The sequence below is a fragment of the Ascaphus truei genome, chromosome 8 (genome assembly GCF_040206685.1).
Source record: "Ascaphus truei isolate aAscTru1 chromosome 8, aAscTru1.hap1, whole genome shotgun sequence".
Classification (NCBI taxonomy): domain Eukaryota; kingdom Metazoa; phylum Chordata; class Amphibia; order Anura; family Ascaphidae; genus Ascaphus; species Ascaphus truei.
The window spans coordinates 64765259-64894568 of NC_134490.1; the positions used below are offsets into that span (position 1 = coordinate 64765259).

The 129310-nt window shown below is 45.0% G+C and overlaps 3 protein-coding genes across 5 annotated transcripts; 1 reads left to right on the forward strand and 2 right to left on the reverse strand.

Moving 5' to 3' along the window:
* Positions 1-4273: 4273 nt before the first annotated feature.
* Positions 4274-46020, reverse strand: UBTD1 (ubiquitin domain containing 1). Its single transcript, XM_075612379.1, has 3 exons — positions 45341-46020; positions 8257-8484; positions 4274-5502 (listed from the first exon to the last, which is right to left on the reverse strand). The coding sequence occupies exons 1-3, from the start codon at positions 45420-45422 to the stop codon at positions 5117-5119; spliced, it is 696 nt and encodes a 231-aa protein (XP_075468494.1). The 5' UTR covers positions 45423-46020; the 3' UTR covers positions 4274-5116.
* Positions 46021-55115: 9095 nt separating this feature from the next.
* Positions 55116-104793, forward strand: MMS19 (MMS19 cytosolic iron-sulfur assembly component). The gene is made up of 31 exons (XM_075612380.1): positions 55116-55270; positions 62099-62147; positions 64454-64554; positions 66304-66389; positions 66622-66696; positions 68125-68194; positions 70763-70891; positions 71488-71549; positions 71676-71762; positions 72545-72619; positions 74079-74156; positions 74254-74392; positions 75906-76060; positions 76873-76948; positions 77232-77357; positions 78276-78357; positions 79290-79387; positions 81556-81723; positions 82004-82159; positions 83688-83787; positions 84298-84400; positions 90444-90518; positions 90947-91073; positions 92226-92326; positions 94139-94195; positions 94875-95061; positions 95839-95921; positions 96709-96873; positions 99057-99116; positions 100675-100775; positions 101617-104793. Exons 1-31 carry the CDS (start codon positions 55180-55182, stop codon positions 101642-101644), a joined length of 3090 nt encoding a protein of 1029 aa, XP_075468495.1. The 5' UTR covers positions 55116-55179; the 3' UTR covers positions 101645-104793.
* On the reverse strand, positions 101634-119447 carry ZDHHC16 (zDHHC palmitoyltransferase 16). Of its 3 annotated transcripts, none has more exons than XM_075612381.1 (11): positions 119287-119447; positions 117312-117561; positions 116497-116691; positions 116070-116158; positions 115058-115086; positions 113766-113899; positions 112202-112249; positions 110889-110974; positions 109726-109849; positions 108994-109064; positions 101634-105088 (listed from the first exon to the last, which is right to left on the reverse strand). In XM_075612381.1, exons 2-11 carry the CDS (start codon positions 117552-117554, stop codon positions 104974-104976), a joined length of 1134 nt encoding a protein of 377 aa, XP_075468496.1. In that variant the 5' UTR covers positions 117555-117561; positions 119287-119447; the 3' UTR covers positions 101634-104973. The 3 variants fall into 3 exon arrangements, with proteins under 3 accessions (XP_075468496.1, XP_075468497.1, XP_075468498.1); XM_075612382.1 differs by having other exon boundaries at positions 119227-119447; XM_075612383.1 differs by lacking the exon at positions 112202-112249.
* Positions 119448-129310: the final 9863 nt, after the last annotated feature.

Genomic DNA, 129310 nt, shown 5'->3' on the forward strand with positions numbered 1-129310 from the left:
GACACAGACACAATAGGGTTATGGTGACTAAATAATTGACAAAACCCTTAAAAATAAATAAATATATCTTACAAAGATGGAGAACTCATCAGGAGTACAACTGAATATTTTTCATATCATACCGCGGTACAGCTGCAGTAAAGGCTTGTGGGAAGTGACATGCCAATGTGCACCCAGCAGGGTTTAGCTTCCTATTCGTTTTGTAAATGGGACTACCTCGGCAAGCTTTTACACGCTTTTACCACATGTGTGTGTCCGTTATTACCTCTCTGGACAGTGACCTCTTCAATCAAGTCAAAAGAAATGTTGTATTTTATCATCATTAGAGTGGTGAGTGAATTGGCTCCTGCGAAAAGGCGAGGGACATGATTTCGGCGATAGTCGTGCTCCAGCGGTCCTGGACTTCCCATCCTGTGCCGACCCGAACGCAAGCCCTACACCGCTGATATGTGATTCCCAAGTGCTAGTTAGGGCACTGACCCTTATACAAATTGATACACGGACATTGCCAGCACTTTATGGAAGAATGTATTAAGATGATGAACTTTCAAATACAGTATTTTATTTCATTACCTTTCTCATGTGGGATTCCAGTGCTATAGATTATGTGGCACCGATTTTGGACTTGTTCCACTCTACTGCATTGTTGCCTAAACTTACCTGAAATGTTTAACCGTCTCGGTTTCTCAAAAATGTGCTAGACTGGATAATTGTGGCAGTTATCTCTTCTTTCAGTTTCTGTACAAAAAACACTTGTAGAGGATGTTACGGATGTTCATTATGAATGGCTCTCACCCTCCAAGGAACTGCAACCACACCACATTCGAAGAAAAACTGATTCATTATCACACACAGAAATACACTTCTTGTGACATATGTTGTCAGGCCAGCCAACAGTGGGGGGACAAAAGGTACTGGTGTCCCAGGTCCCGTGAGTTAGGGGGGCCCGGCCGCCTGGGCCCCTGTGCAGCCGAGCCATTTAATAAAAAAAAAAAACGCTGTGCCGGGTCTCCCTGTTGGCAGTGCCGGAAGTCAGCTGGGCAAAGCTTCCGGTGCGCCGGTGTGAGGGAGACGCGGGAACAGCATCGTGGGACAGGTGCCTGCAGCGGGGCCGGCGGCAACTGCTGTGACCAGCCGCCGCCCCCCCTCCAGCATCGCCCCCCCCCACTGAAACACCAAAGCCAGCCATTGCCCCCTCCCCCCTCGCAGCACCGCCGCCCCCCACAGTCAGACCCCCCCGCAGCACCACCGCCAGCCACGGCCCCCCCATGCCACCACAACCCCCGCCGTCACTGCCCCCCGCAGCACCACTGCCATCCCCCGCAGTCAATGACCCCTGCAGCATCACTGCCAGCCACCGGGCCCCCACCCGCAGTCACTGCCCCCCGTGCCACCGCCAGCCATCAGGACCCCCCGCAGCACCACCGGGAGTCCCGCGCCACCACCAGTCACTGCTCCCCCCCCCCCCCCCAGCACCACCGCCAGCCACCGGGACCCCCCCCCCCCCCATTCGCAGCCACCCACTGGCCTGACCTGAGACCATCCCCAAGGTAAGTCTGATTTTTATATGTATTGGGCATATATTTGTATATGTATTTGGGGGGGGGGGGCTGGGGTATTTTTTATATGTATTGGGGGGACTGGGTTATATTTGTATATGTTTTGGGGGGGCTGGGGTATATTTGTATATGTATTGGGTGGTGGTGGTATATTTTTTATATGTATTTGGTGGCGTTTGGGGTATATTTTTATATGTATTGTGGTTGGGGTATATATTTTTTATATGTATTGGGGGGGTCAGGTACTTTTTATATGTATTGGGGGGGTATTTTTATATGTTTTCGGAGGACGTGTGGGTATTTTTTATATGTAGTGGGGAGGGGCTATATTTTTATATGTATTGAGAGGGTCTCGCATATTTTAGCATTTTGTCCAGTATTTTTGGACACGCCACCTGGCAACCCTGGTCGCCGCCCCCCCCCAGCCATCCTGCAGCCACCAGCCTAACGTCCCCCCTCCCCATAGCAACGGCACACCCTTCGCAGCCACTGGCTCGCTTGCAACTGTCCCCCCCCCCCACCCCCTGTAGCATCCACCGCCACTGGCCCCCCCAGTAGCAGCCACCGGTCTACCGGCCCTCCCTAAGTCACTGCCCATCCTGCAGCAACTGCCCCCCCCCCCCCCTTTGCAGCCACCGGCCCTCCCCCCACCCCCACGGCACACCCCCCACCCTGCAGCCAACGGGCCTGACCTGAGACCATCCACAAGGCAAGTCTGATTTTTATTTATATTTGGGGGGGGGTATTTTTATATATATATTGGGGGGGTTAAGTAAAAGTTGCACTCTAAAAAATTTTTTCCCGTGATAGATGCGCTATGGGTTGGGGAGGGGGGGGGCTGCTCCTTTCATTTGTCCTTGATGCCCATGATTTCCGTTGGCGGCCCTGTATGTTGTACATTTGGTTGGTTACCCTGACCGCAAAGTGTCACTGGGTAGGGCTGACAATCACTCTTTGAACAAACAAATATCAACTTAAGGGCGCTCTTGCTCCACCTGCTGGCCAATAAGCCGAAATTCTAATGTGGAACCAATGAGAAATTGTTTATATATATATAAAAAAAACACAGATAAGCAGAATAGGCCGCTTTAAATCTAGGATAAATATTAAGTGGGTTTTAACTCTTTTAGTGCCAGATCCACATTATAGCCAAAATTATTTTGCTGTATTGGAGCATAATTATATTTTCTTAAAATAAAAATATTTTAGGGTAAGCGTGGTTTATAACATTACAACATAACATTCTTAAATGAAAAAAATGTAAGTGGGTTTTGTATTATTATTATTATTATTATTATTAGGTCTTGTCAAAGAAAATATGTACTATTAATAATTAATCTTTTTGAACTCCAGCTAATTTTCCATGAAACCCCAGGATTTCACAGAACGAGTTGAAAAACACGATTCTAAGCAATCCAATGGGTTATAAGTGAATAGCAGAAATGACAACATTTCCCCCAAAGCTGGACATTTTGTACATGAACTCATGCCTTAAACCAGGGGAGCTCAACTCCAGTCCCCAAGCTCCCCCAACAGGTCAGGTTTTCAGGATATCCCTGCTTCAGCACAGGTGACTCAATCAGAAGCTCAAAGACGGAGCTTCTGATTGAAGCAAGGATATCCTGAAAACCTGACCTGTTGGGGGAGGATTGAAGACTAGAGTTGAGCACCCCTGCCTTAAAAGCAATGACTTCTTGTAACGGGAGGATATAGTCACGCCAGGAATTTGGACTAAGTGTATGTGGGAGCAAACCTCTGTATCGTTCAACAGGCAAAGTAGCAAAGTAGAAGCTATTCTCTATAGAAAAATGTCTGCTATGCGAGGTCTTCATTTTCCCTCACGTTGCTCCAGGTCCAAAACTGTTACATTCTCTTCCCCCCAGGCCCACATTTTGTCTCTATTCGTACCAATACTTTTTCGTACCTGATGAGAATCGATTTATTTACAAATATTTTACCAGGAAAGATACATGGAGATTGTACATCTCATTTTCAAGTACGGCCTGTGTACAATACAGAGACGGACATATTCCTATAAACACAATCAACAAAATTACAAATAACGCGCAAATGCATAAATTATTTCGCTGTATCACTCAAACCTGCTAACAGAAAGGTCCTATATTGAATTGGATAAGAGGCAGCTGTTTGGCTTAGAAGATGTTTTTATGCCACGGTCATTGCTTTTGACCTTACACCAGGGGTGCTCAACTCCAGGCCCCAAGCCCTCCCAACGGGCCCGGTTTTAAGGATATTCCCAGCTTTAGCACAGGGGGCTCATTCAGAGGGTCGAAGACTGATTGAGCCACCTGTGCTGAAGCAGGGACTGATTGAGCCACCTGTGCTGAAGCCGTACACTACACAAGAGAATACATTCCTACATATTATACATTCCTGAATGTTATTGCAACAAGCCGCGGGTTGCAGCATTGCGCGATTTGCTTGACAAATCATGCGATTTAGTGTGTTACCGCTCGATAACAATAACGTCTGCTACATCAATATAATGTGGAGCAACACATAGCTTCCAAGATTAAAGGATGTGTAAAAGCCCCTTACCTACCTTGCAAAGAGGTTCCCGATTTATTCACAATCAGATATGGTTTCAACAGATGTCATTTTTTTAATTATTATTATTATTATTGCTGTTTCATGTATATTTTTATTATTATTTTTTTGTTCTAGAGGCAACATCGTTTGTTCAGTTTAAAATATTAATAGGCTAAAAACAGATTTATTTAAAAGTTACATTTAATATCTGCCAATTTCCGAGTGGGCACCTGCAGGGAACATTTTCATAAAATAAAGAATTGTGTCACGCCCGTAACGGACATTTTCTGCTTCTATCCTATCTGGGAAATGTTGAGCTGTATTTTGGGGCATCTTTTCTTTACACATAGAAGCAATCTTTTACTTCTAATTTAAATCAATGAGGGGCGAGTAAGGATCCAAGACACTACTGAAACAATACCAGATCCACATCTGACACGATAGATAACCTGTTCAACATGACGTATTCTGGACCTAATTGACTAAATAAATAATGCTCCAGGCAAAAAAAAATGATACTTGGCAACTAGGGATAAAACGTGCCCATCACATCCAGAAAAACAAACCCATTGTTTTTATAAAAATGTATAAAATCAGTGACTTTATCCCTCTTGCTCTGGTGTCCTGGTTGCAGTATTGCTGAGGGACAACAAATGGGGAAGGTGGTCCCAGAATATGTCAAAGGAGCATTGCCCCCCACACTATGCCATACTTTGGAGATTTGAGTACCAGCCCAATGGGCTCAAGTATTCCAAGACATCTTTACTGCATAATGGAGGTGTATATTGGGTGCAATCAAGAGCCAACAGTAGTGCAGCATTTTGGTTTCTCACGTTCTTCTCTTCTCCTCGACCCCCCCTTGTTAGTCACTTCAGTCGAGACAGAATGACGCTTGAGAAGGTGGACACCAAGAAAGGAGATAAAGACCTAGCAGCCAGCCTTTCCGTCACCTTCCTATTGAACCAACATTTCCGTAGTCATTCGGATTCTATGGGTTTTGTGTCAGTTCAGTTCTGCGCCTCTGGCGGCTGGTTCACAATGACTTGTATCACAAAGTCCTTTTGGATCTTGGTCTCCTGCAGTTTAATTCGGTCTGTGAGAAGTTTCCCAGAGAAGAACCAGCGCTGCCTGCAAGTTTCAATGCCTTCCACAGAATGCAGCTGTTTCTTCAATTGGCCAATGGTGTCCGCCATGCTTGCATTGAGTTTCACGTCCTTCCCAGTGGAGAGGCGGACTTTGAGCTGGAATTCCCGTCTGGTGTTATGGGCTGGGGCCGGAGCATCTGTGCCATCATCCTCGCTTCTTTCCATTATAAGGTTGACGGGAGGAGCCAGACAATAAACAGGGAGCTGGTAACGAGTTCCTAGTTCATCATAACATTCTGTCAGGGCTCCTAAAAATGGCAGAATAAATCAAAAATGGCATTATTGTTTTTCAATGTAAGCAACGTGGAAATTGTGTGCATTACTATGCAGCACGGTTCTTCCCCCAGTTTTCCAAAGGGGAAAGAAGAAGCGCCCCAAGAACATCATAATATAATTTAGAGACTTCAAGGCAGTCTGCTGTAAGTGATTACATTATATTATAATGTATGGGGGACCTATAGAACAGAAAAGAGGCGAAATAACTACAATTTAGAGGAGCATAACCTATGGAAGGGAGATTTCCTGCTTTTAAAAGTTCCAGTAAATCTTTTTAAGTAGAGGAGAACAAATATAATAACATTAGAAAAGCAAGCATGCTACACAGTATACATTCCTAGTACCAGCACACAGATGTACTAAATTAGAATGAAAATAAGGCAGGATTAATAAAGGGTATTCATTTGGGACCTACGACACCAAGAAGAAATGCCATCAGGTCTCTTCCATCTGAACGGCCAGAATGCTGCCTGCCACTGGACTTCAAAGTCCAGGTAACAGGACTAAGAATCCCATTTTATTGTGACATCACCTGTTTTAATATGATGTCATCTGCTGCTCTGAGACTTCAAAGTCCGCTGAAAAGGATTGAACGTGTTGTAACTGTGCAAGGTAATTGTATTAAATTATGCTTCGAGCTAATGTCACCTGAGCCACTTGTGTACCACTAAATCGAAGAGATAACACGCAATATATGCATTTACATTTGAGAATAAAGGGTGTGTGTGTGTGTGTGTGTGTGTGTGTGTGTGTGTGTGTGTGTGTGTGTGTGTGTATATATATATATATATATATATACATACACAGTTTCAGGATTACCCATCTGACCAAGTTATAAAGACATTTTAATCCAGTCCTTGCCTTGTAAACTGAACACGGGATGATTAATTAGGGTATATACTTCCAATCAACCTTTCTGATAACGTTACACATTGGGGACTGAATTGCAAATCCTCTGCGCTGTTCACATGACAATCTTACGCATTTCCGCCATCGTTTGGTCTTCTTCGGGAGATTCAGTAGCCAGTCAGTCAATTGCTGTTTGTATTTCTAACAAATGTGTTCTTGTTCAATCAAGATGTATGCATTCCTTTCAGGCGGGTACCTTTTGGAAGGCCAGCATGAGAGATTTTTCGTAGATGAAGTTATAGTGCACGTAATTTAAAACCTCACAGATCTCTTCTCACGTGTCCTGAACATGCAGTAAAAAGGATTGTGTGTCTGGATTTTTTTCCTTATTACTATATTTCTAACATGTCATGCTGCGAGGCACAGTAATATAGACCAGCGGTGCGCAAACTGGGGGGGTGAGGGGGGCGCAGCAGTTGTAGAGATCCCGCGCTCTCCCCCCAGGCATTTAAATTAAATGCCGGGGGACCGCGCCAGGCCTCTATAACACACTTACCTTCCAGCGGCGCATCGTCCTGGTAACCCGACATCAAATGACGCCTCGGGGTCACGTGACCCCACGCGTCATTTGCCGCCGAGGTCGAGCGGGGGGGGGGGGGGCGCCAAGTGCTGAGGAGGGCAGGCAGGGATGCTATATAATAGGGGTGCGCGCAACATTTTCAAGGGGGGGGGTGCGGCGCTTATAAAGGCCCGCACTCTTCCCCAAAACATTTAAATGAAATGCTGGGGGACCGCGCGAGGCCTCTGTAAATCCTCTTACCTGATCTCCGTCAGCACGTCGCCATGGCAAAATGACGCCGTGGAGTCAAGTGACGTCCATGACCTCATAGCGTCAATTGACGCCGGAGATGAGGTAAGAGGGGGGAGGGTGGGGGGGGAGGGGGCGGCGGGGCACCCAGGAAAAAAAGTTTGGACACCCCTGCTATAGAGGGTTATATATATATATTAAATAAGATATGAAATGTATCGCTTGTGGATAAGCTTCCATATGGATACTTCTTTGTTCTATGGTTAGATTTTTCATATCGCATGGTTTCTGCTTGTTCTCTTGCATGGTTTAACAGCAATATACGCCCCAGGGCCAACCATCATCATACACCAGTAAAAGCTCGCGCTTACCTTTTGACTCCTATTAAAGAGACAATGGACTTCACTAGCGTGCGTGCACACACAGATATACACAATTATGAGCCAGACAGAAATGTTAGGAGCCAGAAGTTTGAGTGGATGCCTCTTGTTGAGCGGGGTGGAGGCGTGTTCAAGGGATTTATTGTGGGGCTGTTTTGATGATAAAGGGGGAGGGCATTTAGAAGCTTGTTGAGTGAAGGGGGAGGGGGCGAAGAGTGGGTTTAGCAGAGCAAGACAGTGACAGACACAAGGAGTTAATAGTAGTCCCAGGGTGGGGAAGGGGCTAGGAGGCAGTCCCAGAATGGGGTAAGAATTGAGGTGTAGCGGTTGTGAACCTTTGGTCCTTGCCTGCCAAGGGAGAGACGATATGTGCGCTTCGTTATAGCGGTTGCACGCGGAGCTGCCGGACGCCCTCCCCAACTCTCTTCCGGTCGCTCTGATGCAGACAAGGGTGGCCGGAAGAGAGGGAGGAGGGGAGAGTCCGATAGCTCCGTGAGAGATTCTCCACCCCAGTATTGGCGAGAAGGAGGGCGCGCCAGCCCTTCGTCACGCGAGAGGGAGAGAATAATTACATAACGGATGAAAAAAAAAAAATTAAGAATGTCATTAACTAAGTGAACACATCTATAAGTAGAGATTTAATCATGGAGTAAACATTAGTAGTACATCTGGCAGGAAGCTCTACCTACCGTGAGGTATTGTAATACTGGCACCATCTACAATAGCCTGTGCCAGCTCATGGTCGTTGGCTTCCACTGCATAGGCTGCAGCTTTCAGAGCATCCCAGATCTCCTTGCGCCCCTCAAATGCTGGCGCTGTGTCCCAGAATTCATCCCGCTTGCTGCGCAACTGTCCGTCAGTCATGGGGTACTCACTCTTCCACTTGGGCCTCTCTTTCTTCAAAGGCTCATTGCGACCTGATAATGTATATATAAACGTTATATCATCATCATCATCATCATCATCATATCAATTCTGCACCTTCTATCAAGATATCAATAAATGATCATTAAATCAACAAAAATAAAATGGTATAAAACAATAAAATGGTATTTTGTAAGGGGGGGAGGTTGAAGAGAGAGCTTTAAAGCTTTGCAAAGAAATATTCATTTGATTTACACTTCAATAAATAATTCCACTTGTATAAAGATGAAGCAGAGAAAGCATTTATCAACTCCAAGTTAATATTCTAAATAATGTCATAATCCCTACATGGACTTCCTGGTTCATCCCTAAAAACACAGTTCCCCTGGATGCCCCCACAAAAAGCAGCCCTGGGAATCAGTAAGCAGGTCACTTATATGTAAGGAGAGATTAATGCTCTGCGTTGGATGCAGCCTATAAATAACTTGAAGGACACTGCAATTTCCTGTCAAAGCAGCAAAGTGCTTCTGTACTGAACATCCTTCACAGGAAGCCAGGCAAAGTAGCATGGGAACATCCACTGGCCCAACAAGATAAACACACAAAGAGGAGTGATAACGTGACAAGAACAAGAAAAGATGCAACAAACAGGTGTACAAATAAATCACAACCCAGATTGGGATATCGTTTATAGATTGATGCAAGAAACAGGAAAAATGTCCTGTTAAAGCCATATGAAATTCCTATTCCAATAATGCTGATCATATTTCCCCCCCCCCCCCATCAACATGTTCTGAAAGCACAGAGATTAAACAAGGAATGGAGACCTAACCAACCAGAACGTAACGATTATGCAAATCCCACTAAAAAAAACTCAGATTACAAAATTCCAGTTACAGCAAATACAACAAACTACATTATATACACATACACACACACACACCCCATAGGTTGTCTGCCGCATGCCACTGCTGCACCTTTCTGAAAATGGTGCTTTCCACAGGAGATATTTAGCTCACATCTCAATTGATTTCCCAATTACAAATACATTTGTTAAGCAGTTAATCTGATACAGCGCTCCTCCGGAATACAGCCCATAATCCTCTCACTCTCCACCAGTTCTGCATTCTGCCGCCAGACAAACAATGGATACTGCCCAGTGTTTAAAGGTCACTTTCATAAAACCAAGCATTATAGCTCAGAGAATTAACCATCAAGTGATCACCATCGTGGATTAAATGCAAGATCTTGAAGGCCATATTGTCTGGGAGCTTATATAGCGATGCAGGCTCGACGGGGTCCTTAATAAAATGGATAATCTCTCATTAATCAACTTGATTATTGGTCTCCAAATTTCACCGGCCCTTGGAAATTGCAAACTTTATAACTATATGTATTAAAAACTGCAGTCCCACTTTAAGAAGCAACACACACACACACACGCGCTTATACAAAGATTGTTAACACCTTCACCATGGTTTGTAATGACTGTCCGTGTAGGAGTTAACCCCGTCCCTAGTGCGGCTGGATTACGTATCGTTGTTAAACATGTTTTTATGCAGATTATTTTAGTGCAAGATGTCTGTTTACTTGCTGAAGTAGAGAAATTGCCTGCAACACATTCACTAGAAACCATGAAAATCTCCAGAACTGTGGTCTTTAGTACAAAGCAAATGAGTTTTGTTTGCACTGGGGAGAGGAGAGAGACAAGGAGGGGGAAATCATGGCTTTTATTTCAAGCTGTGCACAACGAGAATTTAACGCTGATGCAGAGAAATTCAAATGCATTCCAAGGACTTCTCATTTCACAACAGTTCCTTCCCTGGGGCAAAATGTAATTCAATTCTCAGCAATATGACAGACCCCGGTTTGCTCTGCTGATCTAGGGGCCTCCACGGTGCACACACTGTTACATGCGCATAAAAGATAGGTGTGTGTGTGTGTGTGTGTTATTAATATACACACGCACACACTAAGTTATGGTGGGTGAAAAAGGCAACAAGAAAACCTCCACCGTGTAGCATATAGCTAATAAAAAGATCACTTGTGAGCACATTCAAATGTCTTAGACAGGTCTGCAACCCTGCCTTTCACAATTCTCACCTAGCATACAGTGCTTCCACTGCAGCAAGGGATTCTGGGAAATGACATGCAAAAGAGCACAGCGTGTCACCTTTTGCCCGAAATCCATTTTTACATTGAACCCTTATAAGCTAATGCTCGCTGTTAACACAGCTTTTAAGCACAGCATGGGAGTCAGATGCAAAGCCAGAGAAACCACTCACAGACATGTTTCAATACACACACAGACAGTCCTACTGTCTCTATACTTTCTTCCTACTTACAACCTAGATCAGGGGTGCACAAACATTTTTTGGGGGCCCGGCATTTACAGAGGCCCTACACTCTTCCCCACAACATTTAAATGAAATGCAAGCGTGAGGCCTCTCTAAGTCTGTTACCTTGTCTCCGGCAGCTACTTGCGATGTGGCGTCAAATAACGGCGTGACATCAGAAAACGCTGGAGAAAAGGTAAGGAGAGAGGGGGTGCAAGCGGGGGTCAGGGGGCAAGCGGGGGGGGGCAAGCGGGGGGGGTAAGCGGGGGGGGTAAGAGTGGACAAAAATGTTGGCGCACCCCCGGCTTAGATTGTAAGCTCTTTGGGGCAGGGACTCCTTTTCGTAATGGTGTGGGGATGTAAGGGTTATAGAGTATAACTATGTATATGGGCCATGACTGGACCTTTTGTACCAGGTAAGGTAACAGCAGTAACACACCCTCCTCTCTCAGGGCCCTACTCCATACTCTACGCAGAGGTCCTCTGCGTGCAGGGACTCTTTGTAGTCCTATTTGTCTGAATGGGGCTAAAATGTTACCTAGCAGAAGGCTGTTTCTCATCATATTGAATAAAAGGTCTCTGTGTCTCTGGGTTCTCAGCCGGAGAGAAGGACCCGCAGACCCTGCTGAAGGAGTGTCTGTGTCTCTGGGTTCTCAGCCGGAGAGAAGGACACGCAGACCCTGCTGAAGGAGCGTCTGTGTCTCTGGGTTCTCAGCCGGAGAGAAGGACACGCAGACCCTGCTGAAGGAGCGTCTGTGTCTCTGGGTTCTCAGCCGGAGAGAAGGACACGCGGACCCTGCTGAAGGAGTTTCTGTGTCTCTGGGTTCTCAGCCGGAGAGAAGGACACGCGGACCCTGCTGAAGGAGCGTCTGTGTCTCTGGGTTCTCAGCCGGAGAGAAGGACCCGCAGACCCTGCTGAAGGAGCGTCTGTGTCTCTGGGTTCTCATCCGGAGAGAAGGACACGCAGACCCTGCTGAAGGAGCGTCTGTGTCTCTGGGTTCTCAGCCGGAGAGAAGGACACGCAGACCCTGCTGAAGGAGTGTGTGTCTCTGGGTTCCCAGCCGGAGAGAAGGACACGCAGACCCTGCTGAAGGAGTGTGTGTCTCTGGGTTCTCAGCCGGAGAGAAGGACACGCAGACCCTGCTGAAGGAGTGTCTGTGTCTCTGGGTTCTCAGCCGGAGAGAAGGACACGCAGACCCTGCTGAAGGAGCGTCTGTGTCTCTGGGTTCTCAGCCGGAGAGAAGGACACGCAGACCCTGCTGAAGGAGTGTGTGTCTCTGGGTTCCCAGCCGGAGAGAAGGACACGCAGACCCTGCTGAAGGAGTGTGTGTCTCTGGGTTCTCAGCCGGAGAGAAGGACACGCAGACCCTGCTGAAGGAGTGTCTGTGTCTCTGGGTTCTCAGCCGGAGAGAAGGACACGCAGACCCTGCTGAAGGAGCGCCTGTGTCTCTGGGTTCTCAGCCGGAGAGAAGGACACGCGGACCCTGCTGAAGGAGCGTCTGTGTCTCTGGGTTCTCAGCCGGAGAGAAGGACCCGCGGACCCTGCTGAAGGAGTTTCTGTGTCTCTGGGTTCTCAACCGGAGAGAAGGACCCGCAGACCCTGCTGAAGGAGTGTCTGTGTCTCTGGGTTCTCAGCCGGAGAGAAGGACACGCAGACCCTGCTGAAGGAGCGTCTGTGTCTCTGGGTTCTCAGCCGGAGAGAAGGACACGCAGACCCTGCTGAAGGAGCGTCTGTGTCTCTGGGTTCTCAGCCGGAGAGAAGGACACGCAGACCCTGCTGAAGGAGCGTCTGTGTCTCTGGGTTCTCAGCCGGAGAGAAGGACCCGCGGATCCTGCTGAAGGAGCGTCTGTGTCTCTGGGTTCTCAGCCGGAGAGAAGGACACGCAGACCCTGCTGAAGGAGCGTCTGTGTCTCTGGGTTCTCAGCCGGAGAGGACACGCGGACCCTGCTGAAGGAGCGTCTGTGTCTCTGGGTTCTCAGCCGGAGAGAAGGACACGCGGACCCTGCTGAAGGAGTGTGTGTCTCTGGGTTCTCAGCCGGAGAGAAGGACCCGCAGACCCTGCTGAAGGAGTGTCTGTGTCTCTGGGTTCTCAGCCGGAGAGAAGGACACGCAGACCCTGCTGAAGGAGCGTCTGTGTCTCTGGGTTCTCAGCCGGAGAGAAGGACACGCAGACCCTGCTGAAGGAGCGTCTGTGTCTCTGGGTTCTCAGCCGGAGAGGACACGCAGACCCTGCTGAAGGAGTGTCTGTGTCTCTGGGTCCTCAGCCGGAGAGAAGGACGCGCGGACCCTGCTGAAGGAGCGTCTGTGTCTCTGGGTCCTCAGCTGGAGAGAAGGACCCGCAGACCCTGCTGAAGGAGCGTCTGTGTCTCTGGGTTCTCAGCCGGAGAGAAGGACACGCAGACCCTGCTGAAGGAGTGTCTGTGTCTCTGGGTTCTCAGCCGGAGAGGACACGCAGACCCTGCTGAAGGAGTCTGTGTCTCTGGGTTCTCAGCCGGAGAGAAGGACGCGCGGACCCTGCTGAAGGAGTGTGTGTCTCTGGGTTCTCAGCCGGAGAGAAGGACACGCGGACCCTGCTGAAGGAGTTTCTGTGTCTCTGGGTTCTCAGCCGGAGAGAAGGACACGCGGACCCTGCTGAAGGAGCGTCTGTGTCTCTGGGTTCTCAGCCGGAGAGAAGGACCCGCGGACCCTGCTGAAGGAGCGTCTGTGTCTCTGGGTTCTCAGCCGGAGAGAAGGACACGACACGCAGACCCTGCTGAAGGAGCGTCTGTGTCTCTGGGTTCTCAGCCGGAGAGAAGGACCCGCGGACCCTGCTGAAGGAGTGTCTGTGTCTCTGGGTTCTCAGCCGGAGAGAAGGACCCGCAGAACCTGCTGAAGGAGTGTCTGTGTCTCTGGGTTCTCAGCCGGAGAGAAGGACACGCAGACCCTGCTGAAGGAGTGTCTGTGTCTCTGGGTTCTCAGCCGGAGAGAAGGACCCGCAGACCCTGCTGAAGGAGTGTCTGTGTCTCTGGGTTCTCAGCCGGAGAGAAGGACACGCAGATCCTGCTGAAGGAGTATCTGTGTCTCTGGGTTCTCAGCCGGAGAGAAGGACGCGCGGACCCTGCTGAAGGAGTGTGTGTCTCTGGGTTCTCAGCCGGAGAGAAGGACACGCGGACCCTGCTGAAGGAGTTTCTGTGTCTCTGGGTTCTCAGCCGGAGAGAAGGACACGCAGACCCTGCTGAAGGAGCGTCTGTGTCTCTGGGTTCTCAGCCGGAGAGAAGGACCCGCGGACCCTGCTGAAGGAGCGTCTGTGTCTCTGGGTTCTCAGCCGGAGAGAAGGACACGCGGACCCTGCTGAAGGAGCGTCTGTGTCTCTGGGTTGTCAGCCGGAGAGAAGGACTCGCGGATCCTGCTGAAGGAGTCTGTGTCTCTGGGTTCTCAGCCGGAGAGAAGGACACGCGGACCCTGCTGAAGGAGTGTCTGTTTTGTATTGGTTCTGGAAATATCTTGGATTAGGTAAACGGCAGCACTCCAGTGAACAGGCAGTAACTGCTTGTGTTTGGTACGTGCTCAAAAGTAGGCGCAAGGTTTTATTTTGTATTGTTTTGTGGTGTGTCAGCCTGAAGCTGTTTGTTCACACAGGAAAAAGCCTGTTACACCTGATTGATTCTCGTCTTCTAAAAACTTCCCTTGTTCAAACAGAAGGCCCCAAAACTGGGACAATATATACAGTCCACAAGCAAAAATATGTGTAGAGAAAATATGGAATGGAGAGAAGGAAGGAATACATTGTGGCAGGAGTGGCCAACTCCAGTACTCAAGGGCCACCAACAGGTCTTCAGGATATCCCTGCTTCAGCACAGGTGGCTCAGTCAAACACTGAGCCACCTGTGCTGAAGCTGCGACTGATTGAGCCACTTGTGCCAACATTGGAACCAATTGAGCCACCTGAGCTGAAGCAGGGATATCCTGGAAACCTGTCCTGTTGGTGGCCCTTGAGGACTGGGAGTTGGCACCCCTGCATAATGCGACAAACTTAAAATGAATTGTGTAACGAGCTGCAAAATGGTTTCAACCCATTTAGTAACGAGGCAGTAACCAGTATTCCATAAATGAACTCTTTTTGCACTTAAGAAAAGTACAGCGCACTTTCTATTCTTTTTCACTGGGAAACCCACGTTCGACTTCCTCACCTCGTGCCCGCCGCCTGATTGTTACACATTCCACGTACCTCTGAATTATTCTATTCTAGTGTAAGAAAAAGTTGGAAACAAAATGCCCACCAACCTGGGATATGAATGTAAAAATCAATGGGTTCTCCTTTATTTCAACTCCATGGTTCGAGGGTTTTACTGGGTTTCAGCACCGCTAATCGGGGCCATGTATCATTGTGTGTAAATATACAGTGCGTGCGGGTTCACCACACCTAAGCAGTGTGTGTGTGTGTGTGCGTAAGCTGAATGTTATGACGACAGAGGCGCGGCCCGGCCTTCAGACTCACTCCTATCTAGAGCGGAAAAATCAACATGCAGCTTTCATCTGGTCAAACGAAACAGTTTAAAGCAGAACAGGCAGCATTGCGTTTTACATTGAAACATTTCTCTCCCCACCCCCATTACAGGTATGAAGCAGGGCGTCTGTTAATCTCACCTCCGGGGACCCTCTGCTTCCAGAGATACCTCCGTAGCGGTGCCAGTATCTCGCTGGCCAATAGGAAGCCGCAACGGCTTCCTATTGGCTCGCGGGACATTTAAATGCCACCATGATGTTAGGCACACAGTTCCTTACCTGCACCGCTATAGAGACATCTTTTTATTTTCTTTTTTAAGCAATGTCGGCTGTTCTACTGCTTCAAACAGGCGATGTGTATCTGCCAGAGGGCCCTGCACAGCATTGCAGAGCACATCAGATACATTAGGGGCAGGATCTCCATTAATGGATACACAATGTGTTAGATCCATGGGTGGCCATCTCCAGATTCAAGGGCCCCCAACAGGTCAAGTTTTCAGGATATCCCAGCTTTAGCACAGGTAGCTCAATCAGCAGCTGAAGCAGGGACATTCTGGAAACCTGGCCTGTTGGAGGCCCTTGAGGACTGGAGTTGGCCTGGAATCCTTAGGGGATACGGTGATGCGCCCCTATGTATGGTTCTGCACAGAAAGAGGGGGTGGAGTGACTCCTCCCCTTTTATAATCAGTGAGCGATCGTGTGATAGAGTTCCTAAGGACTCAAAGGGTTAACGCTGCAATCCCCCCAGAAGCCTCTAGGACTTAAACTCATTGTTCGTATCACACATCCCCAGCATGTCCTGCTCCTTTGAAATTGTTTTTTTTATTAGTGTCAAAATCATGATTTTCTTCATCCTTAGCACCGGAGGATACCTTGGTAACCTTTAGACTACACTGGGCTCTGGGGAGAGCTTCATTTTCACCTCCCAGACACCTCTAACTTCTTAAATTGCCGCGGATTAAAAAAAAAAAAAAAAAAAGACTTGAAAAGGGCAAAGAAGTTAGAAAGTAACTATTAAAAAGAACTGTGATATAGTCCGATGTTGCAGTACTGGCAATTCTCTGCCCAAAATCTGTGTGAAGGGAAAGTTGCTGGCCGTGTATTCCCCTGGCCCCTTGGCTTCCAATGGGGCACGTGGCACCGCAATGATTTTCACCAGATGCGACATCATAAGGCTTTAGCGTTACTGCCGAGAGGGGCAGTGACACAGTGGCATTATTTGCATGCCTAGAACCCAGATAGCCGATGTCGGACAGGTTGAAAGGGGCTCAGTGTGAGGCCTGCTCTCCTGACTGCTGGGTTTCCCCGATTTTACACCCCATAATGAAACGCACATAGCTATAAGCTTCTGTTAATAACTTGTACCGCCTTCCCAGGGCCATCACGTCCTTTACACTTACGCCCATCTCCTTTAGTGCTGGGGCCGCCTGCAACAAAGTTTGATGGGCGATAATTGCTCAGCGGAGTAAAAATGTGCAACATGCCCAAGTCTTCCAACCTTCGTCATGTAAAAGGATTTATCCAGGGAAACGTGTGCGGCGGAGAAATCTGCAGACTTCAGTCATAAAAAGTTCTCCCAATCAGCACATGGATATTTACAACAACAAAAAAGGCAGACGGAGTCAATAATTAACCTACCGTAAGCTACTTCCGCTCCCCAATCAATCAGCAAATTCCTCAAGTTTGGCAGAGATGCAGGAATCAATCCTAAGAGGGCCGCAGAAACTCATTACAAACTCAGTGCGTCAATAAAAGGAGGAGGAGGGCTGGTCACGGGAGGGGAGCCGGTCACTTCTCTGTACCGTGACAGATTATGTGCTGCTGCATACAACAGCAGATTTCAAGCATGGCACGTGTCCACCCTGCCATCTCATCATCACACCCTTTCTGGGCCACTTAATGTTCTGGCTTTACCTATAGCGTAGGGCAGGGGTGCGCAAACTTTGTCTGCACCCCCTTACCTGCTCTCCTCCCCTGCTCACGCCCCACACACCTTTACCCTTTTCTCTGACGTCACGTGACCCCGCAGCATCATTTGACGCCGTGTTGCCATGGCGCCGCGAGAAGCTGCCAGAGAGCAGGAAAGGGATATACAGAGGCCTTGTTGCTCCCCCAGGATTTAATTTAAATATTGTGTGGAAGAGCACTGGGGCCTCAGTAAGCACTGTGCTCCCCCCCACCCCCCAAAAAAAAAATATGACCCCCAAGTTGCTCACTCCTGGCATAGAGCACAAAAGGGGAAAAAACTAGAACCTGTCATTAACAAAAAAAAAAAATTTTAAAAAAGAGAAAAATAATATTTCCGGGGGTAGTATGACACCTTTATAAAAAGGTGAGGACGCGGGTTGTGGGTCACTAATGCAAAGTTAGGAGCGCCCTTGGATTTGTTTCCCCGTGGCAACAAGCCGTGAAGCAGTCTCCCCAGCATATTTTATACAGACCTAAAGCTCAAATCACATAACAAATAGATTTATTTCACAACAGACACTTGGAACGCGGTATATAACCCTTTACACTAGGTTGAAAGAACACAGTTGCGGCATTAACTGCATCATTTTTAAAGAAGCAATTCCAGGTGGGAGGAGGTCATCCAGTGGGTCCCTTCGGTCTTGACCTCTTCTGTAGCACATGGAAGCATCTTCACATCATGTTAAGTAGGGTAGTAAAAGGATAGGGCATTCAGAACACGCTCTCCAAGGACATGTATCAAATACAGGCGTCTCTGCCCCACCTGGGACCTTTATACTACACAACAACATTATCTGGGTCTCTGTTGTTGTGCAGCATGTGATGCCCAGAGGACGTTTCCCCGTGGATCCTAACCTGTGTATTTAGGTCACAACAATAATCTGTACGTGTTTACATCAGAGGGGCCAAAATTAAGACACACAAAATAAATACACTAATTTAGAATTATGCCAACATGGTTCTCCAAGGATCTCATAGTCACTAGGTCACCTTTGGTGTACTGTGATCTGCATGCCACCCTCCTGGGAGGGACACTACTAGGCTTTTTCGGTATTGATTTCCAATAACATGGCATGCTGCATGTACTTGGGCAGAAAAAGAATGCCAGGTGATTTCCAGCCGAGAGTAAACAAGACGCCCGGCGCCGGAGTTCCTTTTGGCAATGGAATTAATGCCTTTCTAAGTATTTAAAAATAACCAGACATGCTTCAATATCTAGTCACAGGGCAGTTCCTGCCAAGCTGGCTAGGAGTTCAATACCCGCTCTTGGCAGGAGTCGTCCTTTTAACAGCGGCATGTCATAATTTCTTGAAGTGACACCCTCTATGTGAGAAAAAATAATAATAGTGCAGCTATTGCTCCAAAATTGGCAACATTCCAGGTGTTACGGTGGGGAGTAGGTGGGCATATTACACTCCGGGGAGGTCCTACGGACAGGAATATATTGGGGTGCGTCTGCCAGCATGTAGCAAGTTGGGGCACAAAAAATTACTATGGTGCTATACAGAAAAGATGAATGAATGAATATAAAAAGGTGGAAAAAAAAAACACAAAACCAGAATGACGTAAAAAACAGGTCAGGACCATAACCAATAATTTAAATAAAAGGGGTGGTACTCGGTGAGGTCAGAAGGACCCTTTTTGCAGAGAGGAAAGCAGACTGAGTGATGGCAGAGAAAAAAGCAGTGGCTGGCTGCCCAAATACAGTAGTTTGTGTCCCAACACTCACGGAATGAAGGCTGAACAAGCTTAAAAACATACATCACATTCACCTAAACCGCATAAGAAATCATTGTGTGTTTTTTTTTCATTTTATTATTTATTTTTTAAATAAGATGCACACATCTTTGTAGGTCTGAAATTTCAGCAAACGTTTGGACGGTTGCAAAAACCACCCCAACAATAAATCACTAAAACGTCCATTTTACTGAGAGATCACATGAATACGGACAGGTTAATGAATATTTTTGATGAATTTTGAGAATATGGCAACTTTAAGAAAACATAACAATTTCAGCTACTGTTGGGAAAAATTGTTCTCTGCTAGCTGTGACTCAAGTCAACGTTTTACACAACCATAAATAGTTGGGGGGGGGGGGGTTTAGACACCACTAGGGTTGCCAGGTGTCCGGTACTGAACTGGACTGCCCTGTATTTGGATACTCTGTCCAGTAACAAATGAGAGTTACTGTAATACTGGACATGTATGTGTCCGGTATTTTCCTCCCTGGACATAGTGACCTGACGCACCTTTCACCATTGAGTCCAGTATTTTTGGAGGAGCCACCTGGCAACCCTAGACACAACCCATTTTTAAAAAAAAAAAGGCATTTTCCCTTCTCCAAGCTTAATGTTTCTGCTTTGCAAACAGCTTTACACTGCAGAATCAGTAATGAGGATCCAACAGATGCGTCCAAACAGCACAACACATCTATCTCTAGGTGGGGTTTTCTGAACCTGTACTTCCTTGTACTAGGCTTGGCTGTACAAGATGTGTAATGCAGCAGAAAAAAGCTCTAGGGAGTCGGTGTTTAAAATGGACAGGAAGCTATAAATCATACTGCAGCGGCATTGCAAAGAAATACAACATTTCATGGCATAGAACTAGGGTTGCCAGGTGTCCAGTATTGAACCGGACTGTCCTGTATTTGGACACTGTCCAGTAAAAATGAGGTCATTCTGGACATGTGTGTGTCCGGTATTATCCCTCTGGACATAGTGACCTGACCGGCTTCGGGAGCCGCAGGATTTCCCTGAGCAGGGCTGCCGTCAGGCTGTTGGACAGCTTCTGGGTAACTGCTGGGTAATGCAGCCAATCAGGAGGAAGTGTCAGAAGCCTGGGGGTTGGGCTAAGGAGAGGAAACAGCATGGAGCAGAGAGGTGTGTGTGGCTTGAGCGCGTCACACCTTTCACCATTGTGGCCAGTATTTTTGGAGAAGCATAGAACAGGGGTGGCTAAACTTTTATTCACACGTGCCAATACATGGGCACAAATGTTTTGGAAGGCCTGTGTCCCACTGCCTTCTCTCTCTCTCAATAACACATCCACCTCAACTTCCAATGCCGGCCAGGTCCACCCGCAGGGGTGGGAGGGCTGGCGGATTGACTCAGATGTGGATGGGACAGGAAGGACGCTGGCCATTCCAAATGCCTTTGCAGGCCACAGGTTGGCCACCCTTAGCATAGAAGAATGAATTGGCCCACCTATTCTGCCCATTGCTCTATTGTAAAACCTCAAACCCCTTTTGATCCTTGGCTCACTTTCATATTTAGGATAGCCTTATATCTAACCCAAGCACTTGCTAACCCTCTTCCTGTACTAACCCCTTATCATGATAATATAATAATGAGATATTATGTATTTTAATCCATCTGGTGCTTCAGTGGTAAAGTAAAACTTGGGTTTAAAAATGCCATATATTGGGTTGTGACAGGTCCAGGCTTGTCATAGGTGGGTGCGGCGCTTCAAGCCGAACTTAAGTGGGGGGGCCTGTCATGGATAGCCCACTATTAGTGACATATGTGGGTACAGTTTGATTTGAAAAGATACAAATAAATAATGTATGGCCTTCTTGCCCCTTGGCAAGGCCTGGTTGTAGGAAGGTTAAAGAATCTAGAGATGCAAGTAAATTATTGTTCTCCCGACACTAACAAACAGGACACTAGTTAAGGGATTTCAAAGCCTTCTCTAGAAGGGGTGTATGGATTGCCATGGGGGCATGGCTAAGAAAGTATTGTGAACATGAGTGACTATTAAAAATGAGAATATCCTGTGATGTCTTCTCCTCTGCATAAGAGTTACAAATCTGTAATTGTGTCACCAAAGGGCACGTTCTGACATCACACACACTATGTTTAAAAGATAATAAAGGGACACATTCGTCGCTTAAATTTAGGATTAAGACGGCCAGATTTGGTCTTGTTAAGTCCACCATGAGTGCCCGAATCTATGACTGTAGCTCACGTGTGTGTAAGCATTACACAAGTGAAGTTATGAATGCGGGTATATCCTGGGGCACAGATTCAAACATCTTTGGAAAGAGTTTTTTTCCCCTTTGTCATAAAACTGTCAATCTCCCAGCTGAATTACGACAGGGGCTGGGTCTGTGTGGTTTACATGGGAAGAAACATATTTAAGTCTGAGCAAAGATTATGAAAACTAGATCTCAGAGGGGTATTTGTGTATTGTATTGTGTCACCAACACTGGTGGCAGCGCTCATAGTCTTTGGGTTTGCGCTTTCCTCTTTAGTGGTCGACAGTGCCATTAATTCTGTATTCTGCATTTTAATAGTTGTGACCCAATTGCATTCATTTGCACTTTTTGGCATTACATTGTAGTCGCCCCACTCTTGACCATTTCTCCAGTCTACCTACATCACTCGTCATGTTGTTTATTCCCCTGAAGTGTTAACCCTGTTGTACAGTAGATCTTTGCATCATTCGCGAACAGGCCTACTTTCCACTGTAAACCATTTGTAATGTCACTAATAAAGATAAGAAAGAGCACTGGTCCCAGTAGAGATCCCCAAGGTACTCCACTGGTTACCTTTTCTTCTGAATGTACTTCCCTTTCCCACAACTCTGTAGCCTATCCCAGGGGTGCACCCCCCCCCCCTGCTCTCCTCCAGTGTGGCACCCCCCTGCGGGATCAAATGACGCCGCTTTGCCATGGAGACGCGTGGACTGAAGCCGGGTAAGTTAATTACAGAGGCCTCGCGCTCTCAGCGCGGGGCCTCTGTAAACGCTGCTCCCCCCCCAAAAAAAAGTCTTGTGCCCCCCAGTTTGCGCACCCCTGGCTTATCCTATAACCAATGTCATACATTCAACCATGCTAGGCCCTTATTCTGTTAAGTGGACTTTCTCCGCGGTAGTACCAAATCAGAGCTATTTGCACTTGACAGAATAAGGGCAGTGGAGTCCAATCCCAGTCATTGAAACCTGTACATTTGCATTTCAAATTTCCCAGAACCCTTGTCTAAAGTTAAACGACTACATGATGTGACAATGTTCTGCCAACGAATGGGTTATATCTATGCGTTTGCTGAAAATACAAAATCAAAATACACTGCAATAGTAAATGCTATCAATGTCACGTTGAAATTAAATAATCAAATTGTATGCTCCGTTAAAGAATCCAGTATCCTACAAGGCACTTGCAAGCCTTTTTGGGGGAATTTGTGTCTGGTGCCAGACAGATATAAAGATCCTTTAAAAAACAAAAGAAGAAAACAGACTAAGTATTGATTTTTTTTTTGCCAGGCAGAACTAAAACCTTTTTCATCCTCTACTTGGAAATTCCATCTGGTCAGCATTGTCCATAATAGCGTTTGTCACAATGTTCTTCCATCCGGCCACATAAGGGATTTTATAGAGGTACTTAGTCTAGCTGCTTTGTTACAGCTGAAAAACGTGGCATACTGTATATCCACAGGACCCCTTTTTTTGTTTTAGGAATAGCTGTGCAATACCCTCTACTCTGAAAGGTAATTTATACTTTTTCATTATCTTTTTATAGCCCGCCTGATGAAGCGGAAATCTTTTATATAAAATATCAAATCTGGAGATTTGGATTTTTTTTGTGTGTAAAAATATATAAATAAATAGGGTGGTACTTATTTAAGAAAGCCTCCTACCTAAGGCCGTGTCCAGGGTGCCTTCTCCCGTGCTGAGGCGCGCGGAGGCTGAGGGAAAGCGGGTGCTTTCCCTGGCTTTGGTCCGCGCGCCGTGTCGGAGGGCGGGCCAGTGACGTCACGGAGTTGTATAAGACCTACGCTTGTATAAGACCTACGCTTCCGCACGCTTTCGGAAGCGTAGGCGAGCCCCTACTAAAGTCGCTCTCATTGCGGCTGTAAGGGCTTACTGGTAAGCACCAGCGTGCCTCAGCACGGGTCAGCGCCTAAGCGCTGACCATGCCCGAGGCCTAGTGTGCAATCATTACTCTAAGCAGAGATGTACCCCTTCCCTTTAACGCAGTAAGATCTGCTTGCATTATTGGTTCTGGGGTACGTACGCATCAGCCTTTCCAAACAAAAAGGAAACCTGCAACGTCATTGGAACAATCACACTACCCTTTGTACTGGTTCTTTCCCAAAGCTAAAAATAGCATATACAATATCAGTATGAAAGAAAAAGAAAGAAGGAAACAACCTGCAGTGACAGGGGGGGGGGGGGGGGGGAGGGGTAGAAGGGGCGCTGGAACATAAAGCAAAGAAAATGAATGTATAGCTAAACTAGAGTTCATTTATTCAGCCTTAAATAAGTATGGTAGACAGAATATATATACTCTCCCAGTTAGTATTTTATCCCCACCCCTATTACATATTTACTGGTAATCCCTAAAAAGGAGAAGCAGGACCCCCCGTATTTTTTTGTTTTGTTGAAACATGCCATTTCCAGCTTCGGGATCCTCTGGTTCTAGAGATGCTTACCGGTAAAAAAGGATTGTGTTTCTGTCCTCTCCAGGGGGAAACAAAATGGCAGCTTACATCTCCCACGTCACGCCAGCCAATAGGGAGCCCTAACTGGCAACTGTTGCGTCTTATTGGCCCGTGGGATGTGGGGGGGGGGGGGGGGGGGGCGGGGGGGGATTTAAAACCCAGGAAATACGGGTGGTACCTTTATTGGGAAAGGTCTTGGGAATCAGGGAGGAGGTGGAAAATAGCTCTGTTCAACTTCAGTGACCTCCCCCGGCAAAAAAAAAAATGAGGGAGTGGGTTGGGGGAACTTTTGCTTTAAGATCTCGTCTTTTGGCAAATCAATGAAACAAGTGTGCAGGGAATGTATATTCTACACCAAGGGTGGCCAACTCCAGTCCTCAAGGGCCACCAACAGGCCAGGTATTTAGGATATCCCTGCTTCAGCACAGGTGGCTCAATCAGTGGTCCAGTCAACAACAGCCAGTGTTTTTAAAATAAAACTTTTAAAAGTGGTACATAAAATTCAGTGCTATTATACTTCAACCACGCAATTGGAAGGTCTATTTCTTCAGAATGGTCTACTAAAAAAAAATCCCTCTTTGGTCAATTTTAGGTGGGAGTGTGTTCGGAAATGAATCTGAAATAGAAATTCAGTTTTAATTTTCTTATGGCATACAAATAAAAACGTTGTGACTTTCCCCCAGGCGAAGGTCACAGTCCGCGTTGCGATGCTTTTAGGTCTCCGTGAGTGACGTATGGACAGCGCCAACCAAGAAAATGCAATAAAAAAAAATATTTAAAAAAAAAAAGGGGAGTGACTGTTCGAGGTGACATTCTATTTCAGTCATGGAGGCCGCCAATTATTAATAACACCCTTTTCCAAATGAAGGGACACTTGGCTAATGTACACCGCGGAGTGACAGCTCTTAGATGATATTCATTTGAACGCTTGTTAGAAGGTCACGGGGCAGGAGAAAGAGAAAGAAAACCGAGAAGAATAGAAGTGTGGAAAGATCGGAGCGGGGGGAAGTCATTACAGATACAAAGCTGCTGGCAGATTCCCCAGTGAAGTATTCTATTACCCAGGCTGTGCTGCAAAGCTGGGTAATACGGCAGGCATACGCTTATAGGGTTCCATGTTAAAATTGATAAGTAAAGAATGACACGCTCTGCCAATTTGCATGTCATTACCCAGAATCCCTGGCTGCCGTGGAAGCACTGTTTGCCAAGCGATAATGGAGAAAGACAGGGTGCGGACCTGTCTGCTGTAAATAAAAATACCACTTGTGGTGCATTTGCATGTCTAGTGCATGGTATATATCACTTTTTTTTACCCACCATAAGTTTTTAAAATAATGATGTACATAGTACAGATGTGACCAGTACCATTGTGAACCTGACTTAATGCTATCTTGAGACCTCTATCCAGGCCTTGTTTTCCAACGCCAAATAGTGTATTCAAATTAATAGCGATCTTGAATTTCTACATTAACAAGTATTTTCAAGGCCTAATCAGTATAGGTCCTCTCTTACATTCTCTCTCAAATTCAGAAGGTAGCAAAAAACCTGTCGTTTTTTCCTCCGCAATATCACAAAGATACGCCCTTTTCTCTGTTGCTCGACTGCTAATACTCAGGCCCTCATTCTCTCCCGTCTCGACTACTGTAACCTCCTGCTGTCCGGCCTTCCTACAATCTATCCTAAACAGTGCTGCCAGAATCACTCTAGTCCTTCCGAAATCTGTGTAGCCCCTTTACCCCCACTGTCATGGAACAAGAATCATATTTCTGTTTGACCCCCATTCTGCTTGTCAGCTCATTAAGTTCAGCTGCATGCATTTGTTCCACACACATACACTGTGCCTGTGTGATGTATCAATATGTTGCCCTTTCTGCCTGAGCAGGCAGCCAGTGAGTTGCTACAGCAACCTCCGAGATTCTTCTCAGAATGGGCTATACTGCCCTCCCCCCTGTCTTTGTTCACAGATAGTCTGTCCCAAGACTATTCCTTTTACCCACATTGCTCCTCACTTCCTTTTCCACCCTGGAGACAGTGAGTACAGCACCCATCTCTGTTACTCTCCTATGGCAAGGCCATCTCTTTCTACCTGTTTCCAACTACAAATCACTACTACACACCATCCACAAGTGCCTGTATTTACTGCTGCTTTTCCAATAAAGTGAAGGAAATAATGTAGGACTTGGAGTGATTTGGAAAGGGAGCCGAGTTAATGCTATCTGGGGCAATTCACACATCACACGTGACCCTGGCTTCAGAATACCCACCCTAAGTGAGATTTGGTCTGCTACTCCAGATTTACTGTGGTGTGGTGCGTACCTGTGAGGTAACAGGAGGGCTGAGTGCTCCGCGTTGGTGTGGGGAGAACAGGCCAGGGTATCTTATTCGTGGTTGCAGCGCTTCCAGTCAGCGTGGATCCTCAGGTGTCAGTCTGGACCATCCTACTATACCATTCTTTAGCCCAAGACAGTGAATCACACTTGCTCATGGTTCCATGGTATTTATTGCATTTGTTAAGAACTTATTGCAAGTACTTGCTTCCCCTAAGAAGTTCACTAAGCACCTAACAGGACTTACACTGGTAGGGCCCAGGAAAATAGATAGTGGCCGGAGGCTATGCTACATGTGTCTCAGCGTCTCCCCTGCTGAAATCCCTCTCCTGGCTTACTATCAAATCCCATATCACACACAATTCTCACTTTTAAAGCTTTACACTCTTCTGCTTCTCCTTACATCTCAGCCCTAATTTCTCGCTATGCACCATCCCGACTCTTGCGTTCTGCTCAAGGATGTCTTCTCTCTACCCCCTTTGTATCTAAAGCCCTCTCCCGCCTTATACCCTTCTCACCGACTGCCCCACACCTCTGGAATGCCCTTCCCCTCAATTTCCGACTAGCACCCTCTCTATCCACATTTAAGACCCACCTTAAAACACACTTGCTTAAGGAAGCATATGAGTAGCTCCATGGCTGATAATTAACACCTCATACGTTAACCTTGGCCCCTTGCAGACGCACTTACCAGAACGCCCTCCTACTGTCTCTGTACGTTCTTCCTACTTACCAATTAGATTGTAAGCTCTTCGGAGCAGGGACTCCTTTTGCTAAATGTTACTTTTATGTCTGAAGCACTTCTCCAATTCATATGTTATTTATATTATTTGTCACGTGTACTACTGCTGTGAAGCGCTATGTACATTAATGGCGCTATATAAATAAAAACATACACAAAGAGCTATCAGTATACAGTGAATAAGGAAACCGCTTCATAAAAATACCAAGATAAGATCCAGCAATAAAACATCGTTTTAAAAAAGCACACAGCACCCCTGGTATTGAAATGGTTAAACGGATTTTAGATCCCTGAAGAAAATAAATTGCCAGCTACAAGATAACCGGCTGAAGTGCAGGTAAGAGATCCTGACCTCGCTCTGAAAGAAGCCAAGTAATCTAATCTGATCAGAGTCATTCTTCCCAAACAGAGGGTATCCGATTACCGTGCAAGGAGATGTTTTATTAATACCAGAGGCAAAAGGTTGCACTGACAGCCACAATCTGCAAGTCACAGCACCGCACAATCTCAATACTCAACTTAAAGATAAACTGGAATCCTTTCAGAAAAAAATGGATGAGAGGAGAGGAATATCCGCCTTTCATTTAGAACGCGGCAGCAGAAAAGAAGGCAGGATGCTGCAGGAGATATGGTCTTGTTTATACAGTGTGTGTTTCATCTGAGAGAACGGAGGCTTAGAACTGCAGGTTGTCAGCTGTGAGGGTTTTAATTACATGGAACTAACCTTCAGTTATTAATCCTTCTACAGATGGAGGCCCACAATATGTTGCATTCACTGCTAGAAGCTTTATTTATTCTTAATGTACCTGAACTGGGGGTCGACCAGAGCTGATCTGTAGTCCCCCCGACATCTGAGCACACTCCTGTTCACGAGATATTTGTATTTTTTTGTGCTGGTGTTTGACACACAAAAAAAGCCACACACCCTACAAATATGGCCTTTGGTTCACCAATAGAAAGTCACAACATCTCCTGAAGACTTTGCAGCTTTCTATTGGGTGATGAAGGAAGGCTGACCCCAGAGGCCATGTTGAGTCCGTGGTGTAGCAGCTGCCTGGATCTTGGGAACCTAGGAGGTCAGTGGCATCAAGTACACGTAACCCCACACGTGGCACTTTTTGTACCATTTCCGTGTTAGTTTCACACTATACGTTTCTTTAAATACGCCTGTATACTTTTCTGCTACGACTTTAAATAAGGTTAACAAGAATGTTAGACCCCATTCATCATTTCTACCCAGTAAAATATTAATCTGCACGTGCAGACTTTTGTTTTTTTACGGACAATCAATTGTATTCTGGTTCTTGTAATCGCGGTCTCTTAGAGAAAAACAAGAAGTGTACAACAGATTCCCGCTCTTAGTACTGAAAAAGAGATTATGGTGAAATCTGTTAATGAAAGCCAGTGATGTGGTACTTCTTACCACTGATACGCAACACTGTGTTATAGACAACGAAACAATAAGAATTCTACATCTTGTGCAAAATCCTATTAAAAAACGTCCTCTGAAGTTTCTGCTTCTCTGTTACTGGCTGAACTGTCAAATCAGTTAACCAGGCAGGAATTAAATACAGAGCTTATTCTTTTCCATGGGCTCTGCTATGTTGCACCTAACAAAAACGTTGTAAAGGGTCAATCGCACTCATGGGTGGCCAATGTTCTCTCAGAGTGGTTGTATTTTGGATCCATTTTCCTAACTTATTGATTAGTTTTTGTTGATTAGCATGTGGCTGTTGGCATATTTTATTAGAGGTTCTTCTCCTATTCCAAGACCACGTATATAACACCACCCTTGACATTGAATCTAGGAAACATTACTCGGGAGTTGGCGTTGACACGAGTAGGCCCATGTGTCTCTACCTTTGACACAGGTTCTGTGGCATGTGTTACAAGTAGTTTGAATTCATTAAATTTGTGGCTAATTTAGTAGTTGATCTTGATATAATAAATCTCTACTTTTTTGAAGACCATTGGAATGGCGATACTTCTTCATTCTTGGTAATTTAGTCGTTGGTCATTTTGAACACTTACATATACAGTTCAACCCCCTTATAACGCTGTGCTTGGGGTCCAAAGAATCACATCGCGCTATAAGCGGATTGCGTTAGAAATAATGTACAATTGTATGCATTGTACAATAAAGTATTTAAGATACCAATAATTGTGTTGTAAATAAAACAAAAAAAATACAAAAATTGGGAGCCACGCTTGCATCGCGTTATAAACGGATTTGCGTTGTAACGGATCGCGTTATAACTGGGTTGAGCTGTATTTTGTAATACTAATCCATTTAAATCTGCTATTCTTGTATGTCATTGTTTCAATCGATGATGTATTAATAATTTGGCTAGATACCGAGGAACATTTGTTATACCAAGAGTTTTTGTACAATCATTTTGGCTAATTATGTTCGACATGACCATTTTCTTTTTGGCCTTGTTACGCTTTGTAGAAAACTCAATTTCTTCCTACTTTATATTGTAATCTCCGTATCTGTCATACACGTTTACATTTCGATTCTTTTCATCCCCACAACGTATTGGAAAATATCCCACTTGACAGTCTTGTAGGATTAGCAATATTGCGACAGGGAATCGGCTTTTTTAATTAAGTCTTGGGCAGATTCTGGTCTAGGAGGTTCCCTCAGACTTTATTGACATTAAGAATATCTTTAAGTATCGATTGAGTGTTTTTGAGCCGGATAATCCCTCATCAGTGTGTTTGTAGGGTATTGTTTCCGCCTGTAATTTACATTAAAAGGTAATTACGAAGCATTAAGTAAGATTTATTTTTGTTCTGAGAACCAGGGTTTCCTACAATTGATGTTGATACTTTGATGTTTCACACTACATGTGTTTATCTCTTAGGACGCTCTGTGGAAGTCACTAAGGCTTCGGTCCCGCTGCGGCCGCGGACCACCAGCTGCTTGCCTCTGTTCTTGAGGTCCCCGCTGGCTCCTTCCGGCGTGGCTGACTGCGTGCTGTGACGCGTCAGGCTGCGGTCCCAGTGACTGCCACAGCGCACGCTTCGGCATGCACTGTGCGCACAAGCACCGGCCCCCCAGTCACTCAGGGCCGAGTACATGCGTCGGCGCTCATTCAGCAGCCGCCCTGTACTGCAAGATTCCACACACACGCGCGTGTCACAGTGATGACTGGGACCGCAGCCTTAGCCAGCCGGAGCTACAAGGAGCTTGTGATTTCGGCGAGTGCCGCGTCACGTGGCATGCAAGGGAACCAATCACGGATTGGATCCCAGCAGCCAATCCGATTCCCCCCCCTGCTCCGATCCCCCCCGTTCCATTCACCCTCCCGTTCCGATTTCCCCCCTCTGCTCCGATCCCCCTCCGATTCACCCCCCCCCCGTGTGTATTTGTGTGTGTGAGTGCCTGTGAGCCTGTGATTGTGTGAGGGTGCATGTGTGTGTGTGTGAGTGCCTGTGAGCCTGTGATTGTGTGAGGGTGCATGTGTGTGTGTGTGTGAGTGCGCCGAGGGTGCCATGGGGCGGCTGCAGTGCTGCGCTGTGGGACGGTCCCGCCCCCTCACCTCATGGCCGTGCGTGCAGCGGGGCCTTAGCCTAAAGCCGGACACTCTCATGGTCCTGATTATGTGCCCTAAATTAAAAATTTTATATTGTTTAGGGCCAAGAGTGAAAGCGGTAATCTAACATAAGATCGGGGGTTCCTGATGTTGGGAGGACAATCAAGATTGCGTGATTACCACCTAAAAATGTTTACACCAATACTTCTCAAAGAAAATTATCCTTTGTCCAATTTCATAATGGACTGTGTGTGATCCGGATGAAAATAAATTACATTTTATAAAATATTTGAGAAATGATTTTCAGCTTGCGTTAGAACTGCAGAATAGGTTGAGAAAATATGAACAAGTCAAACCCACTCGTATACATTAATTGTACCTGCGCAAATTACCGTTACTTCACAACACCGTCGAAATATGTACTCCTCTCGGGACAGCATGGAGACAATATAGCAACTTGTGAGCAGGCAACGTGTAACGGTTGGGAGAAAGTTATAATTATTCCCAATTAGAGAGTGTGGTTAAAAAGGAGTCCTATGGGGATAAACTGACTTGCAAAACACACCACATCCTCGACACAGAACAAACGTTCCATGTAACCTCAATTCATCTTATCCAAAGTAAAATTACTCCCCGAAAAAGTATTTTCTTCCTGGATTCTTCTTGAAGCTTTTCTGATTTTGTGTTTCATACGCCCACATGATATAAAACACCCTTATTGTCTTTACATAAATACATGTTATTTTTAAATACGAACAGAAGAACAGAAGCATTGGCACTTGGAGCTTAGCAGGCATGTAGGTTTCCAGGTACTTGAAGGCTCTCACTTATTTTAGCATTCTTGCATTTTAAAGACTGCAATAGTGTTCTGTTTGCTCTCCTGGGGTTCTATACCTTAGAGTCAGACTTAGACCCGCAGTGCGCAAACCAGGAGGGCGCGGCGGTTACAGAGGCCCTGCGCTGAGCGTGAGGCCTCTGTAAATTTACGTACCGGCTTCTTGTCCACGCGACTCCATGGCAACGCGGCGTCAAATGACGCGCATTACTATGGAGACGTGACGTCACATGACCCCGCAGCGTCATTTGACGCATCATTAGAGGGGAGGGGGGGCGCAACCGAGGAGGCAGCAGGTAAGGGGGGCGCAGGGAGTTTGCGCACCGCTGCCTTAGACCAGGGGTGCGCAAACTGGGAGGTGTGGTAGTTGCGTGAGGCCTCAGAAACATCAACTTACCTTGATTCAGCCCATCTGCATCACCGCGGGGTCATGGGATGTGGCACGCGTCAAATGACCCTGCAGCATCATTTGACGCCGCTCCAAGGAATGGGGGTGGAGGCGCGAGCACCGGAGGTAGGCAAGACAGGGGGGCGCAGCAGCAAAAGTTTGCGCTCCCTTGCCTTAGGCTGCACTTATAGTGCCGGCAACGGCGCAGCAAGAACAAATGCATTGCCGCCGTCGTGTGCGCTTATAGTAACCGCGACAGCGCGGTCACTGGAAGTCATCTCAATTTGATTTTTCCAGCGACCGCAGCCTGCCGTCCCCAGCACTACAAGCGCAGCCTTAGGCCGAGGCCCCGCTGCTTCAGTCTGCGTGCCCACACTGCATGCAGGCGGCGCATGGAGAGGCAATTGACTGCTACCTGCGGTCCGTAGGGAGCGGGAGCGCGTGGTTTGAGCGGAAGGCTGCAGCGGGGGGCTGCAAGCCCCCACACATGCCCTCTGCTGCTCGCTCTCCGTGCTGCTCCCCCCGTTTACTCGGTCCCTCCCTACCCCCCGTCCGATCCACCCCCCCCCACCTTCTGAAGGTGGGGGAAGCTCACTCCAGCCCTCGGCGCTGAAAAGGCTCACCAGCGCACCACGTGACGCGTCACCGCTCGGAATCGCAATCCTCTTGCATCCCCTGGCGGCTGACGCGTCACAGCGCGTAGTGATCCTCGTCGGAAGGAGACAGCGGGGACAGCCATACATAAGGTAAGGGGCTGGTGGCCCACGCGGCCGTCCGCAGCCTTAGACAACTATGTCAGTTATGAATCTAAACCATAAATGAGCAAACTATGAAGAGAAAAAAAAAAAAGACACCTTAAAATGTTTTCAAACGTACTGATTTTTTTAGTGCAAAATATCAATGAAATATCAGTAAGCCAACAGTGGCGTTACGTTACTTTACTTTGGTTCAGTTCACAATATCTTTGTAGCAGTTTTGTAACCATCTGTGACAACTAAATTGACCTTGCACATGAAAAAAAAAAACCCCCACACGTAAAGACGAGTAACAGCGTCTGGACTCCGCACTCAACAGCATGTACCTGCCCGCTGAGGGCCGTATCACATCACGATATCTCAAAAAGCGACACAAGGAGAACTGCATGTACAGTACCAGAACCGGCTGCATTTTCTGTTCTGCCTTTTTAACCAAGTAGTAAAGATTCAGCCGATTGGATTTCTTGCTAAACAGAAAGTGAAGGCATACAGCAGGTTTAGTAGCTTTTGCAATTTTAACCCTAAATCCAGATAACACAACACTCTGAATATTCAGTGTGTAGTGCCAATAACTCACGTGACAAGGTTGATCCAAGCTCCGGAAGCTAATTATATTGTTATCCTGAAGAAGTGCATATTTCACATCAACAAGAGCTCTTCATACATGAACTGACTAGAGCTTTTTGAAACCTCACAAGTCTCGTCTTCATTACTTCTTCACCACACCACAGACCTGCACAATATTATTAAATAATGAGTTCACTGTACACACAAGATGTGAGATTTCAAAAGCTCAGTGCACTAAATTTCATCCATGAAGAACTCTTCTCTGGTGCCTTGAAAAAAACACATTTTAAAAATCACAGTAGTGGTCACCGACAGTGGGAAAGTACTAGAAAAGGTAAACCGTACAGCAAGAAATAAATAAATAAAAACGTGGTATAAAAAGGTTCCTCAACAAAATGTGTGACCGGTTAAAAAAAATAAAGCTTGTGGAGAGGACGGTGTGCGCGCCATAATACATACATACACGTGTGTACGTATACATATAAAAATAATAATATTATGTTCTTGTATAGCGCTGCTAGTTTTATGTTGCGCTTTACAGAGACATTTTGCAGGCACAGGTCCCTGCCCTATTGAGCTTACAATCTATGTTTTGGTGCCTGAGGCACAGGGAGATAAAGTGACTCGTTCAAGGTCACAAGGAGCCAACACCAGGAATTAAACTAGGTTCCCCTGCTTCAAACTCAGTGCCAGTCAGTGTCTTTACTCACCGAGACACACACACTATATAATATGGCGGAGATGGAGGTGGGGTGGAAAGAAAAGAAGGAGAAACATGTATGTTACGGAGAGGCAATAGAAGCGCAATACCAAGGCCCCCATTTAATAAGCTGTGATGCCGCCTTCCCTTTACATGTACATATTTCAGCGCCATTCAAAGAGTGGAAATTGTCCCAACTAAGATAAAAGACATCTTTCTAGCATAATGAAATGCTACCACAGTGTATTATGTAATCTCACAATACTACACTCAGGTACCAATCACATTTTACACTAGGGACTTTTTATAGTATACCGAGTCTGTATTTTCTATATTTTCTTCTGACACCAGAAACTCTTGATGGGACAAATCATTGTTACCTATAGAAGATTACAGCTTCTAGTCAATATGCAGTGAAAGTGCTTCCGGAGTCTGGAGAAGAGTCCACCTCTAGCCAAATGAATAGGAGTACTGTGGAATGTTCTTCAGACGATGCAAGCTGCTTCACCTCATATGGGACAAGACCCTGGCAAAAACCAGCACAGCGGCCATTAGCCCAAAATATGAAGATCAAAAGAAAGTACTGTATGGTGTCAACTACTATCCCCACTTATCTGTGCAATTAGAGAGGAAGGAGGCTGCAGTGCGTGGGGAAAAACATCTTTAATTAATGGTTAATTAAAAGAAAAGAAACGTACTCTTCCTGAAAACAGCATTTCAAAATAATGTGTGAGCGCTTGGCTATCAAACACAGGGGGTGATTTAAAAGGCCAAACGTGATTAGGAGTGAATACATCAAAGTAATTTTAGATATGACCAGCTGAGAAGGGCTTTAAACTGGTTAAAACAGCAACCTCCATACACTCAAAATGAAAATACAAGCGCAGCTCCACAATGATGGATATTCTACTCAAACGAAACGCAAATAAGGAAAGGGATTCTACATTTGTAGCAAAGCTCCGTGCTAGAGGGAAGGAACAGCCAGATCAGGTTATTGGGGCGCGCAAGGCATGCAGGGGGAGTGCGTCTTAATAAAATCGCTGAGGTGGCCTTGCACTGCGGCAGACCAGTGCATCTCAAACTGGTATCCTTCCCAGCGGCATTACCCAAGTGGTGAGCTGACAAATGGAAATACCAGTTGAATTTAGTAATTTGTTCCTAGATTTCCCAGTCCTGCACTAAACCGTGGCAACAAGGGAGGAGGAGAGAGAGATTAGGGGAAGGAAAGAAGCAGGAAAATACATTGGAAGGAAAAGAATGAAAAGGCAACAGGGGGGAACAGAGAGGGAAGGGGCGGGGACAGAGAGGGAAGGGGGGGGGTACAGAGAGGAGAGGGGGGGGACAGAGAGGAGAGGGGGGGGACAGAGAGGAGAGGGGAGAACAGAGATACAAGGGGAAGGGATCGAATGAGTGTGAGAGAAATGGGGGGGGGGGGGAATAATAATGACGGGGCAAAGTAGATCGTATGTGATTGTCGTAAGATTTGCAGGGGCCCCATTCTTCAAATCGGTTCTGTGACCCAAAAATCCAGTTGGCGGCCCTGCAACGTATGTACCATTCTGAGAAAGGTCTCAGTAAACACCGGGAGATGCAGCAACCTGTCACAGAGCATGCAAATATATGATAAGGCAGCCCAAGACATCAACCTGTGGCCATACTACCAGTTTTAGCTTTATCATTATTGCTGCTAAGGCATCAACCAACTACGTTTTCAGGGAGAGAGAAATATACATCAATCAAAAGCATCAGTAGTTAGTCATTCAAAGAGGCTAAATCACCGACAGTACAGCTATAAGAATTGAGCGATAAATTCAACCAAATAGGTCACGTGTAGTTGCCACTATTGCACCAATAGTATTTCAGTCTTGTAGAATAGATTTTGAAGTTTACACAGTAAATGCCCCAAATAGCTATGATTTAACATCACACTAGGAATGTGTAATACAGCTATGTATGTATGTATGTATGTATGTATGTATGTATGCAGCACTTCACAGCAGTAATACATGTGACAATCATATCAATAACAAATAATACAAATAACAGATCATGGGAATAAGTGCTTCAGACATAAAAGTAACATTTAGGAAAAGGAGTCCCTGCTCCGAAGAGCTTACAATCTAATCGGTAGGTACGGAGAACGTACAGAGACAGTAGGAGGGCGTTGAGTTAAGTGCGTCTGCAGGGGCCAAGGTTAATGTATGAGGTGTAAAGTATCAGCCACAGAGATACCCATATGCTTCATTAAGCAGGTGTGTTTTAAGATGGGTCTTAAAGGTGGCTAAAGGAGGTGCTAGTCAGGGATGCCACCCCTCCGGGTTTGAACCGGAGACTCCGGGTTTCAGGTATTTTCCTCCGGTCTATGGGTTTAGCCCGTCAATCTCCGGCTGGCGGCAGTGTGATGCTGCGACGGCATTCTTCTGCAATTCCCCCTCCAACTACATTGAACATGGCTGCGCGGCGTCATTTGCCATGGCAATTAAACGCTACGTGACGTCATGGCACTACGCGGCGTCTCATAGTGTTCCGTTGCCATGGCAATGCGGCATCATATGACGCCGCACAGCCATGTTCACTGCAGTTGGAGGGGGAGCTGCAGCAGGATGTCGGAGAGACGCCGCCGCAGCACAACGCCAAGTAAGGGAATTTGTTTTTTCCCCTCCAGGTTGGCCATCAGTTGAAGGTGGCAATCCAGGTGCTAGTCTGATATTGAGGGGAAGGGCATTCCAGAGGTGCGGGGCAGTCAGTGAGAGGTTTAAGGCGGGAGAGGGCTTTAGATACAAAGGGGGTAGAGAGAAGACATCCTTGAGCAGAACGCAAGAGTCGGGATGGTGCATAGCGAGAAATTAGGGCTGAGATGTAAGGAGGGGCAGAAGAGTGTAAAGCTTTAAAAGTGAGGAGGAGAATTGAGCGTGCAATACGGGATTTGAGAAGGTTCGACTAATTAACATTCACTTTCTTGCATAACAGAAACCAACAACAGAAAGCCTTCCCCCTTTTGCTGCTACACTGGACTGCAATGCAAAGAATTGCACTACCCTGACTCATAATATATTTATGGTCTACGAATGTTAAGTGTAAGTAAAATGGTGCATTAATCATTTGGTCATTTAAGTGTCATTCATCTCTTCTAGCAGCAGAAGGGTTAAGCTGGTGTAGAAATGTATCCTCTTGGCTACTGATCTACCCTGCCTAATATATAAACCCTGGTACCAGAGCAGGCAGTGTTAGGGTTAATCTGGGTTTAATCTGAAGTAAGAAACTCCCCTTGAGTGACAGGGGGGGGGGCAGGCTTGGGGTCTGTGTGCTGCCCTATTAGGGGCTCAGACCTGGGGAAAAGGGGCTGTAGAGTCTAAATTTAGTAGTTCTGGAGATGAGTGTGTTGGAGAGTTAAGAGTGTTGGAGACACCTTCTCCCTTTAGGGGAGTGGGGAAACTACCGCTTACTCCAACAGAGAATAAGGGAGCAATGCATAGACCTTTGGGGCCTCAAGCTCCCTGGATTTAGTCCAGGGACCCATCCAAGTGTACCTGTTGTATGCGGATCAGTTTAAAGAATAAAGACGGTTCCTGTTTTATATACTCCTGCCTGAGAGTGCAGTTAATCAGGGGGGAGTACCAGAGCGCTTTCCTGCAGGGACTGCACCCAGCACTGTTGGGGCCTGCTGGGAATGGAGGTGCTACACCAAGTGAAGAACTGAGAAATAACCCTAAAGCCTGTCCTGTTCATCTCCACTACCACCGGCGGACACTCAGGGCCTTCATGTGACCCAACAGGTAGCACCATCACCAGGTAATCGCTGTGATTCTCCCTTAGGGTGGGGGAACATGGGTTACCCTGGGATTGCAGCCTCAGAGCTGCGCAGATAAGAAAAACTGCTCCAAGTAATTAATCATCAACAGTGACTTGTACAAACAGGTAATTGCCTGGGATTCAGATATCTGGGAATTGGTGAAGGTGTTTACCGAACAGCTGGCTGTCAAAAGTCTGCAACACTCATTCCCAGTCTGCTGATGTCAGTCAGCGTTCAAAAGCACAGATACCTTCAGGTTGCAGTGAGCAATGGCATTACACCTACAGTATTCCCAAAGCATGTTACGAGAATACATTACAGGCCCAGCGCAGTATGATAAAGGGAAAAAAAATGAAAATTTTACTATTCAAAGGGGAAAAAAATGAATATTTTACTATTCAAATAATACACAGTACGACCAACAAGTTGAACTTTACTTAAACCCACAGTTGCTGAACGCTGCTCCATGTTCCGCACATACATGTTACGCTTTGTACGTGTGCAGGACAGAGCGGTTCCGTGCACAGCTCAGAGGAAGCAGCATTCTGGTGCAATTACTTGTTAAACAAGACAATCTCGGCTTAGGCTGGTACTGTATACAGTGGTATATACAGCGTGCTTTAAAATGACTAATCTGGTGAAACCACTGTATAGGTTACAGTAGAGTAGACAAGGGGTGCGCAAACGTTTAAGCCGCCGCCCCCCTTACGTCACAATGTCATGTGACGTTGCCATGGCGACACGTTACCAGAAGCCGCCGAAGATCAGGTAAGGGAGTTAGAGGCCTGGTGCGACCCCCCAGCATTTAATCTAAACGCTTGGCGAGAGCATTTGTAAGCGTCGCGCCTCCCCCCCTATCCTGGAAATCGCGCGCCCCCAGTTTACACACCCCTGAAGAAGACCATGCCTGGAAAGCTTTGCCAGTTTCTGGAGCCAACATCTGCAAATTTGGTACTGTTAAGAGTTAGGTAATTCAAATATCAATAGTATGTAGCCCCCTCTTGGGGACTACTAGTTCTATATAGGGGTTACCGGCCCTAATGCGTTAAACGGGTGGGCTCACTCTGGTATTGCCCCTCCCCTGCTTGTCTGGTGACCAGTGATGTCACCCTAGGGACTATATAAAGCTCCACCCTACATTCTAGAAGCAGGTTCCTCATAGTTCTGACTGGGGTCCTCACTGCGTGTCCTGTAAATAGGTTTGTGTGTATAGTCAGTGTATTAAGATGTGTCCTGTCACTGTTTGCTGCTTTCAGTTAGGAAACGTGCCCTGACCCAAGTAAGCGCCAGTAGTAAAGTCCCTCAATTGTTCTCGCTATTAAGAAGGATGCAGCATGCTCTTGGTAAAGAGTTCTCGGCATAGTAACACAGAGTATGTTTGGACTGGCCCAGCCAGCAAGGCTCCCTGCATATTCCTGAACATACAGGTATGGAGAACGTATGCAATACAGAAGAGCAGGTTGGTCTATGCCTTATTGGCCCACCAGACAAGTGGTGGAGCATTATTAACCCCACATAGGAGACTGACAATGTTTCCTTTACAAAGGGTGACAAGTTTAAATATCTCCCCAGCGTAGGAATGCGAGCTACTCAGGGGATGAAGTCCAGAGTGATATTGTTTGCCACAAGTTTCTGTCACGTAACCAGTATGTCAGTGTCTGTGAAGCATTGACGTCTGTCAAATAAAGCACCTTTTTCCTTTATAAAAGTTCCTGGTTCCCATCCAAGCATCCACGCACAGCCTGCACTTACCCAGCACCCTGCGAAGGCCTGAAACTGAGCACTGCCAACGTATAGAGCAGCGGTGCGCAAAGTGGGGGGGGGGGGGGGCGTGGCGTTGCAGGGGCCGCACGCTCTTCCCCCAAGGCAATGAAATGCCGGGGGATCGAGTGAGGCCCCTGCAACTCTAAACTTACCTTCACTCTGCCGGCGTCAGGACGTGTGTCCATGGCAATCTGATGTTATCTCCTTTAAAGCCAGGTAAGGAGGGTTACAAGCATTAGCCCCGTCACTGCCCAAGTAGCTTCAGTGCAAGGGTAAAACAGTACTCGGAGTATGAGCATGAGATGGTACTCTGATGGTTCGGACACCAGACAAATATAAGGACATATTTTGGTGGCTAGTAGTGGATGGCTTAATTGGCCATATAGTGCTGTTGGTTAAGCTAAAGACAATAAAAGAGCATGGGATAAACAGAAGGGAAGCCTAAACACTAGGCATGAGATTTAATCCGGACACAGTGACAGTACAGTGTGTATGGTATTCAAAAATATATCAAAATACACAACTACAACATGGCAGGCCAAGTAAAGCTTATCACCAGGTTTCATGCGTCTTAATATTCCTTCCAACCTACAGAAAAATCTACTTTCTACAGCGCCTACACATTAAACTAGCTATAGATAAGTCAGCTATAACTGAAGTGGTTATCAGATTGTTTTATGCAGTTGAACTTCTACCGGCTCAAACTCTGGGCCATTAATCATGGTGAGAATTGCTCTCTTCATCATTGAGAACTCTGGGACTCGGGCACTAAAAAAACAAATTGGATTTCTATTACCGGTTTAGGGATATTAAGTGTCATGGAACCAGGTCTCCTTAATTGTTTGAAAAAGCAGTTTGCCCTTTTACATTGTGTGCGTCATGGGGGTCATTTGGTCCCGTTAACTGCTGATCTATTAACATTTTTACCTAGAAGGAACACTTTCGGAAGACATTCTGCTTTGTTTCTTCTTCAGGACTCAGGCGCATCGGTTCAGCAATTCTAATGAAATATATATTTCTTTACACAGAAGTTTTTTTTCCCCTCCCTAAACGTAAACTCTACTGTAAAACTATACAGTACTGTAGTTTTCACTATGGGAAAATTGATGGAAAAAATGTGGGAAGTCTTAAATAAGGATTTAGTTTCATTTAATAAAAAGTATGCTTTGTGACTCCAGTCTACAATGTTCACTGTAACTTTGGGATTCCTGCCGCATTCTTTCCTCTAAGGAAACGGGTGTTACACATCGTCACATCGGTCATTGTGTTTTCCACAACTAGGTTTTTGGAAGCAAAGCTAAAACAAAAATTGAATACCTATTAGTATTCGTGGTTCACTTACCGTATTGTATTGTCATACACCGATTAACGTTTTCGCTGCTGGAAGCCTAACAGCACCCGAGTCCCACCGGACGTCTCAATGGGAGCAATCACATGGCCAACCAACGACAGAAATACAAGTGGAGGTGGCTCCACTTCCATTTCTATTGGGCCAACCAGCCCTGCAAGGGGCCAGTAACGTAGGGCAGAATAAAGGTGAAGATGCAAACAAGGATTCTGGGTAGTAACATGCAAATGAGCACCCGACAGGCACCACTTTGACCTTGTCATTTCATACATGGATTCCCCAGAGCTTTTACTTGCTGCAGTATTGTGTGTACAGGTAAACCTAGGACCTATGGCTGTGTAACATCAAAGTGTAACATTTAAGTGTGTGGAGTTAATCTTGGAGTTGAAATTGGAGGTGAAGATTTGAGGAAGATCTGGACTCTGAACAACAACTTTATAAATGTGAGAACTTTACTTTCTAAAAGCTGTGATTATTTGTACCCCTCCTATCCTCCAATAACTGGGAAGTCTCTCCTCCTGTATCTCACCATGCCCTCCTTATTGCTTTTTCTGTTTATGGTTTCCTCACTCCTTGGTGAATGTCCCTGTTCTCTCCAACTTCCCCACTCCCCACTGCACCATTATTTATACACCTCTCTCCTAACAACCCTCAATAAAAATCACCCCCACAAATACTCTATTCACACCCTCTATCTACTCTTCCTGCTGCTGGGGATCTCCCCTAAGCCAGACATTCACACCTGATATCACCCACAGCTCCCTGCCATCTCTTCCCCTGTAAATGGTGTTAACCTTTACATTTAACACTGACTAACCTTAAAACTTGCCACACAAATCAAGCATCCCAATAGCCTGCACTCATGGCTATTGTACCACAATCACTTATACCACCCACTGTGACCAAGCACACCCATCTACAGCACTTATTCCCTCACCTGCTGTCTCTGTAAGTTTCCCCTCAAACCTCTTAGATTGTAAGCTCTTCAGGGCAGGGATTTCCTTTCCCATTGTCTGATTTTTGCTGCACTTATTGTATAATTATTCCATGTACTGTATTCTTTGTGAAGCGCTGAGTACACTTTTGACGCTATAAAAATAAAGACATACAGTACAAGGAAGTACAGAATTGATGGACTTTATCCGTCCCATTTCACCGTACTCAGATTGTCACCGATTCTTTGCAATGTTATGAAAAAGCAAGAATGGCTGAAGGTTAACAATTTATTGCGGCTCCACTTAAAACAAAAGCAATATCTCAATGAGTGGTTCTCATCAAGTGCTCTAGGACCTCTTTGAGTGCTTCCGACTGATGTGTAAAATGAGAATGCAATTTCAGTGCATTATTGAAGAACAATGTTACATACAAATTTACACTTGCACAATCAAAACAGTTTGGGAAATGTTAAACTAGAGAGGAAAAGAGTAGCAGAAACCGGTGTTTAACGGGAGTGAGACTGGAGAGGAATAGGTCAGATCCACCCAGGCAGCTTTTAACACACACCTGCTCCTCTCCCTCGCCTCTAACATTGATGCTACAAACACAGGTAGCATATGTTTCTGAGGTTTCACATAATCTATGGCCTCTTCCTTTCCACCCTAAGGCAACAAGCACTATTGTGTAAGCTTCAGGTAAAAGGTTTGTTGGAAGAGAGAGTATCAGATTTACAGGTGCGACATATACTGGAGTTAAAAATAAAGTGAAAGGTCTTAGCTATGCACCATCGGTTCTAGTAGTTATTTCACAAATTAAGGGATGTTTGCTTTGAACAACGTATGTCTAGAAGACCAAACTACGAGTAAAGGGACAACCACATTATATTTAACGCTATGCATAAGTGGCTCATGCCTACCCAAGAAAAACATACATATACACTTTCAAATAAAAATTATTTTTCTCGGAAAACTCATAGGGGGTTCGATTATGGAAAATAAGAATAAATAAATAAAAATACAAGACATTGCTTGTGTTTAACGCTTTAAAAACCTGTCACGGTTGTTGGTTCAGTTTGGTCTTAATAGAGACAGCACTTTTTGCCTCCCAGCAAAGTAAAGGAATTCAAAGATGCTTGGAACAGACAAAGCCGCCCTAACCAAAGAATAAGTAGGGTCTGTGGCTTTACAGCAGATAGGAAAATGGGCAGACTGTGGCTCTCATCTGCCATTCTGTGTCTATGTCAGGGGTGCGTAAACTTCTTGAGCTGCGCCCCCACTCTACAAGGACACGGCGTCAGATGACGGCGCGGGTGATGTGACGTCACATCACATGACCCCGCCGCGTCGTTTGACGCGCGATGCCATGGCGACTTGTCGCCGAAGACCAGACCGACAACAGGTAAGGGAGTTACAGAGGCCTCACGCATACCCCGGCATTTAATTTAAATGCCGTCGGGAAGAGCGCGGGCCCCTGTAACCGTCGCATCCTCCCCCCATGAAATTCTCCCGCCCCCGTGGGGTCCACGCCCCCCAGTTTACGTACCGCTGGTCTATGTAACGTGTTGATATTGCCATTTGGCTCACGTGGAATGCAGAGAAATTGCTCAACTGTCTTTAATTGACCAGCAGCCGGATAACTTGAGGCTTTCACAAAGAAGGACAAAAAGAAAAAAAAAAGGGAGAGAAAACTGACGAGCTTAGTTTACTGTAATGTTCGGAAATACCATTCCAAATCTGTCATGTGCCTTGTGGCAATCCCGCATGTGATGCTTTTGTACGCTGACAAAAGCCCACTCGGTGTGGGTGTGTGTAAGGAACAAGATTAAAAGGATGTTGACATTCGTGTCGTTTTACGCACAGGGAAATGTTCTCTCTGTAATTTGAAATGAAACTTTTTGGTAGATGTCCCACTAACTGCCCATTGTTACTGTAGCTTTACTTTAAGGAAGTTAATGCAATAATCTGCAGTGTGTGTGTGTGTGTGTGTGTGTGTGTGTGTGTGTGTGTGTGTGTGTTACCTGGGAGTCCCTAAGAACTTAAAATCGGTGGTCCCTCATCCTCCAGGTGCCACCCAGTTCCTGTGGCCCCAGCACCATGCAAAATTTGCCTACCGGACACAAAAACAGCCATGAGGTCAGGGCTCAGTTAAGCAGCCAACAAAAAGATGTGATGCCAGAGACTGATGACGTCTCTGCTTTCAATCCATGACCCGGAGGCCGTAGTTTTAGTTTGTGTGTCAAAATTGGACCACACCAACAAAAAAAAAAAAATATACAAATATCTTGGGACCCAGGGTGTTCCCAGGTCATGGGTACACAAACCAGCTCAGAGGGAAGGTTAAATAAAATATAATGTTGGGTAGGGGATTGCTGATTTAGGTGATGGAATTTGCTTCGGATGCCATCTGAATAAGACAATGAGCTTACGTTATAGTGACTAAAACCAAAAAGTGACAAACTCTGCACAAGTCAGAAAATAACTCATGAGCAAATTAAAATACCTTATACAGATCCCCAAAACCTGCTTCACCCCCAGAGTCGCACGTCATAGTGATTAAACTGCAGAGGATTCTGGGAAATGGCATGCAAATGAGCAGACTGTCACCTGGACAGCAGGTTTGGCTGCCCAAACAAAGCAGTAGAACAACATTCCTACTTGTAAAGTCACCTGTACACAAATACAATTATTTTTTTTGCAGTATGCGAGACCAATATGGATTTATACACGGTGTTAAGCACAGCGTCACTGTGCTTTTACATTAGTACAAGGATTCCATATCCTAGTAATGACTAAGTTCAGTGGATTTCCCCACACACAGAACACCTTTATTTCATTGTCACACATTGTGCATCACTTTAGACCAACATAAAAGAAAATATGAATAACCTCACAGTAGATTTAACGAACATAAAAGCATTGAATGATTATTGCTAAAGGTAGCTGGACGGTGTAGTCTTCTATTAAGGGGTTAATATGCAGTGTATGGCATACATGAGTAAATAGACACTTTTGAAATTAAGCCAACACCTCCCTCCATAGTCTTCCAACTAAGTTGTCAGACGTCAGAGTTATGCATGTCCTGTTAAGCAAGAGACACGGGAAATCTGTATCCGGGGAAACAGGCAATATACATCACCATGCTCTGCTAATTTTACTAAGGGCCTCTTATCCCCCTGTACCCCATGTTTCCACTTACCCTTCCTTATAGATTGTAAGTTCCTTGGGGCCGGGCCCTCTTTACCTACTGTAACAATGTTAATGCATGTGTTTTCATCCTCCACTCCTAGTGTACTGCGCTCTGGAATATGTTAGCGTTTTGTATAAAAATAAATGATAATACCTTTACCCAACTAGTCCAAAATTTCTGGGTCGGTTTGGAAAATATGGTCCTAGCATGGGGTCTAGAACTAGGGGTGCAGTGGGTACTGCAGCCCACCTGTATGTATGTTACTAATTTTCTATGTACTGAACCTGAAAACTGCAAAATTCATATTGTGCAGTGCTGTATAGTAGTAATGAGATTTGGGGACATCATAATAATACTACTACATCTGCACACTGAAGTCTTTTGTGTTTTTATCTAGAAAGGACTACAAACCCCAGCCGGGCGATATAATGCAAGCCCTTCGCAAAGCGGTGTGTGTATATGCCAGGCTGGGCGGTGTGTGTATATGCCAGGCTGGGCGGTGTGTGTATATGCCAGGCGGTGTGTGTATATGCCAGGCTGGGCGGTGTGTGTATATGCCAGGCTGGGCGGTGTGTGTATATGCCAGGCGGTGTGTGTATATGCCAGGCTGGGCGGTGTGTGTATATGCCAGGCTGGGCGGTGTGTGTATATGCCAGGCGGTGTGTGTATATGCCAGGCTGGGCGGTGTGTGTATATGCCAGGCGGTGTGTGTATATGCCAGGCTGGGCGGTGTGTGTATATGCCAGGCTGGGCGGTGTGTGTATATGCCAGGCGGTGTGTGTATATGCCAGGCTCGGTTACCTGCTCTCTTGCGGGAGTGCCCGGCGGCCCTGGGCTGCGGTCTCTGGCTCTCCCCCTGAGGTCGCCCCACACAGCCTCCCATGGCCGGTCCCTGGTCAGCAGCTCTCCATGCACCCGGCGGGACTGTCCTCTCTCCGGACCCGGGGTCCCAGCGTGCGCCTGCACGCGCACTGCTACTCCCTCTCTATGGGAAATCCTCCAGCCTGAAACTTTCCCCCCCCCTCCCAGCCGCGGTGTCCTCAGGATTTCCTGCTCCTCTCCTCGGGATTTCCTGCTCCTGCCCTCTGCACCTTAGGGAGATCCCAACCATCCGCCCGGGTCCTGCAGATCACCGAGGAGGCGCACAGACTGGCCAGGAACCCTCCTCTATCCCCCCACAGGCTCTTGTGCTTTGTATATAATTAGTTCATGTGTTTGCTAGGAAATATATTCCCCTTTGCGTCCCTTCTCCTTCTCTCCTCCCACTTCAGGTGAGCATGTGACAGCCAGAGAGCCACCCTCCTGCGCTCTCCTCCCCTATTCATGTGCATGAGAGAGCCACCCTCCTGCTCCTGCGCTCTCCTCCCCTATTCATGTGCATTCAAATGAACCTCTGTACCTCTCCCCCCTCCTCTCTGCCTGATGCGATCTCACGCTGTCTTCCTTCCCAGGGATCTCTGTCCCCTGCTGCTGATCCTGTTTCTGTGTATATAATCCTCGGCTCAGGGTAGCAGGCAGGAGATCCCCACTGCTAATCTAGGGTCTGTGACCCGCCCCCACATAATGCCGGGGGGGGGGGCAGGGAAGGGGCGGCCAGTGCTTGTGTGTTAATGAGATTAAGGGATGGGTTTGTGTTGTCTTGCCTAGTACTCTTGCACAGTGAATCCCGCGCTGTGGTCTCAGCACATTCCCGGTGCCTCCTCGTTACTTTGCAGATAAGATGATTTACTGGAGATGGGGCAGATTGCATGATAACCACCCAGGAATATGATTTACTGGAGATGGGGCAGATTGCATGATAACCACCCAGGAATAACCTGCTGCAGCTCCATCAGACTTTCTGTTATCAGTGTATACCATGTGCTTGTTTGTCAAGCAAGTTCACTGTTGCCATTGTGAAGCAGATCCTCTCCTACACCACCAATACACTGGGTTTATGCAAATGTGTCCCCTTCATTATACCCCAGTCCTGCTGTGTCCCTGCCCAGCAACTTCATCTAAACAGACGGGCAAATAAATGAGAATGAATGAACTCTAATGGACACCCCCAGATTTGCGCGCTGTTTGCCCCATCCCTTGTCACGGACCCCTCCTTGATTGCATTTTTTGCATTCCTCGGCGTGCTGTATTTACTCTCAGGGCAGGGTTTGGAAACAACTTCCCTTCAGCAGCTCCCTGGTCACTTCAAACTCATTCACTCCTCCTGCAAGCCGCCTCCTGTTACCTCTCCGTCCCCTCCCACCCCCTGCCCATTACTGATTATGTTCAGTACACATCGGTGCCAGGGTGTTGTTACTAGTGAACCTGGAGTCTGTTCATATTAAAGCTGCCCAATGTCTTCTTTTACCTGGGGCATTCCCCCTTTGTACACAGATAAAACAAAAATTACTTTGGGCGGCTTGCAGCAAATAAAAATATCACTTATGGGCACATTTACATGTCAGACATGTCCACAGACCTGCCTTTCCCCATTATCTCTTAGCATACAATGTTTCCACTGCAGCCAGGGATTCTGGGTAATAACATGCAAATGAGAACTGTGTTTGGACAGCATAAAAAGCTTGTTAAAATCACCCAAAGTTTGTTTAATTTTAAATAATAAATCACATATTAGTCAAGTCTTCAATATATTGCTGGAATTCCCTACCATGTACTATTAGGCTGCGGCCACATTAGCGCTGAGCGTGCTGACCGTGCGGTGCTTGCCGAGGTTAGTTTCGGCAAGTGAAATTGTCCCGTCCACGCAAACGCGGTGCGCTCGTGCGCGGGCACGGACGCTCACCCACGCTTGGCTCTTGCGTAAACAAAAAAAGAGACTTTCAACCGCGCTCAACTTACCCGCAATGCCCCCCCCCCCCCCTACGCACACTTGCGAAAGTGGCAGGACACCCGACGCTCATGCTTGGACAGCTGGTAATGTCACCGCTCTCAAGCATGAGCTCGGTCAGCACTAGCGTGGCCGCAGCCTTTGGCTAAGGCCCCGCTCCCTCCGTCAGCGCTCCCGCACTGCAGACAGGCGGGGCGCTAACAGACACAGACCGCGATATGTGGTCTGTAGGGAGCGGGAGCCGGAGCGGGAGGTGGGCGGGAGTGGGAGGTTTGAGCCGGAGGGGGGGCATGGCTTGAGCGGAGGGACCCGCTACTCTACCCCCCCTCCCTCCCTCCACGGGCTCGGGCTGGCACTCATACACACACACACAGACACAGACAGAGGCAGGCACTCACGCACTCAGACACACACATACACACACACGCAGGCACTCTCTCACACACACACACACACACACGCAGGCAGGCACTCATACACATACACACACACACACAGAGGCAGGCACTCACACACTCAGGCACACACATACACAAACACAGATAGGCAGTCAGACACACACATACACACACACAGACACACACTCACGCTGCTTTCCCCCCACACTCCTCCCCGCTCCCCGAAGCCTCTCCTCCTCCCGAAGCCTCCCCTCCTCATTGGCTCACAGCCACACCACGTGACGCGTCAACGCTAGGGATCACCATTCTCTTGTATCCCGTAGCGGCTGACGCGTCACAGCATGTACTGAGCTGTGCAGCCAGGGGGGACCGGGACCGGCTCGGGAGGATTCCCCTGCTGGTGGGGAACTCGCGTGTGGCCGCCCGCGCCACCGGGCGCAACGGGTCCCAGCCCTTAGACTCTCCCCCAGATGTCAGATATGTTAAAACAAACCTATTTAAAGGAAGCCTATCTGGCATACCTCTAAAATCCCCTCATCTCCCACCCCCCCCCCCCCCACCCCAACCAACAAACCCCACTGGCTGTGCGGCTGGACCAATCTCCACCCCATGTAACACCCCCACACCCCCCAACCTCAATGGATGTGGCTGTCAGGCTGTGCCATATTCCAAACTGAGATACACATAATTCCACAATGAGCAGCCACTTTACCTTTTTGTTTCGATATTGTCATTCACTGCCTCTAGATTGTAAGCTCTCACGATCAGAGCCCTCATTATCTCTTTGTGTCTGTTTGTCTATATTTGTATGTAACTGTTTATGTAATTATCAAATCCCTGTGCCCACATTGTACCGCGCTGCTGAATATGTTGGTGCTTTAGAAATAAACAATAATAAATGCTGGCTGTGAAACTTTCCTGGGTTTATCCTTCCAGATGTTAGATTAGAGTAGCTTTAGTACTATGAGATGCAAGTGACGATTAACAACTTAATTAAATATATGCAACCTGGGACATTACAATTGAAGGTAACTATGTAGTTGCCTAATGTAATTTAGGGTCTAGCACAGGCAGGCATTACACCAATTTTATGTTGAGTTAACACCAATGGTCATTGTAGGTGCCGTCTAGCTAATGAATTCAAAGAAAAACCAAATTTGTTTATTTCACAAATTGCCTTCGTGTTTTACCATCATTCTTTTTTCGGTAGCAAAATCTCCAAGTGGATTTGGAGAACTCGTAAAAATGGCGCCCATAAATGTTTTATTGACAAAATAAGACGTGTGTGTGCTTATACATGATCCAGATCCAGATAGCTGTCTCCTGAAAGCAGACAAATTTTACTAAGAACACCATTCCATTTAAAGTATTTTAAACCCTTGGGAACCTTCCAACCAGTACTGTAGTGTGAGCAAAATCATGCCAAATCTCTAAGCTTACCATTAAGCTAAGTACATTCACCTATTTTTAGCAAAGGTTACTCTACCTAAATCAGTATATGTAATTATATGCCACCTTCTTGATGCATGTGGCTTGGTGGCTTAACCACTTCAATGCCAAAGAATGAGTTTAAACAACTACGAAAAAGAGGAACTTACAGAATGTACAACTGCTGATGCAAGACAGAATGTATTGAAAATAAGTATGTTTTACCATGTAAGAATGGAAATGTATATCATGTACAAGATTGTAAGATTTGTAATAAAAAAAGATTTTAAAAAATACAACAACTACGGACTGTGACAACTGGCAGCGAAGGAAATGTATATTTGTGCAGATAATTAAATACAGAATAATACACGGAAGTGGGCTTTAAGCAAATATTTAATTATTTGTTACTAATGTAATCAAATGATGTTTTAAAGCTAGAGGTAATGCTGAGGAGTCATTTGTTTCAAATAAATAAAAAATACTCTGTAACACAAGCCGTTGTTTAGATAAAGGCCACTTCTACAAGGAATAATTTCGGAGAGTTCCAAAAGAGTCCTTAAAAAAGCCAGATATGTAAATAGTATGTCTGGGCACAATGGCGGAAGGAGTAGGTTAGTGGTAGTACCTGTGAAACCCATCCGAGTCGCAATATAGAAACTCTCCTGGTCTGTGTCGGACTGGGGTACCAAAGGCCCTCTTGTCTTAATAGATCCTTTGTTTTCTTTAACATTTAGGATAGCCATGTGGCTACCCAATTAATATTTTAGCTCCTTTTATGTGTTAGCCATGAGGTGCTCAACTCTAGTCATTCCAGAGGTGTGGGGCAGTCAGTGAGAAAGGGTTAATGTCCCTTATTGCCTGCCAGCAAAATGTAGCCCAAAGTGACTATGTTATAATACAAATATTTCCCACATCGCATTCTTATTACTCTTAGTTAATGTGAAGACATAAAGTGACGATTTTACTAGTCCGTTCCATTTCTTGTGTATACCAAACAAGTACAAACACATTGTGGTTTTGTGACCATTTTTGGTCCCCTGACAGAGAAAGGGTGTGCATTATTGCAGTGATGTCATAAGGGACACATTGGGCAGGGATGGATGAGACGGGGTCAACAATTTTAGAGACCCGCTAAATAGAAACATTTATTTCATTTTCAGAAAAACCACGTAGTAATCATTTTAGTTTTCTTTTTTTAAAGTTAATATTAGCTATTCGGAACTGCCCTTTTTAACATGCCGAGCTTATAAAGCATGGATGTTACAAGGCAATAAAAAAAAAAACAGGAAAAGAAGCTTTCCCAGTGATATAAAAGAAAGTGATTATAAGATCATGTTACTTCAATATAAATTACAGTGAAGAAATGCAGCTCCAACTTTACAGCCTGTGTGTTCAGTCTTTAAGATAGGCTGGATGAAAAAATTGCAATGGGTGGAGTGCAAAATATGTAACAGTGGTTAACAATAGTGATAAGTAGTGATAATTGTGAAAAATGTGAAAAATGTCTCACTCCATGAACTCACACGAAGAAATTTGTCAAGTGTTTGTGAATCAGGAGGTTCACTCTCTCTCCGAACACAGTACAGATTGTACAAAAATACATGTATTTGAAGCAATCCCACATACATTTGCTCAGATACAATTGGGCATATAGTGCATATAGCACACCAGGAACCATAGCCGCCAATGCTCCGACTTAGATCTCGAGGCTTCAAACTCCTCGCCTCTCTCGGCGTCTTACGCCACTTTCTGTCTTTGGGCTTCAGTCAGTGCCGCGGTCTCTCCTGTCCTCCCTGAATACAGGGCTCACAGCCGGCTCTGGACCTCTGACTGAGACCCTACGCTTTGTTTCCAACACATGTATTTTTGTACAATCTGTACTGTGTTCGGTTCTGTGTTTGAGTGAGCGGTGGGACCCTGTGCCAGTGTGGACCCAGAGAGAGAGAGAGAACACCGCCTGATTCACAAACCCTTGACAAATTTCTTTGTGTGAGTTCATGGAGTAAAGTTTCAAAGTGAAGGGAAACAGTTTCAGGCGAGGAGAATCCTGCATGTGCAGCCAACACATAGGGTTGTCAGGTGTCCAGTGTTAAACCGGACTGTCCTGTATTTGGAAGCTCTGTCCTGTAAAAAGTGAGAGGTAATACTGGACATGTATTAATGCTCTCTTTGCTTGGGGGGGGGGGGGCGCAGGATTTCCCTGAGCAGGGAGGGAGCAGGGCTGTTGCTAGGGGACTGGGCAGCCTCCTCCATCTTAATTGGCTGCTGCTGGGTAATGCAGCCAATCAGGAGGAGGTGTCAGGAGCCCGGGGGTGGGGCCAAGAGGAGGAGCAAACAGCATGGAGCGGAGAGAGAGGGGGGGGTGTAGGTGGGTGTTTGTGTCTCTGTCTCGAGCGCATCACATCCACCCAGTAGCCCAAGCACGCTGCCTAGGGGTCACACTCGACTCCTCTCTCACATTCGCCCCTCACATTCAAAACATTTCTAAAACTTGTCGCTTTTTCCTCCTCAATATAACAAAGATACGCCCTTTCCTCTGTTGCTCGACTGCTAAAACTCTGACTCAGGCCCTCATTCTCTCCCGTCTTGATTACTGTAACCTCCTGCTGTCCGGCCTTCCTGCCTCTCACCTGTCTCCCCTACAATCTATCCTAAATGCTGCTGCCAGAATCACTCTACTCTTTCCTAGATCTGTCTCAGCATCACCCCTCCTGAAATCCCTCTCCTGGCTTCCAATCAAATCCCGCATCTCACACTCCATTCTTCTCCTCACTTTTAAAGCTTTACACTCTTCTGCCCCTCCTTACATCTCAGCCCTAATTTCTCGCTATACACCATCCCGACTCTTGCGTTCTGCTCAAGGATGTCTTCTTTCTACCCCCTTTTTATCTAAAGCCCTCTCCCGCCTTAAACCTTTTTCACTGACTGCCCCACACCTCTGGAATGCCCTTCCCCTCAGTACCCGACTAGCACCCTCTCTATCCACCTTTAAGACCCACCTTAAGACACACTTGCTTAAAGAAGCATACGAATAGCACTGTGAACATTCTGAACACATGATACATAAAGCTTGGCCCCCTGCAGACGCACTTACCAGAACTCCCTCCTCCTGTCTCTGTACGTTCTCCCTACCTACCAATTAGATTGTAAGCTCCTCGGGGCAGGGACTCCTCTTCCTTAATGTTATGTTTATGTCTAAAGCACTTATTCCCATGATCTGTTATTTATATTATCTGTTATTTATTCGATTACCACATGTATTACTACTGTGAAGCGCTATGTACATTAATGGCGCTCTATAAATAAAGACATACAATACATACAATACAATACATCTTTCACCATTGTGTGCAGTATTTTTGGCGAAGCCACCTGGCAACCCTAACACAACATAAACAAACAATTTCTTCACAGTGCAGGTCTCCTCTAGGACAGGGATACAAAGCAGATCTCTACTCGCAAGTTCATAATGCAATTCTCCATTTAATGTGACAGCCAAGAACAGTGGAGAGACGACGTTTCAGATCCTACCTGCTGAAAGGTCCATATATGACCTGAAACGTTTTGTTTGTTCGTGTCGTAAGACCGTTTTCTTATTTTTCACAATTATCACTAATCCAAACCAGCAAGTGTTCACAGTGTAATCAAGTGTAATCACTCAGGATATTGGCACTTTGTATTGCACGTTTCAATCTGCGCCAGGAACACTTGTTGGTTTGGATTGGTGTTTTTTGGCGGTTTGGGAGACCGCTGGTGTTCAGGCAGCATTTTGAAATAATTATTTTATATCACTTATTTGTTGCGCTTTATTTGTTGTTTATTTGTTTCACAATTATCACTACTTATCACTATTGTTCACAACTGTTATATATTTTGCGCTCCAACAATTGCAATTTTTTAATGTGCATTAAGGCAATAGGAGTTATTACCTTTCCACAATATTTTAAACTATGTAACAAATATGTTTAGATTTTTATGTTAAGAAATGCCTTTGCTCTTAGGTAAGGAAAATTTAAAAAAAGAAATACAAGTTTGCCATAGCTTTCTGCTTTGCCACAGTTGCAAGGTTATGGTTATTTTCAGTTCCATGCAGGAATATGCTGTGAAAAGGTCACTTTGTGTGACCAACCTATATTGTATCTATATATATATTTCTCAAACCGTTGTATGCCTGTCTGTCTGTTCTGTGTCTCCCTGTCCCTAGGGGCAATAACATTGGACCTTTGGCCCGTCACTCCGCCTCAGGCCAATGAGATGGCTCCCTTGGCCTGCCCGCCCCCGCACCCCTCTCATTGGCCTGAGGCGGAGTGACAGGCCAAAGGGGACACACACACACACATACACACACTCTCTCACTCTCTCTTCCCCCCCCCCCATCACGTGCGCCCCCCTGCACCGGCTCCCGGACGGAGGGGAAGAGCGGCGCGGCCCTCCTGCCACAGCCGCCAACTTCAGGCTCCTTCCCCTAGCTCTCAACCGGCTCCCGGACGGAGGGGAAGCGCGGCACGGCCCTCCTAACCCAGCCGCCAACGCTCCCTTACCTCCCCGGCGCTCCCTTACTTCCCCGGCGCTCCCTTGCCTCCCCAGCGCTACCTCTCCGGCCGCTGGGGGGCCAAGCAGCCTCCTCGGATCTGCGCCAGTCCCACTCTCCACCACCTCTCACTCCCGTTGTGTGTGTGTGTGTGTGTGTGTGTGTGTGGAGAGGGACATTTTACTCCTGCCAACAATTTGTGCCTCACTTTTACCCCTACCCCTCACCCCCCTACCCCTGCCCTTCACCCCCCCCCTACCCCTGCCCTTCACCCCCCCCCTACCCCTGCCCTTCACCCCCCCCTACCCCTGCCCTTCACCCCCCCTACCCCTGCCCTTCACCCCCCCACCCCTGCCCTTCACCCCCTCCCTACCCTGCCTTTCAACCCCCCACCCCTGCCCTTCACCCCCCCTACCCCTGCCCTTCCCCCCCCCTACCCCTGCCCTTCCCCCCCCTACTCCTGCCCTTCCCCCCCCTAACCCTGCCCTTCACCCCCCCTACCCCTGCCCTTCACCCCCCCTACCCCTGCCCTTCACCCCCCCACGCCTGCCCTTCACCCCTACCCTTCACCAACCCCTGCCCCCCCTACCCCTGCCCTTCACCCCCCCCACCCCTGCCCTTCACCCCCCTACCCCTGCCCTTCACCCCCCCTACCCCTGCCCTTCACCCCCCCTTCACCCCCTGCCATTCACCCCCCTACCCCTGCCCTTCACCACCCTACCCCTGCCCTTCACCCCCCCTACCCCTGCCCTTCACCACCCCCTAGCCCTGCCCTTCACCGCCCCCTTACCCCTGCCCTTCACCCCCCCTAGCCCTGCCCTTCACACCCCCCCCTAGCCCTGCCCTTCACACCCCCCCCCTAGCCCTGCCCTTCACACCCCCCCCTAGCCCTGCCCTTCACACCCCCCCACTCTTCACCCCCCTCGCCTGCTGTCTCTGTAAGTCTTCCATCAAACCACTTAGATTGTAAGCTCTCCGGGGCAGGGATTTCCTTTCCTATTGTCTGATTTTGCTGCACTTATTGTATAATTATAATTCCCTGTACTGTATTCTTTGTGACAAGCTGAGTACACTTTTGGCGCTATATAAGAGATACAATACAATAGAAGCAGTAAAATAACAAGCAGCAATACATGTTATGTATGTCTGAGATACAGAAGCTATCGGGAGGAATTCAGAATGAGGTATGTGATTGAGATGGAAAGGGGAAATACAGGAATTTTTGTATAATAATTGTCACATTTATACTTCACAGATGTGAATTTCAACAGTTTGTTTTTTTAAATAAAGTTTGACACATTTCTTGAATAATCAGTGGGGGTGGGAGATCACGTGACAATACATCACCTTTCCCCCCTCCCCACGTGATGCTGGAGCCCGAGGCAGCCGGTGGTGCTGCGCATGCGTGGTTTGTGTCTGCACGCTCCCTGCGCCCTGTGCATCCTCCAGCATCATGGCCGCCGCCGCGCAGAGCGCTGTGTGGGGGCTGGTGGAGGAGTTTGTGTCCGGGCAGCAGGACAGCAAAGCTTCCGAGGTGGCAGCAGGTATATAATATATGTGCAGGACAGGCGGGGCCCCGCAGTGGTGAGGGAGCTGTGGTGTGCGCTGCGTGATGGGAGCACGTGATGTCAGGACTATTACAGGATGTGGGGCAGGACCTGGGGGTCTGCATAATGTCATTTTGTAGGCAGGAGGGAGACTGGGTGTGGGCTCTTCAATCTCCCCACACACACATCTCTTGTCCAGCCCTTGTCCACCACTGCTAGATGAAGGCCTCCCCACCCAATGATATATACATACAAACATACCAATGATGTACCAAAAAGCATCTGGTGATAAAGGATGCAAAAAAGGAATATTATAGTTTGAAAATAATGGGACCTTCCTAGGGGAGGGGGGTTTATGTGTGTGTGTGTATATAAATATATATATATTTGGGTGTGTATGTAGGTCTTTGTATATATATATATTTAAAATGAAAATACTGATTGCGAGCACATTCACATTTCTCAGACAGGTCTGCAACCCTGCCTTTCCCCCAGTGTCTCTAAGGGCTGAGACCCTCTGCGCCCGGCGGCGCGAGCGTTCACCACCAGCAGGGGAATCCCCGCCCTCCCCTCGCTGCACGGCTCACTACGCACTGTGACGCGTCAGCCGGCAGGGGATGCAAGAAAATTGTGATCCCGAGCGGTGACGCATCACGTGGTGCGCTGATGAGCCAATCAGCGGCGGGAGCGGGAGCTGTCACACAGCTTCCTAGACAAGGTGGTGTGTCTGTGTCTCTCTGTCTGTGTCTCTCTGTCTGTTGTCTCTCCGCTCAAACCTCCCGCTCCCGCTCCCCCTCCCCCTCCCCCTCCCCCTCCCCCTCCCCCTCCCCCTCCCCCTCCCCCTCCCGCTCCCCCTCCCGCTCCCCCTCCCGCTCCCCCTCCCGCTCCCCCTCCCGCTCCCTACAGACCGCATATGTGTCTGTCAGCGCCCCGCCTGTCTGCAGTGCGGGCGCGCTGACTGAGGGAGCGGGGCCTTAGGCTTAGGCCTCGGCCAGGCTCCCCGCTGGCGTGCCGCACACCTTGCGGGTGCTTTCCCTGCGCGCCGTCAGGGGGCGGGCCAGTGGCGTCAGCATCACAGAGCTGGTTTGCCCTAATTGGGCAACCCGCTCACGTGTCCGGCCCTGCGCGCCGGAAAGCGGGGAAATTTTAAAATTCCCTCAGACCTACGCTTCCGCACGCTTGCGGAAGCGTAGGCGAGCTCCTACTAAGGCCGCTCTAATTGCGGCTGTAGGGGCTCAGTGCTGAGCGGCAGCACGCCAGTAAGCATGGCCGAGGCCTTAGGCCTCGTCCAGGGTGAAGGCTTGCTCACTTACGTGCTTGTGCGGGACTTGTTGAGTCAGCGTGTGGCAATGAGAGCGGCTGTAGTGAGCGTGCACGTGAGAGTCCAGAAGAGGCTGCGTGAAGACACAAATCAATTTGTATTTGTCGTGTGATGGCCGGGTCACGTGAGCGGTTCGCCCATTGTTGGCAAACAAGCTCCGTGAAGTCACGGCCACACGCATCCCCCAGCCCCCCACCTCCCACACGCATCACCCAGCCCCCCACCTCCCACACGCATCACCTAGCCCCCCACCTCCCACACGCATCACCCAGCCCCCCACCTCCCACACGCATCACCCCAGCCCCCCACCTCCCACACACTAAAGCCAGTTTTCAAATGCCCAGATATCGCCCCAGCTTGTTCAGCGCGTCACGGCACTCGAGAGCGAGCATTTAGCTTGGATGAGGCCTTGGCATACAGCGCTCCACTGCAGCCAGGGATTCTGGGAAATGACATGCAAATGAGCGCTCACAGTGTGCGTAACTTTTTGCTTCTTATCCACTTTAACATAGACCCCTGTTGGCATATACCTGCCGTATTACACAGCTTTTCAGCACCAAAATAGGATTTAGAGTGGGTCACAAAAATGGAATGAGTAAAATTAAATGCTTTATTGATCCATGGTTAAAAAACGGAGGTTTAACACCCTCTTGCGCCTTTCGTGCATATAGTACTTTATCAAGGAGTCATGTTGTTTACTTCATGTATTGTACATCACTAGCCCCTGCCTACACTGTGCCTCTGTTTATTAAATTGCATTACGTGTATTATCAGTTATGGCTCCAGCGCTGGAGCGCTTAAATCACTAACTTGTATACTTAGCTTTTCAGCACAGCCTGGGTTAAAGCATTGCATGGCCAGTAAACCTACCCAGACCGCTGTTTTGACATTTTAGGTCGCATCAGTGAGAGGGTTGGTTATACTTCTGGCTTTGCAATGTGGGCTGGGGCAAGACAAAGCTGTTTATTGTGTTTGCAGTATGACTTGGCCAAAATGGGATGGATCTGATAAGATGTCAACATTGGGTCTGAGATAAAATGTAGGGTGTCTGGTTTAGGGTCTGTGTAGATGCTCTATGGAGGAGGACCCGGATAAGGCAAGAATGGGATGAGTATTGTATTTACCTAATGTATTTAATTTAAATGTTGGATAAGGCAATCATTAGGGGTTGTATCCAATCACATTTATCTTCTGTATGTCTTAAATAAGACAGTCAATTGTGTGTGTATCAGAAAACATTTACTTTCCTAAAACGTCTTTGATTAGATAATGATGGGGTGGTTACCAGAAATAAATATTCCTTCTGAAGGGCTTAGATAAGACCATGATTGGTGTGTAGCATAACATAAGTTTTGGATAAGGCAGTCATGGGTTGTCTATTAGAAAACACCTTTTCTGTAAGAACTGGATAAGGCACTCCAATGTTGTCTGTATTCATTGCTATCTGTCCTTTGTGGCGTTTGGCTGAGTAAGGACAGATCAGCCGATAACTTCCTAATGTACCAGTTTGCTTTACTGATATCCAACCAGAGCCTGTGGGAAAGGGGTTCAGGTTTGCAAATTAAGGGGTTATAAAGTCAGAATAACTGGCATCTTTTGAGATCCTTCCAATAAATGTTTACACCTGTAAGAAAGCAGCTTGGGGGCTTAGACAAATATGATATGTAGAAAAATGACAAGCAAATGCCATATCGAGAATAAATAAATGGAGCAAGAATGTGCTTTTAGCTAGAATGTCAGCTTTGTACATTGCAATGCTGATGTCAAATGTTTTCTTCATTTTGTTTAACTTGCTCCCCTCTTCAGCGTAAGCCTACGCTTATAGTGCTAGCGACGGGCGCACGACCACGTGACGTCACACGTCACTATAGCGATGGTTGCACTTTGGTGCAGGAGACCTCGAGAGGGCGACAGGGGGCGTGGCGGAGGCGTAGTCCGTGATGTCACACGAGCAGTTCGCCATTATTGGCTGCACCGCTTCACGTGATGCTGACGTCACGCAGCAGCTGCACATAAACACAATATCCACTGACTTCAGCGATTTATGTTGATGCGCACCGTTGTTTGCGGTCGCGCCCACAATGGGCACTCGCGACAGACTTAATGCCTTTGTTGCTGCGCGTCGTCGCTGCTACTATAAGCGTGACCTAAGAAGTGAGGTAATGATCACATAACAATTTTTCAACTTCTATCAATTTGCAGGGAAGCTGGAGCCCCATTCACTGTTACCCGGTTTCTCACTATATAGGACTTGGCACCTCTCTGTCAGTGTTAAAGGTTCCGTTTTATTGCCTCAAGTTACAAGCCACCCAATAAAAGCAACTTATACTGTACATTCTTTGCTATGTTCTGCTCTCAGGCTTTAGGGTCTACATTAGAAAAGCCACAGAATATATCTTGAATTGCTTATTATTGCTACATAGTTTTAGCAGAATAAAGATGTTCACACATGTACAGCAACATAACTAAAAGCTGCGTAGCGGACTCCACCTTTTAACACTTCACTGCCCCCAAATCCTACAAAGCCACGAAGAAGGAAAGTTGGGGGGAGGGAGTCTTTTTGGTATTCTCAGTTTAGTTTTAACACTTGTTGAACGTGTGAAAAACTTTTCACAGCTTGAGAGGTCTGTTTGTCTTGGACAGCTGGTTATGGCAGAAAAAAAGGTATCATGCATATCAGTAACACAGCAAAGAAAATACACTACGCCTCCTATTCAACATAGTGTGTAGTCATCTTCCCCCTGCTCAGGAAAGTATGCTAAGCTGCCAGTGCAACAATAAAATATGACACACATGGTAAAAATGTGTTGGAAACATAGAAAAACAATCTGATAATTGAGGATGGTGTCATCAAAATAAAATTCCAATATTTGTGATGTGAGAGAGCATAGGGAGGAGGGTTAGATTGTGGTTTCACAGAAAGTTCACGAGTACATTTCAATAGCTTAAATACAATATCACAGATTCTAAACTTTTGATCTATGGATTTGTATTACAGTAGTGGGTCCTTTTTTTATGAAAAACAATAGGTCACTTCTGGACAACAATGGACTATAATGTTTTTCCAATGTGTTTTGACTAGAACATATAGCATCCAGGAGTAAAGTGATTGGGAAAAGTGTCCACATTCCAAAAAGTGGAGCTATCACAGAGGTGCAATAATTCCATGTTTCAACCAAGTATACCAAATGTAGCATGTAGCATAGGTGGTGAAGGTTGCTTAGCCTTAAAGTAGAAGTTCAAGCTGCCGTTAAAAAAAACAAAAAAAGTCCATTAAATATGTGCATCAATACAATCCACACAATAATAAGTAATTGGCTAAGTTGCCAATCAATCACAGGAGAACGGATCGATCGGCTAATTACTTATTGTGTGGATTGTATTGATGCACATGTTTTTTTTTTTTAAACCTGTGCATCAATCCACACAATAAGTAATTAGCTAAGTTGCCGATCGATCCGTTCTCCTGTGATCGATCGGCGTTCATTCAGCTCGGGGGTTCACTAAATGTCTGTCAGGGCAGCAGAAGAGGACCAAAGATACAAAGTTCTGTGGGGAAGATCATGTGACCAGGCAGTCACTAGATACAATTGGTGCACTGCTAGAGAGAGGGGAGGGATAACAAAAAAGGATATTTCAGAAGGGGATGTGACTTTGTAAATGGTTGCTATAAGAACAAAAAATGTTTGTTACATTATAATACATTAAAAATACTTTTTTAAAAAATGCTAAAAGTATTTTCTCATCGTACAGAACTGATATATATATCACACACACAACACACACACACACACAGGATATTGCTTGAACTGTAGCTTTAAGATGCATATAACAGAATCAAAATTCAGCAGATTCATAGTGTACTTTTCATCTGTGTCTGGTCAACATTGCAGTGTGACAGGTTCATTTCTATCTGTGTTTGTGAACTCCGTTCTATTGTAGATGGTACAGCCTGGCTCTCACAGTCTGACATAAACCCATTCAAAGCTTCTGCATTTCACCGCTCCCAACTGGGTTTGCCTTGTGCCATCATGGCACTTTTCAGTGCAGTGGCACTTTGTGGAGAATGTTTGTTCAGTCTGCCTTAAATCTGTAGAAGGCTAATTTGTTCAAACTGAATGCAGCACACAGAGTGTCTTAAACGCACTGCACTGTGTTTATTTCTCGCTGGAATGCAATCTGCTAATTGCAAATTAAAAAGCAATTGAACAAAGTCAAAACCTTGGCATTCCAACCTGCATAACAAAAATAGTGAACATAATCGCTGCATAAGAGTTTATTTCATTCAACTCTGGCAGAAAGTCAGTAGAGATAATTAAGACGTTGGCAACTCTGAACTGATTTATTGAGAAGACTGATGTTTTGGGGGGCACCCTGCTTTTATCATGCCAGGCCATGGCTATTCTGCTTCCAAGAAATAAGGATAAATTATTTCCTGGAAGTGTCACTGGTGGCCAATGGGTTTGTGTGTCTTTCACACGGAAACCCTGTTCCAATCTACTGTGAAGCTGCTTCTCAATGATATTCAGCTCCATGCTGATGAATGGGACAAACATCTTCTCATGCATTAAGCCAGAAGTGGCCAACACCAGTCCCCAAGAGCCACCATGTATTCTGGTCATGTATTAAGGATATCCCTGCTTCAGCACACATGCTATCAGTGACAGCCACTTATTGAGCCAGTTACACACTCAGTGGCTACACAGCATGTTGAATAATAATATAATTGTTCTTGCATATCTCTGCTAATTTTACATAGCGCTTTACAGAGACATTTTGGAGACACAGTCCCTGCTCCGTAGAGCTTACAATCTATGTTTTTAGTGCCTGAGGCACAGGGAGATAAAGTGACTTGCCCAAGGTCACAAGGAGCCGACACCGGGAATTGAACCAGGTGCCAGAATCAGTGTCTTTACTCACTGAGCCACTCCTTCTTCCATAAGAATAAGGACAACTGGGCACCACAAGGTTCCCCGGGAGGGATTTACACTCCGGGTATATAGATTTTTATTGAAGGTGGTCCTTGCTGAATAAAAACTACTGGAGGTGTTGAATTACTCAATACATGCAAACAAAGGGTGCGGTAAAAGGGAATTATGGATTTTATTGACACTCTTCATTCTCCAATTTTCAGGGCTTTATAAATCTGTGACACATCTATCTTCTTTTAACCCCTGTCCTGCCAAATGGACTTGCCCAGCATTGCTATGTAAATAAAGGATAATAATAATGTTCTTTTTCCTTTTTCCATGTGTTTGTGTGTTTGCTTGCAACAGACATTGTAAAAATGTGTTTGTCTTTGATAAACATAATATTTAGTACTATGATTTATTTAGCATTCTGCATGGGAGTTACTGGAAATACCATTAATTACAGTATGTCACCTTTCTCACTGCCCAGTGTCAGTGAAACGTATTGATCTCTGATCACGTCCAATCTTAATTATTTGCGCTTCACCTATTAAGTTTATCTCTAATTCCTCTTTGTTCTTGTTTCCCCCCTAGGTGTACAGGATGGGATTTTCACTGTTTTACAAGTGGTGGAAGCACTTGGGTAAGAAACCCAATGTCTTGTTATCATTGTTAAGATGTAGGTTGCTAAATGACCGTGTCATGTCTTCTGTTTTACTGAACCTGTAAAAATGTTAGTAGTGGACTCGGTTCTGCCCTTCACTGCCAACCAGAGCATTGCCAGCCTCCCTGGTACTGTAGTGATTCAATGCACCCTCGGTGATGTTTAATTTGTAAATACTGCTTTACTACTGATCCCTGATTACTTTGGCATCATTGCTAAACTGTTTTGATTGAACAAAAAGCAGTATGTAAAATCAATTGTGTATTGTTACACTAATGCTTCGGGGCAGAGAAGGGTGGGGAGCCGTGTTGGTCCTTTCTTCCTGAGCACTGCGAGGTTTGAAAGCTTGTAAACCACTTGTTGGTCCAATGAAAGGTATCATAACACCTGCTCCTTCTCCCTGCTTTGTTATTTTAGCATATACACCAAGGGGGTGTGTATTGTTTGAAGCCTGCATTGACTTGAATGGGGGTGATTGTCCGCTTTGGACAATATAGAACTGCCCCCTAAATCGGCAATGCTGAAACCATATTTTGTGTTCGAAATGGTCAAATATAAAATGCACTTCCTAGTGTTATAACACGATTGCACTCTCCGTATATGTTGCTCAGCGTGAAAGCCCGATTAGATTTATTTATACAATGTTTTACCAGGAAGTAATTCATTGAGAGTTAACTCTCGTTTTCAAGTATGTCCTCGGCACAGAGTTATGACAAATACATGGTTACAAATACATGGTTACATTACGTGAGCAGGGTTATACATTATTTACAAGATATTGCATGCACAGTAAGAGATAATGTTATAGGCGTATGTAACAGTTGCATGTAACTCATTCTGTAATCGTAGCATTGGAATGTTTTAAAGAAAATAGTGACTTGATTTCCTTCTTCTTTTTTTTTTTTTTTTTTATATATATATTAACGGAGCTGAATTTGTTTGAGATTCTGAGCATACAGTTCAACCCCCTTATAACGCTGTGCTTGGGATCCAAATTATCACATCGTGCTATAAGCGGATCGTGTTAGAAATAATGTACAATTGTATGCATTGTACAATAAAGTATTTAAGATACCAATAATTGTGTTGTAAAGTATTCATAAATACGAAAATTGGGAGCCACGCTTGCATCGCGTTATAAGCGGATTCGTGTTGTAACGGATCGCGTTATAACGGGGTTGAGCTGTATTTGGTGGGAGATTCAGTGAGCTCTTATCAAAGATATCGCGTGCATTGCAGTTACTGTGGGATTGAGCACAGAGACCCCTTATAAGAGCTTCGTTGATTCCAGCCGTTTGTGCACTCGGAAACTTTCCTGTCAAAGTAGCAAATGTAGCTGTTGTAGCTTAGCAAAAGTTTTTGGGAAGCAATTTGATTTTCCTAAGTTTTTCTACATTTTAAATCTAGAGTAAATGATCCAAAACAACTTCCATACTCTTGCCCACAACTTCCCTCCTACCTTTTTTTTTTTTGTACATTATGAAAATAAGGGGGTCCCAGGAGCTGAACCTCAATATTTTCTGGAGACCCCTTTGTTCTAGAGATAACCAGAACTTGTGAACTCTTGAGGAGAAACAAAACGGACCGTTTTAAATCTCCCATGTCAGGCCAGCCTATCGGAAGCCACAGTGTCATCTGTTGCTGTTTCCTATTGGCCCATGCAGGAGATTTAAAACCCAGGAACTAATACTGGTTCAGTTAGCGGTTAATTTTTGTGGAACCAGCGGATCTTCATAAAGGGGGTGGGGGATTTGGGAGGATTGCGGCATTACATGTTACGTTGCTTCTCAGAGTTGCGGGCCAGTATAAGCATGTCCATCTCCAGGACTTCTTTCCCCTAAACCGGGGGGGGGGGGGTGCAACCTACAGTCCTCAAGCGGCACCAACAGGCCAGGTATTAAGGATATCCCTGCTTCAGCACCTGTGCTGGACCATGGATATCCTTAAATCCTAGATAGTCACCTCTCCAAGGTCACAAGGAGCCGACACCGAGAATAGAACCAGGTTCCCCTGCTCCAAACTCACGGAGCCGCTCCTTCTCTTATTTATTGGAGGGCTGAGGATTTGGAGCTTTGTTGATAAAGTTCTAGTGTTTTGGCAAATTCTCCTTGTAGACACGATAGGGCAGAAACAGTTGAGCCACATCAGATAACGCATTTGTTACACAACTCACAAATGCCATAGAGTTCACAGCTTTTAAACAGAACGTGTGTTGTAGAGATCGTTGGAGGAGTTTCTGCGGCTAAAATCGGTCAATACCACGTGTTCCTTTCTCCCTGGTACAGGTCATGCCTTGCAAACTCCGAACCAAGAACACGCGGGAGGGGCGTGCAGCTCCTGTCCCAAGTTTTACTACAGTGCTACTCCCGGCTAAAAGAGAAAGAAGGTCAAGTGAAATCTTATGAGCATTTCTATGATTCTCCCAACTATCTTGTAAACACCAGGTGGGACAGGCAGCGCAAACATGGTCATGACCTTCAACACACATTGTTATTTGCTAGCACATTTCCATTGTGGCAAAACATGTGGGGATTCATATAAAAGCCAACATTTGCCTTTGTAATTGTCTGTAATCTGACACATCCAGATGTTTAGAATCAAAGTCTGCTTTCCTTGTCCTTTGAAAGCCTGCTCATTACCCATTGGTGTAATAAAATGAAGACATAAAGTGCTGAAGAGCAAGCAGAATTGGGAACGCTATGCGGTTGAAACATAACTGAATATGCAATGGTAGGAAGAGATCAAACACTGTGCATCAAAGTGATGTCTCTGTCATATCCTGGCTCATAAAACACACTGTGCATCAAAGTGACCAATGTGAGAGTCTTTCATCAGCCAGGATATGACATCAGAGTGTATGCTGCAGCACTGGAAAATCTATTAATTCCGGTAGAATGCAGAAAACCGAATAATGTTAATACTTTTGGATACGTTACAAACACATTGAAAATGTGTGCTGAGGTTTCATGGCGCTTTGTAATCAGAACACACAGTAACTGCGCTTTTCCACAGGTTCTAAAGGTTCTTTAACCGTTTTGGTATAGTTTAGTATTACAAGGTGTAATTCCCAAATTGCTTTGTGCACACCTTTTAAGTGACCGTGTCTTCTCATGCAGAGTTGCATCTTGCACGTGGCAGCAAAGCAATTTGTGATGATGCAGTAATGCACGGGCATGGTAAATGTACACTGTGTGTTAGTCATTTTGGTAGTCTTTGATTTGCTTGTACAGCTTTTTATATTGCATACAAGAATAGGAAGCTGCGGGTGGCCACTCTAACCTCTCTTACACTCTTATAAAAGCCTCATCGCAGGTGTATTTTAATAAGTGTCAGACCGGCTCCGTGGGTCCAACATGGAATCCGCTGGCGTTTTCATGTTCCCTATCCTGCCATTTGGACAATCTAGAAATTCAAGCTTATTTATAGTGGCCCATTCTTTCCAAAACACTTAGAGCAGCAATCCCTCTTATTCATTTTTGTATATATTTTCATAGGATGGGAACGGAGGGTCTCCCCGCCAAGTTATGTTCCCTAGTTCTCGAGGTACTTACAGGGGACATAACCAGTGTTGAAATCCCTTTAGGTGAAACAAAATGGCCATTTAAATCTTGTGTGTCCTGCATGCCAATCGGAAGTTGAATGTCATCCGTTTCAGCTTCCTGTTGGACGGCCATTTAAATTCCCTGGAAGTATCCCCCGAACCTTTACCTCTAAGTATATCTAGAACCGTAGGGTTTCTGGTGCTGAAAATAACCCAGACCAGATCTAGTGGAACCCAACCAGTTCCAATCTTTTTATATAACATTTTAAGAAAAGGCGATGGGGAAGGTGTCAAAATGGTGAGATTTCTGGTTTAAAGTAGCAGTCTCCACTTTGAAAGTTACATTATCTTCCAAAGATGTTGCAGCTTTTTATTGGTCACCTCTGGTGGCCGTATAGTACTTCTTGCACAATGGATTATATTAACTAGGTTATATCTTGGGAACTAGTGGCACCTCTGTCTGATTAGATCCCTGGTTAAGGTGATGAAGGGGAAAAAATACTGCTCTCTGTGGCAGAGAAAGGGGGGAACAACCCCATTCTTTTCATGGAACGAGGAACCTTTGATTCACTCCCCGTTTCCTTTGGCATTTAGTGGAGGTCCTGGTTGTTTTCTATGAGAACAGGCTAAAGGATCATCACCTGATCATACCGCATGTCCTCCAGGGACTCGAGGCGTTGGTAAGTAGCTGTTCCTTGTGTACACTGAATTCTATTAGCAGAAGCAAGTGTGTTGTAAATGTATTAATGTCTTTATCTGCAAATATTAATGCCAGAGTTTGGGCTTTGTGGAAGCTTTTGTCCAAATAATGAGCACTTTTGCTGACCAGTCTATCCCATCCAGCACTTTCAGATGGTTGTACGTTTTTAACCTCGAAATGTCTAAACATGAGTTTTTGTCCAATTTTCACAGAGCATGTGTGAGGTGCTCCCACAGGGGCTGGCAGTGTCTGTGCTGAAATCCGTATTTCAAGAAGTTCATGTACAGGTAAGAAATGTTATCTCATCAGGTTTACATTAGAGACTTGAACAGCCTCAAGTTAATCAAGTAAATCAACATGGTTGCGTAGTAGATGAGGTTTAAAAAGAGACATACGTCCATCAAGTTCAGCCTATGCTAAATTTAGACGACATCCCTGGTTGCAGAGAAAGCACTGTGTTATTTATGGGGTAAACAAACAAAAAATGGGGGAGCACAGGTTGAGGGACTATACAGACGTTTATAAAACTGCATGGTATAGAGCTGTGAGTTGAAATTTAGTAAGGTGTGCAATAACGTAGTTGAGTGTTCCTGGTCTTCTCCACACGAATGATTAGCGATGTTGTCCTCAGGATTAAATGAAACGAGAACAAATAGCGTAAGGAACAATACAGGAAATAAAATGAAATATAGCTGGGGTAGACAACTGTATTAAAATCAAAAAAGCAGATGATTACTGCATCCACTCACACGGACAAGCGTGAGTGATCTCTGGAGGGAGGTATCTTTTAAGGCACCTAACTGCAGGGCTGTCACATCCCCCACCTGCTCCTTTGTACCAACACTCAACTACACAACAGAGGAGAAGAAAAGTATAAGCGGAAAGAACACTGGAGAGAAGACACCTAAAGTAAAGACACCTTGATGTGAAAGCATTTACACAAGGCCGTGTAAGTGTTTACGTTATTGCACACCTTTATTTCAACTCACAGCTCTATACCGTGCAGTTTTATAAACGTCTGTATAGTCCCTCAACCTGTGCTCCCCCATTTTTTGTTTGTTTTCCCATATCACTAAGGATCCTGGATAGGTCCTCTTTGGGGTTTGAGCAGCGGGAAGAGAATCGGAAGTAGAGGGGACCTTAAAGTACCCTTTAAGGTTGTATTGTTCTATCACTAGAATTGTATCACCCCATTAGTCAATCTTTTGAGGTAGCGCCCGGGCTTTTCTGTACATCACTGATTTATGGGGTAAGGCAGGTTTTGGGGGACAATTGTGGGACGTGAATGTGCTCATGTGTTCTTTATCATTACTGTGCATCAGGGGTGGCTAACTCCAGTCCTCAAGGGCCACCAACAGGTCAAGTCGTTGATTGTCACCTGTGCAGAAGCAGGGATATCCTTTAAAACCTGACCCTTGAGGACTGGAGTTGGCCACCCCCTGCTGTACATAGTTTAACCCTTTTGTGTGCCTGAGGGGCTGCGGCACCAGGCACTTAGCGATCGCATGAACACCCTCCAGCAGAATGCTTCAATTGCACCGTAGAAATCAAGCTTAAAAGACACGATGTGCCACTAAGTCATGGTTCCCCGGGAGTGCCTGACCCTATGTCACGGTGACTACATCACGGGACACTCGCGGGGTTAATTGTCTCATTTAAAGGGCTGGGCTTACTGCAGTGTTGATTTCCCCCCCCCCCCCATGTTTTCCTTTCAGTCTTTACTGCAGATGGATCGTCACACGGTCTACGTCATCATCACTAATGTTATGAAGATCCGAGAAGAAGGTATAGCAATGAATTTAATGTGGCACAGTTTCCATAGAGTTTGGGGGAAGCGCGTCGTATCAGGCGCAGCTGGATTTGGGCAAATACTTTCCCCTGCGCTGTCCGTAACTAGCAGCAGTACCTGTGAGAGGGTGAGGGGATGGCGTCCTTCATTACTTTTGCATCATTTTATCTGACCGTTGACCCTTTTGAATAATTTACTGACCTCAGAATGCAGTGGTTTGCCGTAGTAGGGGCTCATTCATAAATCCATCTAAGTGTCAGACAAGTTAAACCTGCTTGATGTAAGTGCACTTTCTGTTTGTTCAACAGTTAGTGTGGCTTCGTCCAGTAAGCTGCAGAATATGAACACCAAGCCACTTTTATTAAACTATCCTAAGAAACTGTGATTTTTGTCAGTGCTTTTTAAAGCGAAAATCTCCCAAAAGCCTATTTGAGATTAACTCACATGTTGGTATCTTGATCCCAAAGCATGTCCTTTTTATTATTATTATTATTATTTTTAAAATTATGTTTTTGTGTGTGTTTATATGTTACAAGCTTTGTAACATGTCCTATAAGGTATCATACCACCTACTTTCCCTCCTTGGCTACTACACGGAAGAAAGGAACAATACCGCTACCCATCCTTCTTTGCTATGTTAAAAAGCATGTTTTCCTTAATCTCTGGCGTTACCATGGTAACCTTTAGACTGGGGGTGCACAAGCTTTTCAGTCTGCTCGCGCACTCTCCCCCCCCCCTCCTTGTCTCTGGCGTCAAATGATGCCGCAGGGTCACGTGACATCACGTTGCCATGGCAAGGCGACAAATTAAGCGAAGTTGCAGAGGCCTCTCGTGATCCCCCGGCATTTAATTTAAATGCCTTGGGGAAGAGTGCGGGGCCTCTGAATGTGCCTAGAAAATCTCACCCCCCCCTCAGTTTGCTCACTCCGATTTTAGATGCCACTGGGCTCTGTGGAAAGCTCAATTTTAACATCCCAGAAACGTAATATTTGAAATGCGTATATCTCATGAACCAAGCATCAGTTGGACAAAGCAAGAAAGTTGCATCAAATGTCCAAAAAAAAAAAAAAGAGGCAACCTGCGCGTACTCTGCTGTTTTAAGGAAAACACTGTATAAAATTCAAGTGTAAACAGGTTCACATAGTTACATGGTTGATGAGGTTGAGAAAAGACATGTCCATCAAGTTCAACCTAGGCTAAATGTAGACGACAGATACTTATCCTATATCCGTACTTACAGTATATTGATCCAGAGGCAGGCGAACAAGAAACCCCAGTGTCATATCTATCATCCAATATCTCACAAGGGGAAAAATAAATTCCTTCCTGACTCCCAAGAATTAGCAATCAGATCACTCCCTTTCTTCACATGTTTACTTATTAGATATATCAATGGGGGAAGGGAAGGGGATGAAAACCCTCGCATCAGCCTATAATTAAGTGAAATAAACAACGGTGCAATAAGGGGAGAGAACAGGATGAATACTAGAAAACAAAGACACCCTCAGGGCAGCACTCGTTGTATATGATAATGTAGTGATGATAGACTTAAAATTAAAATGCTTTAATTATGTTAGTTAAAATAAGTGTCAAAATCGTTGAAATAAATGAACAACTGACAGTGGTAAAACAACACACAAAACAGACAAAAATACACAATACTTAAATTGACATCTAGGGGGAAAGGTAGAGATCCTACCTATCTGCTAATTAGCAGTGATGAACAATCATTAACTGAATAGTTTGCCCCCTGGTTCAGCAATAACAAGGTTAAAAAAGCCTGTAAAATAGATACAGGTGACGGTGGACTGACATGCAAAGGTATATGCCAAAAAATGTAATGCAAAATATGCAGTAATAGAGTGAAAGCTCACTGGTGATGGTATAGTGCAGCCATAATCAACTAAAATGTTGAAATAGCTCTGGTCGTGGAGGATCCCTAATTATGGGATAAACAGCTTTAACTGTAAGTTGGTAGAGTAGGTGATCTAGGTGTTAATAAACAGTGCGCACAAGAGCTCACAAAGTGTGATACTTAGCTCAGATATATCCCTGTATACTGTACCTTTCCCTGTATACTGTACCTTTCCTTTTTAAAGAGATGTCCAACCTTTTTTTTGAAGATATCTATGATATCTGCCATCAGTCTCCATTTTGCAGCAAGGAAATGTAATTCATCAGCAAAGGTTGTGTAGATATTTTTCTTTGACTAACAAAAATGTGTGTGGATGATGCAATGTATGTGATGTTTTCAGACCGCTACGGTCTGTTCTTCAGATGTGACCTCTGTGTGCTCATTGAATATTTTAGTGTCTGTCCCATTGAAGGTATCACAACTGCACAGTATTCGCTTCTCCCACAGGACCATTTCTATTAGCCTGACTCTTATTTAAACCAAGAATTTCAATACATCTTGTTGGAAAAGTCTTACCAAAGAATGTTTAAACACAGAATCTGTTCTATGTGATTAGGTTTGGATAACTCGTTCAGCAATATATTCCTACAAATCGGCTGTTTTTCTTGGCAGAGCACTGACCGTTTTGTTTCTTGAACCCCAACTGTAGAGTTAAAGAGCCTTGGAGCAGATTTCACTTTCGGGTTTATCCAAGTCATGGATGGTGAGAAGGACCCACGGAACCTGCTAGTGGCCTTCCAGATTGTCCAAGATATTATTACCAAGAACTACACTCTAGGTAAGGCTCTCATGTTATTGTATCTCGCAGTTTGATACATTATACAGTACATGGCAATAACACTCGCCAGTTTCTGTTCAGATCAATAATGTTACAATTGTATCAAGAACCAGATACAAATGTGTGTGGTTTTTTTTTTAATGCGATTATTGAATATTATAGTTTACTAAAACGAATCTAATCATTAACCATTGATTTTGTGTTGCTCATTCTTGAAGTAATATTATTGATCATAAAACAGACATTTACATGTTATCGATATCCTGAGTAATCTCGACCAATAAAAGAGGCATTGTGCAGTTAGTAATAGATGCCATAGATGCTGTTTACATTTAGATATGCAGGAGTTCATCTTTTGTTATGCAGGAAGAGGTGACCTTCACACATAAACATATATATTCAAAATAAACTACATTGAAAGATGTGAAAACCGTGTGCGTGTTTTTAAAGCAACAGGTTGGATATCTGGATTATAACATTCTGGTTTCCTACTTGTATTGTTTTATTATTATTACCGGTATAATTTTTTAATCTTTTTATCCCATAGGTCTGAAAAAAAACCTTTTATTTTTTTTGTCTCTCTTTTTTGTTTTTAGGACCGTTTGCCGAGGAATTATTCGAAGTGACATCATGCTACTTTCCCATAGATTTCACTCCCGTAAGAGACTGTGCGTGTGTGCGTGTGTGTGCGTGTGTGTGCGTGCCTGTGCCTGTGCCTGTGCGTGCGTGTGCGTGCGTGTGCGTGCGTCACCCAGTCCATTGAATCTTTCTGGTTCTGTTGCAGCCACCCAGTGACCCACATGGCATAACCAGAGACGACTTGATATTGGGCTTGCGAGCAGTTCTGGCATCTACACCCCGTTTCGCTGAGGTAAACGTGTGTGGTAATAAAACTGCCATGCAATGTCTCTGTAACACGCCCGCGGAATTCATACAATTCAAAATATAATTGCATTGTGCCAGGAACTTGAGGGCCTTTGTCAGTGCGCGGTACGTAGCACATCTTACAATCTATGCTGTTGGTGCCTGAGGCACAGGGAGATAGTGACTTGCCCAAGGTAACATGGAGCTGACACTGGGAATTGAACTAGGCTGATTCAAACTCTGTGTCATTGTCATCAATGTTTTTACTCACTGACCCGCTCCTTCTCCCTATCATTTTTTTTTTTTCCATCCTGTGACCTTCGTAAGTGTGTATCCTCCCGGCAATGATATGTTTGCTGAACTTAGTTGGTTAGCATTGTCCTTTTTCTTGCATGATTTACATCTATATTCAGTACTCCTTTTTCATTTTGAATGTCATTCTCATGCCCAATCCCAGTGACAGTAGTATAAACTGCAGACTTCTTCAGCACTCAAAGGAACAAGATCCTCTCTCCAAGTCATTGCCCCTCTGCAAGCCCGGCCAGCACCACACTCTGCGGCGGCTTGCAGCACTTTTCATCCCATGTCCAACAAATGGGTTTAAGGCAAAATCTTGACATTGGATACCACTATATGCTCGAAGTGACCAAATGCATTGATTTTATTTGTTTTGCCCCTGATGCTGTATATGTCGTTTAGCTGCTAAAGTAAAAGGTAACTCTGTTCACATGTTACTTTGTTCTAATGCTACTTTTTTGTTCTAATGTAAACCTGTATTTACGTTTGCAGTTCTTGCTGCCACTGCTGATTGAGAAAATGGACTCGGATGTACAAAGCGCAAAGCTAGATTCATTGCAGACTCTGGTGAGGAAACGGTCCGGTGACTTTTAGGGGATTCTAGATCCTTGTCTGGGACGGGCTGGGGGTGACCATGCTCTCTGGTTACATGCACGTGTTTTCATTTGTCTGAGACATGCTGCAGGACATCATCGTTATTGGAATAACCTACAGGCATACCCCGGTTTAAGGACACTCACTTTAAGTACACTCGTGAGTAAGTACATATCGCCCAATAGGCAAACGGCAGCTCACGCATGCGCCTGTCAGCACGTCCTGAACAGCAACACCAGCTCCCTACCTGTACCGAAGCTGTGCGCAAGCGGGGAGACTATAGAGCCGACTACAAATGCGTTATTTACATCAGTTATACACGTATATGATGATTGCAGTACAGTACATGCATCGATAAGTGGGAAAAAGGTAGTGCTTCACTTTAAGTACATTTTCACTTTATATACATGCTCTGTTCCCATTGCGTACGCTAATGCGGGGTATGCCGCAAATTAATGCAGGTCCTACACTACACTGTGAACACTTCCTTTTACCTCTGTAAGATGGGAAGAACCATTATAGGTCCTGTTCCTGCAACAAATGAAAAGACTTCCCAAGTTAAAAAGGTGAAGGTGAAGGAGTGAGCTCTGGGGGGAGGTGCCACCAGCCTCCAAACAACTGCTACCAGCCAGGAATTGATTAACACACATTCCCAGCCAGCTCAAACTCCCACACCCACCACATCATAAATATATATTAATGTCAACAAGAGAGCTACTGAGCGTGGCAATTGTATATAACAAGAGACAAGTGTTCACAGTGTAGTGTAGGACCTGCATTAATTTGGTTATACCTTGGCGTTGGTATGCAGGCTCATGACGCTTTGGCCAAAGGGTTAACTAAATAACCAAGTAAATATTATTATTATTATTATTATTATTGAAGTATTTTACTTTATACTTTTTACCATATATGTTTTGTCAATGGGATGTAGCATTGGGCACCCCTGTCTCTTGTTATATACAATTGCCACGCTCAGTAGCTCTCTGGTTGACATTAATATATATATTCATCATGTGGTGGGTGTGGGAGTTTGAGCTGGCTGGGAATGTGTGTTAAAGTACAACCAATGTGTGATCCCAATATTGTTCAGTCATAATGAAGTAGTGATGTAGATCAGGGGGTGGCCAACTCCAGCCCTCAAAGGCCACCAACAGGTCAGGGGGAAGCAGGATATTCCTGCTTCAGCAACGGTGGCTCAGTCATTCTGATTGAGCCATCTGTGCTGAAGCAGGGATAACCATGAAAACCTGACCTGTGGTCGGCCCTTTAGGACTGGAGTTGGCCAGCCTGATGTTTGGAAGTCCTAAAGTGATCCGGACATGTTTGTTTTCTCTCTCCAAGGTAAGCACAAGTTCTGTTGGTCAGTAATTGTAATAATAATAGTTGGAAGGGGTTTTCCATCAAATAAAAGCGTATTGTTATTTTCCAGAAAGCCTGCTTTTCTATTTATGAACAAAAAGAGTTGAAGGAATTCCTGCCCAGTCTCTGGTCCTCCATACGCAGGGAGGTAATTACCATATGGTTAGCGGAAAAGTGTTGCATCTTCCATTTCATTATCTACAAATGGGATCTTTTGATCTGTCTCCTTTCTCTCGCGCTCTCAGGTATTTCAAACATCGAGTGAAAGGATTGAAGCTGAAGGCCTGGCTGCCCTGCACGCTTTATCTGCATGTCTCTCCCGATCAGTGTTGGGTCCTGATGCTGAGGACTCATTGCAGACCTTTTTGAACAGCATTCTGCAAGGTAATCAATATGGATGATGCTAGCTAATGGATAAACAAGAAGGCTGATAAAATAACCTTCTTACAAGTGGTTTAATGCGTCCAAATACCTCAACTTTTGTACAATATACCCTGTTAAGCTGGGTCTCCATTTAAACCCAACAAATGGTTTAGTTTCAATTCTATTTATTTGACTTGGAGGAAACCCTCCTAGAGCAGGGATGCGCAAAGTTTTTGACCTGCGCCCCCCCGCTTCGCAGCCCCAGCGTTCACGCCCACCCCTCTCCTACGACCCGGCGTCATGTGACGCCGCGAATCATGTGACAGCACGTGACCCCGCTGCGTCATTTGACGCCTGTTGCCATGGCGTCGCGTCACGTCACATGATGTCGCCGAAGACCCGCCTGGCAGCAGGTAGGGGATGTTACAGAGGCCTCCCCTGGCATTTAATTTAAATGCCTTGGGGAAGGGCGCGGGGCCCCCCTCCCCCCCTAGAAAATCTTGCGCCCCCCCAGTTTGCACACCCCTGGTCTAGAGTGTGCAAATGCATCCATAATAAAAAAAAAATTGGGATGTTTTCAAAAATAAGATTTGTTTGAAAATAAAATATATTAGTTGCTGTTTCCAGGTAAATAAATGTGAGTACTAATTAAGACGGTCATTAATGCTCCCATGTAACGGTATGTAATAAGGTTGATGCATTGGGGATGTCTGGGATACCCAGGCCCCTTGATCCGCTAACACAACTAACCCCTGAAGCTAGACCAATAGCATATAAACATTGAAGTCCATAACCTTGCAAGAACAGAGCACTCACAGTCCCGTGTTTCTGGATTCCTGGGTGCAGCGTGCTCTCAGCCCGACATTATTGTGGGAAGTGTTCACTGAAGGGGGAGGATGAGGCCGGGGGAGCCGCCACTCATTGCATCATCATACCTCACCCTTGGTGTGAGTACGCCGTGGGAGAGGATCTTTGGGGTGCACGATGGGCGGGCCTTCCGGTTGACGGTCCCTACAAATGTCGGCACCTTGAGAAGAACAGGACTCTCTGACCACGTGCACGAAACGCATCAGAGGTTCTTCTCAAGATCCCTGTTAGTTTATATGTTGCAAACTGTCCAATAAAATAACTTGCCTAGCAATCCGGCATCCGTCTTCTCTTCCATTGGGAACGCAGCTTTTCCTTCATTTGGCACGCAGTGCACCGCCCTCATCCTGCCCCTCGGGGGAACATGTCCGATTTATTTGACTTGGTTATTGTATATTTCGATGTGTGTAATTGTTTTAAACACAGTGGGAACAACACATACAACATCTGCATTAATTACAATAATAGTCATATAAACAAACGTATTACCCATATTATTTAATGTAAAAAGTTGTTCATGAAACAGAGAAGCACTTGCACACTCCAGTCTTAAAATAGAAAGTATTACAAGATCTTCATTGCCTGAGGTCTGTGCAGTTATAATGCCTTGTGCAGAACTAATGGTCTTTAACATACCAATTTCAGCAGTAAGTTGTTAATGTTTCAGATTGTAAGCACCATCTGTGTGAGCCGGATATGAAATTGGTTTGGCCCAGTGCCAAACTCCTGCAAGCTGCTGCTGGCGCCTCCTACAGGGCATACCATAAAGTCACCGCCAGTGTCCTCCCCCTGCTGCTGGAGCAGTATAACCAGCACGTGCAGGTAGGTAACAAACCTGGGGGGGGGGGGGGGAGGGGTGAGCACCACATGATGTGCACATGTAATAATGTTTCAAAGGGGAGTTTTAGGCAATCCCACTGGCTTCAGGAAGAATCTGTTTATTTGTACATAATAAAAGAATATTCCAAGCTCTATTGGTACTGTAAGTTAATAGACTTCCAGTCTCTGCTCACCCCGAGACCCCTATTCAATGCAATATGATGTCATCTTCCTCCTGCTGGAGAAGACTTTTGCCCCCCTCCCTTTTTCCCCCCCCTTTTTTTTCCCCCTTTGTTTTTTTTCTTCATGGAGTTGAACTATATGGTTGGCGATCCTGCCCCATACATTTGGTGCATTGTATGTGTGCGTGCATGATTTGGTTTTAGTGGGAATTAAAATATTGCGGGGGAATATATATCGGCGTGCTTTGTTGTGTGGGATTGTGCTAGTCATGGGTCTGCATTGTCATTGCTTCTTTCATCCCAGAGGTCCCCCCCGTATAAACGCGTTGGATTGTATTACGTGAGGCTGTGTACCAAGGGCCACAAGCTCAATGTAATGTCGTTTTAGATACATTAAAAGACTTGGAAATGATATTTCTACATTTTGGAAGCATGTAGAGCATCTGTACCGTAGATATTTACATTAGCTTAATGTACAAGTGAATTTCGGCGTGGAATAATGGCCCCTTGCCCCTGCTACTTTCATGCTAGTTGCTTGGGCAGCTGAGAGGCCACATCCATGCCCTTTTGCGGGTCGCCAGTTCAAGACCCCAGTTGTAGACTTTTGACCTTTTCTCCGTCCTTGGTTTTCAGAGCAACCACCGCAGGACAATCCTGGAGATGACTCTGGGCTTCCTGAAATTGCAGAGCAAGTGGCAGCTTGAAGAAGGTGAAGTGCCAAACGTATTTGCTTTATTGCCAGAGGGTCATACAACATATTCCTTGGAAATACTTGTGATCTAGACAAATATAAAGAAGATACAATTGCAATTTTGTTGTGACTTTTCCAAATAATAAACCATTGGACAGAAGATTCTGAACATGGGGAACTGTTGAAATCTCTTGTGTTATTCTTCACGTAACCAATAAAATACAACATGACAAGCTTTTGACTTTTGTGTACAGTCAGTCTTCTGATCCAACTTTTTTTTTTTTTTTTTTTTTACTTGCAGATGAAAATGGGCCAGAGAATTTCAAAGATGCCCTGTGCAGTATGATGTTCTCTGCCGTGACTGATTCCAGCACCCAGCTGCATCTAGTGGCAGTGAGGGCTCTGTCTGTCCTGGGCATGCAGCAAGGTTCTTATTCTATCATTGTGTCAGGGGCTTATTGCAAGCAATAGAATCTGTGACCATGTATTTCCATGTGATGCTGCCAGTGTGCATAGCACAGTAGAGTTGTAGAGTAACTGTGCAATTGCCCCACAGCACTCGACCTAATTCTATCTATTTATGCTAGTGCAGCTGAATCATCGTGAGAGTGACTTTCCTAACCGCTGGCAGTGTCGTGTTAAATCAAGTGGTCTTCTTTACTTAAATGGGGCTTAGGTCTCCTTATTGCTACATTCACCAGTTTATTTAGGATCAGTTGAAGACATAGTTCTGGTCTGCTATATGGGTAGTTTTTCCCCATTCATATGGTGGGTATTGCTTATCTGTTTATGTAGTTCCAACCAGATACAGTGCTTTATAGCAGGGGTGGGCAACTCTAGTCCTCAAGGACCGCCGACAGGTCAGGTTTTCAGGGTAACCCTGCTTCAGCACCGGTGGCTCAGTCTTCGAGCCCCCTGTGTTGAAGCAGGGATATCCTGAAAACCTGACCAGTCGGTGGCCCTTGAGGACTGAAGTTGCCCACCTCTGCTTTATACCATGGACTTAAAAAAAAAAAAAAAAAAAAAATGTAAATGTGGGGGGTGATAACTCAATACACTGATAAGATCAGTAGACGAAAAGATAAACATAGGGAGAAGTATTCCATGAAGTCTGACCATGAGCCACGTGCATTGGCCTGTACAACTTGTGTACTGGGACAGGAGACTTACAAAGACTTATCAAAAAGCAAGTACATTTGGGGATCTTTCTCTGCTCAATATATGTAGTGTCCTAAGCCTGTGCCAAGAGGAAGAGACTTTGGGGGAGTGGGACAGAAAGATAAGATGCTTGGTGAGCAGGAGATTGTGCAACCTATAACAAGCATGTGTTCCTTTTCTCTTTAAGGTTTCTTGTCACCAAGTGACATTGAGCTAGTTGTCGATCACCTGACCCGGCTCATCTTACAGGAGATGGATTCTCAGAGCTGGTATTACTGTCTTTAGGGTTTGGATGGGAGGGATCCGACTACTCCTAAAAATATATACAACAAAAGACAGAAAAGCCCAATGCTACATCCAATGTGACAAAATATGTATTAAATAGTATATAGTTAAATACTGCAATAATAATATTCTCATGAGTAAGGGTCATTTAGTTAAAACCTTTGGCCAAAGCTTTATAAGCCTTAAAGTAGTGTCAAGGCATGCCCAGATATCGCAGGTCCTAACACTAAACTGCGAAACTTCTCTTTTACCTCTGTTGCAGAGAATGTTATTATTGAAGTATTTAACCATATACTATTTACTATATATTTTGTCACATTGGATGTAGCATTGGGCTTTTCTGTCGTGTGTGTGTGTGTGTGTGTGTGTGTGTGTGTGTGTGTGTGTGTGTGTGTGTGTGTGTCATACTCTGTATCTGACCAGATTCCATCATACAACTTGTATTACTCCTCTTATATCAGAACATTAGCTACATTTGACAACAAAGACAAATGGATGCGAAGCTGGTTACAGCAGTGCCAGTTCCTGACATTTAAGCAATCAATGTTTAGAGTAGTTTCAAATAGTTGAAAAATCACATGGCGTAAAGTATGTAACACTAAAGGGTTTAAAACAGTAAGAGTAAATGCTCTGTGTGATGCTTCTCTTCAGTGCTTTCTGATCCGTGACCCCCGATAATTAGCAATTAGCTCACCCTGTATGTGAAAGTTTGCCTCCAGCAATAATGCAGTCATGACCTGCAGAGTCTTTTTTTGTAATTTACCCCTTTCGTGGTATGGAAAGGCTCAAACTATTTTGGATGCCATTGATCAGTCAGTGCATTTCTATGACCAATTTTCAATCCCTCTCCCCTTTTTCTGCATCACACAACTCAAGATGTGTGATTTGATTGTGGTTTGTTTTCTGTTCCCTACAGCATGGCAGCTGTAGAGGCCTCGGGAACCCTGGCCAAAATCCATCCATCAGCATTCAGCAGGAGAATGCTGCCGCAGCTCTGTGCGAAGTTACAGAGAGGTAATGGGTCTGAGGAGCACTACCTAATCCATCCCAGCGTCCGGATCCTTATACGCACAAGATAAATCTAAAACTGAACACTTGGGGGTTTTTTTTGGAAGCCGTGTTTACTTTGCTGGTATCTGTTCTGGCTTCTATTGAGCTCTTGTAGTTGAGATCCTCTGTGAGTCTTATTCAACATCAGTAACCCGCGCACTGTTCTGTTTATTTTCTAACTCCTCTTGTGTTCGAAGCGCTGCAGTGCATTTCTGTGTAATGCGTGCAACATCCAGGATTGTTGTACCATCTTTGTCTAACATATTGCATTGTCTTTTGAAACTGCAAATATCGCCTTTGTGAACAGGACACCTTAGTTAATGATTCTTATAGGTTTTACTAACGTGCACTCACCTTTTGACTCAGAAGTATTTCTTCTCCCGATAGAACTACTGTATACAAATTGTAAATGAAGATCTGAAGAGTTGGGGGTCCTTGAATTTGCCGACCTCAAGTTCCTTTGTGTGCATGTCCACTCATTTGTGGAACTGCTTCTGCTCCTCTAGTTTAAAATTGCTGCAAGAGCCAACTTTTCTGCATCTACCAAATACATATTTATATATAGGGGCTAGATATTCAGAACCTGTATTGACTGATTCTGCTTCTGTTTTTGCTGTTATCAGCTACAGGATATCCCTTATAAAAACTTATAACTGCTATCATTATTTTAACTTGTTAATGTACTATAAAAATGGATGCATCGCTAAGGGGCAGATTCACACACATACTTTCTCCTATATCTATACTTACTTATTGATCCAGAGGAAGGCAAACAAAAAACCCCAGTGTCATATCATCCAATGATATCTCATAAGGGGGAAAATAAATTCCTTCCTGACTCCAAGAATTGGCAATCGGATTATTCCCTGAATCACCATCCTTCCCATGTTTACTTATTTGGTATATCCCTGTATACATTTGCTTTCTAAAAAGATGTCCAACTTTTTTGAATAAATCTATTGTTTCTGCCATCACAGTCTCCATGGGCAATGAACTCCACATTTTAACTGCCCTAACTGTAAAGAACCCTTTCCTCTTGTTGCTGGTGAAATCTCCTTTCCTCCAACCTTCAGGGATGACCCTGAGTCCTTTGTACTGCCCTTGGGATGAATAGTTCATTTGAAAGCTCCTTGTACTGTCCCCGAATATATATTTGTATATAGTTATCATATCCCCTTTTAGACGCCACTTTACTAATGTAAATAAATCAAATTTAGCTAGCCTCTCTTCATACGTTAGATTGTCTATCACCTTTATTAATTTGATGGATCATCTCTGCACTCGCTCTAGTTTCATAATGTCTTTTTTAAGGAGTGGTGCCCAAAATTGTACTCCATATTCAAGGTGTGTTATGATCACTGTTACCCAAATGTTCCAGGACTTTAATATTTGCTATTACTTCTACATTGTTTGATATTAGCAAATCCATTATTGCCCCTCGTCCTGTTTGGTTCCTCAATAATTTGAGTCATATAATTGTCTTTAAGGACCCCCAAAAAACTGTTTCCTTTTGTTGTAATGCTAATCTCATTGCCCCAGTCTATATCTGGATAATTAAAATCCCCCATTATGCAAACATGACCTAGTTTTAATGCCTTCTCCATTTGCAAAAGTATTTTAGCTTCCTAAATCTCACAGATATTTGGTGGTTTATAGCATATCCCTACAAACATTTTCTTTATACTTTTACCTCCACTGCTAATTTCTATCCACAGGGTCTCTACATTTTCATCATTCCCTTCATAGACATCTTCCCTTATAGGTTTGAGGTTAAAATATCTAATTACGTGCCAGAATGTGTGTCTGGTCCAGGAAGGTCACATATCCAGGCTTCACTAACCTTTTTGGGGTGCAACACTTTAGATCCGGGGTGGGCAACTCCAGTCTTCAAGGGCCACCAACAGGTCAGGTTTTCAGGATATCTCTGCTTCAGCACAGGTGGCTCAATCAGTGGCCACTGATTGATTCACTTGTGCTGAAGCAGAGATCCTGAAAACCTGACCTGTTGGTGGCCCTTGAAGACTGGAGTTGCCCACACATGCTTTAGATGCTGTTACATTTTAACTTTTTTCCTGGGAACCCGGTATTGTGCCGAGTAAATGCAGCCTATTCCCCCTCATTATTAATTCCAGAGCAAATGGACGTCAACCTCAATGAGGACACCGTGGTCCCAGAGCAGGTCCCAGAGCATTCACTGCGTGCGCGCTGTCTGGAGGCTTTGGCTGCAGTATCTACACATCCCAGTATTGTCAGAGAAACTGTTCCCATCCTACTGAGCCATGTGAGACGAGCTCAGGGAGGTGCGTGAGAAGTATCTACACTACATGCATTGCCTTGTCCTGAGGAGAACGGCATTCTTGCACTTGCTGTGTTTTCATGCACTCCCAGATATTTTGATGCAGTGTTTACATTAAAACAAAGTGTTCCCAGTAGCGCTTCCCACTCTGTCTGCACACAGACTTCTTGGCTGTTTATGCTGAAATGGCCATGTGCCTAGTTGCCAGAGTACTTTTCACGACACCGACACTTGTGAGCAGAAGACCAAGGATCCAATGCTGTTTCACTTTCTTTTATGCCCAGGACAAATTGAAGCAGATGCTCAAGATGTAATCTCTGTTTGCAAGAGTCTTCATCACGTGGCTGTACTGTGTCAACACGATGCAGATAGCCTTTGGTTTTATCATCAAACTGTGGTACCCTGTCTGATGTCGCTGACTGTTCAAGCTGCAATGCAAGGTGAAGTGTTGTAATCCCTGAATACAAACTGTTATGTTTTATGACCACAACAACAACAAAAGAGACTATATTGAATTAATTCATTCACCCATTTGCCGCCATATGAGACTCCAATGCTAGGCTTGGTTTGCAGATCTCAGGGTCAATAACGGGTTCAACCAGACATTAAATGTTATGGTGGGTGAAAAAAGTGACACAAACCCTCCACCGTACAGTGCACAAAAAATACAAATATCACTTGTGAGCACATGCACATGTCTCAGACAGGGCTGTAACCTGACTTTCCCCTTGTGTGGTTGAAACCTATCCCAGCTTCACATTGCAAAGCCGGCAACGAACCTCACACTGATGAGACCCAAAAGGTCAAAATAGCTGTCTGTGAGTAGGGTTACTGGTTATGCACTTCTCTAGCCCAGGCTGTGCTGAAAAGCTGTGTTAATGCGGCAGGCATACACTTATAAGGGTCTGTGTTAAAATGGACATGAAGCAAAAAGTGACAGTGTGCTCATTTGTATGCAATTACCCAGAATCCCTGGCTGCAGTTGAAGCATTGCATGATAAGAGATAATGGGGAAAGACAGGGCTGTGGACCTGCCAGAGACATGAACGTGCTCACAAGTGGTATTTGTATTTACTATTCAATGAAGGATGAACCTGATCCGTACCAGAACATGCCTCAAGTAATGAAGGAGTTTAGACAAAATAGTACCTTTGTATTTTGGAAAATAAAGTACAGTACAATGTGTATAACATGACCTCTGCATTCACAAGTATGAAGCGTCACACATGGAGTGCTAAATTCCTGAAGCTTCGCAGCCAGGATAGTGAGGAGTGATGAAAAGCACGGAATGGCCACTTGGCCGTGAAGAAGTGCATGAGTTACAGGCCGAGGTTTTACATAGTGTCTAATCTGAACATCACAGGAGAGCAGAGGAGAGCGGTGCATGATACCATGGCACACACAGACACGAGGAGTTTAGGCAGAACTTGGGTTCAACATTGCATACTCCTAAGTAGTGAATAGACCTCCAGAGGTGGAAATCCGATTCCTGAGACATTGATGTCAGAACTCGGAAGTTAGTGGGAGTTGATATATATTTTTACTTCCACATTTCTTTCTTTAGAGATAAATACATTTGTTGTACAGATATATAAATGTGCACTCGGCCATGAAAGAGCAGAGTGTCGGGGTGCATAGTAATGGAAATAATATGCAGGGAACCTGAGCAAACTTGCAAACATAGAAAAGTTTACTGAAAAATTGTACTTCTCAGTCCTGAGCATAGAAACTTTCTCCTGAGAAGAGCAAGATGTATGATACCAAGAAAACGTGCATTTTATAAATCAACTGTTCTATTTTTGTGAGTGCTGTCGGGGTGTGTAAAATATACATTAGATACCGGCACTGACAAAAGCTGTGGAAAATCCTAAAAAAAAGGCAGGGTTTTTTGCAAGAATGTAATAATGAAGAGTGAAGTTCTTTTGATAAGCAGAGTGTGTCATCTTATTCATGCATTACCTCCCCCAGACAGGGGTACTCCGTTTGCTAATCGTGTCCTACTGGAAGAGAGTGTCCTTACAGCCATGGTACCAGTCATCAGTGCAGCCAGCACTCATCTCAACGCAGAGTGAGTATCTCGGGAAAATCCTTTTTGTTATCCCAGCTGTACCTCTCCCAGGTTACCATTCTAACAGCTCACAGGAGATCCCACTGAACCCCAAACATTTCTTTCAAGCTCATATAATTTGTAGGTCTGTGGAGCCTCCAAATATCATTTTGATTAGAACCCTACAGGTCTGGTATTTAAATGTTTCAAGAATACTTTGCCCAAACCCTTTAATTATCCAACGCAATGACGATAGTAGCTCCATTTCAGCCAGGGCAAACTCTTCAGTTTTCATGGTGTTAATATGGTGTAGAGGCAAAGCAGATTTAAATACACGGGAGAGGCTTGGAACACGTTTCATATCTTCATTTAGCTTGGAGTTGATACTTGCTAATTTTTATATATTTTTTTTTCTAGTTTTTTTTATCATGGCATCGAGATGATTCTTTCCCCAACATAAATTCCTGCGTAGCAGTAAGATTTGCCAGGCTAGATGTTTCAAATACCTATGTTTTTATTGCTTCCTCTTAGATTAGCTTCTTCAAGCGTCTCCCAGATCATGGACTTATTTCTTGATGGAAATGTTTCCATTCTACCTGAAAACAGTTTCACCAGCAAGTTCCAACCGTTCCAGGTATGAATGGGGATCGCGCGGGGCTGCCTGGGAGCGCTGGGTAAGGCCAGGCTGTCGCTTGCTGGTGCTATTGGGAGCGAAAGGGTGGTTGTTTGAAAGGTCCTTTGTGATGGACGGCAGGTGTCCTTTGTATACTCTTGCTTGCAGTTTGTAATTGCTCTGCTGTCATCTTAATAGTCGTGTTGTAAAGTATACACAACGACATTCTATTGGTTTACATTGGTTTGTCTTTCGAAGGAAATACTCGGACATCACATTGCTAATTTAGGAGCCGACAGGTGACCGTGTCTTTCATTCATTTTACGGCTTAAAAAATGGTGTGTAGTTAGATTTGCTGTTTGCGATAACTTTTAGGGGAGCAACATTGAAGTTCTTCGTAGACAATGTACAGAGCTTTCAAAGCCTCCTAGGTTTCTGCTTCAGGAGAAGAATAAATGTACGCGATATTGAAAGCTCCGAACATTATAATCTCATGTATGAAGACCGGTAAAAGGTATCACAACCCGCTGCAAATCTACATTCTTCCAGGACCAATACTAACACTTTGCACTAGATGCGTACAGCCGTATTCATGCCAGTCTTCAACCTCCACGGAGGGTTCACAAAGGTGTCTTTTAGTGCAGAATGTTTTGTGGGAAATCAAATCCTGTTGTGGTTTGTTTCAAGAATAATGTTGCATGGCTTCATTTATTAATTGTACACGTTGGCACCACACATTGCAGATTCTCCTGCGTCCTTTGACCTGCTTTCCTCTGGCATGTAATTGGCACCCTGTATCGGGTGGTGTTGGAGAAACCTACTATTTACAATGTGCCACAGTTACAATCAACACATGGAGAGGGGGGGGGGGGGGGTTATTAATTTAACTGTGATAGTGACAATCGGGTTTGTGTGATAGTGCTCCGGTCGGCACTAGTGCACGGTATGGGTGTTTGTGTGACAGTGCTCCGGTCGGCACTAGTGCACGGTATGGGTGTTGGTGTGATAGTGCTCCGGTCGGCACTAGTGCACGGTATGGGTGTTTGTGTGATAGTGCTCCGGTCGGCACTAGTGCACGGTATGGGTGTTTGTGTGATAGTGCTCCGGTCGGCACTAGTGCACGGTATGGGTGTTTGTGTGATAGTGCTCCGGTCGGCACTAGTGCACGGTATGGGTGTTTGTGTGATAGTGCTCCGGTCGGCACTAGTGCACGGTATGGGTGTTTGTGTGACAGTGCTCCGGTCGGCACTAGTGCACGGTATGGGTGTTTGTGTGATAGTGCTCCGGTCGGCACTAGTGCACGGTATGGGTGTTTGTGTGATAGTGCTCCGGTCGGCACTAGTGCACGGTATGGGTGTTTGTGTGATAGTGCTCCGGTCGGCACTAGTGCACGGTATGGGTGTTTGTGTGATAGTGCTCCGGTCGGCACTAGTGCACGGTATGGGTGTTTGTGTGATAGTGCTCCGGTCGGCACTAGTGCACGGTATGGGTGTTTGTGTGACAGTGCTCCGGTCGGCACTAGTGCACGGTATGGGTGTTTGTGTGATAGTGCTCCGGTCGGCACTAGTGCACGGTATGGGTGTTTGTGTGATAGTGCTCCGGTCGGCACTAGTGCACGGTATGGGTGTTTGTGTGATAGTGCTCCGGTCGGCACTAGTGCACGGTATGGGTGTTTGTGTGATAGTGCTCCGGTCGGCACTAGTGCACGGTATGGGTGTTTGTGTGATAGTGCTCCGGTCGGCACTAGTGCACGGTATGGGTGTTTGTGTGATAGTGCTCCGGTCGGCACTAGTGCACGGTATGGGTGTTGGTGTGATAGTGCTCCGGTCGGCACTAGTGCACGGTATGGGTGTTGGTGTGATAGTGCTCCGGTCGGCACTAGAACATTTGAATGAATAATCCCATTGTCTCTGTTCTCCAGCTACAGGTTTTGCATTACTTGGCAGGTCATAATGTTCTGTACTGATCAGAGGTGGTCTGTATAGGAGCCCCTCTGAGCAGCGGGGGAGGCCTGTATAGGAGCCCCTCTGAGCAGCGGGGGAGGCCTGTGTAGGAGCCCCTCTGAGCAGCGGGGGAGGCCTGTATAGGAGCCCCTCTGAGCAGCAGGGAGGTCTGTATAGGAGCCCCACTGAGCAGCGGGGGAGGCCTGTGTAGGAGCCCCTCTGAGCAGCGGGGGAGGCCTGTATAGGAGCCCCTCTGAGCAGCGGGGGAGGCCTGTATAGGAGCCCCTCTGAGCAGCAGGGAGGTCTGTATAGGAGCCCCTCTGAGCAGCGGGGAGGCCTGTGTAGGAGCCCCTCTGAGCAGCGGGGGAGGCCTGTATAGGAGCCCCACTGAGCAGCGGGGGAGGCCTGTGTAGGAGCCCCTCTGAGCAGCGGGGGAGGCCTGTATAGGAGCCCCTCTGAGCAGCGGGGGAGGCCTTTGTAGGAGCCCCTCTGAGCAGCGGGGGAGGCCTGTATAGGAGCCCCTCTGAGCAGCAGGGAGGCCTGTATAGGAGCCCCACTGAGCAGCGGGGGAGGCCTGTGTAGGAGCCCCTCTGAGCAGCGGGGGAGGCCTGTATAGGAGCCCCTCTGAGCAGCGGTGGAGGCCTGTATAGGAGCCCCTCTGAGCAGCGGGGGAGGCCTGTATAGGAGCCCCTCTGAGCAGCGGGGGAGGCCTGTATAGGAGCCCCTCTGAGCAGCGGGGGAGGCCTGTGTAGGAGCCCCTCTGAGCAGCGGGGGAGGCCTGTATAGGAGCCCCACTGAGCAGCGGGGGAGGCCTGTGTTGGAGCCCCTCTGAGCAGCGGGGGAGGCCTGTATAGGAGCCCCTCTGAGCAGCGGGGGAGGCCTGTATAGGAGCCCCTCTGAGCAGCGGGGGAGGCCTGTGTAGGAGCCCCTCTGAGCAGCGGGGGAGGCCTGTAGAGGAGCCCCTCTGAGCAGCAGGGAGGCCTGTAGAGGAGCCCCTCTGAGCAGCAGGGAGGCCTGTAGAGGAGCCCCTCTGAGCAGCAGGGAGGCCTGTATAGGAGCCCCTCTGAGCAGCAGGGAGGTCTGTATAGGAGCCCCTCTGAGCAGCAGGGGGAGGCCTGTATAGGAGCCCCTCTGAGCAGCGGGGGAGCCCTGTATAGGAGCCCCTCTGAGCAGCGGGGGAGGCCTGTGTAGGAGCCCCTCTGAGCAGCGGGGGAGGCCTGTATAGGAGCCCCTCTGAGCAGCGGGGGAGGCCTGTATAGGAGCCCCTCTGAGCAGCGGGGGAGGCCTGTGTAGGAGCCCCTCTGAGCAGAGGGGGAGGCCTGTATAGGAGCCCCTCTGAGCAGCGGGGGAGCCCTGTATAGGAGCCCCTCTGAGCAGCGGGGGAGGCCTGTATAGGAGCCCCTCTGAGCAGCGGGGGAGGCCTGTATAGGAGCCCCTCTGAGCACCGGGGGAGGCCTGTGTAGGAGCCCCTCTGAGCAGCGGGGGAGGCCTGTGTAGGAGCCCCTCTGAGCAGCGGGGAGGCCTGTATAGGAGCCCCTCTGAGCAGCGGGGGAGGCCTGTATAGGAGCCCCTCTTAGCAGCGGGGGAGGCCTGTATAGGAGCCCCTCTGAGCAGCGGGGGAGCCCTGTGTAGGAGCCCCTCTGAGCAGCGGGGGAGGCCTGTAGAGGAGCCCCTCTGAGCAGCAGGGAGGCCTGTATAGGAGCCCCTCTGAGCAGCAGGGAGGCCTGTATAGGAGCCCCTCTGAGCAGCGGGGGAGGCCTGTGTAGGAGCCCCTCTGAGCAGCGGGGGAGGCCTGTGTAGGAGCCCCTCTGAGCAGCGGGGTAGCCCTGTGTAGGAGCCCCTCTGAGCAGCGGGGGAGGCCTGTATAGGAGCCCCTCTGAGCAGCGGGGGAGGCTTGTGTAGGAGCCCCTCTGAGCAGCGGGGGAGGCCTGTATAGGAGCCCCTCTGAGCAGCGGTGGGAGGCCTGTATAGGAGCCCCTCTGAGCAGCGGGAGAGGTCTGTGTAGGAGCCCCTCTGAGCAGCGGGGGAGGCCTGTGTAGGAGCCCCTCTGAGCAGCGGGGAGGCCTGTGTAGGAGCCCCTCTGAGCAGCGGGGGAGGCCTGTATAGGAGCCCCTCTGAGCAGCGGGGGAGGCCTGTGTAGGAGCCCCTCTGAGCAGCGGGGGAGGCCTGTATAGGAGCCCCTCTGAGCAGCGGGGGAGGCCTGTGTAGGAGCCCCTCTGAGCAGCGGGGGAGGCCTGTGTAGGAGCCCCTCTGAGCAGCGGGGGAGGTCTGTGTAGGAGCCCCTCTGAGCAGCGGGGGAGGCCTGCATAGGAGCCCCTCTGAGCAGCGGGGGAGGCCTGTATAGGAGCCCCTCTGAGCAGCGGGAGAGGCCTGTGTAGGAGCCCCTCTGAGCAGCGGGGGAGGCCTGTGTAGGAGCCCCTCTGAGCAGCGGGGCAGCCCTGTGTAGGAGCCCCTCTGAGCAGCGGGGGAGGTCTGTGTAGGAGCCCCTCTGAGCAGCGGGGGAGGCCTGTGTAGGAGCCCCTCTGAGCAGCGGGGGAGGCCTGTATAGGAGCCCCTCTGAGCAGCGGGGGAGGCCTGTATAGGAGCCCCTCTGAGCAGCGGGGGAGGCCTGTGTAGGAGCCCCTCTGAGCAGCGGGGCAGCCCTGTGTAGGAGCCCCTCTGAGCAGCGGGGGAGGTCTGTGTAGAGCCCCTCTGAGCAGCGGGGGAGGCCTGTGTAGGAGCCCCTCTGAGCAGCGGGGGAGGCCTGTATAGGAGCCCCTCTGAGCAGCGGGAGAGGCCTGTATAGGAGCCCCTCTGAGCAGCGGGGGAGGCCTGTGTAGGATCCCCTCTGAGCAGCGGGGGAGCCCTGTATAGGAGCCCCTCTGAGCAGCGGGGGAGGCCTGTGTAGGAGCCCCTCTGAGCAGCGGGGGAGGCCTGTATAGGAGCCCCTCTGAGCAGCGGGGGAGGTCTGTGTAGGAGCCCCTCTGAGCAGCGGGGGAGGCCTGTGTAGGAGCCCCTCTGAGCAGCGGGGGAGGCCTGTATAGGAGCCCCTCTGAGCAGCGGGGGAGGCCTGTATAGGAGCCCCTCTGAGCAGCGGGGGAGGCCTGTGTAGGAGCCCCTCTGAGCAGCGGGGCAGCCCTGTGTAGGAGCCCCTCTGAGCAGCGGGGGAGGTCTGTGTAGAGCCCCTCTGAGCAGCGGGGGAGGCCTGTGTAGGAGCCCCTCTGAGCAGCGGGGGAGGCCTGTATAGGAGCCCCTCTGAGCAGCGGGGGAGGCCTGTATAGGAGCCCCTCTGAGCAGCGGGGGAGGCCTGTGTAGGATCCCCTCTGAGCAGCGGGGGAGCCCTGTATAGGAGCCCCTCTGAGCAGCGGGGGAGGCCTGTGTAGGAGCCCCTCTGAGCAGCGGGGGAGGCCTGTATAGGAGCCCCTCTGAGCAGCGGGGGAGGCCTTTTTAGGAGCCCCTCTGAGCAGCGGGGGAGGCCTGTATAGGAGCCCCTCTGAGCAGCGGGGGAGGCCTGTGTAGGAGCCCCTCTGAGCAGCGGGGGAGGTCTGTATAGGAGCCCCTCTGAGCAGCGGGGGAGGCCTATATAGGAGCCCCTCTGAGCAGCGGGGGAGGCCTTTTTAGGAGCCCCTCTGAGCAGCGGGGGAGGCCTGTGTAGGAGCCCCTCTGAGCAGCGGGGGAGGCCTGTGTAGGAGCCCCTCTGAGCAGCGGGGGAGGCCTGTGTAGGAGCCCCTCTGAGCAGCAGGGAGGCCTGTATAGGAGCCCCTCTGAGCAGCGGGGGAGGCCTGTATAGGAGCCCCTCTGAGCAGCGGGGGAGGCCTGTGTAGGAGCCCCTCTGAGCAGCGGGGGAGGCCTGTGTAGGAGCCCCTCTGAGCAGCGGGGGAGGCCTGTGTAGGAGCCCCTCTGAGCAGCGGGGGAGGCCTGTGTAGGAGCCCCTCTGAGCAGCGGGGGAGGCCTGTGTAGGAGCCCCTCTGAGCAGCGGGGGAGGCCAGTATAGGAGCCCCTCTGAGCAGCGGGGGAGGGAGAAGGCTGGGTGTACGATTACAGCTCTAAATACTGGCCTCCTTTTTTAATGCTCCTTTGAGGGTTTATTTCCGGTGCTAATGAATGGATGTGTAAATGTGACGCACTTCTTTGTTTTCCAGGCTGAGGCGCCGGCAGAGCCCCAGTGCCGGCTGGTGGCCCTTCTAATGGCATTCGTCTGCTCTTTGCCGAGAACGGTGAGTCCGAAAGTAATGAAATGTCATGGCACGTCGCATCACCACGGTGCTGGGCATATCTCTACTGACAGAAACAGGATATCTGACCTTGTTACTTTGATTAATATACACACAGTATGCACACAGTGGGCTCGAATTATACACCTAACTGGATGATTGTTTAGAAACGAGCAAACCATAGATTCCGCCACTGTTAGAATCCAATAGAAATAATCGTGTCTTCTGCCTGCTTATCAGTCTGCTTTATCAGCTCATGTGTTTGTTTGTGTCCTTCAGTTGTCATTTGTAGTTATATTGCTCTCTGTTCCTTTTAACGTTCTTTCAATAAAATGAATCCTAGACTACACAGAGGCCAGTCAGCTGCAACATTGTAATGTTTTTTTTTGCTGATTATCATTTGAGGGTATTAACTGCTATTTTATACACAGGTGGAAATTCCACAACTGAGCCACTTATTGCAGCATTTATTATCATTGAGCCTGTCTGGGTGTTCCCCGTTTTCTTACTCCGCTGCCTCGAAGTGCTTTGCTGGGCTAATAAACAAGTGTCCCACAGGTAAGAATGGTCACACATAGTTACTTAGTACAGGGGAGCGCAAACTTTTGAAGCTGCGCCCCCCCGGTCTCCTGCCCCCTCTCCTACATGCCAGCTGCGTCAAATGATGCTCCGGGGTCGCGTGATGTCACATGACCCCGCTGCGTCATTTGACGCCATGGTGACGCGTCTGAACCCCTGTAAGTGTTACTGTTGCAGAGGCCTCGCGCCCCCCAGACAAATCTCCCGCCCTCCGTTTGCGCAACTCTGACTTAGTAGATGAGGTTGAAAAAAGACATACAGTACGTTCAAGTATGCTATATTTACCACACGTACTGTACGGTGGAGTTGAATCCCTAATCGTATCTGTGTTTAGTAATATAATCAGTAAAGTTTTGTTCTTGTGTAGTATTTCTAAAGTAATTTTTTGTTGACTAACCAGACCTGCTCCTGCCATATGACACCTGTTCTCCGTGCTCTGCACTGGTTGCCTGTAAGGTGCTGAATTTGTTTCAAGAATGTATTGACATTTAAAGTCCTACTGTACCTACCTGAAGGAGCGCCTGGCTCTCTATAGCCCCAATTGTTGACCTGGATCGGCAGGTTCAAGTCTGCTAACGGTTCCTTGAATCTCCCTGACTTCTTTTGTTGCTCGAGACTTTAGCCATGCTGCTCCCACGTTTTGGAAGTCTCTGCCTCGGGTAGCCTGAGATACACCTCTCTGGAGATCTTTAAAATCAAGCTCCAGACAAATCTGTGTACCCAGGCATTTTATCAATGCACCACCACCTCCAACCTGACATATAATACTAAACCTTTCACTCCCTGTTTTGTTACATCCTGTATTTGGTGTCTATTCTTGTTTTCGATGTTTGAATTGTGAACTGTGAAGCGCTTTACGTCCCATTGGCAGATGAGCGCTATATAAATGTATTATTATTATATTTAGTGATGGGCAGGGTTTCCCTTCAGCTAAGTACTTTGCGTCTGAATTATGAAACATGATATCGGTTTGTGACCGGTAATCCGTGTGACTGACCGTAGCAGCTCCCCGTTTACTGTATTAATTATGTTGCAGGGACACTAGTGCAGTGAGCCTGAAGCGCATGACCATGCTCTCCGCTCTTTATTGTACCTGTATACTCAGCTGCTTGTCGTGTCCTCTCACTCTAGGGAACCAACTGGATGAGATTCTTCAGAGCGCAGCTCGCAGGATAGAGTCCGGTCTGGCGGACGGACCCAACCGGACTCAGGCCATTACACTGCTTGTTTGGGTGAGGGATGAGCTTTCTACAAAAATGTAACATGCAACATTTGCAGTTAACCCTTTGTCATGTGGGAGCCTCCAACGCCTTGCAGTGGGAGTCATAGTCTTTTTAAAGGCAAGCAACAGAACTGGAGCAGACATTAGTCCTTGGAATGGAAGCTGCTCGCCTCTTATTTGTAGTTAGGCAAAATGGAAGAGTTTTATGCTTGTACTGCCAGAGGTGTGGGCAGTTTTCATTAATACGCTCCTGTTAACCCTTTAAGTAAAACCATTCTTGTATATGTTGTTTTGTTTTCACAACTGTAAACTCTAAAGCCAGGAGGTGCAAGCTTTTTTTCTGTTTAAAGGGTCAATCCCTCCAAAGTGAACTAATTCCAGTGACCTGTTTAATGGGTCTTATCTGGGTAATTTATAAAAGGAAAATTACCCAGATCTGGCACTCCTAAGTATTTTTAATTTCTCTTTTCAAATTAGATTTGGGAGGGGTTTAAGTTTCTCTGGCTATTCTTTTTTTCGTGTGATGTCACCATGTTTGTATACCCAAAGTCCTCACCTCCCTCTAACTTGATTGGTTCTCTGATGATAGGATAAGAGTAAAGAAAACCTACCTCTATTCCAGTTCCTACAAATTAGGCATTTTCTCTTGTCCGTCTCTAGGACCTCAAAATTTCCAGAGATGACAAACTTCGAGCAATTATGCAAAAAGGAAAAATACCAAAAAGGACTAATAAGGATGATTTACGCAGGGCTAGAATCGGCAGGGTCCACCACAGACCATAGTTATATGACCAAATGGGCCAGAGACCTGGGGCTGGAAATCGACAGAGAAGACTGGGAAGATATCTGGGATAATGCGGCCAAAACCTCCATCTGTACGGCCACAAAAAAAAACCATATATAAAATAATATGCCAATGGTATCTCACACCAAAGAGGCTAAAACAGATCTTCCCCAGAATCCTTTGACCAATGCTGGAGGGCATGCGGCCAGGTAGGCGACATGGCCTACATAATGTGGTTCTGCCCGGCAATACAAAAATACTAGAAGATGATCCAGCAGATTATAAACGAGACCACAGGCTTAGAAATCCACCTATGCCCCCTGGTATACCTGCTGGCCAAACCAGTACAGGAAATAGGCCACCCTATTAAGCGCCTGATATCGCATATTCTGACAACAACCAGATGTGCGATAGCAGCCGCTTTGAAAAACCCATTGCCTCCATCCAGGTCAATGGTAACAAATAGAATTAACGAAGTGATGTTGATGGAGAGGCTCACTGCCGTCCTTAAACACGCCACCGAAAAATCCCACAAAATATGGGACCCCTGGCTAGAAGCTTAATAGAAGATAACAGTAGGAGTTCGAGAGGCCTAGGGTTGGGTCTAGAAGGAAGGGAGCTAGACAGCAGATATCAGGGAGAGACAGAGACTCGCTGCCCAGGGAGCCAAACCAAACAGGACAGGATGTGGGTACCCACTCAACCCCCCCCCCTCCACCCCCTCCCCATTCCCCCACCCTCCTACCCTTACCCCTCCTCCACTTTATTTTCGCTTTTGCTGTTTCTTGTATACTCTTCTCTTTTTCTTTTATATTAAAATCAGACGTATAAATCTAAAATCAGTTTGGGTTCCGCGGGGCACAGTGCTGTATGTATTTACAATTGTTTGAAAACACAATAAAAACTTAAAATGGGCACACAAAAAAATAAAACAAAAGAGTAAAGAAAATACTTGAAGTTCAACGGCTGACTGTGGGATTGCACCACTCAAGTGAAACTTTCTAGTTGAAGAAAATGTTGTCTTTTTTCCCTTTGCAGGTTACAAAAGCCTTGATCCTGAGATACCATCCTTTGAATGGTCCGCTTACTAATAAGGTAAAAAATTGTCAATAAACGAGAGGCTGGGAGAATAAATGATGGAATATTGGGAAATAAAATATTGTTTTGTCACAGTAAATTGCAGATGCTAATAAAATGTGTTTTCTATTTTAACAGCAGCAGAACGTTAAATAAATCAATAAATATGTTTTCTTTTGTAATGACAATGTGTTCCATGCTTTTTCTGATATCTATTGTTATCTTACATATTTCACCAGGATTAGGATCTATTTTTGAAGGCAGACAAAAGACAAAGCCCCATTACTACATCCAACATGTCAAATCATATGGTTAAATACTTATCTGTATTTCTGATATGTGAGAGTCACTTGGTTAAATTATTTGATGAAAGCATTCTAAGCTTGCAAACCACATCTACGTGTCCAAATAAGTATTTAACTATATGATTTGTCATGTTGTATGTACTGTAGCACTACAGTCTTTTGTTGTATACATTATATAACAAACCCAGGAGCACTCCTTTTTAATATAAGTATATATGGTGTGGCTGGTCTGGGTTTTCAGCTTACAGGGGTGTGGTGTGTTTACAGACCTTAATATCGTTACATCTGCTATGTGTAGTTCACATTAAATTCCCAGAACAGACCGCAGTGTATTTCTGTGCAAACTTTGCGAATAGAAGAAAACCTTTGCTTCTTTCTGGCTTCTCCTGTAGGTGATATATTTGCTGTCTGACCGGGAACTTGGTCCCTTAGCTGCAGACATGTTCTCACTGCTGGTCTCCGACTCGCCGGATATCCTTAGCCGAGCCTGCCATGCCGACATCCGCATCATGTTCCGCCAGCGGTTTTTCACAGAGAACGTTCCAAAGTTAGTGGAGGGCTTCAACTCTGCAAATAAAGGTGATGTGATTTTGGAGCTGATTGACGATAATAAAAGAGTACTGGCAGAGTAATATTCAGCACAGTGGACCACATTTACTAAGCGGCGCTAAGCGGTAGGCCACCTGCGAGCCATTCAAGTGAAGCTGTCTTGCGTTTTGGCACCGCTTGTAATTACGACCCATTGTCCGTATGTGGGGGAAGTTGGTTAAGTTGTTTGGGTTTTGTGGAGTATTTAAATAAACAAACAAAAAATATATATACATCATCATCAGCTCTCTCCCTCCTCGTCTTCCATGCCAACCTGTGGGTGGTAATAGAGACAGGCGCGGGGAGATGGTATGCGGTGCAGCGGCGGCGGCCCCCGGCATTAAACAGAGAATAAGCCGGCAGAGGAATGAGCAGTTGTTAGAGGCAGAGCAGGACGGCCGGGGTATAGAGCGCACTAGCGGTCTGACCCAGAGGCCTTTCTTACTTCCGGTGTCTGCTGCTAGTGCGTGCTCCTCCCCGGCCGTCCTGCTCTGCCTCTGTAACAACTGCCGATTCCTCTGCCGGCTTATCCTCTGTTTAACGCCGGGGGCCCGCTGCCGCCGCATACCATCTCCCCATCTGAAGAGAGAAAGATGGGCTGCCGACAGGGAGGTGGGGGGGGGGGTTGAGGGGAAGGGAAGAGTGGGCTTCGCCCCGGGCTATAGCTACGCCCCTGGATGTACCTGTCTCTTAACCTTATTTGTGTTTTCATTGGTCTTTTTTTTCCCATGGACTGTCTTTACAATTGTTCCTTTTTCTTCCCTTCAGATGACAAGCCGAATTACCTGAAAGCTCTCTCCCACGTCCTGAACTCCCTGCCAAAGCAAGTTCTCATGACAGAGCTTCCTTCGGTGAGCATTATAAACCCATCGGCTTGGGTGGCCTGGTCCCACTCGCAGTATAAATAGTTCCACTCCGGGCATCACAGCCGGCTTTTAGTAACACCTGAAAGTTCAATGGGAAGCACTTCTGGGAAACCGGGGTTTCTGGGGCATTGATTGAGCCACCTGTGCTGAAACAGGGAAATCCTGAACACCTGACCTGTTGTTGGCCCTTGAAGAATAGAGTTGGCTACCCCTGATCTATGGAAACGATGCAGCCTCTTTATCTTCACATTCAATGTGGCAAAACTTTGCTTCTGAAATAATGAATGCTGGAAATCCAACAGTTCAGATGGGCAGCAAAGTGCTTGCAATGCCTGTTCCGCTAATGTGTTTAGGATAGCGTTCTTGCAATGCCTGTTCCGCTAATGTGTTTAGGATAGAGTGCTTGCAATGCCTGTTCCGCTAATGTGTTTAGGATAGAGTTCTTGCAATGCCTGTTCCGCTAATGTGTTTAGGATAGAGTGCTTGCAATGCCTGTTCCGCTAATGTGTTTAGGATAGAGTGCTTGCAATGCCTGTTCCGCTAATGTGTTTAGGATAGAGTTCTTGCAATGCCTGTTCCGCTAATGTGTTTAGGATAGAGTTCTTGCAATGACGTGCGTAATCCTACATATTTATACTAGACGTCTTCATAAATGTACATTTTCCAAAAAGTTATTGATCATAGTTTAGATGTTTTTTCTTTGATGTGCTGTATGTATTCTTTATACTATGCTGTAAACGTCACTGCACATTTCCCCTGCTCTCATGCCCAGTTGCTATCTCTGCTGCTTGAGGCATTGTCCTGCCCTGATCGCGTTGTTCAGTTATCGACACTGACCTGTCTGGAGCCTTTACTGGTAGATGCCGCTGAGATCCTGAGTGTTCACATGGATACCCTGATCACAAAACTCATTAGCCTGATTTCCAGTCCCACTATGGTAAGTTGGTCTTTGCAGGTGGAATCCCCCTTTTTTTCCTGCAGGTAGAATACATTATAACCATTGCATTTCTGGTTGGAAACATAGAATTTCACAGCCAATAAGAACCACCAGCTAGTTTAGCCATTTCCCTGTCGGTGGTAAAACCCTATTTGAGCTTGGGTTTTCTTTCATATTTATTCAGATTCATGAGAGGTACAACAACGGGCAAGGTCTGTGTCACTCCGTTTAACACCTTCAAGTCTTCACTTTACTGCAGAACTATTAGGGGATGAGGGGTTAGGTTACGAAGAGTTCTGCATGTTTGGGAGGGAATTTAGTTTTTTTTTCCCGTCTTCACGTCTTCCAAATGAACATGGGGCCCTCGTATTGTGGTGCTGGAAAAGCTTATTGTGTGCATTGTAAGAGGAGGGAGATACACAAGCACTCAAATAGTAATGAGTAATACCTGAGGTGCTTGAACTCTCAGGCGTGAAGCGCATGTAATGATGCAAGATAATCACTCCAGTAATTTAATTCCGTAGTAGTGATTTATTCACCAATATTTCGGTCCTGACAAGCGGATCTTTCTCAAGGTAACACAAACATTGTACAGGCAGTCCTCGGTTATCCAACACAATGCGTTACTCAAAATGGCGTTGTAAAGCGAAACGTTGTAAAGCGAAACACGTTTTCCCATAGGAACACTGTTTAAATGAAAGGTTCCGTTCCTGAAGGCATTTTTAACACTAAAATACACCAAATATTTTATGCAGGCAATAAGATATGCAGCACACACATCAATTATATAGTGTATATACTGTATTATATATAATATAACATAATAAATAATATATTATATAATATTATATAGTATAATATTATATATATACGCTTACGACCCTTTGCAACGTTGTTTATGTGAATGTGTATATATATATATATGTATATATGTGTATATATATATACACACGCACAACGTTGCAAAGCATCGTAAGAGCGTTGGATAAGCCATTTTGGCGTTGTAAAAATGAACATAGGTATGCATTGCATAGCGTTGGATAAGCCATTCGTTGTAAAGCGAAGCGTTGTAAAACGAGGACTGCCTGTACAAGCGAGTCCTATAAACCCCATAATGTACACCCCCAGAAGTGACATCATCGCCAGTATGTCGATAGTAGTACGTCACAATGGTGACCAGATTATGGTTAAATAGCATAGGATATGAAGCAAATATTGAGATAACAAATATAAGTTACCTGCATCAAGCATTTAACACTGACCCGGGAGTGAGCACACATTTATAACAGGAAAGTGACGTCAGAGGGTACAGCACGTAGTATGCGTAATGATGTCACAATGCCATGCTGGGTGGCATGTCCCAAAGGGGTAATAGACCCTTGAAAGGAGCTAGGATATTCTGCAGCACATCATAATACAAGAGATATTAGACTTATTGAAGCGGCAGAACAGGCTGCATTGCGTTTTACATTCTTTTATTGCAGAATTGAAGCAGGGGATCTCGGGAGCTGAGCTGTGTTCATTTCATCTCCGGGGACTCCCTGCTTTCAGAGATACTTACCTCTGTTCTGGGTGCCATTATCTCTGCAGTCAGAAAAACTATCAGCATGACATTATGGCGGCATTTAAATGTCCCGCTGGCCAATTGGAAGCCGTGACACAAGACATTTGAATTTCACAGGGATTCCGTCAGCTTTACCGGTAAGCATCGCTGGAAGCAAGAGGTCCCCGGAGCTGAATTTAACACAATTCGGCTCCGGAAACCCCCTGTAATAATAATAATTTCAAAAAAAAAATGTAAATCGCAATGCAGCCTGTTTTGCTTTAACATTGCTTGCAGGGGATGCTGGAAATGGAGGCCGGCAGTACAAGAGCCACAGCTAATGTAGATGAATAATGAAAATAGGAGGAATATTTGCTGTCATTTGGGTGATGTTTATTCTTTTAAAGTATCACGTGCAGATTCTCCTGCTAGTATTTTTAGATAGTGTTAAACATTTCCGGTTGATATCTGTGCATATTTTTTTTACTAATGTGTTCAGTTCTTCCTGTCTAGAGTTCAATTAAACCAGGCGTTAAGTTATAGCCTGTATTTTTATTATCTTAACGATTGTAACTCTGCGATCGGATTGGTGGGAAATGATGGCTTTTCTCAGCACACAACACTCTCTGTCTCTCTCCAGGATGTGCGCATTACAGCTCTGAAGTGTGTCCACGCTCTCACACAGCTCCCTCTGCACATGGTGAGAATGACCTTTCCATGGATTATTGAGACACTGCCTTTGTTTTTGTTTTTTATGTGAAAAATGCTAAATCCTACGAACTTTCCACTAAATAATGGATTCCCTGGTAGAAATTCCAATGTATACATTTACCTAGAATGAGACATAAGTCCATATGACACTGTAAATGCCTTGGTGCAGGGCGCGCAACTCCAGGCCTCAAGCTCCCCAAACAAGTCGGGTTTTCAGGCTATCCCTACTTCAGCACAGGTGGCTTAATCAGAGGCTGAGTCTTTGACTGAGCCTCTGATTGAGCTACCTGTGCTGATGCTGGGATATCCTAAAAACCTGACCTGTTTGTGGGGGCTTGAGGACTGGAGTTGTGCACTCCTGCCGTAGTACATTAAAATATGTATACGTTAATTATTGGTGTAGGAAAAGAAAGAACAGCTCCCTCCTTATGTTCTACCCAATATCCAAATCTAACAATATTTTAAAACATAACTTAATAAAAATGTGACTTGTACCACGAACAGAAATACTGTTATCAGATTTAAATTGAACATAATAGTATTGTCTTTCATATAACTATAGATCTAGTAAAGACAATACCTATATAGCTGGTTTAGATTTGATACAGTATTTTTCCTGTTTATGGTACAATTTTAATTAGTTAGTTAGTTTAGTTAGGATTTAAAATATAAGTGGAAATGAACGGAGCACAGCAGCAGGAACAAGTAGACGGACAAAATAAATCAACACAAAAATAAAATTGAGGGTTTGTTTTTCCTGCCTCTGCACTTGGCTATGCTGAATAAAGTTTATTTTTTTTTATTGATTTATTTTGTCCGGTCCGGCTGCTTGTTCCTGCGGCTGTGCTACGTTCATTTCCTTTTATATTTTAAATCCCAACTTTTAATAAAAATTTAAATTGTACCATAAACAGGAAAAAATACTGTACTGTATCAAATCCTGTAGATTTATCTGAGTACATTTTTTCCTTGTCTGACACCATAGCCTTTGCCTGCACTATTGTGTACTCTGCACTTGCCCATTATCTAATGACGGGAGGGACTTGCCTATCTCGGGGGCATCTTTACCAGGCGTCCACCGTTTGGGGTTAATGTCCCTATTCCCTTAGTAGGCAGTGCTCTGAGTATCACACCATGCTTATTGGTTTTATGTGGCTGCATATACAGACTTTTGGAGATTTATACTGCTCACCACCTTATTATGGTACATTTAGGATTGACATTTCCTTCCAAACATTAAAGATATATGCTTACATATAAAGTCCAATGGGACCACCTTTTTTTCCCCCCCAAGTACAACTCTGATGCAATGATTTGTGAAGCAGGGAAGAGAGCTTTTCTTTCTTTTGCTACCACAATAATTGATTTATACATATTGTAATGTATTAAGGCATTAACAGTGCTGCATGGAATTGTATCCCATTCTAGGTAAATGTATATAATAATTCAATTTTCCCCTCTCTGGCATGTATCCATATCACACAGTATCTGCTTGCCTGGTATATATATGTATAAATGAAACCCGACATGCACTGCTCTCACTGCAGCTCCTGCCTCACAAGCAGCAGGTGATCCGTGCCTTAGCTAAACCGTTGGATGATAAGAAGAGGTTGGTGAGGAAAGAAGCCGTCGCTGCTCGCGGTCAGTGGTGAGTTTAAAAAGAAAAAAGTTTCACTTTAACCAGGTTAAATGAAGTCAATTGTTACAGCCTATTTAATCCCTTCAGAGTGGAGGGCCTTCCTGATGAGCACTGAAGGGGTTACTCCAAATGAGCAGTGGTTAATATACAGGCATACCCCGCTTTAAGGACACTCACTTTAAGTACACTCGCGAGTAAGTACATATCGCCCAATAGTCAAACGGCAGCTCACGCATGCGCCTGTCATCACGTCCTGAACAGCAATACCGGCTCCGTGCCTGTACCGAAGCTTTGCGCAAGCGGGGAGACTATAGAGCCTGTTACAAATGCGTTATTTACATCAGTTATACACGTATATGACGATTGCAGTACAGTACATGCATCGATAAGTGGGAAAAGGTAGTGCTTCACTTTAAGTACATTTTCGCTTTACATACATGCTCCGGTCCCATTGCGTACGTTAATGCGGGGTATGCCTGTAAATGTAATCTGTCACCGCTCCAAATTTCTTTCACCTTTTTACTCATGTCTTGCAATCCAGTTTTCATTCATTTCTCGCTGTCTCCATTCCTACGGCGCACAATCTTCCCCCTTCCTGCAGTGGTTTTTGGCCTGTGTGTGTGTGTGTGTGAGCTTTCTCCTTGTGTACTATGCCTTGAGATACCGATGGTGCCGGCCTTGGATGTCGTATCTACGTCATAGCGCATCCTAAGGGTATAAAAGTATCACATTGCATTCATATTCAAGATACTTTTTAGGGGTGCGGCAGTGCACAGTTATTTGAGGTTGAATTTGACAGGTTTGTTATCCCCAACACACAGCGCTCATTTTGTGTACGATTTACTTCTAGGTTTTTTCTCGGAAGTCCAGGTAGTTGAGAATTGAACTGGAAATGTCCATTCTTTGCACGGAGACAATCTAACCAGGATGCTACTAATTTGTCATCGATGCCATGAATCAAATACCATCTCGTTTAGAAACCCCAGACATGCTGTGTCTACAATGAAAGGAAAATACAGCACCGGGACAGTTATTTATCATCTTATTAACTCCATTCTATAACAACCTTTTATTCATTTTAATTCTGTTCCACATCACCCAACAAAAGAAATTTACGGACTTTATATTGCACTTGATCAACATTAGGAAACAATGTGGCGTGCCATCTGCAGGAAAGATATATATAATGTATATTGTAAAGTATAGTAATGTGATTTAATATCAAAGCCTGACTTTAGTGTGGAGATGCAAGATTTCACTGTAAAAAATAATGTGTGTGTGTGTGTGGTCTAATGACTTGACACTGTTGCCTCCAGCGCATATATTCGATGGATGGAGGGGGACATTATCCACATACCAATTTACGAGTGAATTAAGCCCCTATTTTGCACGTTTTAAAGCAAAGTGTTACCAGGGTCAATTAGTGACTGGTTCCAATGGGGGGGTATAATTAGCAGTAGGGTTGTGTTTTGCTTTAGTGTGCATTTTGTTTTAAAAAGATGCAACTATTACTTTCCTGTTGGAAATAATCTGTAGTATGACTGTCTCTGTTCCAATATTAGCCAGATTTGAGGATGAATGTAGCAAAGATTTGTCATGAAGATTGTGAACCAAGGAGTACATTTTCAGCATATGCACCATCAATACTACAAATGTTTACATTAAAAACTAGCATCTTTGTCTAATGTAGTGTAAGGTTTCAATCAGATCTTTAATGATCACACTGCATCTTTCCTGTGTTTTAGATGTTTTTATTTATTTCTAGACTTTACAAGATTTCAAAAATACAGTAATGACAAAGTATTTTCCCTAAAGTGGCATCATTGCATTATGCAAATAAATAAACATTGAAATCACAAGATCCTAAAAAAAGAAGTGTACATAATCCCACTTAAATCACGGAGGAGTATAACTACCAAAACTGAGTATATTAGTATTTCATTTGTAAAAATAGAGACTGGAGGCAGATAAGGAAGTCGTCATTGTTCCAGTGATCTCATGTGACCCTGCCAGTGCAAACACCATGTAAATATATACAGTACGAATACAAATGTGCTTTTTCTGGGTAATAGCCAAAAAATAAACAGCTCAACCAATTGGACACGGTTAGATATTTCAGTAATGTGTGTATTTCAATGGTTGCACAATTAAATCATTCTGTACGTTCCACCTTTTTATCATAAAATATCTAAAACTTCCAAAGTCATCGTAAAAGGTACCTAGTGAGCACATAACTACATCTTACAAAAGAAGTTCAGTTCTGCCAAGAAAATAAAAAGGAATGGTGGTAAACAAGGACCAGGTTGGACAATGCAAAAGTGAAGGAAGATCATATCCATTTAAAGCCATTTCTACATTTCACACACACGTTCAGCACCTGTATTTTCAAATTATATACTGTATCTATACTATACATGCCATCCATTTAGTTTTAGAGGCTGATAAATGCATCTCCCTAGTGCCATTTTGTGGTAAATCAATCCAACGTAATAAACATGATTGCTCGGATGCCTTGATTTAGGAATGAGTAAGGTTTGTGTTGTAGTTGCAATAATAATAATCTGTTATTTGGCTGCAAAAGGGGCAACTGCATGGTGTTAATCGACAGAAAATATCACTCTGGAAGTGGCTGAAGAGGGACGCCATGTGTCTAGCTGGAAGCTGACAAATAACAAACCGGCACCTCAAAAAAGTCCAATAAATGCAAATATAAGGTAATATGAACCCTTATTACAGAAGTCCAATCTGGAACATCTGGATCCACTTGAATAATCCATGAAGAAATTTCCTCAGGACATGTGGGATTAAACACAAGGGACAATCATAGGTTGTACTGCTGCATAAACAACATAACAACTAAAACGGGACAAGACTAACACTAACAAACAATGAACAATCAAAACACTGCTAAAATAAACAGTTAAGCTAATTTATTAAAATATAAAAGACAATGTCTGCTTAAAAATACATGAGTCGCGTTGCGCTGCTGGTCCGGTTTACAAAAACCAGAATCCTACTCACAAGATAGGAGTTAAATAGGCACATCCAAACAGTGGCAGATGACAACCAATGGCTCCTCCACTGCAGGGGAACGTCTGTGTAGGCGATCCGATGCTCTCTGTGTGCTCCGTGTACCGAGCTCAAGTCCAGGAGCAGATGGGGAGAATTTCACGGAGAGCTGCTGGGCTGTTTTTGCAGTGCCTAAAAGGCTGCATGCACGCTCTCTCACAATCAGCTGAAACCTCTGACCCTACGCGTTACGTGACTGTTTCACTTCCTCAGGGGTATATATACCCAGTCACGTAACACGTAGGGTCAGAGGTTACAGTTGATCGTGAGATGCGCATAGCCCTTTTTTCTTTTGCATATATTGAATGATGCATATTTTTTTGCATTTATTGGACTTTGAGGCTCCGGTTTGTGTTTGTTATATGTATGTTTCCCTGATCTTGTTCGGTCAGTTATTTATCATGCAGCCATGCTTATATGTATAAGTACCCTGTACACTTTTTGATTATATTTAGTCACTAATGGTCACCACACATACTGTTTGTAAGCAGTAGCGCTTCCAGCACTTTCCGATGTATTAGCTGGAAGCTGAGCTACTGCAGTCTTTAGGATGCTTCGTCTTTGAAGAAAAACTAAAATCTGGAATTAGCTGCCGACTTGGCCCAGACACGTCCCCCTAGTTGCTTTGCCCTTGAATCATTTGTCTTCCTCATTATGCTGATGGCAACATCCAAAACCTTGTCATACTCCACTTGAACAGTTTATGTAATAAAGCCCTACAGACAATAAAAAAACATTTTCATTTTATTATGACAAGTACCAGCTCTTGCCTCATAAAACTCGTTAAAATGGATAAGAAGCCAGAAGTGACGGACTTGGTTCTCATTTGCATGTCATTACCCAGAATCCCTGTCTGCAGTGGCAGCATTGTATGATGAGAGATAGTGGGGAAAGGCAGGTTGGTGGACCTGTCCGACGTGAATGTGCTCGTAAATAGGATTTTTACTTCCCATACTATTACTTTTTCAAAAAAGTTCAATACATTATCAGGTTTTTTTTTAGTTCAAAAGCGACTCAACCGAAATCTCTTCTGCTACGGAAAGGTCCTGCAATGGTACACTGTGTTAGTACATCTTCCTGCACAGGAGCCATCAAGCAATGTAATATCCAAAAGGCAGCAAGGACTCTGCTCTCCGCGTCATATCGCATGGACAAATGCCTGCTTATTGGGTATCCAAGATGGAGCGGCCCAGGTTAAACCATTCCCGTCAGGGGGGTGAGATGATGGTAGAAGAACTCTGGTGACCCAATGCCTACAAAGGAATGTAGAATTGCAACAATAAAATGCAATACGATGTAACATATTTATCCTAATAATTCAAATTGTAACTACACACGCTTATAAAATAATTTGACATTGTTATATTAAAAGTGCATTCATTAGTAGGAAAGTAAGGAATAAACGGTTCTTGCCCAATGTTATGTTTTTAACCCCTTTCACAGGCAGCAACTCTGGCTTTTTCATAAATAATGGACACCTGTGTTATATAGATTTTTTTTTTATTGTATGTCTTTATTTATATAGCACCATAAATGTACATAGCGCTTCACAGTAGTAATACATATCATATAAATAACAAATAATATAAATAACATCATGGGAATAAGTGCTTCAGACATACTGTAAAAGTAACATTAAGGAAGGAGTCCCTGCTCCGAGGAGCTTACAATCTAATTGGTAGGTAGGGAGAACGTACAGAGACAGTAGGAGGGGATTCTAGTAAGTGCGTTTGCAGGGGGCCAAGCTATGTATCATGTGTCCATGATTATCCAGTGCTATTCATATGCTTCTTTAAGCAGATGTGTCTTAAGGTGAGTCTTAAAGGTGGATAGCGAGGGGGCTAGTCGGGTATTGAGGGGAAGGGCATTCCAGAGGTGTGGGGCAGAAAGTGAGAAAGGTTTAAGGCGGGAGAGAGCTTTAGATACAAAGGGGGTAGAAAGAAGACATCCTTGAGAAGAACGCAAGAGTCGGGATGGTGCATAGCGAGAAATTAGGGCTGAGATGTAAGGAGGGGCAGAAGAATGTAAAGCTTTAAAAGTGAGCAGGAGAATTGAGTGTGAGATACGTGATTTCATCGGAAGCCAGGAGAGGGATTTCAGGAGGGGAGATGCGGAAACAGATTTAGGAAAGAGTAGAGTGATTCTGGCAGCAGCGTTTAGGATAGATTGTAGGGGAGACAGGTGAGAGGCAGGAAGGCCGGACAGCAGGAGGTTGCAGTAATCGAGACGTGAGAGAATGAGGGCCTGAGTCAGAGTTTTAGCAGTTGAGTAACAGAGGAAAGGGCGTATCTTTGTGATATTGCGGAGGAAAAAGCGACAAGTTTTAGAAAGGTTTTGAATATGAGAGGAGAATGAGAGAGACGAATCAAGTGTAACCCCTAGGCAGCGTGCTTGGGCTACTGGGTGAATTATCGTATTTCCAATAGCAATGTGGAAGGAGGTAGTAGGGCCAGGTTTGAGAGGAAGTATAAGGAGCTCTGTTTTTGCCATGTTAAGTTTCAGTCGGCGGATGGCCATCCAGGATGATATTCCAGAGAGGCATTCAGAAACTTTGGTCTGTATAGCAGGTGTAAGGTCAGGGGTTGAAAGGTAGATTTGTATGTCGTCAGCATAGAGGTGATATTTAAACCCAAAAGATGTGATTAGGTCACCTAGAGAGTGTGTGTAAAGAGAAAAGAGAAGGGGTCCCAGGACAGAGCCCTGGGGTACCCCCACAGAGAGATCAATAGAGGAGGAGGTGGTGTTGGCAAAAGAGACACTGAAAGTACGCTGGGAGAGGTAGGATGAGATCCAGGATAGAGCTTTGTTCCGAATACCAAGAGTATGGAGAATGTGAAGGAGAAGAGGGTGGTCCACGGTGTCGAATGCTGCAGAGAGGTCGGGTAATATGAGCAGAGTGTAATGACCTCTGTTTTTGGCAGCGTGGAGGTCGTCAGTTATTTTAGTGAGGGCTGTTTCAGTAGAGTGAGCAGTGCGGAAACCAGATTGTAGAGTGTCTAGGACAGAATAGGTGTTGAGAAAGTGTAGCAATCGAGAGAATACAAGACGTTCAAGGAGTTTGGAGGCAAAAGGCAGGAGGGATACAGGTTGACAGTTAGGACAGGTAGGGTCAAGCTTGCTGTTTTTGAGTATAACGGTTGCATGCTTGAAGGATGATGGAAAGGTACCAGAGTAGAGGGAAGAGTTAAAGATCTGTGTGAGCATAGGGATTATAGAAGGAGCAAGAGGTTTTAGGAGATGGGAGGGAATGGGGTCAAGAGGGCAAGTGGTAGAGGGAGAAGAGGAGATCAGCAGTGACACATCCTCCTCCGAGATAGCGGAAAAGGAGTCAAGAAAGGCAGGGGGAGCGTTGGGAAGCATTGTGGGATGGGAGGAGGCAACAGATGGGATGTTCTGCCGTATGGATTCCACCTTTTCCTTAAAAAAGTCAGCAAAGTCCTGAGGTGAGATGGAGGAAGAAGAGGAGGCAGCTGAGGGTGGTCTGAGTAGAGAGTCAAAGACAGAAAAGAGACGGCGTGGGTTAGACTTGTGTGTGTTGATTAGTGATGAAAAGTAGGCTTGTTTAGCCTGAGAGAGGGCAGAGTTGAAACAGGATAGCATAAATTTGTAGTGAATGAAGTCTGCGAGCATATGAGATTTCCTCCAGAGGCGTTCAGAGGAACGAGTGGAGGAACGCAGCATGCGTGTGTGGGAGTTTAGCCAGGGTCTGGGGTTAGAAGGGCGAGGACGGCAAATACAATACAAATTATATTAAAATACAATGGTAAATACATTAAACCACCTCTAAATACACTTACACTGCAGCTATCTATATCCGCACACTGCGACACACAAACTGCTGCTACACACAAACGCTGCTGCTGCTGACACACACACACACTATGCAGCTACACACTCTCTCCCTCCTTAAGGCCAGGAGCACACACAGCGCTACGCGGTGGCTGCATGAGTGTGTGCGCACCTCCGTCTCCTGGGCGATGTGTGAACATCCCCAGCAGACGGAATGATCCGCGAGCGGGCGGGGGGAGCGGCGGATAAATAAATAATGTAATGCGGGGCAGCGGGCGGCGGATAAATAAATGTATTATGCGCGGGGAGCGGGGAGCTCGGAGTGGGGAATGGGGAGCGGGGAGCTCGGAGTGGGGAATGGAGAGCGTGTGTGTGTGCGCACGCGCGCAGGGAGCTGCCAAGTCTGTTCACTTTCAACAGCCAATGCATTGATTGGCTGCTGAAAGTGACGTCGCGCGGCTGCAGCCTGGAATCACACTTTTGAAAGACTCCAGCTACAGCAGCGGCGACGATGCCGTGCTTCGTAGCCAATGGTAGTTTCAACAATGAACACTACCACTGGCCGCCAGGGGTCGGTGACGAATGCGCGAGCACGTCGCGTAGTCTGTGTGTGCTCAAGGGCTAAATCTACTGAATCTGTCAGCTCTGTTCGCGGAGGGAGGGGGAGGAGTCACAGCCTGCTTCTTCCTGACCAATCCCCTGCCCTGTCAGAGCTGTCCCTTCCTCCTGACTAATCCCCTGCCCTGTCCCAGAGCTGTCCCTTCCTCCTGACTAATCCCCTGCCCTGTCAGAGCTGTCCCTTCCTCCTGACTAATCCCCTGCCCTGTCCCAGAGCTTTTCTGACAAAAGGAAAAGCTGATTGGCTGGAAATAAACATATTGCAAGTGCAAAAATTCCGGGCATTACTGAATGAATAATGCCCGGAATTTTAACCAATCAGAGCAGGGATTTCAATAATGCCCAGAATTGACCAACTTTAGCCTATAATTTGTTGGTAATCTTTAAACGTACATAGAAACTGGAAAAGAAGCTGCAAAAAGTAGTTGCATTATTGCACGAGTGGCCAACTCCATCCTCAAGGGCCACCAACAGGTCAGGTTTTTAGGATAGCCCAGCTATAGCACAGGTGGGTCAGACGACTGAGCCACCTGTGCTGAAGCAGAGATATCCTGAAAACCTGACCTGTTGGTGGCCCTTGAGGACTGGAGTTGGCCTCCCCTGCATTATTGTATCATTAATGGGAAGATTTGCTCCAGTCACATCATTACTACACAATATTGATACCATTTTAAGGGCAAAGTCACCCTGCAGTTGAGCTCTAAAAAGTAGTAGTATTCCCATAGTCCATGCGTGATTACAGGTTACTTACTTTTTTGTCTCCACACCAAGGAAAATTCTCCAGTTATGGCACCGACCATAGCTGTATGGATTATGAAACAACTACAAAAGAAATAAAATACAAAAACATTAAAGCCGGTTCCTGCAGCACAGGGGAAGCCACCTCCAGTCCTCACAAAGGAGCGACACGATAGATTGACAGGTTCAGCCTAGACCAGAGGTGGGCAACTCCAATCCTCAAGGGCCACCAACAGGTCAGGTTTTCAGGCTAGTCGTGCTTCAGCACCGACCACTGATTGAGCTCCCTGTGCTGAAGCAGAGAGATCCTGAAAAACTGACCTGTTGGTAGCTATTGACTGGTATTGGCTACCCCTGCTGTAGCATCTACATCTACAGATGTGGTTTAGCTCAAGCAGCAGAGTCCTCTGGAAGCTTCCTTTTGGGAGGTGGGAGAAAGGCAGGCAGAATATGGACATTATACCCGATTCAATTAGAAGTTATCCATGGGGGCAGATTAATGCAGGGGCTTTTAAATAATGCTACCTACTCATACACTTATAACGCTGGAAGAGAATAGCTCTTACATTCTCTAGATAAAAACTATATCACACACGGGTTATTCATTAAACTGTGATAGTGCCAATCGGGCCACTATCGCACATATGCTTCCAATTAGCACTATTGTAATTTAATGTGTACGACCCTAGATGTCGGACCCTCTCCCCAATTCTACGGTTTTGTCATTGTAAAGTGAAATCTTCACCTTTCCTTTAGATTGCAGTCTCTTGATTTCCTTCTTGTTGATGTGTCTTTCTATGCTGGTCTCGCCATGAGTAATGAGTATGGCATGCCATAGCGTGAGAGCACCAAGGGCTAATGCTACAGAGCTGAAAGAAGATTTTAAATAGTCAATACAAGAACATGAACGTTGTAGCATATTTCCTCTTAAGACGTAAATTAATTTGGAAGCAACAACTGAACCTTGTCCACCTTAAAACTTAATACAGAGCACATAAACCCCCAATACTTTTTTTTTTTTTTTTTAACCCCAACCTCCCCCCCATTGGGAGCCGTGTTGTTTACCACCGTTGCCAAGATGCTCAATGATAGCTAGTGGGTTTATATCTCCCTACAGGGACGACAAAATGACTGCCATATTTTGAGACAATAGGAAGCAGCAATATCATTGGTTACAGCTTCCTATTGAACAGCTACTTAAAGCAAGAAGTAATACTGGTAAGTGTCTCGGGAAATGGGTCCCCGGAGCACAGTTCAGCTGTCTAGAATCCCTCCCCCCCGCCCTCCCCATGTTCCAGTCCTGTAAAAACAAAAAGGCCATTAGGGGGGAGATTGCGTTTATTTATTTTCTTCCCATTTAATATGTACATCAATACAAGTATAAGTAATTAGTCAAGTTGCTGATCGGCGAAGATTCGGCTCTGGGTTCACTAAATGGCTGCAGGAGAGTATTCTACAGTCAGTGGAATGCATTTGCATATTAATATGACAAAGTTCTGTGGGGAAGATCATGTGACCATGCAGTCACTAGATACAATTGGTGCACTGCTAGAGAGAGGGCAAGGCTCAAAAAGGGGGGTGGGGGGTTGCCTTTTTTTTTTTAATAGTAAAGAACGGATTTATTGAAACAAATAAATAAACGCACATGTAGGATATTGCTTGGTCTCCAGCTGTAAGGTCTACCTAATTATGCCCGAAAAATATTGAATCAGTTAAAACTATTCTTCATTACTTGAATTTGCTTGAATCTCTACTGCTGATAAGACTGCAACACACCACAGAGAGCAACATGGGGGCTTCTTGTCTGGTTAATGGGTTTTGTTAATGCTGTGTTTGCCCATTCAGCGTTCGCAGTGCATGCAGCCATATCTGCAGTCAATGTCCCAGTATCTTGTGCAGCCACGTTACCTGCAAAGCACCCAGAGGTAAATGATGCACTTCTGGAATACTCTCTCTCGGAACGAGAAGCTGGGAGGTGGAGTCTGGTTGTAGGTCTAAACGAAATAAGAAATGAGAGAAAAAGCCATTTCAACTTTCCCTTTACAGCTACTAAAAAATATATTTATGTGAAGCATCTCCAGATAATTCTGCAGTACATGCCTATATGATTATAGTAATACATGTAGTATTTACACTTTTTGCTGGACAGTCGTTATTAATGTTTTCCTAAGGAGAATAACTTTTTCAGGTCCTGGAGCTGTTAAGAATACCACAACATGACCACTTCCCCGTCTATTAAATATCAGCTACAAATGCATAGGCCAGGAGAGGCCAACTCCACAGTCCTCAACAACGGGTCAGGTCTTAAGGATATCCCTGCTTCAGCACAGGTGGCTCAATCAGTGGCTCTGAAATAGGGATAGCCTTAAAACCTGACCTGTTTGTGGCCTTTGAGGACTGGAGTTGGCCACCCCTGGCGTAGGGCATGTAATAGGATTAATCTACTCTATATATCTACCACTACATCATTATATCACAGAAGACACAGACTCCCCTTTAAAAACAACGTCACTCCTTTTCAGCTTTTTGAAGGGGAGCCTGCGGTTTCATCCTATACCTCAATATTAGACTAAGCTCTATGGGGCAGGGACTCAATGTGTCTGCAAAATTCTATGTACAGTGCTACATAATAAAAATGTGTACGCACGCACGCACGCACGCGCGCGCGCGCACACACGGTGTTAAGCATTTAGAGACTCAATGCAGTGGTGTTGTACGATGCGCTCTGGATTCTGCTGCAGACCTTACATATTACACCTGGCTATTTACATGCAACGTTACACGGAAGCGGGTCAAACTTAACAATGGGAATCTCATGCCAGACAGAGGAAGGTCAGTGGTGGCGGAGGACAGATGTATCAACTTCAACAATGAGTAATAAACACCAACGGCTGAATGAACACACACACACACACACACAGGAAAGGGATAGGAAAGACATCGCTGGGAAAGATTGAGCAACGAAGCACAAACCTGCAAACCAGGTTCATTGTGGCCTTTCTAAAAACATTTATCCCTATAAAATATAGTCGCAAGCTGCACCGATGCAGTTCAACGCACCTTAGATCTCTCCCGTCTCAATAGTTACTAGGAAGCAATAACCAAAATGCCAACCACTAGTGTTTTGAATCTTTAGTGCATATTTGTACACAAGCTCTATGGGTGGCAAACTGTTCCGGTTGGCACAGTCATCTTAAAAAGATTTTTGGAAGATAGCCCACCTCATTGGCTGCAACCTGAAGCCTCTCCTTGTCCAGGTGCTTCATTTTCTAGTAAGAAGGAAAACAGACCCACGATTACCGTACACACCCAATCCCTCCGCTAGCGATGGCGACAAAAAAAAGCAAGCCTCCAATCCTAAAGCTGGATGCACTAACCCAGGGGTGCTGAGCGCCAGTCCTCCAAACCAACCCATCTCCCCCAAACAGGTCAGGTTTTCAGGATATCCCAGCTTCAGCACAGGTGGCTCAATCACAAAGACTGAGCCAGCTGTGCTGAAGCATGGACATCCTGAAAACCTGATCTGTCGGGGGGGGGGGGGGGGGCGGGGGGTGGACTTGAGGACAGAAGTTGAGCACCCCTGCGCTAACCATTGCAGCTAGTATTACACAAAACTAGCCTGACTGCTACTGTTTCGCAGACACGTCACAAAAAGAATCGACTTTTCCTCCGTGAGGGAAGACACTACTTTCGCCATTTTGTACGATTTCCAGATAAAATGCCCGACTTGCTCAACTCAATGTAAAAAGTCCTTTTCTATACATGGGCAGTAACCACGGCCGTACCACATCGCACACCGTTACACCGCTTTGCCTTTTATTAAAATCAATTACATTCACAAAGCAAACTAATAGCAATAACAGCTTTTTACAAGCTAATAAGTAAAGGAAACACCCATTACCGCTTTGTTATAAATCACTCCACATGCATTCTCTCCTCTCATTGTGCAATACACATTTACCACAAATACAGCTACCAAAAAAATGTATATATCCACAAAATCTGAAGTGCATGTTGGACAGTATTTGAAAGTGTTTTTTTAGAATAAAGCAATCCTGAACATAAACAAAGAGGCAGCAGTGTCTTATCTACAAGTATAGATTTAATAGCAGAAAGGCAGCCGACACTGGTAGATTGAAGAAATATATCTTTATTGAGATTACATATTCCTCAGCTGCCTTTCTGCCATTGAATCTGTTCCAAAATTAGATCTACTAACTACAGCAGTGGTTTGCAACCTTTTTTTAAGGAACCCTATGTGAAATTCTGAGGAACCCCAACCCTCTCTAATAGCGCGTCTGAGATAAGATACATTGTAAGGAACCCCAACCCTCTCTAATAGCAGCGCGTTTGAGATCAGATGCATTGTAAGGAACCCCAACCCTCTCTAATAATAGCGCGTGTGAGATCAGATGCATTGTAAGGAACCCCAACCCTCTCTAATAGCGCGTCTGAGATCAGATGCATTGTAAGGAACCCCAACCCTCTCTAATAATAGCACGTCTGAGATCAGATGCATTGTAAGTTCTTCTGTATTTGATATAATTTTCAAATCACCAGAAAATTGCAGGGAACCCTTTAGGGATGCCCTGGGAATCCAAGGGTTCCTAGCAACCAGTGGTGAAAAACATTGTACTGCAGGATTAGACCCCCGACAGCATATGGTGCATCGCAATTATCTGTTCCGGTACAGTGAGTATTATAGGAGTTCATGCTCTTACTAATCCGTTTTCTAAGTTTATCTACAAGTATACCAGCCAGAAAGGTTTGCAGAAAGGTTCTCACCTCGATGGCTGAATAGGCTTCCCGGAACATTACACGACTGCTAACACTGCAGTAGACACACCCCATGGTCATAAAAAGACAGAAGGAGAGGAAATAGCGATGGTTGTAATGTCCCACACAATTGTTCAACCAGGCTACCACACGGAGTTAAGGGGTAGTAACACAACATCACAGAGAAGTATAGGGCTTTATGCTAGTGTTGAATACCAGTGGGCCCACTATTCTAATTTTAGCATTGCAGCCCGAGGCAACGCATGGCTGCAAAAGTGCTCCAGTCAATAAACAATTACTGTAAGCGGAGAGTGGGTCTGCGTTGTCCATACATAATGATAAGTCCCTTCTGGCATCAAAGGGGTTAAACAAACTCATGCGTGTGATTGTTTTTTCAGGCTATTGCTGCAGTTTTGTAATAAAGGAGGAGTTAGTGAGTGTTAACACATCAAACAAAAGTTGACACCCAACGGTCCCTGGACACATTTAACATAAAACTTTGTGATTTCATGAGGTCCACTCAGCTCCTCAGTTCTACACTGAAGTAGGACGAGGGGGGCTTCCTACTCCTATAGTAACTGCAATCTTGTGGAGTCCAACTTGGTAGCACTCCAGTAACTTCTACCTTTTGAGACTCAAAGTCTTACGGAAGGGAAATAGGAATCAACAGTTGTAATTATTGGGAAAAACTGCACACTGCTGTGGGCCACTTTTGTTACAGACAGCAGAGGCCAACACCCAGAAGTCTCTCATTCATAAAGCATCCATCAAGTGGAAGAGATGGTGAATGATGTTCTTGAAATGAAGACTAATTGGTCCAAGTCTGACCCACTTGTTATAATCACACCAGTTTAGGGAAGTATACGTTCATGTCTTCCCATAAGGCCGGCACACAAATAGGAGCAGTAACTCCTGTGTACGGGGCCTCCACCCCAGGAAACCACTCTATCCAAAATGTCGTGAAAATCTCAAAGGGAAGAGTGAGGTTTTCCTCTCAACTTTAGGTCTGCAAATGTATTTTAAGAAGTACTGATTCAGTCCATGCCAGAAAAAGGCTTCTGCTAAAACGTCCACTCCTTTGTCAATAGTGAAATAAAACCTGGCTTAATGAGCCATGCAGATTTAACACCAGACGGTAAAACATTACACAGATATCATCAATCAGAAGATTGTAGAGGTTTGAATATGGCTATCACTCTGCTTCCTAAGGATTTGCTGGCACAAAGCAAGTGATTTTCAGAGGACTGTTCTTCTGCCCTCACATCCCCCAAAAAGTGACTATTAATATTCAGAAAGGATACGGCAGTGATGATCCATTTTGAGAACGCACCTAAGGAAATAAAGACGTGTTGACATGACAAATGTTAAAAAAAAAAATTGCCATTCAAGAACGCGAAAGAAACATCCTGTTCTGTGTTTTAACAAAGACAAGGTGTACGGAACTATAAACAGAGGTCACTATGTGACTGAAAGCCGGAGATGTGACTGCTAATACCTCCTCCGCGTGTTCACTCACTACTGTAATAAGCAAGACTTTATTCTTCAGTAGAATGAAAAACACTATCGTGTGTAGAAGTGTCTTCTGAACCATAATTAAAACAATTTATAAACCATAATTGGGGCCCAAAACCACACCGCTTCTGACTTATTAGCACACCACACAATGACTTCCTCATTTCATTCCCATTAAACCTGCATGATTGTAGGGTGGAATGTTTGTAACAACTTGTTTTAATTACACTTTAGAAACTTCTAGGTCACCTATTAAAACAACTGCAGTGCTAAATATAATTTTAACTGCCAAATATTTATAAAACTGTACAGCAGGGGTTCTCAACTCCAGCCCTCAAAACCCCTCAATAGGTCAGATTTTCAGGATAGCCCTGCTTCAGCACAGGTGGCTCAATCAGAGGCTCAGTCTTTGACAGTCAAAGACTCAGTGTCAGTCAAAGACTGAGCCCCTGAGCCACTTGTGCTGAAGCAGGGCTATCCTGAAAACCTGACCTGTTGGGGGATCTTGAGGAATGGAGTTGAGAACCCCAGCTGTACAATCATTTTGAATAAAAATAAATAAAAAATAAAAATAAATGAATTGTTTTAAAACAATTAAATAGGGATTAACCCCCCCCCAAAAAAAATGTAAAAAGGGGCAATGCAGTGATGCAGCACGATTAGAAAAATGTCAAAGGTGCAATATTGAAATATAGTATCTTTCCCCAGTATGATAAAAAATGTCGTATTGTAATCTTTTCGAGATGGGCAGTTTAAACCATAAATCCATATTTACAGTAATTGCCCACGTTTCCCGCTCACCTGCTGCAGATGCTGCAGTGATGTGTCCGTGCGGGTTTAGGTGCTATGCATTTCCTGCAAATAGACACAGAGGGGGTATCCGTTTGAGCCTGCAGAGAACACAAAGCAGCAATGGAAGATTACATTAGGATTTACAAACACCTTTGCTATGCAGTGTCATGAAACATCCCTCAGCACAACCGTCATTTAAACATCCCTTAATGTGCTAAGTCTGGATGGCAGTCGGAGTACTGTTGGGTTACACCCAAAGCATCGTCTGGGCTGCAGCTCGGAGTAGAGATTGGAAAGCTAGGTGTCAAACTGACTATTTTCTTGGAATTATCCATGGTCTCCTCTCAGTGCAAAACAATATCTGATCAGAATAAAATGGCCAAAATATTCCATCCATCAATCCTTTATTACGGAGTACCACGGAAACTATACACACCTGTGGTGGGTATCCAGGCGGTGTTGTGATTGCCTTGTAATAATGAAAGACAATCATCAGGAGATTCCAGTGGCCATAGGAAATGTGCCACCATATCCAAGCTGTTGAGTAGGTCTGCAGAATGAGGGGCAGGACGCAGGAGTACACTATCAGCACGATGGAGCTCGTTAAAATAATCACTAGAGCCACAAAAACCTGGGAACGGCAACATGCAGAGTTTCAAATTGGTTTCCAAAATGCTAAACAGGCAATAAACTGTACCTGGTACTCTGCAAGGCAAAGGAAATAAACCTCAAAGGAGCGATTCAGCAAAAGAACCGACTTGGTCATTTTGTTCCCTCCTGGGAAGCACACACCAAAATGAGGTAATAATACTACATTGGATTTACACAGCACCTTTAGTCCCAAATGCATTTGTACATATATTCCAGAGGTGTTTATGAAGCTACTATTCTTGTAGAACCATGAGAGAACGTTTCTATCATTCCAGGCAAAGTGGCAGATATCGAACCAGCAACTCTGTACTGTATGCACAAGTCCTGTATCTTATGTTACACCACCTCCCCTGCCCTTCTCTATCTATATACAGTGCTGGGAACAGGATCTCCACAACAATATAGTTTTCCCTGTAACTGCTTCAATGGTAAAAGTTGAAACTTCACTATTACCGATTATACTGAGAAAACATTTACTGAGTCTTAGGGTTCAAGCAATTCATAGGTTTAAGAAAGATTTCCTAGTTTGGTCTATAACACTGTATATGCAAGACGCATAAACTTTAAAAAGGTGCAAACGTTGCTCCATTAAATACTTACTATACCAAACCACCTGGTCACATGATCCACCACCCAATAAATAGGCTCAAAGAGAGACTCAATGACGACATCGCTGTTGGTGAAGGAGTTGTAGCACAGGGAGACGATGCACAGCCGCCAATATCGGAGGTAATCCACCAAACAGCTCAGAAACTTAAATCGCCATCGCCGGTGGCGCAGGCACTTCAGGAACCGGCGCATAACACAGCAAGGGAAACGCCGGCGGCTTCTCATTCCCACCATTCATTACCTGCGGAAAGGATCAAAGAATCACTCAGGACGTGTAGCGATCACTGTAATCAATCCAGCTAGTGCAGTGGTTTTCAAAGTATACTTGGTTAAGGAACCCTATAATTATATTGTGAAATTCTGGGGAAACCTGCAAGCCACGCGAAGGCATAACCAAATTTGCAGGTCCTAACACTACCTGGTTAAAATACTCATTTAACTCTGTTGGAGGGAGAATGACCACATTGGGTCTGTCCAAACACAGGAACATGAAAAAAAAACCTGCTAACTTAGAAAGTGGGGCGGGCGAGCTTTAACCCTGGGATGGGGGACCACTAACCTCTCTTGGCCAAAGCGTTATAAACCTGCAAGCCACACCAAGTGGCTTAAAATTCTTGTTTTACCTCTTTTAACCAGGTAGTGTTAGGACCTGCAAATTTGGTTATGCCTTGGCGTGCCTTGCAGGCTTATAACGCTTTGGCCAAAGGATTTAACTAAATAACCCTTATTCATGAGAATATCAGCATTGAAGTATTGTACTAATATATTTTTTTGTCATATTGGTTGTAGCATTGGGCATTTCTGTCTTTTGTTGCATTGTAAGGAACCCCAACCCTCTTCAATAGCACGTCTGAGATTAGATGCATTGCAAGGAACCCTAACGTCTCGGGTCATCCGTCGACAAAGGGGAGCATTTTTCTTGCCAGGCGCCATCTTGGCTTCTCATAACCTTCCATTGATCGTACAGTCTGGATTGACCAGAAACTGTGTCGTTCATCTGTCAGCCTGTTGCTATCCAACCGATGCTGCGCACAGTGATTCCCGACCTAATCTGCGGTATTTACCTAGATGTCGTGATGTAGTCTTCAACAAAACATACATCGTCCCATTGGTTCTGTAGTCCCTGGGTATGGGTATATAAGACTCTATGGGACACTTTTATTTATTTATTGGGAGCCACTTACCACTTGAAAAAGACCGCTCTGGTCGAAACGTTGCTTCGTTTTTTTGGTTCATTAAAATAGCATTAGAAAATTCGCAGTGCCTTGTGTTATTCTTGTTTGAGCATACTATGTAATATATAACATGTAATCCAATGTATAATATGTAATACAATTTATAATACAATGTATGCAATGTATAGATGAAAATCTATGCAATGTATAATATATAATACAATGTATCCTGGTGTGTGTGTGTGTGTCTATATATAGTATATATATATATATATATATATATATATATATATATATATATATAGACACACACACACACACACACACACACACACACACACACACACACACGCCAGCACACATTGTATTATATATTATACATTGCATAGATTGTTATAATGTATAATATATATATATATTATACATTGTATTATATATATATATACACACACAAACACACATATACACACACACACCAGCATACATTGTATTATATGTATGTATATATATATATATATATATATATATATATAATATATTGTATTGTATTATATATATATATATATATATATATATATATATATATATATATATATATATAATACAATGTATGCTGGTGTGTGTTTATGTGTGTATATATATATGTGTGTGTGTGTGTGTGTGTGTGTATATATATGTATATACAATGTATAATATACAATGTATAATAAGTAATGGGATTGGTCTCCCACACAATAACCCCCGAGAATATGAGGCTGAAGCCAGCACGGTGCTTGCATCCGTCCCCTCACCTGCCCGCTGTGTCAGTGTCACTCAGCTGAAGATGACAGGCTCGTGTACACAGCGCTGTCCCATCCCGGGACACAGCGGCACCAACACCCGGACATCACTGTGTGCAGCGCTCTCCTGCAGCCTTCAGGCATGCGCGTCACCGGCCGAGCGCATGCGCCTCTAAACACACAGGGGCCGCGCATGAGCACAGAGGGGAATCACGCATGCGCGCAGGGGGCGCATGCGCACTCTGTGCCTGAGTGCTACTTTGTGTCGGTATGGAAAGAAGTGGAAGAGCAGGTTCTAAGCCGGTAACACATTGTCATAGAGCGTTACTCATAAAGGCGGATATATATATATATATACAGTATATAAATAATAGATTGAAGAACGAGACAAGTTCCATGAAGCTAGCCCCATCTATATATATATATATATATATATATATATATATATATATATTTCCGCCTTTATGAGTAACGCTCTATGACAATGTGTTACCGGCTTGGAACCTGCTCTTCCACTTCTTTCCATACCGACACAAAGTAGCACTCATAGTACATATAGTACACACACACACATATATATATAGAACTTGTCACGTACTTTAATCTATTACATATATATATATATATTAGATTAGATTAGGGAAACAAGAGATTATGGCATTACAGCTAATTGACTTTATAGGCTAAGGCATAAACCAGTATTGTCAAATGTACACATTATGTAATTATCTCTTCTTAAAGTACACATAGGTATCGCCAGTCTGGGTAATAGGAACATTTGGTTCATCTTGTGTTCACCATTCGTTTTTAATTAGTACCCGTCACGGAGGTAAAGTGTTTAATATAATTGTTTGCAAGCATCCAATCAGTCACAGGAGGTGGGTATATATACCAGGGGTGGGGAGATACAATGGTATTATGCCCCTGAGGAAGCCCTAGAGGAGAAACGCGTAGGGCAGACCCTGCAGTCATTGCAGGCATTTCAAACCGAGCAGAGTGAGACGCGCTGCAGAACGGAGTGGAGATAGCGCTGTGACGTCATTGGAGGTCGAAGTCTCGCGAGAATTGGAGCCGGAGCACGTGACGCGGAAGTAAACCAGGCTAGCAGCAGTGCAGTGGACCGGACAGCTTACTCTACGAGTGTGAGAGACTCAATTTAAACTCTCAACTGCTTGAAATTATTTCACACCATGTGAGTGAGATACTGTTTGTTATTTTTTAGATAGTTTTTACAATAAAAGGTTTTATACTATTTTTGTTCCATTGTCCCTCTTCCCCTTCCCCCCCCCCCCCCTCCCTGGTGAGCTATATCCCATATTAAGGAGACACGCAGCTGCAGATGAAAAGGTGACCCCTGAAGCAAGCAGCAGTCGTGGAGAGTCTGAGATCCATGCAAACAGCAAAGAAATCCCAGCAGCAGTGTTCCTGAATCCCAGTGGTGGATTAAAGGCTTATATTTGGCTGATTAAGTGTAAGTGTATACCTTACCACCTTAACTCTGAAAGTAACAGACATACTGCCCTATGATATTTTTCTCTTTGTTTCTTTCCTGGCTTATTTGCGCCTAGGTCATTTCTTCTCTACATTATCCATTGCGGCAAGTGTGGAGCCGCAGACCTAATTGGCTGCATTCAAGCAAGAATAGATTGTAAGGTATAACACCTCCTGTTTGACTGATTGGCAAGGGGTAGTTAATATTTTTACTACTACAACCCCACTAAGTGTTTGGAATTTGCGCTGATTGTATTCTGTTTTCTCTGTATCCATCCACTACACAGTTAGCAGCATTTCCTATACACAGTGTCAAAATGGCCACAGCAATAGAAAATGATTCTATATTTTATATGAGGAAACATAGAGGCGGAGAACTAGATAATATATTTTCAGACGATATAAGGTTAGAAAGTGTATCAGGAGATGACGAAGACTTAGACACTTTATTTTTGAAATTAGAAAGGTTGATGATTAAGGATACAAAAGCCTACTGGGAGGTGATTGCGTTAGAACAATATATTTCAGTAGACAGGATACCGAGAGGTTTAAGGATCTTTAAAGACCCAACCTCGGATCAGGATGATATCCTATTTATGACAGAATGGAACAAAATTTTAGACAAAGCATCAATGGAGTTGATGAAATTTTTAATAACACATAGGAACAAGGCTCTAGTCACTCTAGAAACTGATATACAGGTGATAGAGAAAAAATTAAATGACTTAGATAAAACTGAGAAACACAAAGAGATTGAAAAGAAGGTTAAATTAAGAACAGACAAAGTTGAAAGGGAAACTAAGCTGTCCAAACAAAGGAAGTTTAGGAGAGATAAAGAGGACTATGTGAATAATTGCTATAGATCTTGGAAAAAGAATCAATCAGACAATAAAGTAGAGGTCAAGGAGACCAATTCCAATGAGGTACAACAGGGACATCAAAATGTAAATGAAAATAGATACATGGGTCCTAGACCTAATACGCATTATCACAAGGATAACAGATATTGGAACAAAAATAAATATCATCATGATAGGGATAGACGAGGGTCAGGGAACTATAGGGGTAGGCAACATAGTTGGAAAGGACAACAGAGTTACCATACTACCAGACAAGAATATGCACCCAAAGAGAAAGAAAGGGAGGATGTTTTTGTGGATGAGGAGAGACCATCCACATCAGCGTCTTCTTTTTTAGAACGGAAGCAACAGAGAGAGAGACCAGGGGAAGTAATAAAAGCACAACTGAAGGAGGACACCAAATCCCATACTCCTCAGAAAAGGAAGATAGAAAGCCCACAAAAAGAGGAACGAGAGGAGGGACAAAAACCAGCATCAAAAAAACAAACAGTGTAAGAAAGCAGCAGACTGGTATATTTAATCTAAGCGACACCACTCTCACCCAAGAGCATATTAACATACTGCAAAGAGGCTTAGCTTTTGCCCCCACAAATAAGATCAACACATTCAATACATATATTGATGTGAGTAAGTTTGCTAGAAACCTAACCCTCAAAAAATACTTCCTAAAACAAAACTTGACACATGAGGTCACTCAGGGTGGAATCTCCACTTGTGAGAGATTTGTTCATACAGCATGTAAAAAGAACTCCATATTCTTTCCAAGCTATTTAAAAGGAGGACACATAGATACATTCACAAAATCAGTTCAAGAAGATATTGAAAAGCTAGAGAGAGACAAGAAACCAAGAACCCTGAAAAATCTAACGAAAGGTGAATTAAAAGCAGTTGACGAGTTGTCCAAAAGACAGGACATTGTAATCAAACCGGCAGATAAAGGGGGGGGGGTGGTTATCTTAAATAGAAGAGATTATGATATAGAATCCCACAGATTATTAGGTGACAGTGAAACATATAAACTACTACAGGGTAACCCAACAGAACAATACAAAAAAGAACTATTGGGACTACTAAATGAAGGATTAAGGGATGGGATTCTAACAAAATCAGAATGGGAATACCTAAACACCGAGTCCCCAAGAGTCCCAATCTTCTATTACTTGCCTAAAGTGCACAAGAGCACCACCCACCCCCCAGGACGCCCTATAGTCTCAGGGATAAAATCCCTAACCGCTAACCTCTCGGGCTACATAGACACATTTCTAAAGAGTACAGTTAGGAACTTGAGATCCTATGTGCAGGACAGTATTCAGATAATCAACACCGTACAGAATATGACATGGAGCGATAACTACCTTTTGGTTACATGTGATGTGTGCACATTGTACACAGTGATAGATCACACACAAGGATGTAACGCAGTTAGGGATACCCTTCTTCGAAATGGGGAATTAGACCCAATACAAACCAGATTCATTGTAGATTGTATTCGACATATACTTAGCCATAATTACTTTTGGTATGACGACAAGTACTATTTGCAAATCAGGGGCACTGCTATGGGCACCAGATTTGCCCCAAACTATGCCAACATTTTTATGGGCATGTGGGAAGACGAATACATCTGGTCCAACCATGAGTTTGGGGCAAGTCTGGTGTCCTGGCAGAGATACATTGACGATATTCTATTTGTATGGGACGGGAGCCTGGAGAGACTACAGCTATTTCTAACCACACTTAACAACAATCCCTACAACCTGAAGTTCACATATAAATATAGTCAAACGACCATCGACTTTTTAGATTTACAGTTATATGTGTTGAATGGGGTTTTAGAAACCAAAACGTTTGTAAAAGAGGTGGACTGCCATAATTTCTTGATGGGGGATAGTGGTCATCTAGATAGGTGGATAAACAACATCCCCCTGGGCCAACTACAAAGAGTAAAACGAAACTGTACTCAGGATAACGTTTTCCAGGAACAAGCAAATGATCTAATGGAAAAGTTTATTGATAGAAAATACAAGAAAGAAGTTGTAGATGAGGCCTTTAGCAGAGTCAAACAGATGGAGCGTAAAGACTTGTTAACTTACAAATCAAAAGAAATCAAGGAAAATAGAGGTGAGGAAGGCAAAATATCTGTGCCATTCGTTACACAATTTACGAGCTCCTCCAAACATATTAGGAAGATATTCCAAAAGCATTGGAATATTCTCCAAAAAGACCCTATTTTACAAGGGATTTTACCAACTAAACCCGAAATTATTTTCACCAAGGCCCCTAACCTCAAACAGAGATTAGCTCCCAGCTGCTTGAAAAAAGAATGCATCAAACCTGTAAGTATAACAAATGGCTTCTATAAGTGTCTGACATGCAGAGGCTGTAAATTATGCCAAAATACATCAAAGTCTTATAAACAAATAACATCTGCAACAACAAATGAAGAGTTTGAAATAAAGGATTTTATTGACTGCAACTCAAGTCATGTAATATACATGCTACAGTGCCCATGTAATAAACAATACATAGGGAGGACAACACGTAAATTGAAACTAAGAATTGCTGAACACGTGAAAAATATAGAAAGAGGTTTTGTCCAACACAGTGTATCAAAACACTTTAAGGAATACCACGGCCAAAACCCAAATGGTCTACAATTTGTTGGAATAGACAAAATTCATCCCAATTGGAGGGGTGGGAACCAGGTCATAAAAATATCCAGACAGGAAACTTTCTGGATTTATACCCTAAAAACGTTAGCACCTTTGGGTATGAATATTGATATTGACCTGGGGTCCTTCCTGAGAGAGTAATATTAATATCCTACTCGACATACCTCTATATTTTCGGTACTGTATTCAATTAAGTGTTCTTGTCCATATTCCATCTTCCCCTATGTAGGCCTGTAAGATGCCTCCCAAAAATCCTGTGAATTGTTGTACAAATCTTAGACTATCAACCCCTGCTTAAGAGAAGTAAGATAAGCCAAATTATCTGTTTAGTCTGAGTGCTTTAAAGTAGGAAGAATGTAATTACTGTTCAATGGCCTTTGGTGTCCTTGATTACTGAAAGTACCGCTCTTCTTTCTTGACTTCAATTCACTTAGCTTATGGGAAGATCATTAAATAGGTGCTTATCCATCCTGTCCCCCTTGGAAGCATTTATGTTTATTATGTTTAATATTAGTGTGTAGCTATCTCTTACCCCAATATGACTGTGGGTTGTATCACTCTTGATACCATCTAACTCATGCCATTAGTACTAATATAATGCTCCACATGATATAGTGGATTATATAGTGTAAATACTGTGTCACATATAACAATCAGGAACACCAACAGTATAGATCTATAAGGGTTTACCAAGTAACGATTACTATGCCAATCATAGAAATAATCTTTACTATGTTCGCAATGTTTAATATCGAAGTAAATAAGTTTTTTCATGATCTGAATATGTTCTATCTAAGCCACAGGAAATGTTAATATGTTGTATCGGAAATATGATATGTGGTATGTCCACTTATAGTGTTTAATTTGGGTTTGTTGTTTATCAAAGATACCAGCTACCAAATTATTCATCTGTATTTAAGTCTCTGTTTCACTTAGCTATATATAGATTTGTATATATCGTAATCTATTAACTCCTGACTCAATGTCCCTCATCTGTATATATAGTCTAGATCCAATATTTAGTAATACTCTTGTTGTCATATCTGACTAAATTTTCTGGTCCCTTCATTATTAATAAGCTTGATGTGTCATTATGATGATTTGCCAATACACTATCCAAATATAACATATTATTGACTTCCAGTCCTAAGTACAAATCTCTCTATTGCTGGCACTTAAAGAGTTGGCTCTAAATTATTTGCTAAAAAGAACCTATGCCAATTAAGTGAGTTCTGGCAGTATTTAAAAATTGTATATATGTATATCCTAGCCTTAACAATGTATACAACTTGTCTTAATGGTAGGGGCATTAAGCTCCATTTAATTCACCTTCTAATTGTTCTTGTGTGTGTATGAAATTTTGTTGTGTTTTCTGTTACCCAACCTAGCGATTCTAGTTGTCATACAACATATATAGTGTCTAAATTTCTATTCTAATATCAATTGGCGCAATTAGATATATGAGGTTAGCATATGTTCCTCAATATGATCCCTGAATAGTTTATGTACTCAATATGATCCCTGATTAGATTAGGGAAACAAGAGATTATGGCATTACAGCTAATTGACTTTATAGGCTAAGGCATAAACCAGTATTGTCAAATGTACACATTATGTAATTATCTCTTCTTAAAGTACACATAGGTATCGCCAGTCTGGGTAATAGGAACATTTGGTTCATCTTGTGTTCACCATTCGTTTTTAATTAGTACCCGTCACGGAGGTAAAGTGTTTAATATAATTGTTTGCAAGCATCCAATCAGTCACAGGAGGTGGGTATATATACCAGGGGTGGGGAGATACAATGGTATTATGCCCCTGAGGAAGCCCTAGAGGAGAAACGCGTAGGGCAGACCCTGCAGTCATTGCAGGCATTTCAAACCGAGCAGAGTGAGACGCGCTGCAGAACGGAGTGGAGATAGCGCTGTGACGTCATTGGAGGTCGAAGTCTCGCGAGAATTGGAGCCGGAGCACGTGACGCGGAAGTAAACCAGGCTAGCAGCAGTGCAGTGGACCGGACAGCTTACTCTACGAGTGTGAGAGACTCAATTTAAACTCTCAACTGCTTGAAATTATTTCACACCATGTGAGTGAGATACTGTTTGTTATTTTTTAGATAGTTTTTACAATAAAAGGTTTTATACTATTTTTGTTCCATTGTCCCTCTTCCCCTTCCCCCCCCCCCCTCCCTGGTGAGCTATATCCCATATTAAGGAGACACGCAGCTGCAGATGAAAAGGTGACCCCTGAAGCAAGCAGCAGTCGTGGAGAGTCTGAGATCCATGCAAACAGCAAAGAAATCCCAGCAGCAGTGTTCCTGAATCCCAGTGGTGGATTAAAGGCTTATATTTGGCTGATTAAGTGTAAGTGTATACCTTACCACCTTAACTCTGAAAGTAACAGACATACTGCCCTATGATATTTTTCTCTTTGTTTCTTTCCTGGCTTATTTGCGCCTAGGTCATTTCTTCTCTACATTATCCATTGCGGCAAGTGTGGAGCCGCAGACCTAATTGGCTGCATTCAAGCAAGAATAGATTGTAAGGTATAACACCTCCTGTTTGACTGATTGGCAAGGGGTAGTTAATATTTTTACTACTACAACCCCACTAAGTGTTTGGAATTTGCGCTGATTGTATTCTGTTTTCTCTGTATCCATCCACTACACAGTTAGCAGCATTTCCTATACACAGTGTCAAAATTTGTTTCTTTCCTGGCTTATTTGCGCCTAGGTCATTTCTTCTCATATATATATATATATATATATATATATATATATATATATATATATATATATATGTAATAGATTAAAGTACGTGACAAGTTCTATGAAGCTAGCCCCACCCCCATAACAAATGCATGAATATGTGTATAATAATGTGTATAGTATACACTGTATACAGATAGGACCAAAGGAAGTCAGTAACAGGAACTTCTTGCTGCAGTTCCATTTGGGGGTGATTATGTGATTATACACCCCACTTCTGTAACTTCATAAGCATTAGGCTGGGGCCATGGTACCGCAGACCGTGCGAGCGAACACACTGCCTTAAGGCAGTGTTCGCGTCCATGCGGTTGCGGAGGCAGGAGGAGGCACGCGTTGCGCGAGAAATCAGATAAACTGATTTCTCAGCGCGACAGACAGGTCACGTGAGCGCTCTATGACGTCACTGCCCGCCCTTAGACACGCCCACGGACAGCGCGCGTATAATGGCCAAACAACGCATCCGCTTTAAGCGGGTGATGTCATGACCGCGCGCGCCTCAGCACAGGCTAAGGCACCATGTCCCCAGCCCTAAGTAGCACTCATTCGCCTTGCCTGAGCTCAGCGAAGTCCCACTCTTTGATATGAGCGGGGTTTTCTTAATTTTCTTTTCAAATTAAACATTACAATGTATGTATTTCAGATTAGGGGAAGCCTGGTCATGCTCGTAACACATATGTTGTACTCATTCTGACACTGATTGATGCCCTGACATCATAATGCCCTGTGATGTCGTCATATGGGAATATAAAAGCAAGACGCCTAGGTGAACACCCTCCAGTATTTCTGACTTTTGAAGGAGACTGGTGTCTTTGTGGTTATGCTTTGGGAATCTGTCCTATTTTGCAGCGGCCACCGTTCCTCTTCAGCCCGGGTGTCTGCAATGAGGTACATCAGCTTAGGCAAGAGGTGGGAAAGGATTTGGGTATTCTGATATTCTGCGGCTGAGAGGCAGGAGAGGGCGCCCAGGTTTCGTTCTCTAGAAAACAAAGACCGTTCAAATATTGGGAGGCCCACATGATTTGAGGGAAGCGCTTTTACATGAGCCAAATTATGGGAGCATTTTTGGATAAGAGGTTCTCTGACCATCACATTGCTTGTATGCTTCAGTAGGAGGCTATCCTTTCTATTGCCTCCAGATGTTGTTTCTCAAACACTTAAAAAAAAAAAAATAGACTGAAACAAAATGTTAGTAAAACATTGGGTTATTGCAGCTTCCGCTGGGATCTATCTTAAAGTGTTGAGCCCTCTCCATGGTCTTCAATCTAACCTGCACTATTTTTCCATGAAAAAATGCACAAATGCACAAATGTCCACAGCTTCACAATCATCCATTATTTTTTTTTTTTAACTACAGGCTTCCACTTAAGGGGGCATCTCAATACTTTGCAGTCAGTTTAAGAACTACAAATGAAATACAATTATTTTGTTACACAAGAGACAGACAGGAAAAGCCAGTTCTAATAATAAAGGATTGCATGAAATGAACAAAGGTAGTACACATTCAGTTTACAGATATTTAATGGACAGTCAGAGATATGATTATGGGCATAAGTAACATATACAGATGGGATTAAAATGGTGTTAGAAGAGGTAGGATAGACATTGAGTATGTTAGAAGAGGCCCTGCCTCAAGGATCATGCAATATATAGGCAGGGTAAATAGATGGATGAGAGGGTTGGTGAGTTTCAGACACCATAGAGCAGCTATAACATTACCAAACAGCAGCGAACAGTTAACACCCTATGGCATTCCGCTTTTGGGGCAACACAGATGTATTAAATGTGTTGTGGTCATTAGCTCCTGGTGGAATGAATAAATGAACCTCTTTGTTAGATTCTCATGGGCAAAGGTAGTAAAATAGTGACTAAAATGGTAATGTGGATAGTTAGTCACTATTATTTAGGATGTTATCCCTGGATGTGTTGGTTAGTCCATAAATTATTTAAATGATGCCCAAATTAGTTGACCTAATGAAACAATAAGTTAAAAAGCTGGACGATGATATGACTAAAGTTGGGTTAGAAAGTCCAACATATGGAGCCAGTCTAGACATCAACACTAGTGATGATACAGTAATGATGTGGAAAGCTTCTACCAAATATGATATCGTTTAGATTTGATAACAATATTCCTGTTCCCAGAGTGATGGGAACACTTAAAGCCATCTGCTATATACACAGGCAGTAGCTTAGTTGACAGGCATTAAGCTGGTGTTCTGATAGACACCCTTTCTTATTAGGAAAGT

What these genes read in the sequence shown, in the direction of transcription:
- MMS19 (XM_075612380.1), top strand. Translation starts at nt 55,180, where the DNA reads ATGGCCGCCGCCGCGCAGAGCGCTGTGTGGGGGCTGGTGGAGGAGTTT. An exon ending in TATGAAGATCCGAGAAGAAG is followed by an intron (nt 68,195 to 70,762) that starts GTATAGCAATGA and finishes CCCCAACTGTAG; the next exon opens with AGTTAAAGAGCCTTGGAGCA. An exon ending in CTACACCCCGTTTCGCTGAG is followed by an intron (nt 71,763 to 72,544) that starts GTAAACGTGTGT and finishes TTACGTTTGCAG; the next exon opens with TTCTTGCTGCCACTGCTGAT.
- ZDHHC16 (XM_075612381.1), bottom strand. Translation starts at nt 117,554, where the DNA reads ATGGTGGGAATGAGAAGCCGCCGGCGTTTCCCTTGCTGTGTTATGCGC. An exon ending in TGACCAGGTGGTTTGGTATA is followed by an intron (nt 116,692 to 117,311) that starts GTAAGTATTTAA and finishes TGCCGTTCCCAG; the next exon opens with GTTTTTGTGGCTCTAGTGAT. An exon ending in CAAAATGGATCATCACTGCC is followed by an intron (nt 113,900 to 115,057) that starts GTATCCTTTCTG and finishes TCCGTGTGGTAG; the next exon opens with CCTGGTTGAACAATTGTGTG.
- UBTD1 (XM_075612379.1), bottom strand. Translation starts at nt 45,422, where the DNA reads ATGGGAGGCTGTGTGGGGCGACCTCAGGGGGAGAGCCAGAGACCGCAG. An exon ending in GCACTCCCGCAAGAGAGCAG is followed by an intron (nt 8,485 to 45,340) that starts GTAACCGAGCCT and finishes ATACATTATCAG; the next exon opens with GTCGCAATGAGCCTTTGAAG. An exon ending in CAGTATTACAATACCTCACG is followed by an intron (nt 5,503 to 8,256) that starts GTAGGTAGAGCT and finishes TGCCATTTTTAG; the next exon opens with GAGCCCTGACAGAATGTTAT.